This window comes from Onychomys torridus, chromosome 6 (assembly GCF_903995425.1).
Source record: "Onychomys torridus chromosome 6, mOncTor1.1, whole genome shotgun sequence".
Lineage (NCBI taxonomy): Eukaryota > Metazoa > Chordata > Mammalia > Rodentia > Cricetidae > Onychomys > Onychomys torridus.
Window position 1 is genome coordinate 105,063,673 of NC_050448.1, and position 109,694 is coordinate 105,173,366.

The following is a 109,694-nucleotide window of genomic DNA, read 5'->3' on the forward strand; positions in this document are numbered from 1 at the left end:
CAAAAAAGGGGGGGTTGGGGATTTAGCTCAGTGGTAGAGTGCTGGCCTAGCAAGCACAAGGCTCTGGGGTCGATCCTCAGCTCAAACAAAACAAAACAAAACAAAAACCCTCACCTGAGAGCTCAGGACCATCTTCCTCCACCCGCTGTGTCAGAGTGTTGGACACTGACCAAGCCAAGGCTTGCTTGTAATCAATAAATCCCTGTGAGTTTTTCATCGCGTATCGGCTCTGTGGTGTGTGGTATTGTGTTCCCTCAAAATATTGTGTGTTCCCCGAAATAAACTTATCTGGGGTCAGAGAACAGACAGCCACTAGAACAAAGCCAGAAATGGTGGCTAGAAAACGGGTCAGAGCAAGCCATAGCAGAAGTTGGGCGGTGGTAGTGCACGCCTTTCATCCCAGCACTTGGGAGGCAGAGCCAGTTGGATTTCTGTGTGTTCAAGACCACTTTAGAAACAGCTAAGCAAGGTGACCTACGCCTTTAATCCCAGAAACCCAGCCTTTAATCCCAGGGAGTGACGCAGAAAGTAGAAAGATATATAAGACGTGAAAACCAGGCACCAGAGTGAGTTAAGCATTAAGTTAGTTAAGCATTTTGGCTGGTTAAGCTTTTAGGCTTTGGAGCAACACAGTTCAGCTGAGATTCACTGGGATGAGGACTCAGAAGTTTGCAGTCTGAGGAAACAAGACCAGCTGAGGAACCGGCGAGGTGAGGTAGCTGTGGCTTGTTCTACTTCTCTGATCTTCCAGTGTTCACCCCAATAACTGGCCTCAGGTTTGATTTTATTTATTAGTACCTTTAAGATTCATGCTACAGTGGTGGTCTTGCTGGGAGCGGGGGTGTGGGGGGTGGGTGGGTGGGTGGGTGTGTGTCTCGTGATGTGGGCACAACAACATCTATACTTCTCTATAGAGAAATAGTATCACCCATGTGGCCATCTACTGAGACCTCAGAAGACCCAAGTCTCCATCCCATAGGTATCCTTACGGTAATGCTACCTTATCAATGATTCTTCTTTCTTTACATTATAATTTTTATCACTTTTAATTACATCCATAAACAATATATATTTAAATTATTTTGTTGTATGTGTACATTTCTCGATGCTTACTGGTACATGTGTAGACATAGTGTGTGGGTGCCCGGGGAGGGGGTGTGGGGGAACCAGAGCCGTAACCTCAGGAGGCCTTCCCTGGGTGCTACCCACCATGATCGTGTTTGAGACCAGGATGTCTCATTGTTTTGGAACTGGCCACATGGCTATGGTAGCTGGCCCAGCCTGCTTTGTATAAGATACATTGCATGGAAGCAATGTATTTGGATCATATCCACCCTCAGCCCTCCCCTTAACTCTTCCCAGATTTACTTTCACCTCCTACCCACCTCACTTCTTGTTCTCTCCCCTCCCCCTCCCCCTGTGGTTACCTGTCTGAGAGCTGCACGAGATAAGCCAGTTAGCAATCGAACATGGAGCGGGGAGCTCTGAAAAGCTTCCGGAGGAGGGAGGGTCAGCTTTCTTTAAGTGTATGACTCCTGGTAGGTCAACCACATTCTAAGGCATGGCCCCACACCCACAAGTGTATGGACAGCATGAACTGGAGCCAGTGGATTATTACCTTTTTTAAAAAGGACAGGTTGGGCTTTTAAGACATGGGTTCTGGGAATCAAACTCAGGTCCTTATGTTTGCAAGGCAGGCACTTTACTGGCTGAGCCGTCTCCCTAGTTACACAAACAACACAGTGTTTGACTTTTTCATTGCTTATGAAATTTATATGAGGGAGGCTGGAGAGATGGCTCAATGCTTATGAGCATTTGTTGCTAGACGACCCGGGTTTGATTCCCAGCATCTACCTGACAGTTCACAACTGTTAGTAACTCCAGTCTCAGGGGATCCAATTCCCTCTTCTGCTCCCTGCAAACATGCAAAGGAAACGCTCATATGCATAATTGAACTAAAAATCTTATATGTAGAATTTGCTTTGTTCCTTTTCCCCCAATTACCCGTCTAATGAATGTCTTGAGTGAGAACGCCCCCATAGGCTCATATATTTTAATCCTTGATCTCCAGTTGGAGAAACCATTTGGGAAGGATTAGGAGGTGTGGCCTTGTAGGAGGAGGTGTGACACTTGGGAGGTTTCGGAAGCTATCACCATTCCCAGTTAGCTTTCTCTGCCTGTGGCTGTTGTCTCAAGATGTGAGATCTCAGCCACTGCCCAGCACCACGCCTGCCTGCTGCTGCCGTGCTCCTCACCATGACAGTCATGGGCTCTAACCCCTGAAACTGTGAGCCTCATATTAAACACTTTCTTTCATAAGTTGCCTGGGTCATGGTGTTTTATCACAGCTTAGATTAAAAATGACTAAAATAACGCAAAACAAACACTTCTCAGATTAATCCATTTTCATATGCAGAGCATAACTCACCTATTTTAACTGCTGTTGCGGTAGTCTATAATAAAACTGTATCACAATTTAAATTCGTGTGACGGTTGGTATTTGTGTGGTTTCCAGACTGTTGCCATTAAGAATGCCATCTTTAACACCCTGAGAAATAGAGACTTGAATGAATTTCTTCTCCAATAGCATCTCTCAGATTAGAATTTCCGAATTGCAGACTCTCAGCGTGTCTAGCTATACTAAATCATACCAAATTGGCTGTACCAACTAACACTCCCATTATCAGTGTGTGAGCGTATACATCATCCCACATTCTTGGTGAAATTTGGATTGGTTGAACTAAAACTTCTGCCAACGGCTGGCTGTGAAAGAGGGTGTTTGCTGGTTCTTCTTCTGAACTGACTACTGGCCTGACAGATTCCTTGTGCGTGTGTGTGTGTGTGTGTGTGTGTGTGTGTGTGCGTGTGTGCGTGTGATGTATTTATGTATGTGTGTGTATGTATTTGTGTGTGTAAGTATGTGTGTATATGTGTGTGTATGTTGTATTTGTGTATGTGTGTGTATGTATTTGTATGTGTGTGTGTGTGTGTGTGTGTGTGTGTGTGTATGTGTGTGTGTTCCCTCTCAGCCATCTTTCCACTACACTGTTTCTTTTCTCTTGACTACAGGTAGTACTTAACTTACTTGAGACGTGTAGCCTCTGTTGTTGACCACATATATTAAAATTTCACATAAAAAACTGCTTGCCGGGCAGTGGTGTCAAACGCCTTTAATCCCAGCACTCAGGAGGCAGAGGCAGGTGGATCTCTGTGAGTTCGAGGCCAGCCTGGTCTACAGAGTGAGATCCAGGAAAGGCACAAAACTACACAAAGAAACCCTGTCTCGGAAAACCAAAACCAAAACCAAACCAAAAACAAACAAAAAACAAACAAACAAAAAACCAAACCAAACAACAACAACAAAAGCTGCATCTTGTATTTCACAGTTATGGCATTTCTTAGATGCAGTCACTAATTTTAATGATGTATTGCTATATTGTTCTTCTAGTCTTGATTAAGAAACCATTCCTTGAGCTAAGTATGGTGGCACATACCTAAAACCCCAGCACTCAGGGAGAAGAGGCAAGAAGACCACAAATTTAGGCTAACCTGGGCTATCTGGTGAGTTTCAGGCCAGTCATGGTTGTACAACAAGACTGTCTTTTAAAAACAGCACTGAGTCTAGCTGTCTCCTAAGCCCTTCTACCCATAGGTCAGTGCCGTTCCCTGCTTTCATCAGAGAAGCTTCTTTCAGCTCCACCACTGGTCAAAGGGTAGAGGGCAAATGACTGGAGCATTTAGTCAAAAAATGGGCGGTTCCACCTGCCGGAGAGCGCCAGGAACATCCAGAAGAGGCGGATAAAGAATATGAGAGCCAGAGGCTGGGGAAATATGTGAGACAGCTGTCTGGACATGGCCTGGCCATTGCACTCATTAACTCACCACAGTGGTGGTGACCTACACGAGAACGGCCCCAAGCCTCACTGAGAGACTGTTTGCAGTTCCGGGTTAAGTGCCATTGGCTTCAGTGTGGAGCCGCTGATAAGTGGTCACTTTCCAGTAGAGAAGTCATGCTCATGAAAACAATTAAATTAATTAAATGCAATTAACTTTGCAATTGTTTAGTTTCTGCTATACTTTCATTATTCTGTCTGAAATAAACTTCTAGCTAAAAATTTTCTCTTCAATATTTGATTAGTAAAGGTATTCTTGTTTCCAATTCTTCAGCTTTTCCTAGATAATCTTTGTTTTACCTTTACTTTTGAGCAATAATTTGCTGAATATGGAATTCAGTATCTTAAATATACCATTATATTTTCAATTTGTTATTATTGTATGTGAGAGAGAAGGAGCAAGTGAGAGAGTGGGCACATGTGTGTGCCACGAAACAATATGGTGGCAGAGGACAACTCTGGGGCATCATTTCTCTCATTTCACTGTGTGGGTGCTGGGAATCTGGCTCTGGGGCCCCTCTTGACAGCATAGTTTGGGGAAGAAATGCTGCCACACAGACTTCGCCACTGAGCCACCATGAGAGTTATTGACTCTGTATTACTATTTGTGAATTGCTTTGTATATTTTTTGCAGACAACTATCTCATCTGGAAATAATTTTATGTTTAATCTTTATGCATTTTTACACTTCTAGTCTTACTGCTTTAGAGTATTACTGTGCTGTCAGAATACTATTCAAGGCACTTAACACAACGTTTGAATAGAACTGGGAGTGGACAGGTGAGGGGGCAAAAAGACCAGCATGTCTGCTGTGAAGCCACACCCGTGAAATCTCAACAGTGTGGTTGCCTGAATGAGACCTTAGTGATAACATCAGTTGGCATGCCAACACGAACAGGGAAACCTCACAAGGCCACACCTCTAGATGAAGAGCTGTGGGCCACTAATGGCTGCTGAGAGGGGAGAACCAGTCTTCCCCAGGGATGAGCCCCTCATTGGTTAATCAACCTCAAGTGGTCCATCCTAAAAACACATACATAAGAGCAACACTCAGTGCTAGATGGACTCGGCAGGTTTTATTTCTGTATTTATTGCGTGTGTGTAACAACGGTAATTAAAGGAAAAGAGGCCAAGTATTTGAGTGGAATGGGAGGCACAGGGCAGCTGGAAGGAAGAGAGGGAAAGAGGAAATCAGGCAATTACAACACATATACATGAAGTCAAAAAATAAATCAATGAGACATCCTTGGTCCAGGTCTAAGAGGAATGCCTTCAGTATTTCAGTATTGTGTAAAATGCTGCTGGTGGGTTCTGGTAGACTTCCTTCATCACATTAGAGAAATTCACTCTTCCTATTTTACAAAGAAGGTTTGTCATGAATGCATGGTGAATGCTTCTGAAAACATCTGCCTACACTATGCCATGCTTTCTTTTGCACTGTAATATAATTTAATAATTTACATACTAGTTTCGAATATTCAACTGATGTTTCATTTATTACATAATTAACATTTGGTCATAAAATGCTTTTAAACTCCCTGCCAGACTCATTACTAATCTTCTGCATAGACCTTTTGCGTCTATATTTAGAATTGGATTTGGCTTTTAAACACCCTTTTCTGTGCTGTACTAGTCCCCTGAAGAAATAAAGGTTAAGATGAGGTAAGGAGTTCCTCCCTTTCCTATTGCATGGGATAATTTGTACGATATAAGGTATGTGCATCTCAATAAGGTCTGTGCATCTCGATAAGGTATGCACATCATCCTGATAAGGTATGTGCATCTCGATAAGGTATGTGCGTCTTGACTATCTGGTTGCATATATTTGTATCAGCCAAGGTTTGCACAGGAAGCAAATCATAGGGTTTTATATAATAAGTAATTTATTATAGAAATTCAATCCTACATCATTTCAAGGGGAGTCAGGAAAGTCAGGTCTAGAAGGAGGATTTGAAGGTCAGAGCAGACATTTATCAGGACTTGTGAGGCAATGGGAAATATGGGCAAGTTAGAGCTGTAAGGAAAAACATGGGACCAGTTCCTCCTTGCTCCCCCAGTGTGGGCATGTAGTAGAGTTGGTGGGAGGTTTGGGGAAGGCTGGTGTATCTGGGGTGTGGCGGCAGGTCTGAGCTCACTAGTTCTCATTAGGATTAATAGGAGAAGAGATAAGCACCAGGTAAAGGACATGAAGGTGATTTACAGCCTGGCAGTAGTCACCATGAGGAGTGAGGAGTAGCTGGTACCTGTGCATGTCTCAGTGACCAGCTGTGGACAGAAGCATCCCAGATGAGAGCTTCCCCACCACCTGACCCCAGCTGTGGACAGGAGCAGCCAGGATGAGAGCTTCCCCACCTGACCCCATACAATGCTACCAGAGTGGTTAGCATGTTTTCCTCATTGCCAGCATAGGGCCCCTAGCTGTAGAACTAAAACCAAATGGATTCAACAGAGCCTTTGAGAGGTGCCGCAGAGGGTTCCTTTCACATGTAGTACGTGACAGCAGAGAATGTCCATCAGGTACCGTGTACCTCAAGACCATGAGTGTTGGGAAATAAAAGGTAGTCTTGAAAAGATACAAATCAACTATCTTGGATGAAAACGTTTTTGAAATACGCATTTTCAAAGAAATGAGACCATGTCTCCTGGAGACGTGAAGCTGGAGGAAAGGGCGGCAGACCCAGGGGGATGTATTAACTACAAGAACACACAGCATGCTTCTGCATTAGCCTGGCCAGAAACTGCTGGTGTGGCCTGAATAAACACTTACAATGCCCCAATTTCTAAGGTGTCCTCATTAGTGCAAGGCTCAAAGGAAGTGGGGATTTTCTGATTCAAACATAGTGAGTGATATACTTGGGGGAGACTGTGGTCTCATAGCCCATCGACTATCTCAAGATTCCAAAGTAGGTGTGTCCAAATACACACATGGAATCCAAGTAGTTAAGGCTTCAAACTTGTTAACTTGGGGAGGATAAAAAGAAACCTGTGGAGAAATGATGGCTATTATTATCTTGAGGTCAGTACACTTACCAGAAAGAAAAGATAGGTCTTGGGAGCTCCTAGGCTGTCCATTGTCAACAGAAGCAAAACTGAATTCAGAACAAACCTAAACTGGCCAGATGAAAGTGTCATACTGAGGAATTAACTAAGAGCCTCAAACCTGAAATCATCCCATCCTCAAATGTCTACATCATGTCCAGTTTGAAAACCTGGCTAACCAAAGATCCAAACTGTCCATGCCACAGTATGGACCCCTCTGCATCCTCCGTATTAGCAACACTTCGGCGATAAGGAAGATGCGCCATCAGGAACCGTGCTTTAGGATCTGATGCTTTACAGCAGCAGGGCTGGTTCAATTTTCTTTACGATCACAAGTCTAGTGAATCACGTTGGTTCAGCTCAAACTATACCAATGTCATCAAATATATAATAAAATGCTGATTTTTAGGGTGATTTTATTTAATTGGAAGAAATTGATGAAAACAAATCAAGCAATTTGTTTACAATCTCATATCTTAAAACAAGTAAAAAATTCTATGCAAACACTAGAATTTACCATTTTTATTGGGTAAATTTCCATTTGACAAAAGGAAAAGACACTAATGATTAAGAAACACCAATGCCACTTAGGAAATGTTTTTAAAATTAAATATTTTCATTCATAGATTTTAAAGTATAAAAAAATGAACAATTCTGAATAAATCAGATTCTTAGTTACAATTATTTTCACTAATTTATCACAATCTAGAAGGCAAATTTATGAGCATGAGCCACCCCAATAGTGAATTAAATTCATATAGTGTATCTCAGCAATAGTTATAATGTTCCAACCATTTTATGGGATTGGGCTAATCCCATACAAATTACTTTACAATCAACAAAATGTGTGATCACCTGCTTTTAACCCATTTCTTCTAAGGAACAAGGAGAGGAACAAAACAATCTATTGACGAAGACACAGCTCACAACATGTGAATGCCTTGACTTTGGTTTCTAATGATTTCTTGATTCTTCTTGTGGAAGTCATCGTGAGACTACTTGAAGGAAGAAGCAAAAATCACAGCTATCAGCTATGTTCAGGATGCTGAGTGGTGATTAGCATAGAGACTGGAGTACCACATCTACATGTAGTACTCTACTTTGTAAAGAAAACATCCTGTCTATCGGCCTGGTTTGTTCTTTTATCTTCTGTCTACTTCCAGTTCTCACTGAAATGGCTCTGTCTGGTGTGGCAGACCTGGGGCCCTTTGTTGACACAATCCATTAGCTGACTGGAGAGAATGAAGCTTCCCAACTCCCACAGTGAGAGGCCATTCCTTGTAGGAGGGTAAATGGGCATTTCCCTCCATTTCCTGGGGAACTTCGTCACTTGGTGGTGGGGTCCGGCAGCTTTGCCCTGTGCCTGGTCCATATATGTGGGGCTTCTGTCTCCATGAAGTCAGATGCACTGACCCTATTCAAAGAAGATGGAAGAGAGGACAAGAGAGAAGGATGAAAGGGCGAAGAGGAGAGAGGAGACAGACAGATACAGAGGAGGAGGAGATGGAGGGAGAGGAGGAACAGGAGGAATTGAGGGAGAGGAGATTTCATTGTTTACAAATTGTCTAGCAAAAGAGATCCTTGTAATAGTCAGAGGATAATAGATGTAAAACATGAGAAACAAAGGACACATTCTTAACCTATTTGGGACTCAGTTTTTAAAATTAGCATAGTCTTGGTTGGTTGAGATGATCCAAAGAGCTGATAGTGTTCTCTGGCTTCTCTGTGTTTGTTCTATCTCCACATGTAGACTATAAACATCTTAGAACAAAGTTCAGATTTGAAACACCTTTGCTTCCCTCATGAACAACTTTCCCTCAACACAATGCTCTTCACTTAACCCTTGCCCCTTGGCACTGGCTGGGGTCAAAGAAGATGGCTCTGGGTCAACCACGGGTACCATGCCTTTCTAGGAACAGAGAGCACACTGGTTCTGAGCCAAAATTAACCTTCAACTCCTTCTCCACTCTCCCTCCCCATCCACCCTGTGTGCATTTTCACTGCAAATATCTATGAATGACAGACACATGATAGGAGACTGGATCCCTCACACAAGAAACAAATGAAAATGGATCATGCATTGACTGTAGAGTGGATAAAAATGAAAATGTTCTAACACAGTAGTTCTCTGCCTTCCTGATGCTGTGGCCATTTCAAACAGTTTCTCATGGTGTGGTGACCCCCAGACATACAATTATTTTCATTGCTATTTCATACCTGTAATATTGCTACTGTTATGCATTGTAATGCAAATATTTGAGATACAAATAGTCTTAGGTGACCCTTTTGAAAAGATTGTTTGACCCCCAAAGGGGTCATGACCCACAGGTTGCAAACCACAGTTTTAACCCATCCTGGAATATAGTCCTAACCATATGAATCCTTCATTTTTTTTCTTTCCGGTATAACCACACTTCTGTTAAATCTTTGAGCTTTGGATGAAGTTGTAACATTGTAGCGCATGTTCCTCCTAAGCAGATTAGCTCCAAAAGGAAGGATGTGCTTATAGTTGCTCAAAGAACCTTCTAATAGTACTGGCAACACCACCACCTAGGCAACTATTGGAAATACTAAATTTTGAAAGTATACAGGCAACAGTTACCAGAATGAAACATTCATTACAGTTTTTATTCAATTCCTTAATGTGCCTTAATATACTGGTCTTGCTCAAATTTGGGAATACAATTTTTTACTGAATTCAGTATTCTGGGTTACAGAGCAGAACATGTTCAAAATGGAAATTTAGAATGAGTTTTCCATAATAAGACCCTATGTTCTTTCTATTGAAAATTGGAAGAGGGGTATGGTGATATGCGTGATGGGAAATATCAGAAAATATAAGTAGCAACTGAGACTTAACCGGCTCCTGCCATTAGCAGAGCAACTGTTTTTGTTGGCTCAGAGGTTCTCCTTGCCTTTCCAAAGGCTTATGACACAAAAGCATGTTCAGCAGTGCCCTCTGGGTTGTAAAAAGCACAATGATATCTGAGACCTGAACCCAAGAGACATATCGTAATACAAGTCCTGGTAAAAGGATGATATCAAAGGATGTGTGACTCCATTTCTACACAAAGCAGATGGAGTTTGGGAGAGCCTGAGAGCTTGCCTCGATTTCATGGTCCTTTAGTGGCCTGGCTGGACTCTCAGACAGCCAAGAGTCTGGCTGAGGGCTAGCCCCCACCAAGCCCAGAATATCCTGACCTCCCCACGACAATGCCTGGCTCAACTTCCATCAGCACAAGGGACCTGTTTTTGGAGAACCATTTCCACCTCCAGGGAAGCTATGCTTACAGCGACTGGTCTGGCCTGCAGCCATACCCCAGCTCACAGGAAGGGGCTGAGTCCTGTGTGCTCACTCAGAGTGACCTAGCAGACTGCAGTGTGCCTGGGGTTGGAGTAGACAGAATCTTTATGTAAGAAGGAAGTGCAGTCAAATGCATTTCTCTAAACCATATGGCATGTCAGAACCTCCCAGTGCTCACTCGGCTTAGACAATGCTACTGGTCTTTTTGTGACTATCTGACACTTCTCATTGGGAAACAGTCACCATCAAGGCAAAGGTAACTACTCACCAGGCTGCAGGTTGGAAGACAGGCCAGTATCCACTGTGGGGCCGTTTGTGCCAGCTACAGAGAGACTCCCGATCTTGGGGTCTTGGTGTTCCTCTAGAACCACAAACTGCAGAAAAGAAAAGGGAGAAAGGGGACACGGCTGTAATTCACAAGTCACCTTGATAAGTTTTAAGCTGCAGTTTATCACACATACTCAATGAAGGCGAAAGTGGGAAGAAAGGCCTTGTCAGCTTGTCTTTGGCTAATGAGAGAGTCCACATTATTTTTTTTTTCTTAAATTATTTTACTGTGTGTACAGGTGTTTGGACTACATTTATATCTGTGCATTATGTGCATGCCTGATGCTCATGGAGCCCAGAAGCAGACACTGGATTCCCTGGAACTGGAGTTACAGATGGTTACGAGCCATCATATAAATGCTGGGAATCAGACCACACACAGTCCTCTGGAAGAGTAGCCAGTGATCCTAACTGCTGAGCTACCTCTCAGGCCAAGGAGGGATTCCAGTATTAACTGAAAACCTTGCATTCATTTCTATCAGGGCACACTGCTATCTTTACTGAAGAATCTGTCATGACTGTGGAATCTTCAGTTAAAAATCTTGGATCCCTGGAGGCTACTGTTTTGCTGCCAAAAGTATAAGTATCCATCGGTAGCATAAGTACTGCCCATCGGCCAGACAAATAATGCCACGTGTATGTATGTATAGCCTATAGCTATATAGAATTCATTTAAGCATACTATCAAGTCCTAAGTAATTCGGGTCACCAGTAAGTACTAATAACCAATAGTGTAACTATATTTTTTAGCTCTTTCTTCATGGTTGAGCAGCTTAGGAGCCAGAGTGCTAAAAGGGAGGCCCAGATCACTGCTGCAGCATTTCTCTTAACTCAACAAACCATCATTTTGTCATTGTTTGCACTGTCCAGACTGACGGCACACTTGCAATGTGGGCTGAGCAGAGCTGACGGGCCTGCACTCAGGCCAGACTGGTCAGATAGGAAAAGAAATCAAACAGACAAAGGAAGAACAGGAGTATGCCATGCTCTGGGATGCAGGATGCAAGCTTGTCAATAGATAATCAGGCAGAAGGAGTCTCCAAGGCTTGGACTGACTGTGTGCTTCAGAAAGGAGCCCTCCACAGGAAAGATCTAGAATTCAGAGTCAAAGGCATAGAAAAATATTTTCTGAACCTATCTTTCTCATCAAGAGAAGTGTAAGGAGGTTTAACAAGGGGAGCCAATGAGGGAGCAGGGACAGAGATGCTGGTGATGATGAGGTACTCTCAGGAGCTGTACTCTGTTTTGTTTTGTTTTGTTTTTTATTTCCCACAACACCCTTTGTCTCCTCCTCATTAATGGTCTCTTGCGGAATCAATACGATGGCCTGCTGTGTCAGGGCATAGGTTTGTTATTTCTGGCTCCAGTCAAGAAATGCACTGCAAATTTTCCAACCGTGTGCCTCCCTGACAGAAGCACACAGTCTCCAGGACTCTGGCTGCAAGGGAAGGCAGCTGATGGGAGCAGATTTGTTTCTGCTGCTTCGCCTCCCGGTTTGGGAACTCAGCTCTCCCCAACGCTCTCTGACGTGTGTGGCGGCAGTTGGTGTAGACTGTGAGAGCTGGGAGGGTACAGCTCAGCAGCCGGGGCTTCCGAATGCAGCCTGGAGCCAGCAAGCTGTTCACCACCACAGCATGGAGTTTTGAGGGTTTGTTTTTTTAAAAATGTATTTAAAAGAGACACATGAAGAAACTATTTCTCATTCCTTCCTATGATTGAAATGAGATCAATTAAACTTGCAATCTATACCTTTCTAGCCTGTCAAGGGCAATGCAGGTAATTCAGCAGTGCACCAAGTCACGAGCCCTCAAAGCACTGAGCTCTGCCTAGAGAGAGGTCCTAAGTCACATGCTTATGGCATTTATGAAGATGGAGCTACACATCTTAGCATCTTCAGAAAGCTATATTGATGAGGAACATAGGTCCAGAGCTTAAAGCAGTTGCTGAAGACTGGCTGGCTGCTGAGGCTAAAAGACCCATGTTGAGACCAGCAGGCAGCTAGAACAGAGCTCAGTTTCTCTAAAAGGCATGAAGAAAGAGGACAAGGAATATTGATTCTTATCAAGCCAATTCTCAGCTTCATGTGCTTTGATAGCATTACCCAAGGTTGGGGGCAAGAAGACACCCCAGGCCCGCTGGGGTCAGCCCCGTCTCCACTCATATTTCTGCTTGACTCTTCATAAGGGTTCTTTGGGGTTCCCGATAGCTGCTTCTGAGTCCTGAGATAAAGCCGAAAAACGGAGACAATCTCAAAAGAAAAACAAAAGACTCATCCCACTCACTGGGGCAACTGTCTTGTCAGGTTAGCTCTATAGGTGGTACATACATAGTCAAGCACATAGCTGAAAACCCCAGGCCACTAAGCAGCTCCAGGAAAGGGGGCAGCGCTGTTAAGTAAACAGCCAGAGATGTCCCAGAGACTTAAACAACTCTGGAGCACTGCATTCTCAAGAAAGAGTTCTAAGAAGCTCTTTTGTCAAGAAATAGTTGTGTGTGTGTGTGTGTGTGTGTGTGTGTGTGTGTGTGTGTGTGTGTGTGTGATGTTTGCATGTGTGCACCTGTATGGAAGTGTCCTCTCATGTGGAGATCAGAAGTAGACATTGTACATCTTTCTCAATTGCCGTACCTCTTATTTGAAATGGGGTCTCCAGTGAACTTGAAGGTTGCCAATTCGGCTAGCCTGGCTAGTTATCAAGTGCCAAGGATCCTGTTCTATCTCTGCAGTACTGGGATTACAGGTGCCCAGCTTCACTCTGCTTTATTTACCCTATGTTTTCAAATATAGGTGCTGAGGATTTAACTCAGGTCCTCAGGCTTGTTCGGCAAACATTTTACTGATGGAGTCATTTCCTTGGCCCCTTCCTCACTGCTATTATTAGGAATACGGGAGTCTGAAGCTCAGAAACCACCACCCACTAGCCACTAGCTTCCAATCCATGAATGCTGTTGGTCAGGCAGGCTTGTTCAAGTGGTGTGAAGTCAGAACACTTGGGAGGCTGAGCAAGAGGATCATGGGGCTAGCCCAGGCTATATAACAAGATTTTATCTTAAAAAAAAAAAATCCAGCTGGGCGGTGGCAGCACACACCTTTAATCCCAGCACTCGGGAGGCAGAGCCAGGTGGATCTCTGTAAGTTTGAGGCCAGCCTGGTCTACAGAGTGAGTTCCAGGAAAAGCTACCCAGAGAAACCATGTCTCAAAAAAGCAAACAAACAAACAAGAAAAAAATCCAGATTTCTGAAAAATATTAAGTCACGTGTTAACATATCAAACAAACAAACAAATAATTATATCATACATAAACTTAAGTTTATTTTATTATTTTTTGAGACAGGGTTTCTCTGTGTAGCCCTGGCTGTCCTGGAACTCACTATGCAGACCAGGCTGGCCTCGAACTCACAGAGATCAGTCTGCCTCTGCCTCCCGAGTGCTGGGAATTAAAGGCGTGTGCAGCAAAGTCAGGCTTTTAAATGCAGTGAGTGTTTTGCTCAAGGAAGTAGGCATTCCCTCGGAAGGGCTTAGAGAAGAGGGCATCGAGTCCCATGGAAAAGAAAGGATTACCTGTAGTAGTAAGTCCCCCAGATCCCCAAGAGCAGCAGCAGGACGAGCGCAATCACACCGACAGTCAACGCAGCAATGTCGCGCTCCTGCCCATGGCCAGCATGGCGCAGTTCCCACCATCTCAAGTCTCGGTGCTGACATCTCTCCCCAACATAGCCAACAATACAGCTGCCAACGACAGAAGCAGATGTCACCAGGGACCCCGCACCTGACACCTGCAAATTCAACGTCCCTCACCTTCCTAGATTCAGTTTTGTGCTCGGAAAGCTCTAGGACTCATCCATCAGCAGTGACGATGAGGTTAACACTGAGAGACCCCTCCCCCCCTCTCCCTCTGTCTTCAGGGTGCTGGGGTCTCTGTGAGGCACCACAGGACACTGACTAAAGATAAACTCTCAGAAGACACCCTTTCCAAACCATCACAAAGTGAGTCCACCCTAAGCCAGGAGACACCTGGAAACAAATGTTTGGCCAGACTGCCACGGTCATAGGTCCAAGGAAAGAACTAGAAGGCCGAGAGCCTTGCTGAACACCAGGCTGTAACAGAAGAGTGCAGGCAGGCTCTGGAGGGGAGCAGAGCTTAGGCTATGGAGGGACTGCTTGCTGTTTGTAAAGCTCACCATTAGCCCAAGAGAAAATGTAAACAAAAAACAAAAAGCGGCCCAAGAGGTGGGTAGCTATTTTGAGGGCAAGGGGCCATTTGCCTAAAACACCTCACTTGTTAGAATTATGAGGTAAGTGAAGCAAGGCTGCCATCTACTGGAAATGTTGTTTCTAGAAACCAGAGCTCAGAGAAACAACTGCATTTTTTTTTTCACATTAGAATTAACTCAAAAAAAAAAAAAAATCCTATTAAAATCCCCTTCTCTTAGCCCTGGATCTGCTATCAACCCATCCATGTCTGCACTTTATTCTAGAAGGGCGGAAGGGAAGAAAACACAGACTTGAAACCAGCAGCTCTGGTGGGAAACACTTGAAATTTGCAGATCTGGAGTCTATTCCCTACCTTTCGCCCATCAGAAGAAAGTGGAAAGTCACTTTCTCAGAAGGGGAGACAAGGAACAACAATTATTAATCACCCATGCCTGGCACCATGCTACATTGCTTTTACTCACCATTTTTTAACTCATTATTTTTTGTAGATGCCCCCTATTTGACAGGAAGGAACGAGGCTCAGCACTAAGTAATTTGCATGAGGTCACACAGCTAATGACCGGCAGCTCTGCCTCACAAGGTTCTCAGATGTCAAAACCCAGCTCTCTAGTACACTTCCACTGTGTTGCTTACAACAAGACTTTCTGTTCCATACACCTCTGAAAGATAATCGTTGTAGAACGGACTACACAAGAGATGGCATAAAGGTTATTTGGGCTTCATGGGGTCTATTTTAATTCTAGCTCATTTTGGTTACAGCTACTTACTGACAATCCCTAGCACCCATTTTTTTTTTTTTTAAACTGTTGGATGTTAATAGACTCCATTTGCAAATCAAAGTGATCCGGGGTCTTGAGGAATGTGTTGATTGGCCAGTGGTCCTTCAGGGCTGTGACAGTGGAGCATCTCAAAGCCCAGAACAGTCAGCAATTTACAAAAGGCTGAATTATCAATTAGTTTGGCTAAACAAAAAACAAACAAACAAACAAGGTTCCCTGAGCCAAATAAGTTTGAGATTGTGTGGCCAAACAATATGAGGTCACTCTAGACCAAGTAAGGGTACAGCACTGTTACAGTCACTAATCCATGAGGAATGGCAGAGCATTCTCCCACTGGACCTATCCTCAAGAAACTTCACAACCCTGCTGTGTGTGTGTGGGGGGGGAGGGGGGCTAGGCAAAGGGCGCTGCTTTGACAAAGATGTGTTAGAAGGATGTTTGGCCAAAGCCAAACCAGAAAGAATGAAGGCTTCCTCTGAGCTCAAGAGGTTGGAATGTCCCAGGCAACCAGGCCAGCAAAGTCATAGGGAGCCAGTGCACATGGATGCTTCGGGCCTCACTCCCCCATATATCACCCGGCCTGGGCTCTGCATCTTGCTCCCTACAAGGAAAGAAGAGCCTTTGGAAGCTGGAAGCGGCTCTGTGCAGAAAGACAGTGAGGTATTCCTGATAAAGCTGCACTGACAGGTACTGCCTGAGGTTTGTTTGTTACTGCGGAATTAATACGATGTAAGGGAGGTTGACAGGACACATGGAAACCTGTTAAACCACATTTTTATGAGAACAACTCAAAATAAAGTTATGGTCCAACGACTGTGAACACCAGTAATTCGAAACATTGCTTTTGGTTAAAGGTCCTTAATGTGTCATCTTTTGTTTGTTTATTTAGAACGGTCTCCTGTGACTCAGGCTGGCCTTCAATTAACTGTGCAGCTAAGAATGGCCTAGAACTCCTGATTCTCCTCCTATGACTTCCCAAGGGCTGGGATTACAGGTGTGTTCTGATGCCTTTGCCCAGCCCCGGCTTAACTGTCATTTTGGAGTAACTTGTGTTTAAAACATAACCAGAGGAAGATGATGTTTTCATAGGGACTTGATAAACAGAAAGGTGTGCTGAGGAAGCGTCAGAATCAGATCGGAATGAAAGACACACTATTCCAATACACTGTGGCCCTCCGGCACCCTTCACATTGCAATAGTGATTTGGGGACCTAAAGCTAACTACCATGGAGGAAATATACCATAGACCACCAACGAGTCACTCAGGTTTAGAAGTTCATATCTGGTAGAGTAAGATAAAATATGTAGATAAAAACAATTTGATTGCTAACAATAAAGACTATTAATTAGAATTTATTATGTTATACTTAAAAGAATCAAGTTAGAAAAATCACAGTGTGTAAATATGAACTTGAAAGCAGAACTCTACTGCAATTGAGTCATTTTTACTAATATTTCCAAACATTTCCATAATTTTTGTCATGCTGAGATGATTTTTAATGTAAGACCATACATACATACATACATACTCTGTCAAAGCATATAGCTTCTTATTTTTCCAATAATTTAAACCCTTTTTCATTACTATTAATAAAAATTACAAAATTGTTTAAGCCCAAATCATCTGCTCAGGAGGATCACAGGTACAGCCATGGGAGACTGTATTTTGCATATATATACATTCCCTCACATTGCTTTGAACATATGAAATTCATTAAAAGTAAATGTAGCTCTGAATTAGATACTGCATATTTGTGTTTCTCTGTGTGTGGATTATGTATGTAGATGTACAAGCAGGTACATATGGAGACCAGAAATAGGCTTCAGGTGCCTTTTCCCTTTGCTCCCCACCTCTTAAAAACTATTATTTATTTATTTATTTGTATGTATGTGTGTATGGTTACATGGGTGTATGGGTGTAGGTGAGTGTGTATATGTATGTATATGTGTATATATGTATGTGTGTGTGTATGTATGTGTGTATGGGTGCATGTGCGTAGGTATGAATGTGTGTGTGTGTGTGTGTGTGTGTGTGTGTGTGTGTGTGTGTGTGTGTATGGGTGCATAGATGTCACAGAGCGTGTGCAGGGTCAGAGGACAACTTGGGTGACTCTTCCTCTCTTTCCACCAGGTGGGTCTCAGGGACTGAACTCAGGTTCCAGACTTGGTGGGGAGAGGTTTCATCCAATGATCCTGTCCAGACCTTCCACCTTCTATTCAGAGACACGATTTCTCACTGAACCTGGAGCTCACTGATCCAGCAAGTGCCGGGGACCCTTCTTTCCCCACCTCTCAGTTCTGGGGACAAAGCTCACATTTGCCCCACTTACCTTTTTATATGGGTGCCAGAGATCTGAACTAAGGCCTCCTTCCTTTGCTGACTCACCCTTCTCCCCAGCCTCACACATGGCATTTACCACACAGGAAAGGTCCTCTGAGTGAGCTACATGGGAGTGTCTCAGAGTTCTAGGTCTTCGGAACCTCTTCGGGTTGAAACTTGGCCTGCCATTGTGCTCAGGGGAGCTAAAAGGGAGCAAAGAGCAGCTGTTTCATGCCCAGCTGCTGCTGCCAAGACCATGGTGAAAAATGGACTTCTAGGAGGAAGAGGGAACTTTTTCTCAGCTTTAAACATCACAGGCAATAGGTCCAGTATGACTAGGTGCAACTTTTTTGTTTGTTTGTTTGCTTGGTTTGATTTTGGTTTTCTTTTTTATTTATTGTATGTGCATTGGTGTGAAGGTGTCAGATTCCGTAGAACTGGAGTTACAGACAGTTGTGAGCTGCCACTCAGGTTGAAGCCAGGTCCTCTGGAAGAGCAGCCAGTCCTCTTAACTACTGAGCCATCTCTCCAGCCCGTTAGGTGCAACATTTTTATGAATCTAGAATCTGGCTGAAGCTAAACCAGTTTTAGTAAATTTTTTACAAATCTGCCTTCTTCATGTTGAACGAGGACCTGAATCTGCAGACTGTGTTCATCCCGTTACTTAAGTAAAAAGAAAGTTACCACTTCCAATAGAAAAATTTCCTCTGTACAAATATTACAGAATTCCTGAATGTCATGGATCACAATATTCTCTTGTGCCACTGGAAAGGTTCCCGACTTACTTGCATACGTAGCTGTCCATTGCTTCAATATACATGCACACACCGCCATGCAGGCAATATCCGTCATATGACGGGGGGCATCCCAGGTTACCATTTCTGACCATATGGCTGCCATCTTCCCCAGGGATAGGCGGTGAGGTAGAGCCTGAAAGAGTCAAAGATATGACTTTTATTTTGAGTTTCTATGAACAACTTACGGCATAAGTATCAGGGGTCATAAGGCCCACCTTCCTAAGCAAGCCTTGGGTCAGCCACCGAGAAGCTAAGCCCTTCTTTCTCTGGACCTGGGCTATCAGATATAAAGCATACTAGAGGCAAGACAAGGAAGGGAAATCCTCATTCTGAAGTGCTCTGGGGACCCTCTCAGACCCGAGACTGGTGGGAAGAAAATGTTAGAGTAATGGAGGAAAGTCAAAGAGGCAAAGCCTCCTGGTTTTGAACAGTTTCTTACTTCTTAAAGGGAAGGCATTGGCATGTGCTTTTCAGGTTTGTTTGTTTGTTTGTTTGTTTGTTTGTTTGTTTTTGGAGTGAGGCAGGGTCTCTCAGTAGCTCAGCTGTCCCAAAACTCATGGCAAACCCCCTGCCTCAGCCTCCCAACTACTAGGCTTGCAGGCACCAGCCACCCTACCTATATTCAATACCCTCTAAATGGAGGAAAATATCTGAGGAAAAACCAATCACTACAGAAGCCAGAACCCAGGCAAGCAAGAACTTCCTGCGGAACTGAGAGGACAAGAGCCCTCTCCTGACTGCCAGGGCCTTGGAGAAGCCAGCTTCTTAGCGGGTGCGGATGGTGTGGTTTATGAAGTCAAAGTCAGTAGTGGAGACTATTTGAAAAGAAACAAAAGCTGGCTGGGTTGCTAATTCATGCCAGGACATACTGACTTTAAAAAGGCAGCTTAAAAATCCTTGAAAGTAATCCTGGGTGCATGCCTTTAATCCTGAAGAGGGGAGGCAGAGGCAGTTGGCTCTCTGTGAGTTCAAGGCCAGCCTCATCTACAAAGCAAGTTCCAGGACTGCCTACACAGAAAAACCCTGTCTCAAACAAACAAACAAACAGAAATCCTTGAAAGTAGCTCTGCTCCTATTATAGCCCCATGTCATTGAAAAGTTGCTAAGGGTTCCCTGCACTGGGCAACACAGTACCATGGCCTGTAGTCCATCCTGAGGTGTGCTGTGTGTGTAAAATACATACCAAATTTTTAAGATTCAGTACCAAAATTTAAGTAGATGTAAAATTTTATACAGGCTATCTCCAAAAGTCTTAACATTTGTATGTATTGAAATAAACAAAATATACTATTATAAGTCCAGATATGGTCTTGCCCTGCCTCGCCCAGAAAGTTTTTCCCACAGCCCCTGAAAACAGTCAACTAATGGGAAAGTAGTTGCAGAGTTAAGGAGAACCACCTCTACTGAACTGTGAGAAATAATAATAATAGTAGGCTTATTACAGATGCTGTGAAACCCACAAGTCCTGTGGCCCAGCATCAACCTCCTGATGAAATCCACCTCTCCAACAGTGATTTCTAGAATTCCCAAGGCAATCAGGATCTCCTGGACCAAGTTCCTCCCGGCTGACCCGGACCACCCACCCACCTACCGGGGCAAGCTAGTCCAGGTGCCGATGGGCGGCCCTCGCAGGTGCAATTGTAGCTTCCCTTGGTGTTGATGCAGCTGGCATTCCCGCCGCAGCTGTGCGCCCCCTGCTGGCACTCATCGATGTCTGCAGGAAGAGTAAGTGAGAAGAGAAGGGACCGCCGGTAACGAATGCATGGTAACAAACAGAATCACAGAGTCCAGCAGTCTAGAAGAGGCTTCTTCACTGTGTGGTGCCTCATGTTCTGGAGCCCCTATGCATTTTAGGGGTACTGTCATGAACGCTGGACATAAAGATCACTGTGTCCATGGCTGTACACCTCGCCTGGGATTCTAGGCCCCTGACAGGACTGCCATCCCTCTTGGAAGGGAAGACTTGTCCAGCAATCAGCCTGTCACATCCTGAAGCTCAGGCTTCACATTTGCAGCTAGATGCCCATCTACTGGCACAAATGCATATCAAGTACAACACTTCCCTAAACACGAGTATAAAAATAAATACAGGATGAGGCAACTCATCATAGTTTAGTACAGACATGGCAGGGCCTGTAGTAGCAGCTGCAGGGCAGAGGCCGGCAGCAGGGCTAAAGAAGGGCTTATTTATTTTTATGGCCCTGCCATGTCTGTACTAAACTATGATGAGTTGCCTCATCCTGTATCCCCTTCAGGCCACTCCTTGCTCCCTAGGTCACACAGCCATGAGCTCACAGCTGTGCTACTTTGGGGGACATGCCAGAGGCGTCTCTGTCACCTACAGCTGCGCTGTCCAGGACAGAGAGACTTTCCCTGTGATTGCTCTGGCTCTCTAAATACATCCCAGTCATCTAGTCCATACCATGCTGTCGGTTCAAAATACACACCAGAGTTTTAAGTCTTTGCATGCAAGTTAAAGCATTGGGGCTGGAGAGATGGCTCAGAGGTTAAGAGCACTGACTGCTCTTCCAGAGGTCCTGAGTTCAATTCCCAGCAACCACATGGTGGCTCACAACTACCTGTAATGAGATCTGGTGCTCTCTGCTGACCTGCACACAGAACACTGTATACATAATAAATAAATAAATCTTAAAAAAAAAGTATAAGCCTCTAAAATACTGATTGCATAGTAAAATGTTAATATTTTAGATATAACAGAGCACATAAAATATACTATTATCACCTGCTTTTTTAATATATATTTATATTAATTATAATATACAAATACTTATAATATATAATCAACAATATAATAATTATAATTATTATACTAATATTATTTATATTAATATAAATTATCACCTGCTTCCTTTTAATTTTCATAAAGTAGCAACTAGAAAGCTTAAGAAAGGGCTGATGCAGGGCAGTAAAAGCTCTAACAGCCACCTCTCAGACTTCTGCCAATGGTAGGGACTGAAACACCTCTCCATAGATTCATGACAACCTAGCTCCCAGTGGCCTGCATCTGAGACAGGGTTTGTAAGAAGCCATCTGAGTTTAAACAAATATTGGACTGGTGTCTTTCACAGAGGATGGAGCACCAGGGTTTCTGCACACCACAGAGGAGAGGCTGTGAGGTGGCAGAGAGAAGGTGGCTTCCGTGAGCCAGAAATGGCTTGTTCACCAGAACAGCACCAGCCAGTGCCTGCATGTGGGGGTGCAGCCTCCAGAGCCACGGGAAAGAAAGTTTCTGGGACCTAAGCCACCCCTGCTGTGTGCTGTGTTGCTCCATGGCTCATACACATACAACTTGTACTGGGCACTAGTTCCCACTGGGACCTAAGCCACACTGTCTGTGTGCTGTGATGCTCCACGGCTCACACACACAAGCTGTACTTAGCACTAGTTCACACTCCCCAGATACATGATTTGTTCACACCTGGACACTCCTCACCCCTTCATACTTCTGCTTAATTAACATTTATTCATTCCCCACAGTCCCTCCAAAATGACACTCCCTTTGGGACATCTTGCCCGAGACCTCAAGCAGATGTCCCTTCCAGTTCTCAGCTTTGTTTCGTCGATGCTTCTCTTAGGCTGAGCATCTGTCTTTGTCTCTTATCAACGCTGAGTTTCTTTTAGATCATGGTCTATCGGCAAGGAGGACCTGGCTTCCTCATCTTGATATTCCTTACAGTTCCTGCTGTCTTTGTGCCTAACGGGGCCGGAGGACTTTGACTTGCTATCCCAAATGGATCAAAGTAACCTCTGCTCTTTGTTTCCTATCGCTCTGACTTCTTTCTTTTCCTGGAAGCTCTGAGATTGAACCTCTGGCCTCACATATGCTACACAAGTACTCTACCGCTGAGCCATGCCTTCAGCATTCACACTGATGTAAACAAAACCAACAAAATCAGAATTCTGGTTGTAATCTCAAGTTAGAAATCCTCTCAGTTAGAAATCCTCTCTCAGTTTGACAGAGCTCACTCCTCCCTAAAGCAGCAACAACCATGCACTGTTGAAACGCCTTCCTCCTTTTCAGAAATTGTATTTATGTGTGTGTGTGGACATGTGGAGGTCAAAGGACAGCTTGCAGCTGGTTCTCTTCCATCTTTACGTGGGCCCTAGGGATTGAACTCGGGCCATCGGGCTTGGCAGCAAGCACCTTTATCCATTGAGCCATCTTAGCAGCCCAACAACACTTTTCTCTACAGAATTATGTCCCAGGCATGACTTAAAGCTGGCTAATTTTATGACATCTTGACACAGGCATCTGAGAGGAGGAAGCCCCAATTGAGAAAATGCCTCCATAAGATCGGGATGCAGGCAAGCCTGTAGAGCATTTTTTAAATTAGTGATCCTTAGGGGAGGGTGGACTGGTGTTATGGTTAAGAAAAGAGACCGAGCAAGCCAGTAAGCAGCTCTCCTCCATGGCCTCTGCATCAGCTCCTGCCTCCAGGTTCCTGCCTTGTTTGAGTTCCTGTCCTGACTTCCCTCAGTGATGGAAATGTAAACTGAAATAAATCCTTTCCTCCTCAAGTTGCTTTTGGTCATGGTGTTTTAGAAAAACAATAATAACCCTAACTAAGGCGCCTGCTTACCGAATACATACACACACACACACACACACACACACACACACACACACACACACTGAGGTAAAACGGTAGGAAACAAGCATGCCATGGCTTCTATGGTCCTGAGGACCCCATGGAGCTAGGCCAGGCAGGGCCATGACACCCTTTGGCATATCTGATAGGAGGTAGATTAGTGGGAGTGCGAATCTAGAGTCTATAAAGTTTAAGTCTCTGAGAAAATATACCTTCTTTTCCCTTCAAAAGAAATGAAATATGAAGTCTGTTGACCCAAAATATCTGTGAGCCTGCTTAATTAGTGCAGTGACATTTTCCTGACTGACTGCCAAATATGTGCTTAAAAGTATGTTTTCAGATGTCTGTGGACTGCACAGAACTAATCTGGTAAGGTCTGGCTTAAGCCAACCAGATCTACAAACGGACAGTCATGACCTTCACATGTGAGAGAAAACATGTCATTTGAGTTTCTTATCAGGGCATCTGCCCTTCACTGTTTGTTTGCAGAAGGGAAAGAGAAGCACAGAGGAGGCCCTGGAGAGCCCTGGGAAAACGGCTAAGCCCTGCACTGGGTGAGGGTGGCCGAGGGCAGGCCTCCACTTGTGCAGTGATCCTGACACCTGGGGCCGCAGGAGCTATCCACAGAGTGAACTCCCAGCCCACGGCCCCACCCAGTCCTTGGCAGAGGAGGGTGGTTAGGAAAGGGCTTTCAATCACTCAGTACTTACAGTGCAATGTCGATGCTGGAAGCTCTGTCTATTGAACTATCAGGAGACGCCCTTGGCCCGCCTTGGACTCACTGTCCTTTTCTGTAGGCACCCAGGGGCTCCCAACACCCCCACAGCGGCGGCTCTGCATTTCACCACAGTCCCGCGGCTACCCTTAGTAACAAGGGAGTGCTGCCCAGCTGCCCACTGATGGCTCACAACACCGAGCACTGACGAGTCCTATCACTCACTCACAAGAAAAAGAGGTAGACGACTCTGGGCTTGTGCAGTTACAGCCAAGAGACTGGGGACCGAGACCTGAACTACATCTGTCTGAGCAGGAATTACAACTTCTCTTTTATTCTTGACATGTGTCCTCCCTGCAGTTATATCCTGCTTTCTCCTGGCCTATAGCAACCACAGCTTTTGATGAGCTTGCCTCCTCCCCGTCCCTTGTCCACTGGCACCTGTGCGCGCTCACCAAGACAGCTGATCCCATCTCCTTCGTAACCTTCTGAGCACCTGCAGACATAACCGCCTTCAGTGTTGATGCACTCGGATGAGGTGGTGGGACACCTTGCGCTACCCAGCCCACATTCGTCTATATCTGCGGGGGGGGGGGGGGAATATGGACAAGGGAAATGTTTAGGCCAGCAACAGGTCATGACCCCCACAGGGGTCACAGATCAGATATCCCATGTATCAGATATTTACATTACAATTCCTAACAGCAGCAAAATTACAGTGATGAAATAGCAATGGGGTACTTTTATGGTTGGGGGTCACCACAACAGGAGGAAGTGGATTAAAGGGTCGCAGCATTAGGAAGGTTGGGAACCACTGGTATAGGCAATCCTGGAAATAAGTAACAAAAATGTAAGTCAACCATTTGACTGCTAACAGGCACTGAGTGAACAACATGAAAACCCTACATTTTAGATTTGAATTTCATTTCTCAATGAACTTTCATGGAGTCTCACTTCGCCTGCCCAAGCAGCTAAGAACGACTAAGTAAAGTACTTCCTGCCAAAGTTTCAGACGACAAGGACCGACATTTTCTCAGGAATCACCAACTTACAATTCCAGGCCATCAATCGAAAATTGAAATCTATCTGCCACATCTATTTGTTTTACTGAAGCAGCTCCACTAGGTGATTTCTTGGAGGAGAATGTTCTATTGTTGTGAACTTATAAGTCTGACTTGAGCTCAAATGTCTGCTTCTCTCGGTGTCGACTTCATCTTTTGCATTATTTTAATACAATAGCAGTATAATGTCAGGCAGCAGTATATGGCTCATTTCCTGTACACACAATACTTTTTTTCTAACATTGAATAATTTATTTAAATCTACTGATTTCTTAAGTCCTTGAGGAGATTTTTAGTCAGCAAAAACAAAAAGAATGCTTCTGGCTCACGATTTTTCAAATTTGTGCATTTGGCCGCTGCCCTTACCAGAGCACAGGTTTCCATGGGCAGCAAATCCTTCCAAACACTGACACACAGCAGTCTCTCCCTCTGAGACACAGCGAGCATGCCTGTCACATGCCTCAGGGCCGCAGTCGTCTTGATCTGCAAATATGAAAACCCCATGCAATTATTTCCTGTCTTCAGAGAAGAAAGTGGACCTCAACGTGCTGGACAGAACATCCCAGCATCTCCTTCCTGAAGCTCTTGTCTGGGCTAGCCTCCAAACAGAAAGAACTGGTTAGGTCTGTCCACCATGCCTGGCTTGCTAGATTCCAAAGACACATGGCGCTGCTTCCGTGTGCTGCGTCTTTTGTGTGCTTATTACTTCTGCTTTGCTCTGCTTTGCTGGTTGTGGTTTTGCTGCCGCTCTGGCTAGTAGCAAGTAGCCAAGGCTAGCCCTAACGTGAGACCCTCCTGCCTCATTCTTCCACATGCTGAGCTAAACCTCAATCTTAAAGAACCATTAGGTGTTCAGAGAGCTCTGCGCGGACTTGTTTATAACTACTTTAAAGTATCTGCATATTTGAGCTTAAACGTGCCTAAAATAGACTCCAATTTTAAGAGGATTTCACCTAAAAATTCCCAACCATTGTGACATAAAAACGGCCCATCTCTTCTCCCAAACACAGACTTGTATGTAGCAAGCAGATCTGTTTATGGCAAAGAGATTGACTCACAGAAAGATTTATTATCAATTTACTAATATCACATTTCATATCTAATAGGATATATGTCCCAGTGAGTGCTTATTATCAAGATTTATGCACCGACTTGTAAACCTGCTGGCACTTCTGCAAAGTCATGAACCATACAAGTCAAATGCTGTAAGGGATCATCTCATTTCATACTCCATTGAAATGCAAATGCCCTGGGGACAGAGCTATATGTCAAGCCACAGATGAGAGCAAGCTTTGTTTTTGCCTTTCCACTTTAACTACTTTTGTATATAATCATTCCCCAAATGCCACCCACCACCTCCTTTTTTGAGTTGGAATATCTGCCATACCACACAGCCTATGAGTTATCATCTATCTGGTCACTGGTAAGTTGGTTCACAGTGTGCAGGAGAGATAAAAGGAAGCCTCCTGAGCTCGTTTGTAAATCAAAGGTTCAACGTTCTAAGCCGGATTCGGGTCCCATGTGACTGCAGACACGGGGGCAATCCTGCTTTTGTCTTTCATGTACTTAGCTACTTAACCAAGATCTCTCCTGTATGAACACATGCCTTTCATGCTTGTTCGGTCATTCCCTGTCACTCACAGCTAAAGGTGGGGACATTCAAATATTTAGTTCCCAAATCACAAGGCTGCTGAGAGCAGGAATGGACAGTATCCAAATCATACCAAACATATGAAACCACTGCAAAATCATCCTAAATTAGAATATGATCTAGGACTTTTGCAAACCTTGAGTCATTTTGCATGATGGAAAGCAACAGATACGCAGTAGGAAGCATGGGCTACAACCAGAGTTCCTTCTGCGACAGGCTAGCTGTAGACACAGTGGCAATGCTCACCTTCTTCTCTATAATACAAGCAGGGATTTCTGCAAGGGCTGCTGCTTTCCATGCGTGTTGTAGAAATCCAAGGAAAAAGTGACAGTTTAAAAAAAAAAAATCTCTGCAAATTAAAATTTACTACACATATCTAAATAAAGAGGATAAAGAAGGGCATAGTCAGGCCCGTAGACTTGGCTCAGAGGGTAACAGCACTTGCTGTTCTTCCAGAGGACCACGGTTTGATTTCCACATCCATATGGCTATGCACAGACACCTGTAACTCCAGTCTCAGGGGATCTGATAGGACCAGGCACCCATGTGGTGCAGAGACATACATGTAGGAATACAGTCATACACATAAATAATTAAAACACTTGAGCAATTAAAAAGAAAGGCCCAGTGGTAGTAAGGGCAAAGCCCTGGGTTTGCCCACCAGCACTTAAAAAACAAAGCTCCAAGCACCAGAAGAAGCTCTGGGAACTAAACTATGAAAATAAAATTCACTCAGGGGCACCTAATGTGCACCCAGGTCCTACGAGGGATAAAAATGCAGTTCTGCAGGATGCAAACAAAGGCTCTGCTGTCTTGCATTGTTTCTGAAGGCTAAGCCAACACAAAGGCAAACACAGACTATCCCGGAAGTCCTCACAGGTCTCTGACTGCACCATCACTCCTGGGCCCCATCAGCCACTTCGCCGTGTATCTTCATCTGGCAATCTCTCCTAAGTATGTTAGCATATGCTCTATGAGCATGGATGGATCTCTGCTGAGTCTGAAAGGGGGTCTCTAGCCCACTAATATTGATTGATAATGCTTTGATTAGACACCTTATTCTCACATTAAGCTGTGACCATGCAGGTTGAAAGTATTTAGCATATTTAGTTGAGGTATCCCCAGCACTTAGTACAGTGTATGACTGAAAAATAGCCAAATAAATATATTTCTAGTGTGACAAGATTTTTCTGGCACTTCTTATTTTAACATGAATTGGTTATTCAATCATACTTTCTTTAAGAAAAAAAACCTCAAATATTTACTCACGCTCATGTGTGTGTGCACGTGTAGGTGGGTGGAGGCCAGAAGTCGATGCTGGGTTCCTTCCTCAATCATTTTCTACCTGATTTTTTTGAGTGACTGTCTCTCACTGTCCATAAGCTTGCTAATTCAAGCTGGCTGGCTAGCCAGTCCCAGGAATCTTCCAGTACCCACATCCCTAGCATGAAGATGACAAGTACAATCTACCATGCATTTTCAAATGTGGGTTCTAATGCTAACTCAGGCCCTCATGTCTGTGGAGCAAGCACTTTACCAACTGAATCATCTCTCCAGTCAGTCCTACATAATCATACTTTTCAGAATCTTTAGTCAAGTCACCAATTAATACACCCCAGTCTCAGTTTTTACATCTATAAAGTCACGGGACTCAACATGAATCAAAAATTTAAAATACAATAAAAGCATAGTAAATATTAAAAGTTCATACAAATATTATCATTGTTACTAAAAATATATATATTTTATATCATATACTCTTTTAAATCATGCAGCCCTTGAGCCCTGTACATCTACTCTTCAGACTACAAAAGTCGGAGAAAGACTTCTGTGAACGTCTTCTCATTGAGTTTTCAAGCATTTTTTTGTTTTGTTATGATTTGGTTTTGGGGACAGGTTTTTTCTGTGCAGCCCTAGCAGTCCTAGAACTTTCTCTGTAGACCAGGCTGGCCTTGAACTCAGAGATCCACCTGCCTCTCCACCCTAGTGCTGGGATTAGAAGCGTGCACCACCATTGCCTGGGAGTTTTCAAACATTTTTAAAAGCTACAGACATCATGCTAAAACAAAATGTTCCTCAAGGGACTGAGGAGATGGCTCAGTGGATAAAGTTAGGACCGCCAACATCCAGGTACATAGCAGGTGGGTGTGGTAGCCTCCCTAGAATCTTAGGATTTGGAAAATGGAGACAGAATTCTCTGGAACAAGCTGTGCAGTCAAAAGACCCTGTCTTAATATATAAAGTGGAAAGTGTGAAAGAAGAGACCTGACATTAACTTCTATCCTCACATAAAATGTATAAGCAAACAAACATACTACACACACATACACGTAAAGGAGAAGTATTTCTATCTATCTATCTATCTATCTATCTATCTATCTATCTATCTATCTATCTATCTATCTATCTATCTTTATTAATTAAATGTTTCAGAGTCAAAATGAGCCACACTGAGTGAAGGGCAGTGAGCTGGGGAGACAGGGTGGGTTTTGTGGGGTGGCTACCCACCAACTCCACAGTTCCCCAGTTTTCTTGGGTGTGAGTAGCAGGAAACATTAGTTAGAAGGATTTAGAGTGTGGAGATAAACAGACAGAAAATACAGGACAGCCTTGAGAGGGCCTGGAACCTTTTCCAACAGACCCGGACTGTCTCTGCCCTACGGTATTTATAGAGATGCCAAGGGGTGGAGCAAAAGACCTCCCTGAAGCACGGCCAAGTGCAGACCATCTCAGACACATGCGGGGTTTGCTGTAGCTCTAGGGCTCATCTGAAAACTACTTGCCTTACGAGCAAAGACAGAACACAATAGACTCAGGCTCCCTAAAGTTGTTACATACTGAACAAATCACTTGACATTCTGCTGCTAAGTGTGCAGCATGGACAAGGAACTCTAACGTTTTCTGTTTATGGAGTCTCGGCAGTAATTAAAGTAACCTAGTAATACTGCTCATCGGTTGCTATCAACTTTTCACAATGGCTGGACTGAGCAAGCACTGTCCACAGGAGGGATGGATGGGGAGACACTCAAGGCTCCTCTATCCTAACTGTTACACTTTAAGCCCCAAGGCTCTCCACGTGTCCAGGTCAAGTCAAAGTCAGCAGAGCTGCACATGCTTTTCAGAAGAGGAGGAGCCGAGTCTCAGGTTGGGCTGCAGTAAACTGCCAATGTGGTATTAGAGAACAGGGGCAGGGAACTTCTCACCGGTAGAATGGAAGCTGTTAGAACCAAAATTACCTGGGAGAACTCACCGTTCATACCTGACACCATGATTTCAGCCACAAAGGTGTGTTGGGATTCTGTGCCGTTCTCTTCTGGTGCCTCGGCCTTAGCTAAGCTGCCCAACCATGTGGCCTCTTTACCTAGCTCAGTGCTGTCACCTGTGGGACAAAAGACTCAGTTAGCCAGCCAAGCCTTCCCATTTCAAGGACAGTTTGATTTAACTGACATCGATAGCGACTCATTGGTTACAAGTTCAGACTTGCTTTATTAAGATTGAGGGAAACTGGCAGGTTCTTTCAGATAAAGAACAACATTCGCTGGGCGGTGGTGGCGCACGCCTTTAATCCCAGCACTCGGGAGGCAGAGGCAGGTGGATCTCTGTGAGTCCAAGGCCAGCCTGGGCTACAGAGCTAGTCCAGGATAGGCTCCAAAGCTACAGAGAAACTCTGTCTCAAAAAACCAAACCAAACAAAAAAGAAACAACATTCATATGCCAAACTCCTTCTGAATACAATCAGCTCAGAATCACAGACCACAATAACAGGAAGTTGGGAGGGCATCTCTCCTCAACCAGCCATTTTTTGGGTGTGTGTGTGTGTGGGGGGGTGGTGGTTTTTGGTTGTTCTATGGGGTTTCTCTGTGTAACAGTCCTGGCTGTCCTGGAACTAACTTACTCTGTAAACCAGGCTGGCTTTGGACTCACAGAGATCCACTTGCCTCTGTCTCCTGAGTGCTGGGATTAAAGGCGTATACCACCATCACTGGGCTCCCGAACCATCTTTTATATTAGCTCCTTCCTTATAATAGCCTGATTTAATTGTATTTTTAAAGTTGATGTGCATAAAAAGCCATAGAGTAACACAGCTCACTGCTGCCAAAGAGGAGGAGATGGATTGCCCAAGGCAGCTTTGATGTGGTAGTCAGACCCTTGGTTCCCGCTGCGCAGGATCCGCAGCACCAGGGCTCCGTGCATCCCAGCAGAAAGCTTCTCTCCCGCCATGTGCACACCAGTATTGATACAGCAAGGCAGTGGGGGGAAAGATGGTGGTGCAGGCAAAGGAATGACACCAATGTTCACCAGGAGCCGAGGCCTCCACTGCCTGCTCTGTGCCCTCACAGTAAAAACAAGAATGGGAGACAGCACGGATTGCTAAGTTTTCCACCTCCTGGCCATTAACGCTGGAATTTTCCTACTCTCAATAACGAAATGAGTAAGACACGCGAAAGACTTCTGCTTCCTACTGAAGTTATGACGGTTGCCAAGAGAAGCATGCAAGTCATTTTTAAGTGGAGAGCTGAAACCCTCCCTTTCTCCATTCCACATGATTGATCTGAAAGAATGATGGACAGGCAAACTATGGGTATCCGCCAAGACTTTCCTCAAAAATGAATGAGGGGAGCCAGCCACCTCCAAAAGTAAAGCTGGCAGATCCGTTTCACATGTTGGATTCCTCACTGCAGGTAAGTTCTAAGAAGCTAGGGCCTGGGCAGTTCTGACAGTAGCCAATGAATAATATTTCCCCCAAAGCTGTTAAACAGCGCACCTTTCAGCAGGCTGTGAAGTGACTGCCCCCCACCCCAGCCTTTCCAACTTCATGCCTCTGAAAAGTCACATACGCTTCACAGCCCTCAACCAGAACAGCACAGAAGTGGACATGAGACCCCAGCTGCTGTCTGTTCCGCTAGACTAAAGACAGAAATGTAAAACACTATTGTTTTTGTGTGTTGGAAAGTATATGTACTTAGTTATTATTATAAAACATGCTATGCTGAAAAATATTAGGCCAATTATTAATGTCATTTGAATTGAGATTAAATGTTTCAATATCCTAAGAGCTGATACATGTAATCCACATATACAAAACCCCTTTCTTTCTTTTAAGAACATAAAGGAGTTCTGAATCTAATAGGTATGAAACTATTATCCTAAGGCAACAAATTAATAGGGGAAAACGTCTGAAAACCCAATATCCAACTCCATTCCATGCACAGAGCAATCCATTCACTGTATCAACCTGACACTTAACATATATTTATAACATGCACACCAAATAATTATGCACTTTTTAAAAAGGCTTAACAAAATATAAATTATCTTTGGCACATTTTTGGTAGAAGGACACCAAAAGATGACTCCAGATATGCCTAGTTTGGGCATGCACTGAAAGCGGAAAGGTCACCTGTCATACAGGGCTTACTCGCCCAGCCCAGCCTCTCTCTCAGCTGTCGCTTGTAAAGATGTGGATCAGGAGCCTCCTCGGTATGCACCTCCTACACTTGTTTGATACTGTTAAGTCATTTCTGCCAAGGACTCAAGTTTTCCTCTTAAGACCTAGAGTGTGGGAAGATTGCCTTTCACAACCCCTAATATTAAGAACATAACATTTTTAAACAAACTGTCTCTAAACATGGTTATGCAGTGGTACAATGTGGACATTTAGTTCTAAGCCTCAGCACATCCCATTACAAGTAGGGGAGAATGTCAGCTTAGAGCCTTCACAATTAGAAGTCAATCTAACTTAGTCTATAATGAGGAACAAAACTCACTGAGGGTGGGTGAAGAAACCCAAATGCACTCAGCATTCCTGAAGACATGGGAGCACTTAATAATACACCATGTTAGAACCATCAAAAGCAGAAGCATGGATGTCCCACTGCAGGGAGCCCGGGTGAGACAATTCAGCTGCACAATGTACCAGTCAGTGTCTAATTACCCTTCTGAGCAAGGCACATTTTCCCATCCGGGGCTTTCAGAAAACCTTCTCGACACAAACACTGAGCAGTCCCCAAGCTCTCTTGGCAGATGTGTTCACAGCCACCGTTCTTGTGTAAGCAGGGATCTGCACCTAGCAGAGAAGAGAGAGAATGTGGCTCTGGAGAAGTCAAGGATGGAGCTGACGGAAGTCAAAGACATCTCTGGGTGAGAACTCGCCATTCAAAACCGAAGGTGTGCCTAGAACTCTCTCACGGGACATCCTACAAGGAGGCCCCGTTCTAAGACGTCTCAGGAAGTATTGCTGACCATAGCTAGTAGTTTAATTTGGAAGGCCCTTAGTCAGGCGTGATTCCTACTTCCTGACCCATGGTCTAGTCAGCCTCAGAGATCTTCAGGAGGAGGAGGAGCTGCTGCAGAGAGCTGAGTGACTGACTCCTCCTTGGCTTGCTATTGGCTGCTGCTCACTACTTGGCATGTGGGGGTGAGGAGGACCCAAGTAAGGGTAAAGTTTCCACTGCAAAAATCTTAGTTGTCTGAATCAATGACTATTAACACCAATTATTTCTACTTGGTGCTAAGAATTCCAAATGGGACTTTCTTTCAACTTGGCTGTTTATACTTTATGGTAATCTGTATCTATTTCTATTATCATCTACAGCTGTTTATCTATCCATCTTTCTATCTGTCTGTCTGTCTTTCTATCATCTATCTATCTATCACCTATCTATCATCTATCCACTATGAAAAAAAATCTACATTGCTTATCTTTTTGTTTAATTTTATTTGTTTTTATGTGCATTGGTGTTTTGCCTGCATGGATGTCTGTGTGAGGGTATCAGATCCCTTGGAACTGACATTATAGACAGTTGTGAGCCACCATGTGGGTGCTAGGAATTGAACCCAGGTCCTCTGGAAGAGCGGCCAATGCTCTTAACCCCTGAGCCATCTCTCCAGCCGCCTAAACTGCTTATCCTTATTTGTGTAACCAAGAGTTTTTGAAATGCAGCAAGTAAGTAAAATGGAGCCTGGGGAGGGATGAGGCTGGGGGGGGGGGCAGGATAAAGTCCAGATGACGAAAATCACCACATTAGGGATGAAGCACAAACTACCAAACTACCAAGCTTGTCTGGGTTTTGATTCAAACAATGCCCAAATCTCAGAAAATCTTAACATTTATGCAGACAGATGGAACAACAACAAAAAAAAATCACAAAATCCCCTCCGCCCCCACTGCCTGCTACCATTGGTTATCACGGCCACAGATTCCGGGGCAGGAGGGTCTGTGGGACTTCTCCAGTGTACCTGGTTTTGCCAATGGATGGACCACAACCAGTGACGAGGGCTTCAGCATGCTGCCTTGGAGACGTACCCTATTTTGGCCAGTCCTCTTGTTCACCCTTATTACCGATGGGATAGCCCAATCCGAGAACCACACATGATCCTCAAACACGGCTACAGCAAATGGGTGACCTGGAAGCAATTAGAAAGGCCATTCAGTACAGACAGGTTCTCTTCACAGGGGCCATTTATAAGGGGACAAAGCTTAGAACCACCACACTACCCCATGGGTGGCTGCTGACCGACAAGGGTATTAGCAACACGGAGGAGGAGGAATGTTCCATGTGGCAATGCTTGGTGCTCATCTGCCACAGACTGAACTGGAGTGTGTTTCCTGCTGCTCCTTGGCCCAGGCTCCCCAGTCATGTGGTGACATGTCAATGGCTGTCATAACCAGTAGAATAATTTAGGTGACTGAACAAGTGTTTTTCGAAATCACCATCTCCATCGCTGTATTCCCGAGTTTGTCTCTCCTGGGTGCTCTCTATCCTTACACATCATCCTTCCTTACTTCTCCTAGGCCTATGCTGCCAAGAAGATCCTGTCTTTTCATATTCAATCTCCTTACCAAGCTCAGCCTACTGGCACCCCACCTTCTGTACCAATGGCCTCCCCCGCCCCCTTATCCAGCTAGCCTGTCTCTTTCCTGCCGTGCCGAAGAAAGTTTCTTGAACACCCATTATCTGCTGCCTCCATTTCCGTAGCTCCTACTGAACATCTAGTGGGCTGCCTTCTTGAGCCCTTCTCCACCAAAGCCACCTCTGCAGGCCCCTGGAACTGCTGTGAGCAGGCCCTCAAGCACAGTCAAATACCACACCCTGCCTCAAACAGTTGGACACCAGAGTGAAGGAGACATACATTCAGAAGCTCTCATTATGGTTCCTCACAATCACCAGGTAAAGGAATGTCTCCCCCATGTGGTGGAAAACGATTGGTCGTGGCCACAGAGTGTCCTCCACGTTAGCACTCATTCATTTCGGTCTCTAGTCCTCTGTGCCAAAGTAAAACCATAAATGCAGCATGGAAATTTCTTTTCCATGACTGATGTCCTTTTTATTGTGGTTAGAAGACACAGAACACAAAACCCGCCTTAGCCTCCATGTACTGTTGAGCAGTGCTCAGTGCTCACATACTGCTGTACGACCAATCTAGAATTCTTGCATTTGGAAAACATGAAACTCCGTACCACCTTCCCCAGCTCCTAAGAAATGCTATTCTGCCTTGTGTTTTCATGAGGCTTGCCTACTCTGGATTGATTACCATGGGCAAGTGGGAATGTCCAGCTACTTGCCTTTTTATTCAGGTAGCATAATGTCTCTAAAGTTTGTTCATTTGAAATTAGAATTAGCTCCTATGCTTCAACAAACACTTTAGACAAAATCTTCCTTACCTTAAGATAAAGAGCCACAACTAATCGCTCTGTAATTAAAGATGAATTCATTCAATCTTTTCATTAAAAATCCTGAACTATTGGGGCTGGAAAGACAATTCAGTGGTCGAGAGCACTGGCTACTCTTCCAAAGGACTTGGATTAGAATCCTAGCACCAACATGGCACCTCAAAACTGTCAGCACTTCTAGCTCCACGGGGTGCAGTGCCTCTTCTGGCCCACCAGGGGCACCGGGCATACATGCTGGCAGAACACCCATACCATAAGATTAAAAGAGAAAGGAAATCTTACACTGTCAATTGAGAAAACACGATATGTATTATAGTAGAGGGTGCTCTGGTGTAGGAATGATTAAACACAACGTTAATATTAATTAAACGTAACATTATTTAATATTGCTCTTCAGGAGAAAATTGCAGTTTTCATATTGCAATAGCCCTTGAAATCATAAAATATATGCTAAAGGGCTAAGGGTCTGCCTCAGCTGCTGTAGTGTGTGCCTATCGTGTACAAAGCTCTGTTTAATCTCCAGCACCGTCTAAATTGGGTGTGGGAATATGCCTATCATCTCAGCACCCTGGAGGTGAAGGCAGGAGGGTCAGAAGTTCAAGGTCATCCTCTACTATACAGTAAGTTCAAATCCATCTTGGGATACATGACACCCTGTCTCAAAAATAAATAAAATAAAGTATTATATACTACTCTTTCTCATCCAGAATGTGATGTTTTTACATTCTGGTTAAGAATGTTCATATATCTACCTCTTTTTTTGTTTTTTTTTTGTTTGTTTTTTTTAGCTGAGGATCGAACCCAGGGCCTTGCGCTTGCTAGGCAAGTGCTCTACCACTGAGCTAAATCCCCAATCCATATCTACCTCTTATAATGAAGCTATAGTTTTATTTAATTGGGTAGCATTTAAAAAAATAAAATATAGCTCCTCCATTAGACTCCATTAGAGAATTTGTATTTGTTTCAACCACATCTCCATTACCTACGAGAAATCAATGACTGTCTGTCAAGTGGTCAGATGAGGCCCAACTAAATGCAAGCTTGTCATATTTATGAAGAATATCATTGTTTAAACAATATTAGAAATGTATATAATTGAAGTATTTTTCTTACTCTATTTCAAGTTATAATATCTAGAAAATTATTGTCTCTAAACTAAATAGAATTAGCAAAATAACTCTTTTGTTAGTTCTTTCCTAAATGAGACTGATTTTTGATCCTCCTAACCAGTGTCTCAATCCCTAAATTTCCTCCAACACTGCCAGGTTCTCATCTTTCCTTACACAAACCTGCCATCAGCCCCTCTCTAATTTTTATTCATAATGTTTAATACCATAGTCTAGTATTTCACTTTTTAATAACAAGGTAGTTCGGGCCTTCTGGTTTCTGGATAACCACTGTAACTTGCTCATGGATTTCCTTCTCTCTAGACTTCAATCTGACCACTGCACTATGACCTAGGTGCCTACCCTGAAATGCCAATCTTATCACATATAGTTCTTGCTCAACAGCACTTACTGTTTCCTTAGTAAATCCAAAATTAGGCTTTATCTGGTAGTTCTATTTACCACATGGCCCAGTTCAAAAAGTCCTGGCAGACCCCCAAGTCCAGAGGAATTTCCCACTGCACACTGCATTTGTACTTCTTTTTTATAGGTATGCGTGCATGTGCGTGTGTGTGTGTGCGTGTGTGTGTGTGTGTGTGTGTGTGTGTGTGTGTGTGTGTGTGTTTCTGTGTATTATCTGTGTGTGAATGTGTGGGGGTCCCTGCAGAGGCCAGAGGAGGGTGTCAAAACCCTTGGAAATGGAGTTACAGGTGGTTGTGAGCTGCCCAACATGTCTGCTGGGAACCAAACCCAGGTCCTCTGGAAGAATAGCAAGTGCTCTTAACCACTAAACCACCACTCCAGCCTCTGGCTCAACGTTTTAAAGATATTTATGAAAATGTATGATTTCCATGAAAATGCAACAGGGGAGAAAGAAAGCTTCCTCAATTAATCTTCCTTCCTTCCTTCCTTCCTTCCTTCCTTCCTTCCTTCCTTCCTTCCTTCTTTCCTTCCTTCCCTTCCTTCCTTCTTTCTTTCTTTTTTTTTTTTTTGAAACAGGGTTTCTCTGTGTAACTTTGCACCTTTCCTGGAACTCACTCTGTAGCCCAGGCTGGCCTCGAACTCACAGAGATCTGCCTGCCTCTGCCTCCCGAGTGCTGGAATTAAAGGTGTGCGCCACCACCGCCTGGCCTTGATTAATCTTTCTTTGCCCATGTTTACAACTGACATTCATTAATTCCTGAAAGTGATATTATCACTGTTGTGGAATGCTAGATTAAAAAGACAGAAAAAATAAAATTTTTATTCTTAAATAAGTTTGGAAAAAAATAAAATTTTCACTTTTGTTTGGGAAAAAATGATGATTATTATACAACACTACATTTTACTCATTATTCAAGCACTCAGGTAATAATCCTTCTATTTTATAATTCCTGGAGAAATCTGTCTCTGTAGTCTGGGTAAATGTGTACACACGTGTACACACATCCAAGATTTAACACCCATGAGCACTCCATCAAGACGAAGAAGTTGGAGGCTGGAGAGACTGCCCAGCTGTCAGGAGAAATTGCTGCTCTTGCAGAATCTACATGCGGTTTCCAGTACTCACATCCATAGGTTTTCAGTACTCACATCCATAGGTTTCCAGTACTCACATCCATAACCACCTTCAACTCCAGCTCCAAGGGACCTGACCCCCTCTGCTGGCCTTTGTGGGTATCTGCACTCATATGCATACATTCCCAAACACATACATATGTGTACATAATTTTAAAAAATAATAGAATGACTAAAAGAAAGATGAAAAAAAAACCATCCACCCCACAGTCTCACCTACACCATCCTGGGCAAGTCTTCGGCGTTTAGAACCATCCAGATTGGCCATTTCAATCACAGACTGCTTGGTGTCGCACCAATACAAAGTGTCTGTTAAGTAGTCAATTGTGATTCCACTGGGTTCCACCAGATCAGAGCTGGCTATCAGCAGCCGGCCAGAACCCTGAAGGGAAGAGCTTTCAATCCGTGGATACATCCCTGTGTCTGTCCAGAATAGTCTCCTTCAATCAAGAAAACTCACAAGTCAAATTTGCATGAAAAGCTCTTCCAACACCGAAATGTCAATATAAGTCATTTTAGGGCATATAGAGTGGTACACTAAGCATGTAAAAAGAGGAAAATGCAGCAAAAAGCATGTTAAACAATTAAAAACAAAAATGAAGAAAATCCTCAATTATCTGTAGAAGTCTTCATCTTGGACAAAAAATGGGATCAGATCATTAAATGGAAAAGGAATTGATATTTAAAGTTGTAGAATATTACTAATCAAATTTGTACCTGAATGAACAGTATTAAATTAACAGCAAAATGCAATTGATCTGGTAGCTCATCTTTTGTTTTGTTTTTCAAGACAATGTTTCTCTGCATAGTCCAGGCTGTCCTGGAACTTGTTCCATCGACCAGACTGGTCTCAAACTCAGAGATTCACCTGCCTCTGCCTCCCGAGTGCTGGGATTAAAGGGATGTGCCACCACTGCCCAGCTTGGTAGCTCATTCTTATATTATGCCCATATTAAACTACAATAAAAAGAATAGTGTATTTATCTGTTTCCTAGATTTATGCAAGGTGCTGTACCTACTAAGACAGTTTTATGAACTAGACACATTTTTCAAAAATATCAATATGGTTTAATATCTAGTTGGCTCATCTGGAGATGGGTTCTCATTGTTTTAACCATTTGATTGGCTCTCGATCAATTACCAGTTACTACCAGCACATCGTCCAGAGACTACTAGAAACTTTCCATGAAAAATGAAACAGGATCAGTTTTCCCTTCACTTTTTAGCAAATTTGAAGAAACTCTTTATTCTCCTTAATTCTCGAGCATCAAACCAGAATGTGATGCTAATTCATGGATCTTTCATAATTCATATTGCTGCTTATCTGATTCCAGGGATGACCTATTATTTGAGGTCATTTCTAAGTTTTTCTAAATAAAGTTGTAAGTCAACACTCCTAATTTCATTTTCTTCTCAAGAAACAATGTAGATTTTTAAATAAAGGATTTAAAAAATGTATGTATATGAGTGTTTTGGTGTGTCTATACATAACATTTCATGCCTGGTACCTATGGAGGCAAAGAGAGGTCATCGGATCTCCTGGAACTGGAGTTACAGATGGTTGTTTGCTGTAGAATATTATTTTAAGGTGTGTTACTTTTGTTTATGTTGCATTTGTTTAACTCTGTGAAGCTGTGTTCTGTGCCTGTCTAAAACACCTGATGATCTAAGAAAGAGATGGATGGCCAATAGCAAGGCAGGAGAAAGGATAGGTGGGCCTGACCGGCAGAGAGAATATATAGGAGAAATCTGGAAGAAAAAGGAGAAGTAGCCAGAAAAGGAGGAGGCCATCAGGGACCAACCACTGAGCTACACAGCCAGACACAGAGTAAGAGTGAAAGTTAAGATTACAGAAGTAAGAAAAGGAAAAAGCCCAGAGGCAAAGGTAGAAGGGATGATTTAAAGTTAGGAAAAGCTGGCTAGAAATAAGCCAAGCTAAGGCCAGGCATTTATAAATAAGAATATGCCTCCATGTGTGATTTATTTGGCGGCTGGGTGGCAGGCCCTGCAAAACAGCAAAGAGTAAAAACAACCAACAACAGTTGTGAACTGCTGTGTGGTTGCTGAGAATTGAACCTGGGTCCTCTGGAAGAGCAGTCAGTGCTCTTAACCATGGAGTCATCTCTCCAATCCTGAAAGTACACTCATGGGCTTAAGTCTAATTGGTTAATGAGGACCAAGAGCTGAGGAAGAGATGTTGTTAATCATCCTGGTTCTGAACATCTGAACAAAATTCACAGCTCTTTTTGACTTCTGACTGCACTGACCCCCTGCAGTTTTAGCACAAACTTGAGCATCTTAGACATGAACATGGTCATAAGCATCTCAGACATGAGCATGGCGATGAGCATCTTAGACGTGAGCATTGGCTATGAGCATCTTAGATGTGAGCATCTTAGACATGAGCATGGTCATGAGCATCTTAGATGTGAGCACAGTCATGAGCATCTTAGATGTGAGCATCTTAGACATGAGCACACTCATGAGCATCTTAGATGTGAGCATCTTAGACATGAGCATGGTCATGAGCATCTTAGATGTGAGCACAGTCATGAGCATCTTAGATGTGAGCATCTTAGACATAAGTATGGTCATGAGCATCTTAGATGTGAGCACAGTCATGAGCATCTTAGATGTGAGCACAGTCATGAGCATCTTAGATGTGAGCATCTTAGACATAAGTATGGTCATGAGCATCTTAGATGTGAGCACAGTCATGAGCATCTTAGATGTGAGCACAGTCATGAACATCTTAGATGTGAGCACAGTCATGAGCATCTTAGATGTGAGCATCTTAGACATGAGCACACTCATGAGCATCTTAGACATGAGCACAGTCATGAGCATCTTAGACATGAGCATGGTCATGAGCATCTTAGAAGTGAGCATCTTAGACATGAGCATGGTCATGAGAATCTTAGACATGAGCACAGTCATGAGCATCTTAGATGTGAGCATCTTAGACATGAGCATGGTTATGAGCATCTTAGACATGAGCACAGTCATGAGCATCTTAGACATGAGCATGGTTATGAGCATCTTAGACATGAGCACAGTCATGAGCATCTTAGAAGTGAGCATCTTAGACATGAGCATGGTTATGAGCATCTTAGACATGAGCACAGTCATGAGCATCTTAGAAGTGAGCATCTTAGACATGAGCATGGTTATGAGCATCTTAGAAGTGAACAGGGCACAAGCTCAGCATTTGGTGCCTCCTTTTCATAAATACCTACTTGGCCTTTGGATGCACAGCTATTCCTTGTGGCTTTGAGATGTTCTCCTTGATGATTATTTGACGATGCTTCCCACTCAAATCACTCCCTCCAATGAGAGACTTCCTAAAAAGTATTTAACGTTAAATGGGGAGGTATCATATCAACATTGCTTTTCAAATAAAACTACTCCTTTTCTCACGCCAAACAGAGACATGTTCTCTCTCTCTGTATCTCTCTCTGTGTCTGTCTCTGTCTGTCTCTGTCTCTCTGTCTCTCTGTGTCTCTCTGTGTCTCTCTCTCTCTGTCTCTCTGTCTCTCTCTGTCTCTCTCTGTCTCTCTCTGTCTCTCTGTCTCTCTCTCTCTCACACACACACACACACACACACACACACACACACTCATAAAGTTAGTATCAGCAAGCCCTCCACACAAAGTTCTGTTGATTTAAAATACAGCCAGGCAGTGGTGGCGTACGCCTTTAATCCCAGCACTTGGGAGGCACAGGAAGGCATACCTCTGAGCTAGAGACCAGCCTGGTCTACACAGAGAGATCCAGGACAGCCATGGTAACATGGAGAAACCTTGTCTCAAAAAACCAAAACCAACCAACCAACCAACCAAAACACCCAGTTAACTAGCACCGCATGTCAAACCTAGGCATAGGACAGGGTAAAGGGTGACTGTGTCAGCAGCCTGGCAGAGACAAAGCCAAAGTTTTGCTTCAAAACCTCCCATCTCCTGCTGGAACTCATGGAAGCAGAGACTAGGAGGCCAGAATAGTGGGCCACAGACCATAGGAGAAGGGGACAAGTCGGCATAAGGACAGCAGGGGAGATGTACATAGGCTTCAATTTTCTTCCATGTTGCTCTAGGGCAGATGGAGTGTACCAGTCAACCCTTCTCCATCACTTCACTTCACATGGTTTCAGTTCCTTTGGATCCATATTCTACTCTTCCCTGGTGTAAGGGAAGGAATTCTGAAGGTGTGACGGGAGTAATAAAATCATCCTCTCTGATCTCACCGTTCCATCACTTATACGTTTCAACTGCCTGGAGCAGAAGTTATGCAGTGAGAACTGAGCTCCCTATGGTGCTGTTCAGGCAGAAAGTGAAGCTGAGACCCAAGGGCTGGTGATAAGAAAGCAAAGACTCAGGGACAATGAATTTGTTCTGATTCTCCACAGGCCAGGCAAGAGTCACCCATCAGGAGTGCTCCAAGGAACAAGCACACATGCATCTTTACCTTTATGGTCCAACTAACTTAGGAGCCAGGATTCCTTCATATTAATTAGTAAGTGTACGGAATTATCAGTGTGCCATGTGCTTTTGGAGCTGTCTTTTTCTTGTTCAATTTTGGTTTTTCATTGATTTAGAATTGTCATGTAATCTAATACCTAGGATTAAAGTCTCAGTTCTTTCTATCAGATTTCTAGCTAATATCAAGGTTTTTAAACTACAAGTCTCTCATTTCCAGACAAATGAAAGGTTTTGTTTAAGCAGCTGTCTTTGGAGGAGAGAGGACTTAAGGAGGGTTTGTTATTGCTGGAGTCAATGTGCTGGGGAGTCTGAGGTCTGGTTCTGCAGGCTCCAGCTGTGCCCGTCTACCTCCTGAAGGCACTACCTGGGCAGTGGGCACTAATCACACACTGGGAAAATTAGAGGTGCCTCCTGAATGCAGGGAAATGAGAACAGAGTTACCTCAGAGGAGCAGAGGGATGTTGACATCTGTGGTCCTGATAAACGTTTACACTTCTGAGAACAACCACACACTAGCCCTGTTATTAGCTACAACAGACACAGAGAATCTCCTTTTAAGTAGGTTCAACATGGAGAAGGCTGTGATTATAATGGCTATAACTGTGTCACAGGAGTTGATTTACATTTGTTGCCTGGCGCTGGGTCTCACCCATTCTAATTCGGAGTGGAGGGGACAGGACCTCTGTCTGAAGGTTTTGTGGTACTGGTGGTGGCAGGGTTTGAACCCTGGGCCTTCACATGTGAAGTGCATGCTCTACCCCAAGCAGCACCCCAAGCTCATTTCTGTGGTGGCTCAGGGAACCTTGAGTTCGCTGCTTAATCTTGGGAAAGTTATTTTAGCGCTCTGATAATAAATTCTCTTGATCTTTAAATTAGAGATCTGAGCGCAGACCTCACTGGGACTTAATGGTGTCCTGGATGGAACGCTCTTAGTACAGTAGCTGGTATACTGTCATTATTTAATAGATAGATGAACAGTAAGAATGAAGGCCAAGCTAACTAAGCAAATGGGTGCAGAGCCATGCTCAACCTGGACACGGAGAGAGCACTCCATCGGTAACTGCACCCCTACACTCTACATCTGGCTCACTGTGAAGAACCTGTTCGTTTCCTGTAACCAGAGGTTTTCTGTACATAGCACAGCAGAGCACAAGTACATGAGCCTGCTCCCTGGGACTCTGACTTGGAGCTGCCATTCTCCCAGATGTGAAATCCTAATTCATTTTCTTTCCCTTCAGCACTGCTGCACAGGTTGCAGATGCTCAGAATGGCCACCATTCACTCCGTGGTTTTCAGTTCTTTGGAAGAAATACTCAAGAGGCACAGGACATCTCTCCTATCATCTGGTAAGGGAGTCTGGTTCAAGCTTCTCTCCCAGAAGCAGGAGGTTGGTTCTCTTTAGCACCACACAGGAGGCAGCCCTTTTCCTCATCTGCCCTCATCCTGTCTGTTACTGTTTGTTCTCAGGCTCACCTGGGCCACCGGCCACAGGCCACCGGCCATGGGCCACTGGCCACAGGGACAGAGGGTGCCTAGAGGAGAGAGATCTCCCAACTGTGCTTCTCTTCTTTCCACAAAGGGAAAGAGCCTGCCCGATCCAATCTCAGAAAACGTCTTCCCATCTCCATGCTGTTCTTCATGCCTGCTCAGCAGGGGCCAGCACAAGGATTTTAGTGCCAGACTTGTCACTCACGTGCTGTGTAAACAACCCGGAACAACCTCAGCCTCTCTGGGCCTTAAGTTCTTCACCTGCAAACTGAAAGGGTCGGGCCAGCCAATCCCTTTGGCAACATTTACCATGGTCCACTACGTCTACTAACTTGGTAGCAAGCAGTTGCGTTCATTTTTTTAATGGGAAAGTTTGCCCTTTCTTCTAAGCTAGTCTTAGGGCTGACTGAAAAGGCAGCTGCCATCTCCTCCTCTACTGTGTCTTCTGGAAGATACCTATGAGAGAGCCTCGTGGAAAGCACGTTTCCTGACGGTGCTCAGACAGGTTTCGGGCTGCACTGAAACCTGCAAAAAGCACACGTCGCTTTCGTGGTCCTTGTGTCACTGTGGACCCTGTCCCCTGAAAGGAGAGGCTTGCTTAGTGATGGGGAAGGGTGAGGAGTGCGGACAACAATGGAGCCTTCTCTCATCCTCCCCACGTGGGCAGCTGTATTCTTCTATGTTCAAAGTAGAGGACGAAGCCAGCAGTGTCATCTGTTTCCTTACCTCTGTCCCCTGTAACATAAAGCTAAAGCAAGACACATACCCACTGTCTGTCCAGTAGAGTCTCCGGCCAATCCAGTCCACAGCAAGACCTTCTGGTGTGTCCACCCCTTCCTTGATAAGTTGTTCTCGCTGGGAACCATCCATATTCGCTCTCTCGATCCACTTCAGGGCTGTCTGTGCAAAATATATCTGCAAAAGAGAACTAGGCATTTCTGATTTGTTTTCTACATAATAATGTAGAATATACATAAAGGAGATTAACAGGTCTTCAGGTCATTCAATGTAATTATTACTGGAGACAGATAGACGTTATCTACAATAAGCTCCAGAATATGTGTAACCTTAAGCAACTTAATCTTTGTGTGGTGGTTTGAAAAAGAATGGCCCCCATGGGCTCATAGATATGAAATGCCTGGTCACCAAGGAGTGGCACTATTAGGAGGTGTGGCCTTGTTGGAGGAAGTGTGTCACTGGGGGTGGGCTTTGAGGTCTCAGATGCTCAAGCCAGGCCCAGTGTCACTCTCTCTTCCTGCTGCCAGCCAGTCTGGATGTAGAACTCTTTATTTCTACCTGTGTGTTGCCATACTTCCTGCTATGATGATAATGGACTGAACTTCTGAACTGTAAGCCAGCTCCAATGAAATATTTTCCTTTATAAGAGTTGCCATGGTCATGGTGTCTCTTCACAGCTTTAGAAACCCTAAGACATGTCTCTGTTTCTCTGTCTCTCTGTCTCTCTCTCTCTCTGTGTGTGTGTGTGTGTGTGTGTGTGTGTGTGTGTCTGTCTGTCTGTCTGTCTGTCTGTCCCTATCTCTCTGTCTCTGTCTGTCTCTCTCTTTCACATACTCAGACAGACGCACGCACGTGGAGTGTGCACACATACACACCACACTGGTAATTTAGTTATCTTGACTATTGGTCAATGATAGCATTTGTACTCAACCCCAAGATGTTCCTTCTGCTGGACAGGCCCCCAGCATGTCACTTCAGGTCAATTCAGAAAACATGGATGCTCTGTCAATTTTACCATTTACTTGCTTAACCGCTCAATCTCCCAGACTACTGAAATGTGGACATTAGATTGAATATTTGCTAAAAAACTTTGCAGGTGCAAAGTGCTTGCTAGGTCAACTATGCAGGCTTTGGATCAGACTAATGCTGCTTCTGAAGATGAGTGACTATAAGTGACTTAATCTCTCTCTCATACAAATCACCCGGGGATCTTGTTAAAATGCAGGTTCTAGTTCAGTGGTTGGGGTAGAACCTAGAATTCTGCAGTTCTAATAAACTCCAGATGGTCCAAAGACCACAGTTTGACCAGCAAGAAACTGAGAACACTAATCAAAGAATGGGAAATGGCCACTGGACTTAAAGTTCATCCTCATTTCTATAAATGATGCTATATGTTAGGCTGCTATTTTCACATAAGCATAAAGCTTGTTTCCTGATTGTCATAGTTCAGAAGTCATCAAGTCTTCTCTCCCAGTGATATATATCAAATGCCAATTACTAACTCACACGTCTTATGCCCCAACCCCAGCCCACCCTCTACCTACTACTAGCAAAAAATCAAAAAGCTACTCATGGGGTAACCTCCACAGGCAAAGCATCATGCTAGACTCCCACCTGAACCTCCAGAGAAGAGACTAAAATAAGGCTGCTGCACAATCTCCCCAGCAAGACGGCTAAAAAAGGTACAGGACAGGGTTATCACAGCACGAGAGAGTCCTTGATGCTCCTCAAATGTATATATTTAACTTGCTCTGGGTCTGACTATTGTGAGCATGGCAGAGGATTTTTAAGTAGCTCAGGTCATCAGTGAAGTTAAAATCCTCCAGTCATTTGACAGCACATATTGGTTCATGCAAAAACAAACAAACAAACAAACAACAAACAATGTACCTTGTTTTCCACCGGATCATAATCTAGGGCAAGAACAATCCCCATCTGCTGACTGAACAGAGCTCTGTAGTCTGTTCCGTCAAAGTGCATGTGTCGGATGTCTTGAGAATTTGCAAACAGTAAAAATGGCTGTGGTCCTGTTAACCAAATTTCATATACAGCTGAATTGAAAACATGCTTTAAAACCCATGGCCCTTCTGCCTCTTGTGTTTCATGTCTCCATCTTCTTTAATTCCCAATACAGTTTGCTCAGTTCCCCAAAAACAGTGTAAGGTAGGCAAAAACCTCCATCTCCTACAAGGTGGCACTGCCAAGATTTCATCACCGCGTCCTTATTTATAAGAGCAAGATCAAATAACACAACCCATGGACAAATGAGTCTTCTGGCTGTAACCTCCTTTGCTCACACATGTTGAGTTCATCATTTCATTTTCCCTTGCTGGGCACTCTTGTCAATGGGGATCCTAATTCCTTGAATTTATAATGCCCTCTAATCCTTCTCCAGATTCATTATGTTTTATTAACCAAGACCTTGGGGAGTTAAGAATACTGGGGTCAGGCTTAGGCGAGCTTCACAGAATCAGAATGGTAAAAAATCTCAGTTATCAGCAGAATCGACAGCAACAGACAAAATCAATTTGGCATAAAGCTAAGATTTGAAGGGTATCGAAAGACACAAAAGACGTAATATCAGAAGATGAAGGGAACAGCTGAAGCATAAAATTTCATGTTAAAGTTGAAGGAAAAAGACCAAACTTATCAAAGTGTTGTGATTATTTATTATATTTACCAGAGAGATCAAAATCAAATCAATCTACAAATATTTATTAAACGTCTCTTAACAATAAAGCCCATTAAGACCATTCTCATGATGGTCTCCACATCTACTAAGGACACCATACCCTACCTAGTTTAAGTGGGTGGGTGCCCGCTTAGTTAAGTGGGCATAAATATTCTTCAAAAACTTTATTTATGTTATAATAAATTACATTATTCATAGTCACAGGATTTATTTCCCACTTCCAACATTTTTTTTAAATCACATTTTCTAACAAGAATCTGAAGGCAATTTAACTTTACATATTTCTAATGTAACACTATTTTTATGTAATCTTTTTTCAAGGACTTTCAAACAACCATGACACTAACCTGATGCTGCACAGCTTTTTTGGTCCGATCGTAGGTCATATCCAGGAAAGCAACCACATTCCCAGGACACTGGGCTGAGAGGAAGACAGATCTGGCTGCATCCGCCATTATCAGGCGATGAACAACCTACAAAAGCCAGCTGCTTGGTGATGATGTTATATCACACAAAATAGAACAAGTTTGCATGAAAGGACTCTGATGAACCAACTATATTTCCCTTTAAGCCCATTTTTTTTAAAGATTTATTTATTTATTATGTATACAGTGTTTTGCCTGCCCGTATGTCTGCAGGAAGAGGAAACCGGATCTCATTACAGATGGTTGGGAGCTTTTTTTTTTTTTTTTTTGCCTTTTGCCTTTTTGTTTGTTTGTTTTGCTTTGTAACTATTTTAATTTGCTTTATTTTCAATTCTAGATTTGGGTAATACTAAATTCCACCAAATACATTTTTCATTTTTTGCATATTTTATTTAAACAATTAAAAGCTATGTAAAACTCTCCTGTTAATCTTGAGTTTCATCCTGATTTCTATGTGCTTATGTCTCTAGGAAGAGAAAAGTGGAGGGTTATTTACTATCTGTCAACAATATGCTGAGCACTGCATCCACCTGGAAGCCCTGAGGTCACCTGAGCAGTTTACATCACACTGCCAGGAATCCTTAATGCTATTCCAGGACTAACAATGTCACAGAACATTCTAGAACCCACTCCACTCTGCTGTCTTTAAAAACCTCTGACATTTACATATTACATGTTGCATAAATGTCTTTCTGTAGTTGGAAAATTACTGAATAATTGGAAAATCTAATCTGCTTTGGGAATAAGGTTTAATTTTCAGTGTCTCCTAGAAGATTCATATTGTCAAGTCAATAAAAGGCAAATAAACTCACCACTGCATGTTTTCCCATCTGTCTGGAGCACTGAACCTTCAGGACAGATACATTGGGGACCATCTGATGTCAGAACACAGCTGTGACTGCATTCAGACACGTTGCTTGGACAGGAAGTAAGTTCTAGTTAGGGGAAGAACATAGTCAAAATTAATGTTAAAATTGGGGTGTGAAAATTTGTTATAATCGCCAGGTGGTGGTGGCACACGCCTTTAATCCCAGCACTTGGGAGGCAGAACCAGGCAGATCTCTGTGAGTTTGTGGCTAGCCTGGTCTACAGAGTGAGATCCAGGACAGGCACCAAAACTACACAGAGAAACCCTGTTTCAAAAAACAAAAACAAACAAACAAAAAATTGTTATAATCAGCTGCTACTCTGAAAGGAGGAAGTTAAATAAAAAAATCTAACATTTATGGGATGCTATAGTACTGAAAATATAAAAACAAGGAACCAAATATCAATGTATAAAAAATTGAAGAACTAGGATTTTAGGAAAATATCTGCAATCTCCTATGAGTTTCTCCTATTTCAAATAAGATTTTAAAAGTTGTTAGTCATCAGAATTCCAAAATATTTTACAAAGAATTTTACCAAGTGATTCTCAAGTTCTCCTGGAGGGCCAGTTACACTTGGTAGAAAAAGCAGAGGTATTTTGTGTGTGATTAAGTGCAGGAAGAGAAATGAGAGGCTCTTAACAAGCACTAAAGTGGAAGATAAGCCCCTAGAGAGCAGCACTTGTGTGTGACAGCATGCAACTTCAGAACACTGGGAAACGGGGATGGGGAAGGACAAGTGGGGACAGGACAGGGCAGACAAGGCTCAGATTAGAAAAGGCTCCAACTGGGAATGATGTCACATACCTGTAATCCTAGCCACAAGAAGCTGAGGCAGGAAAACCCCAGGATCAAGGCCAACCTATGCTACCCTAATGAGACTGTGTCAAAAACAAAATTAATAAAAATGAACCCTTCAAGTCCACACAAGCTTGTGCTGTAGATGGTGTTAGCTGAGAGGGGTGTGCATGTAAAAGACCAACAGTGAGCAGAAATAACTGCAGAGTGAGTTGAGCAAACTTAAGCCCTACTCTATATCTTGCTCCCAAATTAATTCCAGTACATTAAAAACACAAATTGAAAATGTGTATAATAAAATTTCTAGATGTTTTAATAATTAAGAAAAATAGTATATGTTATTGTTGGCATACCATGGGCCCTAGAATCAACCCATTTACATCCAATCTTTTAGGATATCTACTAATAGGTCAGAAGCAAGTCTAAGACATGAAATGATGATAGGTAATTTCCAAGTAGTTCATTATTTATTTTCCATCAACTTCAGTGAGTCTGGTCTCATAAAAACAGAGGAATACAGACACACCTATTCTCCATCATCTGTGAAACAGGACTACAAATAAACATGATTTCAAATATGCATCTGTACATTAGTTGTGCTAACAGCATCAATTAGAAAGCAGGGGTCCCTGGCAGCAGGACCAGGACTTATCCCAGGTGCATGAACTGACTTTCTGGAGTCCATTCCCTGTGGTGGGATACCTTGCTCAACCTTGATACAATGAGAAGGAGCTAGGTTCTCCTTCAACTTGTATCCCAGACTTTGTTGACTACCATGGGAGGCCTTACCCACTCTGAGGAGTGGATGGGGGTAGAGTGGGAGGGAGGTGGGGAGGTGGGAGAAGGGGAAGGAGGGGGAACTGGGGTTGGTATGTAAAATGAAAAAAAATTTAATAAGTAAATATATTTAAAAAAAAACCAAAAAAACAAACAAACAAACAAACAAAACTAAGAGGAAAATATAGAGTGTCTCATTGTTCCTGCTTAAGGTTGGTGACCATGCTGTGTCAGCAACCCAAATGTTCTGTGTATTTATACGAACTGTAAAAATGCTGCTTTTAATGAGTGTGAAGTCCACAAATACCAATTTTACAAATAAAGAAAATGACAAGAAAAAAAAGAAATCAGGACTAGGAAGTATCTCAATATGCAATCCTAGATTTGCACTGGAGACATCCACAGAAATTTAAAATGTTTTCTGTTTCCCATTTTAGTAAGTACATGCTAACATCGACCCTCAAAGCTAGAAATGACTAATTCAGTAGCAAAGTATATCTACAAGTATATTTAAAATGTATTCTGGCCAAGAAATGTCAATGCCGAATCAAATTCAGTCTATAGATGTAATCTGTATAGCTTGCAGAATATTTCAGGGACATTACCAAAAGTATAATTCACAAAAGCCACAAAGCTAAAAGTCCTGGAGTGAATAAAAATAGTTAATTTAGTGAATACTATGCAAGTGATAATAAGAATCTGTAAGAAATAGGTGCATGATGCAGAGATCCATGGCCGGGTGCCAGGCCAAGCTCTAGAAGTTCAATCGATGAGAGAGAGGAGGGATTCTATGAGCAAGGGACATCGAGATCATGATGGGATGACTGTGGACCAATAGCTGAGGAGCCCCCTTGGTACTGGACTAGGCCCTCTGGATAAGTGAGACAGTTGTTTGGCTTGAACTGTTTGGGGGGCACCCAGGCAGTGTGATCAGGATCCATCCCTGGTGCATGAGCTAGCTTTCTGGAGCCCACTACCTATGGTGGGACACCTTGCACAGCCTTGATGCAGGGGGAGGGGCTTGGACCTGCCTCAACTGAATGTACCAGGCTCTTCCCCAGGGAGACCTTGCCTTGGAGGAGGTGGGAATGGGGGGGGGATCAGGGCTGGGGGCGGGAAAAGGGAGGACAGGGGAATCTGTGGTTGGTGTGTAAAACGAATAGAAAATCTCTTAATTACAAAAAAGAGATAGGTGCATCAAGTTAGCACACAGTCTTATTTGAGCACTTACTTATTCAAACAAATCCATCATGTACAGGACATTTAAAAGATAATTCAAATTAACACCCTCTACAGTACAAGCTTATGTGGACTTGAAAGTTTCATTTTTACACAATCTCATAATAGAAGATTATAGAAAAATTGATATTTGATATTATTAAGAATTATTGTCAATTTTTTAGGTTACAGTAGCATTGTGATTGTATCTAAAAACTGACAGATGGGGATTGTGGTGGTTTGAAAGAAAGTGGCCCCCATAGGGAGTGGCACTATTAGGAGGTGTGGCCTTGTTGGAATAGGTATGGCCTTGCTAGAGGAAGTGTGTCACTGAAGGGGCGGGCTTTGAGGTCTCCTATGCTCAAGCTATACTCAGTGTGGTACAAAGTTGTTTCTGCTGCCTGCAGATCAAGATGTAGAACTCCTAGCTCCTTCTCCAGCACCATGTCTGCCTGAGTGCTGCCATGTCCCACCATGATAATGGACAAAACCTCTAAAACTGTAAGCCAGCCCCAATGAAAGGTTTTCCTTTATAAGAGTTGTCCTGGTCATGGTGTCTTTTTACAGCAATAAAAACCCTACCTAAGACAAGGATTGATCATAGTTAATTTTTAGGTGTAATAATGTATCATGACTATTTATTACATGCCCTTCTTTTAGAGATACACTGAAATATTAGATAATATAGATAAAATGTTTGTTTATTTATATAGTTTTATTTCCCTCCCCCTGGAGGTTTTTTTGTTTTTGTTTTTGTTTTCTAATAGGCCCGTATTATGTATGTGGTTGTTGGTTTTTAAAACAAGGTCCTTCTGTGTAGCTCATGCTGGTCTTGAACTTGTGATTCTCCTACTCAGCCTTCAGAGTGCTGGGATTACAAACTTGTACCACAATGTCCAGCTTCAACTATCCATGTTTTATAAAGCAAAATGAAATAAAATGCCCAGGTGATTTTGATGCACACAGCTAACGGAAGAGCACCAACTCAGATCACAGCCAGTTTAAGGGCATTATTGCAAATAAAATAATGCAATAAAGGCTTGCTGTGGCTTACCGTGGCACCGTTTCCCATCAGGAAGCAGAACAAACCCTGCAGGGCATGTGCAGTAATAGGATCCTGGGGTGTTTTCACACCCAAGAGTACAGCCATGATTCTGAAGTCCACACTCATTGATATCTGCACAAGGACAACAGCAACCCCCAGTCAGATGGTTATCCTTGAAAATCAATTGTGACATCCCCAAATAGCAGACTATGGCATCTCTTGCTTGCTTCTACTGCAACTGGCCATGGGAAGGCTGCTTCCCCAGTCCTCAGAGAGGGTGACAGAAGACAGTTCAGGGCTCGTGAAAGTCACTCCTATTGTGCCAAAGTGACCAGAGGGCACTTTCTTAGATTTTTAGATGGGCATTATCCTTTAATAAAAGTCAACACAATGTCCTCTTAGGATTGAACTCGGAGTCTCATGTGTATTAAGTAAGCACTCTGTCGCCGAGTGCCCACTGCACATCCATCTCCCACCCTTTTGAGAAAGGGTCTTCCGACACCTCCGCAGCCTCAAGTTCTTCTTGAACTCACTGCGAAGGTCCGGCTGGCCCCGAAGTTCAATCCTGCTGTAGCCTCCTGTGAAGCTGGAATGTGAATATTTTAGTCAGTTTAGGGTATTTCCTGTTCTGCTTTGGGCCTTTCTCCAGATGACCACGCCTCAAGAGGAACACTTCTCCCACAGCTCTGCTCTAACTGAAGTGCCAACCTGTCACCCTCTGACTCTGGGACACAAGTCACAGCTCAATGGGCATAAGTATAGGACTCTAATAGCCATAGGCAAGACGTGCCTGAAGCCAATTAATTCCTCTGAATTAATTGTGTGTGCCACTGCAGCTTCTAAGAAACAGCAGTTATTTCTCCAGGGCTTATTATATTGGACCAGGAATTTCCAAACAGGAGGCCAAGAGAAGGAACCAGCTGGATTCAGACTCCCAAGGTTCTCTCTGGATCTTGTGTGGGTAAGATGTATGATGAGTACTCTCAAACTGATGGTAGCTATGGAATCACTCCTAAAATACATATAAAAGTTAAGAAAAAAAATTGCTCTTCCTGATATTTTGCACAAAGTCAAACAAAGAGATCTATTGGCTGCACTCAGAAAACTCTGGCCTTAAAGCTGAAGAGATGGCTCAGAGGTTAAGAGCACTTGCTGTCCTTACAGAGGACTGGGTTTGGTTTCCAGTACCCACATCCTTAACCCTAGTTTCAGAGGATCCCACACCCTCTCTAGCCTCCATAGGCACCAGGCATGTACATGGTGCACACAAGTACATACAGGCACACATACACATAGAAGAAAAATAATAAAACTTTAGGAAATGAAAATCCTGGCCTTTTATCAGTCCCTCGGCAACTCCCTGGTGGGCTGCATTGAGCAACATAAGTCTATAAAAAGACCTGAGGTATAATAAAAATTAAAACAGAAGAAAAAGTCCTCTTCTGGGAAAGGAAGGAGAAAAGAAGGGAGGGAGGCAGGGAGGGAGGAAGCTAGGAAGGATTAAAGTTTGTTTCCCTTAGAGATCTAGACAGCCCCACCCCTAACGCCAGTCACAAACACTCAAGTGCATTTCATCCGCAGAGCGCTTTGTAGCTTTGTACCTACCAACAGGCTACCTTTCTGCACATGCGTACTTTACCTTCACAGTACTTCCGGTCTCGGCTTAAAGTATAGCCCTCAGCACATGCGCACGAGTGGGACTTGGGGTCTCCCTCGCATGGACTGTAGCGGCACTGTCTTCTCCTCTGCTTGCAAAGTTCCGAGTCTACAACAAAAGTTGCTTTATTTCAGAGCAAGTAGAGGTGCGCTTTTTGACAGGTTCCATGCTGAACCCCTATTGATCCCTGTGGGGCGGGGCTAATCTCAGTGACGTCAGCAGAGGTGCCGCCCACAGCAAGCTCCGCTCGGATCAGCCTGCAAACTGCATCACAACCGCATCCCTAGCGCCCAATCCTGTCCTGTTTGCCTAACCGTAAGACTCCTGCAGTCGCTCGGGGACACATCAGGGCGTCCTAGTTAGCTGGAGAAGGTATTTCTTAGGTTGCAGATGTGCACAGCTATCAGGGTTTTCGTTTTGCTTTGCGTTTATGTATTGAAACTACACAGACTATCTTGAAGAATTTAAACAGCTTCAGACTTCACAATGCTTTTTCTTGAGTGAAAAATACCTCAGGTCTGTCTGATACTTGGCTGGTTTTATGGTCATTATTTAGAGAAACGGGTCTCATACTTAACATATTCCACTGGCAAGTGCCTTACTCCTGATTACTTCGTTTCACTGCTCCTAGCCTCGCGTGTGCCATGAAATGTCCCAGGGGAAACAGTAAAGTCTGCTCAGTGAAATGGATGCTTGGGATGAGTCAGCTAGAGTTGGGTAAAGTTACGTATAGCTAGAGTGCTAGCGTTACACTTGTGATTATTACCATAAATTAATGCTTAGGTTAACTGTGATGAATAAGTGGCTAACATGGTACTTGTACTTTTCAGAGCCAATGTCAAGAATTAACATGGGTAACATATAGACCTTTGTCCATTTTGCTCCCTCCTACATTTTACCAATTTTAACCTCAGGCCTTTTGTGCTTTAGAAGTACAGAAATAAGCCTAAGGGTGAGTACAAATTTTCAAAATGCTAGCGATATGGCGACAGAGACCTGGGAAAAGGTGAAGGTCAAGAAAGAAGATTGGAGAAGGGAATGGTGGCATGGGCCTTTAACCCCAGCACCCTGGAGGCAGAGGCAAGAGCCTCTAGTCTAGTGAGACCCTGTCTTATAAAAATCAAATCACTGTCAAAAGATAAAATTTGAATGAATTTAGTTAAGTGACTTCTCTTATTTGCAATCCATAAATCAAGCAGCGTTTCACCAGAATATGGAGAGGTGCAGTGCTGTGTGTGGCCGAACAGAACAGTTGGCCTAAGGAGGAAGGAGGAAATAGTGTAATACAAAGAGCAGACTGATTGATTGGTTTCCATTAGGCCCCTTGTTAGGGTTAAAACAGCACGACTTTATCCTGCTGGAGAAACTGAACTTGGAGGATCTGTCACTCCCCTGATTGCTCAGGTCAGACAAATGATTGGTGATGTGGAACATCATTATGGTTGGGTCTGTCCAGGACCTGGTGCAGGATCTCACTTAATCCGAGCCAGTCACCTTCTGTTCATTTTTATTTAACATCGGTGAGAAGCATAGAAAAAGAGACCCAAGAATCTACATATTACAGAATCCAAAGTGATTCTGATGCCAGAGTATTCAAAGCACACTTTTAGAAACTGTCACCTACTGCATTTTGTGTTATTTGCAGGTAATTAACTACTTTCAGCCAATCTGCCCACCCTCCTATCACCACCCAGCTCTGACAGGATTTTTCTGGGTAGCCCTGGCAGTCCTGGAACTCTATCTGTAGACCAAGCTGGCCTTGAACTCAGAGAAATCTGCCTTATTTTCTTAAATAGTTCTGATTTATTTTTTCAAATGTCTTGACAGAATTAAATGCACAATCTTACCCACTAGCAATACAAATTCAACAAGGTCTACTGGATATGTTGAGTTGCACTGGATAGTCTTTTGGAGATTAATTCTAAAATTGTGTTTATTTTCTGTGGTTTTATATCAGTTATTCACATATATTGTTCATATTTCTGTGATTCACTTATGCTGTCAAAAATTTAAGCAGTATTAGGGGCTGGGGGTGTAGTGCGGTTGGTGGTGTGCTTGCCAAACATGGACGAAGCCCTGGGTTTGATTTGCAGCCCAGCATAAACCAGGTAGAGTGGTGCACACCTGTAACTCCAGTGCTCAGGTGGAGGCATATGGGGCTGAAGGTGAAGGTCATCCTCAACTACATAGCAAGTTCAAAACCAGTCTGGTCTACAAGTCCTTGTTAAAAGGAATTAGGAGGAAGAGGAGAGCATTAAGTGTTAAGTAAAATGAAAAATAAAATGTCTCAAATAATGAAAGTGAATGAGTAAAATTAGAAATGTATAGTTATTGGAACAAGATGCAATAATTTCAATTTTGAAAAATTAAAGCATAAAGCATATTTAACTTTTGTAATTTTGCAAGTGATTAACAACATCTCAGAAGCATCTACATCGGACTTAATGACACCAAAATGCCACCACCTCCCTAAGCTGGAATAAAGAAGATTATACTTCCTATAAATACCTCTTATAGCCACCTTTCCAAATCTGGAGTGGTAGATAATTATAGGATTAAGACCCATGAACAACCAAGTCCTGTTTCTCTCTTTTACAACAAATCACTTTATCTTTTTGACCTATGTTTCCTAATCCATGAAATAGATAGTCCCTGAAACCCCTGCCTCTCTCTATTTTAAATTTTTTTTTTTTTTTTTTTTTTTTTTTTTTTTTTTTTGTGGTGCTAAGGATTGGAGCCAAACAGGCTTGTGCTCTGTAGTCCAGTCTGACTTCAAATGTTCAGTTCTCCTACTCAGTCTCCCGAGTGCTGGGATGATAGGTATGAAACACAACCCACACCTCCTTTTAGAAAACGTTATATGATTCCAAACAGAATTAATTGTTTATAGTAATTCTGCTAATTTATACAGTAAAGACCTCGAACCTGATGACTCCTCAATCCATGGTAATAGGAAAATCAAACTGAGTGATGAGGGAAACATTGCCGTCTAGGATGGAGGTGGCATGCTGAATTTTACTCTAGATCCACTATTGTCTGTCTCATTTTTTGTTTCCATTCCGTTATTCATCTGGACCATCACCACCATCATTAGTGTTATGTATACACATCTTAGTTCCACGTTTCTAATTGATAAACATCTGGGAGCAAGTCATCTAGTCTATGTGTCCAGCAGGTGGTCATGGCATCTGCAACCCTGTTTGGTTTGTCCTTGAATTCCCAGTCAGCCTTAGAGCTAGAACCAAGACTCTGGTGGACTGCTTTGCTCAGCCTGCTGCTGCTGCTGGCTTCAGTCAGTATTCAGAGGTGGTACATGCCGCTCCCCAGTGCTCAACACAGGGGAAAATGACCGCTGTTCCGGGCCCGTGCCGATCGCACGGCCTGAATTCAGAGGCTAAGCATTTGCAAGGTCATTTTAGGAAGTTGCTAAACTCAGGATCGAGAGTTACATTTTTGTTTCATCTTCTTAATCTGTGGTTCTTTGGCTTCACAGTGAGCTACCCAGGGAGCATTCAGGCCATGGTGGTCTGTCGTGCAGCCCAGGAAGGCACAGTTGTCCCTGACCCAGTTCTAAAGCAGTGCACGTGGGATTCCTGGTCTGTTCCCTCCACATCCTTCATATTTTTCCCTGTTTTAATTCTGTGTAACATTCACCCCATCAGCAAATCTTTTCATTCAAGCCATTTACCCTAATGATTCTGATAACTAAATAATTGGCACTCCCCAAATATTTAGCACATATTAGTAAAAATTAGATTTAAAATTTTACAGATTAGAAATTGGAATTTTGTCAAGGATCAATTAAGGGTAGAACTGACTCAGCCTCATGCCTTCTGAATGCAGACTACACTTTTTTTTCAAGACAGGGTTTCTCTGTGTAACAGGCTTGGCTGTCCTGGAACTTGCTCTGTAGACCAGGATGGCCTAGAACTCACAGAGATCCCCCTGCCTCTGCCTCCTGAGTGCTGGGATTAAAGGCGTGTGCCATGACTGCCCGGCCAGGCTACACTTTTTATCATGTGTATGTGTGTGTATATGTGTGTGTGTGTGTGTGTGTGTGTGTGTGTGTGTGTGTGTGTGTACATACTTAAAATGTTACAGTGTGTGTAAATCTCTGTAAAACCTATGATTATGTTTTTGATTCACTTGTTTATTGCCCTTCGTATTGATGTCTTCTCATAAATAATTGCTTGAACTTCCTCAAAGATTTCCCAAGGTATCTAGTATAGTTCTTTTTGGGTGGTGGTGGAGGGGAGTCCTCTGTGAATAGACACACAAAGAAAAAAATACAAGAATTGCCATTTTGTGCTACTGGAATTTAAACGATGGTTTGTTGGTTTTTTTCCCTCACCTGAACAGGATTTGGCTGCTTGCTACTTTTATCCTTCTGGATTCCTGTAAGAATGTCAACCATCCAATGGCTTTGAAGCAGTTTAAAAATAAGTGCTTTGGGGCCAGGATGTAGCCAATGGGCACGCATTTGCCCAGCATGCACTACTTCCTGTGTTCAATCCCCAGTATTGGGGCGGGGACCTAGCATTTTATTCGTATAATTCCCCCTTTCTTATTTTATTCTGACAAGCCTGGTCACCCTACAGGATGAAGGTGGGGAATACAAGGTGTGCATGATTCTACTCCCTCTCCCACCACCCTCGTTTCGCCCGTGTCCCCAGTGGCACAGCATCAGCCTTGCATTCCAGACCTCCAGTGTCAGCATCACCCCAGAGAGCAGAGCCTGGTACTCATGGTTCCCATGCAGACAAGTCTCAGATGAGCTTTTCTGTAGTGTGAGTATCAAGAGGATAACATCAACCAATAGAAACACACCTTGGGGGCCGGAGAGGTGGCTCAGCAGCTAAGAGCACTGGCTGCTCTTCCAGAGGACCCAGGTTCAATTCCCAGCACCCACATGGCAGCTCACAACTGGCTGTAACTCCACCCAGTTCCAGGGGATCCAACACCCTTCCACAGAATACATGCTGGCAAAACATCAATGCACATGAAGTAAAACTTCTTTAAAAAAGAAAGGAAGCACGCAACTCTCTTTTTAAAAATGTAAGTCTATACATACACTTTGGGAAAAGCCAATTTTGGGTGATACTGGGAAATTAACTCTTTATTCTGAAAACATGTATGTTAGGAAGGGATAGGATCTAGCTTTGAGTTTGCCTTTCCTATAATAGCTCCTCAGAGCACTCATATATTTGCCATGGAAAGATTCCTCTCTGTATAAGAATTCTATATTCTATAGCTGGTGGGTGGTAAGCAGTGTTGGCATGAGAAAGGCTTTACTCCGAACGCTTAATTTTTAAAAAATGGCTCTAGGGAAATAGGCACTAATGAACAGCTTCTAAAGCCATCATGCAAACAGCTGAAGGGGAATTTTACAGATATTGGCAAGCTGGCAACTTCTGACCTGCTGGTTAGCCAGAAAGAGAATGGAGCTGGCCCCTGTATGTCCATAAACTGGTACAACAAGAAACGTGCAATGCCACCTACAGACTTAGTCATAAAGTATTCTGGAAACAATTTTGACTCTTATCAAGCTTCTGGGACTAAAGTGCCAATTCTGGGAACAACCAGGTGGGCAGAGGTCACAGGTCAGTTATTTCCTCTGAGACTGGAGCAAAGACATCCAGGTAGAAATGCTCAGAAGGTAGATGTGAAGGCCTTGGTGAAGGCATTCTGCAGCCAAGCACATTAATCAGCTGTTCGTGTGGCAGAACCCTGAACTTGCAGGAAACAAAGGGCAAGTGAGTAAGGCCAGAGGAAAAATCTCAGAAACTCCCCAGGAGATGGCCAGGTCATCTCTTCAGCTAAGCACATTAATCGGCTGTTCGTGTGGCAGAACCCTGACCTTGCAGGACGCAAAGAGCAAGTGAGTGAGGCCAGAGGAGAAATCTCAGAAACTCTCCAGGAGATGGTGAGGTCATCAGAAGAAGTAGCTTTCTTCCTCCCACCTGGGGTGAAAAGGCAGCAGCATGAAACTCCAGAAACTAATGGCCTGTCTTAGCACAGAAGGAAAGACGCTAAGGATGCCCATCCACCAGCACATCCCTCTTCACGGAGGAAGAGCTTTAAGGCTTTGCTTCCCTGAATGTCATCTCTTCCAGAGTCAGACAGGTCTTCACAGGCTTGCTCTCTTTGGAATATGATGTCTAAGGCTCAAGTGTTTTAAATCAACCTTCCCCGAAGCTTTCCTCTGCAAAACAGCTTAGCAACTTAGCAGTCTTTCGGTTTTGATTGTTTGCTGTTTTTTGTTTGTTTGTTTTTCTAGAGCTCAAAATTGGATCTACCCTAGAAAGAATAGATTTGAGTCATGGACTGCTATATAAGAAATTATATAGGAACATGCCACAGGCTAAGTGGTCCTTAGAGAGAAGTAGTGTATCTAACCATATGTGACTCCCCCCACTTGAGGAAAATCAGCCTGCTCAAACAACTTGTTGAACGTAGCATCTCAAAGTCATTTAGCCTTGAATGGTTCTCTCCAGAGCACATACACAAATAGCCCATTAGATTCCAAAGAACTAGAATTTTATAGTACATCCATGATAAGCAACGACTTAGCCATTTTCCAAGAAGAAATAAGTTCATGGGTTCTCTAATTTGCATCAAGTACTTGTGTATTTGTGTTTCTTACAAAGATGATGGCTGCGAGGTTACAGGCATTTTCTCAAGGATCTCACTGAAGCAACTTCGCTACTAATGTCTATCTCCTCAACCATGGTGATGCTGAGCGACTCCTAGAGGAACTCTAATTTTAGGCAAACCTGAGGAAGGAACCCAACAGTCTCTAGAGAAATGTGTCTTTACAGTTGAATGGTATCTGGCACATTGAGGACCCTGATGAAAGTTACATGGTTATCTGTCCCCTAGGGGAAACAATGGCATATTTCATATATTTCATCTAATGTATAAAATCAAAACAGCTCTGGTCCCTCCAAGTCCCAAGTGAAGAATCCCTGCTCTCGGATGTATTAAAAACAATTTAAACCTAGTTAATGCTGGCCAGTGTAGCAATGCCCTTGAAATCTAAAGGTGCCTTGCACATGGAGTAGGCACAAACATCACACTTAGGTCAATGACAGGAGCCGTTTCCCAGTGCCAGCTGCATCCCAGATACCAGGCTTTGCTGGTTGTGCACTGGCTTTGCCTTGCCCACCAAGTGCTGTTTGTCGTCATGTGTTTTGAGGCTGCTCTTCAGTAAATCCTAGATTTTCTTCTAAAATTGATACTTTCAATGATCGTACTTGAATCCCCATCAAAGAAGCTTGGCCAGTAGTGAGGGATTCGAGAGGGAGACTATGTTTGTGGAAGAGAGAACACAATCTGAAGTATTGTTCAGGAGTCCCGTCCAAATCCATATCTCACAAGCTAAGAACTAAGGAGAGTCCTGTAGTCACTAACTAGTCATGTAGTCACAGAAAAGTCACTCTGCGTCCTCGATTTATGAGCCATGAAATAATGCAATTATTCCATCTGTCCCACCTCACAGTGCTGCCTGATGGACTAGAGCGATGGCACACATGAAAGCACCCTGGAAACTGCGAGGCTCCTGCGAACATGGAGGGAAGTGGTGGTGGCGGCCAGCCGCCATGGCTGTCATACATAAGAAGAGTTAACTGAAGTAGTTAAGACTGAGGACGGCTCCTCCCAGCAGCTGCTCTGCTTTCCCTGGTCATCAGCGGCACTCAGTAAGTCAGAGCTGAAGGCAGTGAGCCAGGTTTCCCATGGGAAATAGCTGGCCGTCTGGGATTCACAGCCTTCACCTGGGGACTATTTTCAGCTTCTGTTTTATGGAGTCGCTGCCAGGTTGTGGCAATTTAACACACTGCCGCAGCTCTCTGCTCTCCAAATTCAAATAAGTCGTTAACAATCAGAATACCTCACCTAGTGGTGAAGTATGTTATTCTTCCTAGTTTATCCCCTCTTGCCTTGGAAGCCCTGCTGTTATAGAAGTTTAATGGCAGTTTAGTTCAGTGTTTGTTTGTTTGTTTGTTTTGGTTTGGTTTTTAGAGACAGGGTTTGTCTTTGTAGCTTTGCGCCTTTCCTGGGACTCACTTGGTAGCCCAGGCTGGCCTTGAACTCACAGAGATCCGCCTGGCTCTGCCTCCCGAGTGCTCGGATTAAAGACATTCACCACCACCGCCCCGCTCTAGTTCAGTTTTAAAGCCAAACAGAAAAGGTTCTCACTAGTAGTCATCTGTGTGTGTAACAAATAACAAGGTGAGTGCCCCTTGATTCCAGGCTCCCTTCCACAAGCCATACCACCTTTAAGAGCCCCTCGCAAACGTGAAGACACCCACAGACCACATGCAGCACAGGCCTGGAGTCCCTAACACGTCCACACCATCAACAAACCCTAATGGCCTCCCACAGGAGGGATGAGTGCGTCTGTCATGCAGGGCCTCATAAGTCTGTTTGGGAATACAACTCTGTGTATTTGGAAACTTCCTTAGAATGTTTACATAAGGATGAAAGTGGAAGGGGACTCGTTTGGGATCCTGGGAGTAGGAGTGGGGGCAATGGAGGGGAGTATGATCGAAGTTCCTGTTTGAAGATGTCATAATGAAACATGTTCATTTGTTCTAATAAATATAAGAAACAAAGCTTTTACTTGAATATGAGATGCCAGTGTATTATCTTTTATGTTGCAGATTCCACATTGAGCGGTCCAATAATTACTAACACACACACACACACACACACACACACACACACACACACACACTTTGAAAAACCAAACCCTAGCAATTAGATGCTAACATGTTCAAGTAGAGATTACACTTAGAAGCAGAAATTTGAGTGACTTAATTTAGTCAATTATCCATTCATTCGTTACATTGTTTATCATTTATGATGATCCATAGCATTTACAGTGGTCAAAAATACACAGCAATGACACAGGTATGACTTGGCTATAAGTACCTGCATGCCCCACAGAAACGAGTGGAGAGAAAAAGGAAAAGCAAGTAAGCTGATGTATAATTACACCTTACAATAAATCCAACGAGGGGGGAAATAATGCAGGAGGTGAAGGCACAGTCAGAGGGCAGTCTGGGTGCATGGCACTCATGCTCAGAGCAGGACTGGAGGAACCACAGCCTAAAGACCTGCGGACCCACCGCTGTCAGAGGACCTGAAGGAAGGCTTTCCTGAGCCGTTGATAGACACTAGAGCAAGCTGGTTAAATATCACAGGGCCTGATCCACAGTCAGTTTCAACCTGAATTCCAAGGATAATCTGAAGGATTCTAAACCCAGGAGTGAACAGATCGGATCTGTTACTTACAGTCATGAAGAGGGAAACAGTTCAGGTAGTGACCAACCACTATCACGGGCCAGGCAGGACAGATGGACTGTTGATGAATGTGGAGCAGAGGAAGAGGACTGCACATTTGAGTGTGCTTAGGTGGTAGAATGGAAGAAATTGAGACCACAAGACTACCGCCCACCCTCCCTCCCCAAATATTAAGACAGTTGGGCTGAAGGCATTAAGCCTCTGCAGGCCCAGGCAAGCTCTCTGCCCTCCTGCCTCTTAGCCTAAGGCTCACAGAGGTGTCCCACAGGGAGAACAAGGATACAATCACTGAGGTCAGCTTCACCCTCCTTGCCTGGAGACAATCCCAGCGGGCTGGATACTAACAGCTCCAATGGGTCTCTATCTGCCATTGTGTTTCCTACCCCCAGAGGCCACTACTGGGGACTCAAAGTACTTTTTCTGTCTTGGCACTTCTCTGAAAATTTACTGTTCTTCCTTGAAGATGTTCTCTAAGTGGCCATGTGTTCAGATAGGCCTTTTTTTTTTTTTTTTTGATCAGCCAATCAAATAGCACGCTCACACCCCTGCTTCCCCGTCAGTGTAGCCTTCATTGAACTCATTACAAGGTGTAATTATGTACTGACTTGCTTTCTTCTCTATCCTGTCTCCCCTCTATGAATAAATAACATGCAAGTACCTCAAGTCAGACCATTTGATTTTGTTTTATTGTTCGGGTTTTTAACTACCATGTGTTCAGTGGTTATTCATAAATAACTAAATAGGAAGCATAAAACGTTAGCCAAGTGAATAGACAACTGACTAAATTGTTCTAGGCACCTCCCATGTTTAATTTCTTTGGGAACTCGATATGTCTTTTTCATAGATATGAAAAGGAATGCTAATAAACGTTTATGTGGTTTCCTCTTTTTAATCAGCCTTTTGTTTCAGGACTATGTTTGAATGAAGAACTGATGATGGCTGAATTAAAATGTACCCCCTACACACCGTAATTTCTGCGCGTCTAGCTTGAGCCAGTAGGTGAGGAGTGAATCTGTGCCAGGTTCTTCTGAGGGAACTAGCGACTCACCAGAGCCCTGAGCACCGTCCTCTGCCCTGGGCTGTACGTGGGGGTGCACGGTTTTCAATTCTCCGGGGGAAACAGAGGCTGGGTTGAGGTTAATTCTAACCATGTCCTTCCCGGTGTGTTTGTTGGCTATCCAAATTGCCTTCTTTTTCAATGTTGAGTAGAAGATACGGTCACCGAAAAGGGCCATTGTAAACAAACCATGCCTAAAAACACCCAGAAAAAAAAGGGGGGAGATGTTAATGACCGAACGTGCATTACCAGAATTTTTAAAGCTGAATCCCCCACTTGGGAATATTTTCTTTGTTTGTTTGAATTTTGATCATCTCTCTTTTCTTACTTTGGTTTAGATAAACATATTAGGTTTAAAATTTGGTTTAAAAAAATTGGGTTTACATCATCCTTTTTGGATACAGTTTCTAGCTCTACCTCCCTTCTTGTTCTCCTGACACACACAAGTGTGCTGGAAATGGAGAAGAAACCAGGAGTAAGGTGTGAGCAGCGTGCTGGTTGTGACAGCTTCATTCCAGGCTAAGTTTTGATTCCTCCACAAACCAGCTCCAGAGCGAGCGAGTCTGTGTGAACACTAGGATACCCCCTTAGTTGACAAGAGTAACATGAATCTATCCCACCAGCTTCAAATGGCAACTGCTTTGCTGCATATCAAAAGCAAAACCTACTGTGTTTGAGGTCTGAGAAGATGGACGGAGCCACCATCATAATCACAGGAACGAATGCAAGCATGTCTTCCTTCTCCGCTGTCCTGGACCCAGAAGAGCCGCTTGTCAGGTACATCCAGAGTCAACGCCACTATCCTCTCCGCTGTCTCCAGTAGTGTTCTCACGTCTACCCCACTGAGACCTGCTCTGTGAAGGCTGCCGGCCACCTCTGAAGACCAAAATATCAACCTGGGAATGAACATATCACACACAGTTGTCACTGAATGAACAGTCACAAAAGTGGGGGCTCCTGCCTCCTCCCATGCCTGCCCAGGGACAGTCTGCCTGTCTTGAGTGAGAGCGCCATGTGATTTCAAGCGTGAAAGAAAACTAAGCTTTTGTAACAGAACATGGGCAGGGAGGAGTGTCTTCAGAGTCCCAACCTGGCCACTTGTTCTGGAGAAAATGGTGCCTGGGTGTTGTCAAAAAGGACTCAAGACTCACCCAGAAGTCCTATTGCCTTTCAGGTATTATGATTTAGGAATGTTGGTGAGATTGGAAGCTCATTTCAATTTCCTTTAAAAAACAAACAGACTTTTACCTCTCTATTGGATCCACCGATACCTTTGCCGGCTGTTTTAAGGAACTTAGAAGAACATGGGAACGGTTGCCTTTCATATCTGTCACGGTGATGATTCCTTCCTGTTGATCTGCCCAGAGAACCTCTTCATCTACCCAGTTTATGGCCATCCCGGAAACACTCTTCTCCACATGGCACACTGTCTGCAAAACCAAATTAAAATATTTACAAATATTTACACTTGACAACGAAATTGCTTTGTTGTCACACATATAAAGTCTGTTGTTTTAGTTTTTGCCATTTTGATTCATTCCTCACATCTTTTACATGATAAAATAGTCACAGAGTGAGTGTGTTTTGATTCAGCAAAGGTACACCCCTCCTTGTGAAGGGGCATTTGTATTGTAGCTTTGGGATAAAAAAATTATCCTATATACTATTGAAATTTGAAGATCAGCCACAATATATTAATAACTTCACAGATTTTGTCTTTTAGGCCTCAAGGGAGTTTATTCAGTTCTGCTTGGTAATGGGATCCTAACCTGAATTCAAGTTTAGGTCTTTTGAAACTCTGGTAAGATTCCATTGGGATTTGAGCAGAGTCGTGGAGTGGATTCCCCATCCGCTCTGGAAACAGGATCTCATATAGCCGGGGCTCGCCTGGAACTGTTTATGTACTTGAGGATGACCTTGAACTCCAGATCCTCCTGCCTCTGTTTCTTGAGTGCTGGGAATTACAGGCCTGGTTTATGCACCTCTGGGAATCAAACTCAGGGTTTCCTGTGTGCCAGGCAGATGCCCTAGCGACTGAGCTACAGCCACAGTCTCTAAAAGCAGCTTTGTTACGGAACCCCGTTTTCCTTTGCCCCACCCTTCCTCTTCCGTCAGATCCCTTCCTTCTTGCAGATCTCGGTGAGACCAGAGAAGCGGGATTTCTCTTTGGGCTGTGCCTTGCATTTTCTTGAAAGAATCAAACAAAAGAATCCATATCTGTGAGTCCAGCCTGGGTGAGTCAACCAGTCCTCTTGGGGCTTGGAAGGCTCCAGGTAGGCGGAAGCCTTGGCTTTTACCTGCACAGGTTCCTGTGGTATCATAACCCTACCACTGCGGGATGTTGCTGAGCTTGAGGCTCGGTAGAGACAGCACCGTCTCAGAGCTGCGCTAGATCTCCAAAAGGGAGCTGTTCTAGATCTCAGAACTGTCCCACCATGCTCGTTAACAACTGCTGCCTTCTTAAATTATTTTCACATACAGCATGTGCTGCTCCCTACGTATTGTTTGAAACACAGGGGCAGGGGTGTGGTGAGCTCTTAGGCATCGGGCCAATCCTTTCCTAAGGATTTGACATAACTCCACAACTGCTTAGGCCTTTTTCCTCGTTTGGTGACAAGAAGCCTCTGAATTTGAAGATTTCCATGCTGTTCTAGCAGACGGCTGGAGAATACGGAACAGTCAAACTTGTTAAAGTGAGGCTAGCCAGTACTAGAGATGTCCTAAAACAGATTTTCACCTAACTGAGGCTTTTAGGCATAACTGGAAGGAGAGAGGTTTGGTTTGGAAGGAAAAAGAAAAAAAATGCAAACAATGAGCTCTTTGTCTTGGGAATAAACGCTTGGTCCCGCTAATCACCTGCTCTGGGTAATCCCTCTCTAGCGAACATTCCTCCTGGGACTCCCCGCTGGGTTCTACCAGTTGAAGAAAAAGATTAAGGGTCTTTTGTATGTACTTGACATACAACACTTCTTATCTGTCCTTGGCTTCATTTTTCCCCCCAGAGTACAAATACTTTGAGAATTCAAAGGCAATTTTTTTTTCTTCCGAAATGTCAGGCAGTTTCTTTCCCCACGTGAGAAAAAAATGCATGCCTATAAAACAGACTTTCTTGACCTCAGCACTACTGACAGGTGAAGAGAGACAGTGCTCCACTATGGAGCTGTCCACAGAGTGCAGGATGTTGGGCGTCAGCCTTGCCCTGTGCCCACCTGTAGCATCTTTACCCTCCTATCTTACCCATGGGTGACAAGCAGAAGACTCCTGTCCAATATTCACAGAGGGATGAAATTGTCCCAGGTACAGAATCAGCATGCAAATGATGTCTTTGTGATGACTGACTTAACAAAATCAGATGTTTTCAAACTTACATTTGTTTCCTCATGTTCTTCTTTCAGGAGCTTACAAATATTAATTTGTAAGTTTAATCAATAGTAGAGAACCACAAAGGCAGGTTAAATGCCTATATTTATTGCACACACATTTGAACCTTAATGTATTTTCGTTTTTCTTCCCATCCAAGTTCTAAGTACTGTTTAATTCATGAGAACAGGCTTATTCAGAGTGGTATGACCTTAGACAAATTACCTATACATTAAAAATTCAGTACGTCATATTTGTCAGCTTTTGTATAAATTCTTCACATACCATGGATGATAAAGGTACTTTACCTCTTGTCTTGACCCATTAAGAAAAACTCTTTGCAAAAGTTGTCTTTCTAAATCCACCCAATAGAGTCTCTCCTCCTTGTAATGGAAATCCATGATCACCGAGGTGCCAGCATCCACCACCAATTGCTGGTGGTTTGTTCCTTCTGGGTCAATCCGGGAGATACTGTTTCCATGTGAGAAAATTAGGAAGGGTGCAGGCCCTAAGGGGAAGAAAGAACACAATTTGTATATTCTCGGTGATATTTAATCTGACCCATAAAAAGTACTTCCCATGACAATTACTATATGCAGAATGAACTTAAATTTCTAGTCTTGCATTTTAAATAAAAACTATTCTATACAGAATAAAGAGTTCCTGTAGATTTCTACAAACTATCTTCTTTATAAGTGGATTATAAGAAATGTACAGGGCTGGAGAGATGGCTCAGAGGTTAAGAGCACTGGCTGCTCTTCCAGAGGTCCTGAGTTCAATTCCCAGCAACCACATGGTGGCTCACAACTATCTATAATGAGATTTGATGCCCTCTTTTAGGGTGTAGGCAACATGCAGGATGAATATTGCATACATAATAAATAAATAAATAAATAAATAAATAAATAAATAAATAATAAATCTTAAAAAAGAAACGTGCATTGCCAAATTATGAAAAAATGAATTATTTAAAGAGAAATACAAAGTCTACTAGTGTACATGTAATATGCACTAAAAAGAAACAAAGTAAGGTTTTCTATCATAGAAAGTCTGTATGAATGTTGAATTTAGTTGTATATACTGGGAATAAAATGATTGTGTTAGTCACTCTGTGTCACTGTGACCAAAATGTCTGATAGGTTTGCTTTGGATCACACTTGAGAGTACTGGGGACTTTTGTGCTGGGGAGGGCAGGCTAGTGCATCTCAGCTCATGGAGAGTGTGTGGAGAAGGATGCTCATTCCCATCACAGTGGACCAGAAGGCTGACCGTGTGACAGGAACAAGGCACTGACTCTAGCCCTGGTTCCCTGCTTCAGCCTGCCAGGCATACCTCCTAAAGGTTCCACAGTCCCCCACAGACTACAGCACTTGAGGACCAACTGCCCAAAGCATGAGCCGACAGGGAACACGTCAGATTCAAGCCAAGACAAGTACAAGCACTTGTGTATCTTTTTCTTCTAGCGTCCCCTTGTGGCCAGGGCCCTCAAGTAATGACCGACACAGGATACGGCAGAGTGCTGAGGGAGTCTTAAGTGGAAAAATTGGAATGTTGGCCTCCAAATGTCAGGAAACATTGTGACCATCAGGAAGAGTCAGAGCAACGTGAGTATTCAGGACAAATGAGAAAACTCCCTGAGATAACTGGCTTCTTGTTCCCAAAAGACTCTGTGAGGAGAAGCAGTGAGCAGGGAGGCACAGGGGTACGTATCCAGGCAGAACTAATGTGGGAAAAAGGAAGACCCAGGGGCCCTATAAAATACCCAAGCCCCCATCTGTTTAATGGACTCGAAGCCTTGGGCTTCTCCCATCCTGAGTGTCTAAAGCTGTTGTGCGCCCTTTCTCAGGGTCTTCTGTCTTTTTCTGTCACTTAATTCTTTGTTCATGCCAAGGAACAAACCATTCCCTAGACAACTGCTGGTATCCCCATTACAGACAGGCTACATTATCCATTAGATACAGGATGGCAAGTTAAATTTGAATTGCATATACAGACAGAAATTCTCTAATCTAAAATTCTGACATTCTAAATGATCCAAAAAATCACAGACTCATGATCCTCAGCATGACATCACAAGTGGAAAGTTCAATACCTGATCACATAGGTAGATTAAAAATTTTATGTAAAGTCATCTTCAGGCTACATGTATAAGTGAAGTCTCCCTTTAGACTTGGATGCTATTCCTAATATACCTCATTAGGTATGGGCAAACATTTCAAAAATCCAAAGTAATCTAAAACATTTCTGGCCCCAAGTCACTTTTGATTATAAGACCAATCTAAATGTTACACATACTCTCAAAAGTTATTCCCAATTTATCCGGAATTACTTTCAGTGGGAATCTTGAATTTCTATTTCAAATAAAAAAAATTTAAATATATTTAATAAATCTTAGCAGCAGACCTCCCTGGTTCCACAGCACCTTGCTCTGTGCTCTAACCCTTGCCTGGAGTCCTTCTCTATTTAGATAATGGCCACCTATCACTTTGACTGGCCACCTCTCAGTATCTGAATGGGAACCCAGTGCCTTCTTCAGAAACCTCAGCATGAATTACTGGATAAATTTGTCTCTTCTGCTCTGAAGTGAATCAGGGAATAGTCTCATGTCCTGGACTGAGGCTGGTTCCTCAGTCTCTCCTGACCAGAAAGGAACAGGTAGCTACCACCCTGCATTTAGAAAATGGTGGAGCCTGGCGGTGGTGGTGCACGCCTTTAATCCCAGCACTCAGGAGGCAGAGCCAAGCCGATCTCTGTGAGTTCGAGGTCAGCCTGGGCTACAGAGTGGGTTCCAGGAAAGGCACCAAAACTACACAGAGAAACCCTGTCTCGAAAAACAAAACAAAATAAGAAAATGGTGGAACTCCTGAGGTGAGGGACAATCAGAGGGCAATTCTAATATTCTTGTGACCTTTATTGTTAGCCTTGTTTTATTCCATTTGAATATTAAGCTTCTTACTGTGGTGGAATTTAATAAATGATGTCATTGCTCTAAGGATAAAACATGATGGCATAGCAGGCTCTAACTCCGGGGTCTGGGTTTAAAGCTAGAGAGCATTAACTCCATTTCAGGGGATACATCACAAGAGAGATACAGGAGGAATGGAGGAGAATCAGATCAGGAGAATCTGAATTGTCCTCTCTATAGATGTCTAAGAGAATGAACTCAAACCTGTTCGCATATCTTTATGTCAATACCAGCCCTCTGCACAGAGGGGCATGCTTGCTTACCAGTGAAGCTATGAAAGCCCAGAGACACCAGCAGAGACATAGCAAGGGCCCTGACTGAGAGACAGTGGCTTTGTGTAATGGTGAATTTTCGTTGTCATGTTGGTTGGAGGTCTGGCTGAGTCTGTACACCCATCTCTTGAGACGGTTAGGTCAGCCCTCTCTGCTTAGCCAATGGATTAGACTCTCAACAGGCAGTTCATGACTAGGAGGTAGTGAGAGTCGAGGGCAGGGCCTGCTTGGTGGAAATGGGACGCTAGGGGGGCATCACTGAGTGTTACAGAGCCCTGGCCTCTTCCTCTGTGGCCATTTCTGTTTCCTGCCAGCTGAGAGGTGGAGAACAGCTCCTGCCATATGCTCCTGCTGCTGTGATGCTCTGCTCATAGTGGATCCTGAAACACACGGTAAGCAAGCACGGACTGAAAACTCTGGGCCTATGGCCCAAATAAATCCTTTCTCCGGAACAGGTATTCCTGCCAAAGCCACGCAAAAGCCTCACTAACATACCTGTCCTCTCATGCTTGCTGGCAAAGGCTCTCTGAACATCTCACAGAATTTCTTCTGCCTCCGGGATTATTAGAGTAAGAAAAATGAAACCACATATGAGAAAACCTAGCTGCTCTGGAGCCTGAAGCAGGGGAATCACAAGTTCAAGGCCTGCTTGGGAGACAAAGTGAGTTCAGGACCAACCTGAGAACTTGTTTCAGAATAGAGGCCTGGGCTGTGTCTCTATGGTAGAGTGCTTGGCTTGCGTGTGTGAGGCCCTAGGTTCAATTCCCAGCACTAAGGGAAAACATACCTAACTCTTTACCTCTAGACAATACCTAGCCTTTCCCAATTGTCAGTTTAACCCACCCTCTCTTCTCCCTCCCTCCCCCTTCCTCTCTTTCTCTCCCCTTTCCTCACTCCTGTGTCCGTGTGTACATGTGTATACGGCGGGCGGACCCAAGTGTGGCAAATCTATTTTTTTTTTTTTTAAAACAGACACTGCAGATGACTTTCGTATCTTAATGAATTTAGAAAACTTGGATCACTTAAGGAGCAAATTGAGTGATGTTTCCCAAAGCCTCACCACCGCTAGTCCATAGCAGAGCTAAACCCAGAGCATGCAGATGACCCTCCTGTCCATTACTCCTTCTCTGTCATGCTCTGCATTGTCACGGGTGAGGACACCACTGTCTTCATCACACACGCGTGGTTGACACTATTTCCATTTCCCTGAGGACTCTGTTCTGTTTCTTCCACTACCAGCCTTGTTTTATTCAAACCTGGGTTGGAGTAGCATGTTTGTAGGCATGGAATATAATGTTTTAAAACACACTCAGACTATTTGGAGATTAGGTTTGGTGAAAATGTCATCATTTTCTTCTACACTAGAAACGCAGAGGTCATTTATGTTTCCTCTCACCTGACAAGGGCTACAGAAACCCCAGAGTGGGGGACAACATGTGGACAGTGCGGACAGTGTATGTCAGTATACTGTGCACTTAGGGACAGCAAAAGCTTCCCCACATCAAAACATACTGGACTTAGTTTTGGTGCAATAGGAGAGAAGTGTATAGAAAAATCAAACCACATTTAAGGAGCTACAACCAACGAGAACCCCTGATTTTTCAACCTTCGCATTGATAGAGTAGCTTCAGGGACCAGAGAGGCATGGGGCATATTGAAGACTTTCATTAGTGATTTTAGAGAACAGAGGCTCCCACAGCACAGGTGAGAGACCGAAAGCCAACTGGGATTGAAGTGGGCAACAGACAGAAATCTCACATCCTCTCTGTGTGTCTGTGGGGCTGACCCACAAGTGAGCGAGAGGAAGCCTTGGCAGTTTTCTGCTAGCCTTGGAGGCTTTAAAAGTCCAGTGAAGCAAGGAGCCATCTAAGCTACCTAACTAGATGCACAAGAAGAGTGGCCGATGTTGCCCCTCATCATGGGTTTCCTGGGACAAAGAAGGTGACCAATGAACTCACTTCTGGACTTTCAGGGTTCAGACACACCATGAAAAAAGAACTTGGCTCTGAATAGTGGGTGGCAGCTTGAAAGTCTGCTGCCTCCAGGAGCTGCTGGGTCTGGCAACCACCTAACTCCGCACAGTCATCATTTGTTACTGCTTCCGGGGGACTGACTTGAAGGAGAGCTTAGCTTGGGTTGTATGGAGTGCAGAACAGTTCTATATTGTGGTGAAATCATAGATGTAAATCTCTTTCGGCAATCATGATACTTGAAAGGGTTCCAAGTGACTTTTTGAGGGGGAGGGACAATCATTGATTTCCCCTTGGCTTACTCATTGAGAGCAGAATCAAGGCGGGTTGAATACAGAATCAGGTGACTCAGAAATAATACAGAAGTGGGGCTGGAGAGCACTGGCTGCTCTTCCAGAGGACCCAGGTTCAATTCCCAGCACCCACAGTGAAGCTCACAACTGTCTGTAACTCCAGTTCCAAGGAATCTGGTACCTTCACACCAATGCACATAAAATACATTTAAATAAATTATTTTTTAATGAAATAATACAGAAGCTGGGAGGTTTAAGCCCGAGCCTTAGCTCTGTAAAGAACTCTCTGGGGTTCAATTTTGCTTCTGAAAATGAGTGGGGGTTACCACCTGAGATCTGAGGAGTGACAAAATATTATCCTCCCAAGCCAACCACAACTGGTCCCTGCTAACTCCTAACCACATCCACAGTCAAGGGACTCAGTTATGCTCTAGGTCCTTGAGGCCTTAATCAAGCTTGCAGTTTCTGCAACATTAATCTTCATTTTCAACCGATTTCTCAGTCTTTAGTGGGCTATTACACATGTTAATGTTCCAAGGAGGTGGTGGTAAGTGGCAGGAGAGGAGCATAGCAGTGTGTTTGTTATCTTGAGAGTGACATTTTGCAATATTTTGTCAATTATTTTAGCACTAATAAGCTGCCATCACACTATTGTTCAGAAGACACTGGTATTTGAAGCAGCGGCCTGGCCACAGGTTTCAGGGCCAAGACCAAGTTGATTCAAGATACTAAGTCTTTTTCATTACAGACCCTAGTGTCTACACATCAGGCCACATTGCTGACCCCAATCTGAACACACCAGAAACTATTAGTGTTTAGCATGCTGTAGTTCAGATGTGTCAAGAACTCACTGCAGGAAACGCTGGTCATATTCTTTGCAAGGTTTCATTCTTTACCTCCACGTTCCAAGAGCTAATTGTAAATGAGGGCCCTTTAAGTAAATTTCTGTAATTTCATCACTTGGAAACTGTCTATTTAATTCTATGATAGATTGCAGCTCCCACGGAATGCATTTTTTGCATCTGGGCTCCCTGTTCCTTTCTCTGTCTTGAAAGCTGCAAAGGAAGGAAGGAAGGAAGGAAGGAAGGAAGGAAGGAAGGAAGGGAAGACAGGAAGGAAGACAGGAAGGGAGGAAGGAAGGAAGGAAGGAAGGATGGAAGGAAGGAAGGAAGGATGGAAGGAAGGAAGGAAGGAAGGAAGGATGGAAGGAAGGAAGGAAGGATGGAAGGAAGGAAGGAAGGAAAGATGGAAGGAAGGAAGGAAGGAAGGAAGGAAGGAAGGAAGGAGGGAAGGAAGGGAAGACAGGAAGACAGGAGGGAAGGAAGGGAAGACAGGAAGACAGGAAGGAAGGAAGGAAGGAAGGAAGGAAGGAAGGAAGGAAAGAAGGGAAGACAGTGCGGAAGACAGGAAGGAAGGAAAGGAGGGAGGGAGGGAGGGAAGACAGGAAATAAGGCAGCTCATTTTCCATGTGAAGGTAACATTCAAGGACTCCAGGAATTAAGGCATAGATAACTTTGGAGTAGAGCTCAATGGCAGAGTACTTACCTATACACAATACCCTCCTGAACTAGGGGACAAAAGACATGTATGCTTGGGCACATAGTCAGTCTACAATTGGTCAACTATTGATAAACGAAGATTATGGGAGGCCAATGTTTTGGACTGAACTCTTGTAAAACAAAAGTGACCACTATTTGGGGGGCCACCAGACCCCCAGCAGATGAGACCAATATGCAGTTGCTCCTGCCGAATGTAATATAACCAAACAGCAGCTTGAAAGAAGCAGTAATTCCTCCCCAAAGACCAAGCCATTCCCCCTCAAAACAGGAGATCCTAGTCTACTCATGTCAACAGGAAGCCCTCCTCTGCCATGATCTTGAAAAAGTGGGATGCAGGGGCTGAAGAGATAGCTCAGCAGTTAAGAGCATGTACTGCTCTCCTAGAGGATCTGCAGTTGATTACCAGCACCTGAATCAGGTGGTTTCTAACTGCCTGTAACTCCAGCTTCAGAGGACTCTCTCTGGTAACTGTGTGTGCCTACACTCACATTCATACACACACACACACACACACACACACACACACACACACACACACACATGCACGCACGCACTCTCTCTCTCTCTCTCTCTCACACACACACACACACACACACACACACACACACACCACACTCACATAATTTTAAAGCTTAAAAAAAAAGTCTTAATATGGCCGGGTGATGGTGGCACACACCTTTGATCTCAGCACTCGGGAGGCAGAGGCAGGCAGATCTCTGTGAGTTGGAAGCCAGCCTGGTCTATAGAGAGAGTTCCAGGACAGGCAGGACTGTTACACAAAGAAACCATGTCTTGTAAAAAACAAAACAAAGCCAAGAATCTTAATATGATGTAAAGCAATGCTGCTCACCAGTTGTTTATTCCTGTTTCCTTACTCCTACAAACCCACCTCCTGCGCTACCCGGTGGCAATCCTCTTTATTAAGGGGAATGGGGACTGCATAAATTTCTCTTTCGACATGGCATTGACCACCTTTTCATGGACTAACAGAGCAGCCTTGCATTGTTTCTGTTACGTGTCTAAGTCCTTTGCCTGTTCTTAAGTTGTTATTATTGAAGTTTTAAAAAAATACAGCCAAAGGAGAAGTGGGTAAGTAAGGAGGTAAGTAACAAAGCAGACTGCCTGCAAATCTGGGAAACTACTGGCTACAAGAGCTGCTCAGAAGAATGCACCCTCCCCTGGAGGGGTGAAGAAACCCTATCCTTAGAGGCCTGGTACTGTGGCACCCGGTGACACCAGATGCTATCAGAAGTCCACTGACCTTCCAACTCACAAGCTTCCCTTCCCGCCTCTGGTAGGGGAAATTGCTCATGACTTCAAAACAGATCTGCGCTTCCAGAGTGCAGCTACTGGTGCTTTGCAGGAGGCCTCTCTGGTTGGCCTTTTTGAATACCAACCTGTGTGCTGTCCATGCCAAACGTGTAACAATTATGCAAAAAGATTTCCAGCTAGCAAGCCGCACATGCAGAGAACATGCTTAAGAGTCCACATGAGGGGAATAGTTCATTCTCAAGAACAACAACAATATTTTCCCTCTTCTTCCTGTTATCACTAGTTCTGAATGTTACATATTTTTTCCCATGGGGTCAAACGTACCTAAGTATATGATTGCGATTGGAAAAATAAGGGACAGAAATCATGTATTGGCAGTTTTTCCACTTTTGTTTGGGTGTGATATTTCAATATAAATGCAAGATGCAAAGCGTTAATGCAAGCAAAATGTTTCAGTGAACACATTTCAACAGTTCAACTTTATAACAATGATAAACAAACCTGTTACATTTTTCTCAACAATGCCAGTATTTGGGTTTTAAAAAAATAAGTAAATTTCTTATTGACGGCAACTACATGGTGTTTTGTAGCAGTCTTTTCATACAGTAGATCCCATCCATTCACTACACTTTTCTATCTGAGCTGTCCTATGTGTGAGTACGTGTTTTTAACGTTGCCTGTTTTCTGTGCTGTTCCTGTGTGCTTGCTATTAAAATGCACTGAACTATAGAGAAATACATCTTGAGAGGCGTCTTGGGTCGTGTTTTCTGCAGCAGGACTCTGCCTAGTTCCACCGTCACCTTTTGCAGAGCAACTTCAAATTTTTGACAAAGTACAATCCATCAATTTTTCTTTTATAAATTCTGTTCTTAGTATCATTTCTCAGAAATCTTTTCTTAACCTTGGGACTAGAATGCTAGTATAACTTGTTTCGTGGAGGAAAGGTAGCCTAAGCTTAGACCTGCTAACATGTAGACCACAAAGGGATACAGGCCTGTAGATTCATTGACAAGGGTCTTCTCATGTACACGCAGCATGCCTTTTCTAGAATTAACAATTCATCAAACACATCTGATTAATTTTTAGTGCATTGATATATTGATGTGATCAATCAAACGTTGCATTTATTTAGTTACTACATAGATAGCCTACAGGTTGGAAAGGGGGGCATTCTAACCATTTTAATATTCCTCACCCCAGATTATAGTGTGATTCTTTGCACATAATAGGTACTTGCAAAAGTCTCGTAGTTTTATATCTTGAATTCAGATCCAAAACACATTTTGAGTCCACTTTTGTGTAGAGTGTGCACTGAGGATCCAGTTCAATGTGTTATTTGCAAGCTACTCAAGCATGGGAACACCTAGATGTCTAAATGGTGCAACACGATTTGGTAATTTTGTACCTTTATAATTGACATCAAAGGCCCTCCTGAGCTGCTGCTTTTGTGAAAGACCAAATGCAATGCTTGTGAGTCCGTCTCTGGATTTTACTGTCTGTTCCACTAAGTCATATGCCTGTCTCTTGGCCAGTTCCATGATCAAGATAACTAGAAAAAACTTTCAAAAGTGCAGTTTTGAGAAGTGGTGGACTCTACTATATTGTTCTATGCCATGAGGAGATTTTCATTTTAAGTGGACAGTTTAAAAACCTCTCTGTTTTTCAACATAAAGTTCAGCTGTATTTAAAGACCACTGTGCCTAGACTCAAATGGGTTTATCAATGTGAAGGATTAGAAAAGCTTTTCCAGAGCTAGAGAGGTAGCTCAGTGGGTAAAGTGCTTGTCCCACAGCATGAGGACCTGAGTTCAAATCCCCAGACCCCACATAGTTAGATGCAGTAGTACAGTTTTGTATTCCAGTTTTCCTACAGGGAAATGAGAGATGGAGATAAGACCAGCTAGCCTGACATATATAGCCATGGACTTCAAAGAGACTGTGTTTCAAACAAGGTGGAAGATGGGAACCAACATGCCAGGCTGTCCTTTGATGTGAGTTCCATGCCACATGTTTGCCTGTACATCCACAGACAGACAGACAGACAGACACAAAGACAGTTTTCCCAGATGTTTTACCACACATTTTACCCACTGAGCCATCATCTCTTAAGCCCCAAGAAACTTTTTAAAAAATATTTATTTACTTATGAATTTTATGCATATGAGTGCTCTATTTGCATGTATGCCTGCATGCCAGATGAGGGCATCAGATCCCATTAGAGATGGTCGTGAGACACCATGTGGTTGCTGGGACTTGAACTCAGGTCCTCTGGAAGAGCAGCCAGTGCTCTTAACCACTGAGCCATCTCTCCAGGCCCTAAGAAACTTTTCTTAATCCAAGTTAGAATTAGGAATACTTTTTGGCAAGGGGAAGCAATAAAATCATTACATGGGTGGACCTATAACAGTCTGCTTCGGGAAGTATCAATGTGTGTTATAACTTTGCAGGACATGAGCTTGGGGTCCTGAATTGTGACATCCAAGACCCTCATGAGCTGCTGCCTCTATGTGGGCCTCAGCCTCTGCCTGCAGTGGGAGAGGTCATCTGCATGACCTTTAAAGGCCTTTCAACCTTAACATTCATTATCCTCAATTTCTAACTGCCTGCACTGTAGAAACCAGTGTTTTTCACACATGAGGCAGGTATGAAAAGAAGCACAAGCCTGGGCTAAATTCCTGGATAAATATCATTGCTCTCAACTTCTACATTCTGTGAAATATGTCCTTCTATTTGCTTCTCTAATCTTCAAATACTGAAGTGAAATATGTCATTAAGATCCCTGTTAACAGCCCTTGGGAGGCAGAGGCAGGTGGGTCTCTGTGAGTTCGAGGCCAGCCTGGTCTACAGTAGACAACCAGGGCTACACACAGAAACCCTGTCTCAGAAAGAAAAAAAAAGAAAAAGAAAAAAAGAAAAGAAAAAGGAAGGAAGAAAGGAAGGATGATAACAAAACAAAACAGATCTCTGTTAAAGAAAACATTTTAATGACTAAAATACACAACTTCTACCACGTGACATTTAATGCTCACATTAAAGATCTAAAAGTCTAATCAACTGTTTAAAATCTTAAAAAAAGTTAAAGATGTAAAATTTGATGTGGATCTTATTTATAACTAACACAATTGCTTTTCTTTTTTATTAATTTTAAATAATGTTCCTCAAATTGCAAGGCTAGACATATAAATACTTGCTAATATCTACATATGTGTTACATGAGTGTTCTTAGACAAAAAGATTTTTCTGTTTTTTGAGACAGGGTCTCACTATGTAGACCCAACTGGTCTTGAGCTAGCTCACAGAGATCCACCTGGCTCTGCTTCCTGAGGGCTGAGATTCAAGGCGTGCGACCATGCTTGACCCAGACCAAAAGATTTTTTTTTTTTTTCCGAGACAAGATTTCTCTGTATAGCTTTGGTGCCTGTCCTGGATCTCACTCTATAGATCAGGCTGACCTTGAACTCACAGAGTTCCACCTGGCTCTGCCTCAAGAGTGCTGGGATTAAATGCGTGCGCCGGAAAATTTCTTGCAAACATTTAGGAATTCCCTGGAAGAAAGTGTATTGTTTCCATGGGTGACTCTGAGACACTGCCAGTACTGAATGCAGCCACGTAACACAGTGCCGACAACAATCCCAGGAAGCAGGAACAACCAGCTTCTTTTTATGGTGAAGAAAACGAGACATGCCTTTCACCTGTGCCAGGGCTCAGATCTGAGCAAGTTGGGTTGTCTGTCTCCAGAGTTTATATTTACAAACAGAGTGTATGCAAAACAGCATTTTGCAGCTTCTCTGTGGTTAAGTATTAAAAGAAATTCTGCTAAAAATGGCTGGAAACAGACAAGATTTGGACCTTTTCACATGACTGGGAAGTCAACCAAACTTCAGCCCGGTCTGAAATCAGTGACCTCACTGTCCACTGCTAACAGCAGTCTACCCAGTGAACTACCTCAGTCATGCCCAGATCCCTTCCTCAGTCAGTTCTCCGAGGCCAGGCTTCTTCCGTGGCTGTCATTTACCAAGAACAAATAACACAGGTTTAGACGCCAGGCCGGAACAGTTCCCTGTCCAACTGACATTTGTCCTCCAGGGCAAAGAGATTTAAAAGTTCAGAAACTACTTGCTAACAGTCGTTCTTTGCTGCTGTCCTCATCTGCTGTCGCTTAAATAAAAGCCAAGAAAATGTTTGACTTCAATCCTGGTGAATGGAAAGGAAACTGAATTCTGTCTTGTGGTCTCTTGGTTTCACGGGAATGGCATTCACGTGAACAGCAACCTCAAGACTTTTTACCTGGATCTTGTCAGGCCACAAAGCATTCTTCTGGCTAGGTCAGGTTGGCCATGGAGGTGAACAGTCTGGATGCCATAGGCAAGAAGTACAAAGTAAAATTTAAGTGGGGAAAAAAATAGACGATGTCACCATTATCTATTTACAGAGGAGAAAGAAATGCTACCCTCTGGAATGTACGGGTGACGACGGGGTGTGACCTAGTTAGTTTTCAACTAACCTAAGATTCAGAGTGAAGCAGATTTAAAACAGCAATCTGCAAGCAATGGGGTGGGGGTGGGAGAGGGGCAGAGAAGCAAAGGATCACACTCTATGAAGCCTGTTCCATGCCCCCCTGCAGCGTTCAAAATGGGCCAGTGCATGGAATGACCTGACCAGAGAACCTCCGTCATGGCAGGAGCCCAAGAGGACATTTATCGGGCCAGCCGTTGGGTGAGGGATATTTCACATGTTACTTCCTGCCATCCAAACAACGATCCTGAGAAACAGGTGTCATTTCCCAGGGATATTGGAAAATAACCCAACTATTAAAAAGGCAATGCAAACTTGAAATCCAGTTTGTCTGCTTCTAAAATCTAATTCTTCCACACTGTGAAACAGTCTCCCGATGTCATAATTCCTGTCTGAGCTCCCTGTCAGTCTAGTGCAGACTATCTCAGAGAAGCACGCTGGAGCCACCGGCAGGAGTGGGTGGGAGCACAAGGCATAGGAATCCCACAGTGTTCCAGAGGACCTAGAACCATGCATAAGATTGCTTCTTCAATTTCTTCCCCATTTTAAGTTCCGCTCATGGGTTCATCTCTTCTAGCTACTAGCTGCATGATTGCCTCCTACTATTACCCCTTCCTAACTGTGCAGGTAGAGGGACCTGATTCTGGCCACTTTCCAAATACCCCAGTGACATTCCTGTCCACACAACACAACTGTGGCCAAGAGTTTTCTCTTGTCTCCAGAGGCTAAGAGGAACACTTCTTTCATTAAGCAAAAATTTACTGAGTATAAGCAAAGTGGCGGTGTCCTAGGCCCTGGGGTTGTAGAGGTAATTAGCAATCACTCCCTCCTCCAGAACCCCAGAGATCTGCTCTGCAATTGCAATGAATGCTTCCTGGTAACCTTCTGGCCCTGTGAGCAGAGCTATCTGGTGTGGAGGCCAGCAAAGCAGCAGCAGCCAAACTCTGCAAATTTGGGTCAGTTCTGTTCTCTCTTATTCCCATGATTCTCTGCTATCTCTCTTCCAGAGGTTTCTCTTCTGAAAACATGATATGTTTTCTTCACTCTACTTTTTTTTTTTTTAAGCCAGACCCTATCTTAAAAGGAAAAGATGATAATAACGACTAAGTCAAACATGGTGGTACACACCTGCAATCCCAGCGCTTGAGAAGCATAGTGAGTTCCCAGCCAGTCTGAACTACAGAGTGAGACACTGTCTCAAAACCACAAATGAGGAAAGAAAAATGACAAGAAAGGGTTTCCAGGACAGTGCGGACCTGTGGATAAATGGAAGCAGCTTCCTTGCTTACGTAGCAGGTTAGGGACTCTCTCTTGGCATAAAGAATAAACAGTGAGAAAATGTTTTCAGCTGGAGTGTCAGGTTGCCGAAATGTGCAGTGAGAAATAGTCCTGGCTCCTCTTGGAGAAGAAACCCTGTTTACAGGAGAGGAGCTGGGGCTCACTTACTCTCTGTCATTTCTCACAGTTTGCAAAGTCACTGTGCACCTGTTCCTAAGAGCCCCAGAGCTGTGTCAGAGCTTCAGAGTCCAGCAGGGCGGAGGGTGGGAGTCTGAACATGAGACATTTTTTTTTTTTTCTTAACAAAACCAAAAACTTTGAATTGACTTACGGGCATTTTCTGCCACGAAGTTATCAGAAAGAAGGCTTCTCAAAACCAACAAGACCAACTGCCCCCATATGTTTCCCCAATTTCCAACACTAGCTGATCAGCTGTTACTATCTCCCCAGGATAAAGACTGAGGTTTCCATGAAAAGAAATACCCAGCTGGCTTTAAATGACGCATAATCACTCATGCACAGAACAGTGGCGAACCGTGACATTTTATAATTGCATCATCTGAACTCTACGAGGACACACACACACACACACACACACACACACACACACACACACACTTCAGAATACACAACTAAAGCAAACATACACACCCAAAGACAGCCGACCGGGGAAAAAGCGCAGGTGTACAAGGTAGGCTGAGCAGATGCCTGGTGGCATTGCCCGGAGGGGCTGGGTTCCTGTTCTTGGATTACTCACCTACGCAGGTGGAAGTTGGGCTTCTCTCGGGAAGACCTGGCTGACAGTTCCCGTGCTGCTGCGCGGTGACGCTGGCAACACTCATCTTTAAAATTACAGGCAGGAAGGTGAGCGACAGCAACATGGTCTCGGTTAAGTTGCTAGAGTGTAGAGCAGGCGGAGTGAGTGCGTCTGACCCCCAGAGCTTCCAGCCAGGTCGGCCTTAGGCCCCGGGGCATCTTTTATTTAGCTGTTTTAAAGCTGCCTTCTATCTAGCTCCTTCTCCACCTCTGAGAGCCACTGAGTGCCGCCTGAAATGCTCCAGGAGAGAGTTCTTTATCTCACTTTTTTTTTTTTTTTTTTTTTTTTTTTTTTTTTTTTTTTTTTTTTGGACAGGAATAAGAAATACCTGACACCCTTATGGCAAATTTCACAGAGCCCAAGAGCTCTGGAGGCCTGCGGGGAACTGATTTCTCGCTGTGACCGGCACTGCCAGGCAAAGGCTCAGAGAGATCTGAGAAAGAAAAAGAGACGGGATGAGGGATGAGTCTAAGAAGAAATGTGCAGATAGGATTCCTTCCGGGAGGCGCTGCTCTTTTTGGAACCCAGAGAGACTCCCCTCTCCCTTTTAAATCTCTTCTGGCCCCACCCTCTCCTTCAGTGTCTGGAGCAGACCAACCAGAGCCTCTTTGCAAACACCAATGCTGGCAATTCCACCAAGCGGGAAGGTAGGGCAGGGTGCCAGAGAGGAGATACTGCTACTCACTAAAAATATTCAGGGCAGGCCAGGGGAAAGAGCAATTAGGGGTGCAGAGAGACTAATGGTTCGAGGGACCTGCTGAGTGCCTCCTATGTCTGAATATCTTGAAGAGCGGAGACAAAATTTAAAAAGCGTTTTAAATCAAAGGCGAATAGCCCTGCTGACAATTCAGATTTATCATAATGGATCACGGACTCGAGCAATGCCAGAACAGCTCACCTTCAGCTCATTATTTGAAAGAAGTGTCAACGGCAGCCACATTCCTGGAGCTTAATCTTAGTTCTCCTGTATATTTTATAGTGGAATTTCCAAGATTGTTCTTTCCATATCCGAGGGAAATCCCTGCAGCCAAGTGAAGAGATGATACAATGTGCACAGACAGTTTTTCTTTCAGCACCAGAGTAATTAAACATCACCCGGGGCCAGAAGTGCGGCCTGGGGGAAGGGATGGATTGTTATGATTGAGCTGTGTTAGATAAAGAAAATATAAGGGAATCTTGTGAAAGCTGGGGACCCTGGAAGCACAGCAGAGCCAGGTGCACCTCCTTCTCAGGTAACTCAGGCTGTCTTTCCACCTCTCGGTGATAGAAGCAATAGTTTGGTCTCCACTGGCTGTCCCCTCCTGTACTCTTTACTTGAACCAAACTCCTTCAAGAATACACTCAGTACCCCCAAAACATCCACCTCTGGGCAGCCATTTACTTTAGACTTGATGAACAATGGGGATTTCGGTCAGTTGACTTTATCCTGGAGATGGACTTTCCTTTAAGTTGTCCTGAGGTAGGTTCCAAATTCTAGTTAAAATATAGCTTAACACAATTATAAGCAACAGACGCACTGGTGTATACCTGTCACAGAGCGGAACAACCCATACCCGGCACAGAGCGGAACCACCCAAGCCCTGCGGAACCACCCAAGCCCTTTGCCCATGCTTAATTGGACTCTATTTCTCAAAGACAAAAGGTTAAATCATGTTTCTCGAATTCCAGCTGCCCTATGCCAGGCAGCTCTGACCCTGTGTAAGGAGAAACAGACCCTGAAGGGGCAAAGGAATCATGTGGATAGGTGCAGAGACTCTTTCATTGCTTTCTAGACTCATGGAGACTCAAGACTAAGTCTGAATGTCCCACAAACAACCTACACTGAGTGTTCATTACTTTGTCAGCAAGTTTCCCTTCAACAAAGCACATTTGCCAGTATTGATGATGATGGAGAGCAAAGGGGTTTGGAACACAGTAGAGCAGAAAGCCGAATTATCGAATTAATATAAACACAAACAGGACATGACCACAACTGTAGTTAGAGTTTTCCTGCCTGGCCCACAGTCAGGACAAATCTCTCTCATCCGCCAGGCCCATAGACGCTCAGACCCAACCAAGTAAACACACAGAGACTTACATTGTTTACAAACTGTATGGCCATGGCAGGCTTCTTGCTATCTACTTTTTCTATCTTAAATTAACCCATTTCTATTAATCTATACTTTGCCACATGGCTTGTGGCTTACCGGTGTCTTTACATGTTGCTTGTCATGGTGGTGGCTGGCAGCGTCTCTCCACCCCAGTCTTTACTTCCCAGAATTCTCTTCTCTCTTGTTGCGCCTATACTTCCTGCCTGGCCACTGGCCAAACAGCATTTTATTTATACAGAGCGATATCCACAGCACTTCTCCTTTTCTTTTTTTTTTTTAAAGGAAGGTTTTAACTTTTACATAGTAAAATTACATATAACAAAACAATTATCAAGCAAGAATTATAGTTACAATATCCAGTGTATTTGTTTTGGCAAAATTAAATAAAATATTTTATCTATCCTATATTTGAGTCTAAGGTTTTATCTAACTTATCTTTTATCATAACCAAGCAAAATTATACCTATCTAGTCTTCAACTACATCAAAGACCTCAGAAGGATATAATATTACCTGAGAACCGGGAGAAGGATGAAAGCAACTTTTGGAAGTCTTGCAGGGTAGACAGAGACAGCTGGCAGCCTGGACAGTCACCTAATGTTCCTTTGTAAAGTTGGGGCATTTGTCTTCAGCCCACAGGGCTAGAGTCTCTTGGTCACTTTTTTCAGTGTCCTGTAGAATGTCTGGCAGTTTCCTCTGCGAAGCAGGAACCTGAAGGACCATTTTGTCAAACAAAGTTCAGTGGTCACCTTTTTATGGGTCCTGCATGTCCAGTTGATCAAGCAGTCCAGGCAAGAACAGTTTCTTGCCCAAATGGCTATTTTTGCCAAAATGAAGATAAACTCTATATGAAGTGTCTTCAATGCCCATCCTCCTCTCTGAAGTAAATCTGGTGCTGCCAGGAGCAGACATATCTCACTGTCCAGAAAGTCTAAATTTTAAAAATATTTTAAATGTCATATTCTGTAGGTCTTTGAAGTATTTGAAGATTACCTATCTATCTGAAATATCTCTGTGTATACCTAGAAGACGTAACTAACATGGCTACGAGTATGATTATCATAGATGACTAATTATTAATCTATTTTTAATTATCCATTACAATTTTAAATGAGCTGTACAAACATAATACCTTAAACAAGAGTAGAAATATACACACAGTATAACAAAATTAACTTTAAGTTTGTATCAATAGACTAAAATCTATACCAATGTAAGACATTTTAAACAAGTTGTTGCTCTTTAGAAGTAAGTTCATTAATCTCCCCTTTTATCCTAGTATACCTATATCATATCCCCTTTTCTTCTTTAGAAAGAGATCACATTTATAATCAACCTGATTTAAATAAAAATATTGGTTTTTCTCTGTCCCACACCAGAGGGCTCTTCTGATTTGGGACACAAGAATCTCTTAACCTTTTCTTTTAGCAATAAATATGTCTGGGTTTAGAGAAGGAGTGAGCCAATTCCATCTCCAAAGCCAGCTTGATAATTTTGGGAATGTGGGTGTAGTTTCTCTTACTACTTCCTGCTGGAGGGGGGCACTGTATCTTATGGGGACACAAAGATAATTTTAGGATTATGGAGTAGTCCATGAGGGTAAACCTCTGAGCCAGTTGCCTTGAAACCATTCTGGATGTTGGATCATCTGGGCCATGGTGTCATCAGAGACCTTTCAGGTGGTCTTGGCTGATCAAACCTGATGTATCTTAATCTGGAATAAATCCATAGCCTCTGGCTTTCTGTGGAAACAAAAGCAGAGACTCTTTTCCAAAGCAACATATCCTTATATCTAAATTTTGAAGTCAAGGTACCTTTAAAATTTACATATTTGTTTAACTCAACAGCTTTTACAACCAAATCTTTTTCTGCAGTTAAAAATCCCAAAGACAAGACAAACCAGATTCTCTGTGTAATATTCATCTTTGTAAGACCGAAATGCCACTGTGGCTGCTGGCTCCACCCACTTCAGCTTCCCAACATGGCAGTGGTACAGTTTACCACCAGCTCTGGGTCTGGAGCCATGTGTACCATGAACTATCAGAAGCAGTTCTATCAAAGCAGTTCCTAGCCCAGAAACATTTTTTTTTTTTTTAAACTAGCAAAGGCTAAATCCACCATGTAGCAGAGTAAAATGCCGCTTGTAGATTCCTCATTCCCACCACACTGCAGGTCAGACACACACACGCCAGGTCAGATGCACATGCCAGGAACCTGCCATAGTAGCTCAAACTGGCAGGCTGCCGCTAACTTGAGAGAGACAACTGGAAGTTGTTTTTAACTCTGTTTTAGAATCTTTTTTCTCAGGTTTTAGGTGGAAATTCTTGCCCACGTTTGGCGCCATTTGTAGTTAGAGTTTTCCTGCCTGGCCCAGTCAGGACAAATCTCTCTCATCCGCCAGGCCCATAGACACTCAGACCCAACCAACAGAAACTTACATTGTTTACAAACTGTATGGCCATGGCAGGCTTCTTGTTATCTACCTTTTCTATCTTAAATTAACCCATTTATGTTAGTCTATACTTTGCCACATGGCTTGTGGCTTACCAGTGTCTTTACATGTTGCTTTTCATGGCGGTGTCTGGCGGTGTCTCTCCACCCCAGTCTTTACTTCCCAGAATTCTCTTCTCTCTTGTCGCGCCTATACTTCCTGCCTGGCCACTGGCCAAACAGAATTTTATTTATACAGAGTGATATCCACAGCACACAACTACATGAGTTTGGATTTGGAAATATTCACATCATTTTTGATTAGAAAACATTTGCTTTCAGGCTGCTGAGGTGGTTCAGCAGGTGAAAGTAAATGCTGCCAAGCCCGTTGACCCAGGTTTGATTACTAGAACCCACGTGGTAGCAGGAGAGGTAGCAAGTCATCCTCTGACTTCCATTGATGCACATGGCACTCTCACCCCTACACACCTATACACACTCACAATAAGTAATCACAATTTTAAAAATGTAAATGTGTGTTTCCTACATTACATGCCACCTGAGCTAATGTCATTGATGCCAAACACAAAGCTATCACCTTGGGAGATATGTAGTCAACAGGGACAGAGTATGTACTTCAACTGATGGCTGATGGTAAAAATCAATGCAGCAAATTTCCAGACGGCCCACAGTTACCCAAATAATGAGATCGCTGAACTGAGCTACCCAACTAGAAAGGGCTTCCCGAGGGGTGTAGAAAGTCTGGGTTCTTACTTCCAGCTCTATTGATGAGGCACTGTGTTGAGGAACAGGAGCTCAAGAGGGCTGAGAAAGAAGCAAGAATTGTAACAGCAACTTGGCTGGAGGCCATTCACATGGCATTTTGGCAATGAATCTGGTTGTTTTCTGCCTATGTCCTGAGAACTTCCTGAAGCTAAGTTTAAAAGTAACAGGCTAATTTCTTTGATAAAAAACAAAACAAAACAAAACCCTCAAGACTGCAGACTTTTGAGTCTGTGGTGTGGTTGTTTTTGATAATGCTTGTGCATAGCCACAGTGAAAAAGAGCAAGTGGGGTAGATGTGATCCTATATTTTACAAATGCTTCGGTCAAAATACAAAATGCTTCTGTTAGCCAGATTGCAACAGAGCCATCCCATGGCCAGCCATTGTTTTTGTTTTTCTTATCCTGGGTTAGATTATTGTTGTTGTTCTTAGACTTCATAGGTTTGCAATTGTATGGCGTGTCAACTCTGTTGAGTTCTTCTGCTCAGTGGGTTTTGAGATCTGCCTGAGTTGTGCACATCAGTGCTTTCTTCTGTTCTGAACTGGATTGCATGCTTCTGTAGGAATGCACCACAACTTGTTTATCCAATACCTTATTTACATGTGCATGTTCATGTCAGTGCTCGTGTATGTGTATGTGCCCATGTGTGACTGCCAAAGGTCGTTCTGGAATGTCATTCCTCAGGTGCCTTTGTTGTCTGAGACAGTCTCTCAGCTTGCCAATTAGGCTGGGCTGGCTAGCCATTGAGTCACAGAGATCACTTGTCTCTGCCTCTTCCATGCTGGGATTTCAAGTACATACCACCACACCAGCTTTTTATGTGAGTTTTACAGGGATTGAATTCAGGTCCTCATGCCTCCATAGCACACATATCACCAACTGACCATCTCCCAGCCCTATTTATCTGTAGTGAGTCTTTCTCTGTACCACCAGCTCAAAAAAAACAACATGGAAACTTATTATTAATTGTGAAGGCTCGGCCTGTAGCTTAGGCTTGCCCCACTAGCTCTTATAACTTAAATTAACCCATTTATATTAATCTATGTTTTGTCTCATGGCTTTTTACCTCTCTTCCGTCTTGCATCTCCTGTTTCTTCTCCATGTCTTCTGTTGTCCCCCTCCCTGTATTCATCTCATCGTCCACAAGTCCTGCCTAACCTCTTCCTGCCTAACTATTGGCCAGTAGCTCTTTATTACGCTAATCAGAAGGTGCCTTGGCTAAAACACATCTTCACAGTGTACAAAAAGATTACTCCACAACATTTACCATTATCTTCATGCTGGAGCTCTGGGCTGTTCTAGGTTTAGCTCAATGAGTGTTTTCCTCTCTCTGTAGTTAATATCTACTAGCTGGTTCATAGGGTAGGTCTATTTTAACTTCATACAAAACATCCAAATATTTCTTCAAAGTCGCTGCCCATATCATGCTCTCCCTAGAAATGTATGCAAGCCCCTATCATTCCTTGCCCTCACCATCACCAAACTGTTAGTCTTTTTAACTTTAATCATAACTGTGTGAATGACATAATACTCATAATTTCAATGTCTTCCTCTGTAACTGTCATGTTGACCATCTTTTTACAAGTTAATTAGCCCTTCATGTACCCTCCTTTGTGTCACCTTTATCCCCTTCTAATTAGAGCACTTGACTCTTTATTATTGCATTTTTGTCAAACATACACACTTCTATCATCCATCTGCTCCTTCTGCTTTCTGCTGATTTCTTTTACTTCTTCTCTACAATCAAAATTCTACCACCTCCAAAGTTTCTCTGGCTACTTGTGACTGGCACAGTTTGCCTTGTCGGCAAAATGAAGCGGTTGTTTACTTTTCAGTGATCCATAAAGATGTGTCTGTAGATATAAGAGAAAGGCGACATTAGATCTGATGGGTGACTGTGTTGGTCTTCAGGGATGCTTCAGTCGGCACCCAAGAGAGGGCAATGACATATGAATGTGTGAACACAACATGAAGAATGAATGCAGGCAGATGTCCTGTTTGTGACGTGACCAATAATGGGTGGGACTCCAAGTTCTACACTAGGATTTCTAAGTGTCCTGAGAAAGACAGGAGGAAAGGACAGAGCCACTTTAGCTGAGGCTAGAAGACCAACTCAGCCAATCTTTCAAACACGGGATCTGAGATCCCAGGATAGCTTACTCGATTTAAATCCACGTCATTGAGAGAGGCAACTCTCTCTCAGGTTACCAGAGCGATAATTCCCTGGGTGCACGCACACATTCATCTCGACCCTGTGAGGACATGGATTTTGGCTGCACTAAGCCAAGACTACAAATGGAGGCAGCTCGGAAACTGTACAGATGAGACTGCTCTTGTGCAGTGTCAGTGAATGCTCATGTGCAGTGTCAGTGAATGCTCATGTGCAATGTCAGTGAACACTCATGTGCAGTAACAGTGAATGCTCATGTGCAATGTCAGCAGTGAACACTCATGTGCAGTAACAGTGAATGCTTGTGTGCAATGTCAGTGAATGCTCGTGTGCAGTAACAGTGAATGCTCATGTACAGTAACAGTGAATGCTCGTGTGCAGTAACAGTGAACACTCGTGTGCAGTAACAGTGAATTCTTGTGTGCAGTAACAGTGAATGCTCATGTGCAGTAACAGTGAATGCTTGTGTGCAGTAACAGTGAACGCTCGTGTGCAGTAACAGTGAATGCTTGTGTGCAGTAACCATGAACGCTCATGTGCAGTAACAGTGAATGCTCATGTGCAGTAACAGTGAATGCTCATGTGCAGTAACAGTGAATGCTCATGTGCAGTAACAGTAAATGCTCGTGTGCAGTGTCAGTGAATGCTCATGTACAGTAACAGTGAACACTCATGTGCAGTAACAGTGAATGCTCGTGTGCAGTAACAGTGAATGCTCATGTGCAGTAACAGTGAATGCTCATGTGCAGTAACAGTGAACACTCGTGTGCAGTAACAGTGAACGCTCGTGTGCAGTGTCAGTGAATGCTCATGTACAGTAACAGTGAATGCTTGTATGCAGTAACCATGAACGCTCATGTGCAGTAACAGTGAATGCTCGTGTGCAGTGTCAGTGAATGCTCGTGTGCAGTAACAGTGAACGCTCATGTGCAGTAACAGTGAACGCTCGTGTGCAGTGTCCAAAGCGAGCACACAGGGCAGAGGGCTGTGACTGCCGGCCTGGTCACATGACAACGCTGTCACCATCTCCAGACTGTCTTCCTGTTCTCTGTGCTAACAGTGACATGTTTTGTGTCTCTCCAGTAGATGAATGGTTACTTTGATAGGAGTCCACTTCTCTGCATTTTTCTGAAAATGACTGCACTGTATTCTTTGCAGTTAGATAATTTTCCATTACACATACAGGAGCAAACACATTGCTAACCTCCCATATTTACTTAGACAAGTGTAAAAAGGCATAAAGCTGAGTTGAAAGTTAGTTTTAAACTCTATTATTGACAATTCACATTTGATCTTACGGGGTCTTCTTTATCGGAAAAGCATTTAAAATGCACTGGTATCTACCTGCAAGCTTCGGGGTGGTCTGTGCTGCTTTTCAAATGCCTTCATTCGAAGAAAACAGAAACTATGTTCATTGATTCCTGATCTTCTAACGAACAGGCTTGTTCTGAACTTTGGAAATGTCTCTCCACTCCTTTCTGGAGGTCCCTAAAATATCATCCTGCTTGGCAGATAGCTTGTTTTTATTTTAAGGTTAATTATGTCAGTGGAGGTTCCTCCAAAATGCTTCTGCCAGGTTCACAAGTCATGTGACCAACCATGCCTCTTGTCCATGCAGACAGTGCTTAGAGCAGAGGAGGCCCTCAGTAAATATATACATATTAAAGTGAATGAGTGAATGGCTACTAGGTTAAAGCAAAAAGCAGAGAGGAAATATTTTCCAGTGTGTGCACGTACAGACCTAAGCACAAAGATTCTCAAAAGATAGGCCTGCCAACTCTCCACGAAGTTGACAGTTATTTGAGTGCCATTTCCTTGTGGAGGTCACCCCCAAGTACAGCATCAGTCCACAGGAAGACCCCACTGACAATTTGGGGGATGTCTGAAAACTCCCCAAGGAGAATGTGTCATTTCTACCCTAGAAGGAAGTAAAGCCACTTGGGAAGGGGAGCAAGAAGCTCTGCAAATCTCATGCAACCCCTCAGCTGCCCAGGGAGCAAAGCCGAGGCGTGGTTCTCACCCCCAAATGCCACGAGGAGAGGATTCTGGTGTGTGGCATCTGAGTCCCGCAGCTAGGGACACACCCTCTTTTTTTTTTTTTTTTTTTTTTTTTTTTTTTTTTTTTAAATCACAGCTGTCCGTGCTGTTCTTGGACGGCAAAGACAAGGAAGAGGCCAACTGGGCAGAACCTTAGAGAACTTTGGCTAAGGTCATGGGAGTGAATTTGGCAGCTGGACTCTGTAGCCGGACAAATTGACCTTTGCTAGAATGGATCTGTTTTTCCCCTCGCACTTCAGTCGGTGGGTCCTTGTTCCCATTTCTCTGGCATACCGGAGCAGCGTGGCTTGCAGCAGTCTGCTCTTACTGACCCTGGCATGAACGTTCACCTGGAAATACTGATTAGAAAGTACAGAAAGGCCAGCCATGGGCCTTTCACTTACCTGGCTGTTAACACCTATGTTTTCTGAAATGAATAAAGAGTGTTCCATAGCACATTAGTCCAGTCGTGCTTTTTATTTATAGTCTCAAACACCCATTTAATTGCATTCCTGCAAAGGGTGACTTTTCTGGGGACAGAAAAGTCAGCTATTTTCCCAGTCACATTTAGTCTTTGGTGCCAAGAATGCCCAGGTGATGTTCAGGGGAATGTGTCCCCCCCATGAGGTCCCCTTGGGTCACCTGCATTGAGTTTAAGCTCATGGAGCTGAGGAAAATTCTGTTGCACACTTGACCCACACTCCCATGTAAACCTTGTTGTCCCGGTTTGACTTGGCACAATGTAATTCACCTACGTGAAACTGGAAAGCCTATGTGTCCACAGAGGTGCTCATGTCCACAACTGGTGTATTGTCTCGTGGCCCCGTGGAAAAGGACAGAGTTTAAATGACTGCATGTGTGTTCTCTGTTCTCAAGTCCCTACATCAACTCTCCGTTTTGAGAGATGCAAAGAAATCACGGGTTCAAGGGTTCGTTCCAGTTCGTTCACAGAGGAAATCACTTTGAAATTGATGAGACACATTTGTTTTCAATTCTCTTAAATGTATTGTGCAGATTCAGCTGCAACTAGAGGGGTGCACAGGTTTTCTGAACCCAAGACCAAGGAAAAGTGGTGATGTGCCAGCATAGGAGCTCTAGAACCAGACTGGGGATTTAGCTCAGTGGTAGAGCGCTTACTGAGCAAGACAGGAGAGGAGAGGAGGGGAGGGGAGGGGAGGGGAGAGTAGGGGAAGGGAGGAGAGGGGAGAGCAGGGGAGGAGAGGAGACGAGAGGAGAGGAGAGAGAGGCCAAATATACTGACTCTTAAAAGTTATTACCTTTAAACATTTTTGTTTGTTTTGTTTTTCAAGACAGGGTTTTTGTGTATTCCTGGCTGTCCTGGAACTCACTTTGTAGACCAGGCCAGCCTCAAACTCACAGGTATCCACCTGCCTCTGCCTCCTGAGTGCTGGGATTGAACATGTGCACCACCACTGCCCGGCTGTCTTTCAACATTTTTATATTTATTTATTTATTTTATGTGCATGTGTGAGCATCTTGCCTCCATGTGTGTCTGTGCACTTCACATGTACTTGGCACCTGAGGAGTCAGAAGAGGGTGTCAGATCCATGAAACTGGAGCTGTGGATGGCTGTGAGCCACCAAGTTCACAATGGGAACCGAGCTTAGGTCTTCGGCAAGAGCATCCAGGACTCTTAACCACTGAACCATCTCTTTAGCCCCAACAGCTGCTGTCTTTGTGAAAGGATGGAAGAAGTAAGATCTTTTTTTTTACTATAAACATTTCTAAGCTGCTTGAAATATATATATACATATATATATATATATATAATTTTGATAACAATAAAACATAGTAAAGCTGTTTCCATTTTAGAAAAAACAGCACCTCTCCTCCGTGATACTCCAGCCCTCGCAGATGCTTTTGGATGCTCCCAAGAATGCTGTGACTGCTTTAAAAGGAAGGGAATATTGCCACCTGCTTCCCATGCAGCTCCTAAGCTCAATGGCTGACAAAAAGCTGACAGATTTTATAGAATTAAACTGATCCATTGTTTCTGAGCTCCTTTTCCGTGTCCAACCATGAATTAATCTATACAATGCACATGACTGTCAAGATCTCTAATGTGAAGCAAAAACAGTTCAAGAAATTGGTTTTAAAGGAGCCCGGTGTCCCTTTTCCTTTATTCCACAGTAGTCATGAGTACTGAAGTGAGTGAGAAGGTGAATGAGGGGTTGGAGGAAGGAATGAACCAAGGAATACACTCTCTCCTACAGTCAGACCAGATTCTTTTGGTGGGAAAGAGCTGATTCATTTAAATCTTTTATTATCCATTGTAAAGATTTTTTTCTTGCAAATAAGTTAAGGCTAACAATTGGATTAACATATTAGTGAATATGGGAGCCATAGATCTATATTTTCTGAAACAGTTTCTATGCTCATCACCATAACACACATTGAACCATCAGATCTAGTTTTAGCAAACTGACAGACACAGTCGATCCTTCTGGAAGTATGGTCTCTAAAACATGGCCACCACCAATACACATACCATAGGTCAAGAAGTCCGTGTGAACTCCAAGAACATGATGAAAGACCAGTTTATGAAAGCATATTCTCTGGTACATGCAGGAATGCACACATATGCATGCTTAAAGCAGCCAAGAAGCTAAGACATGCCTATGAAGAAGTGCTTTGAAAATAAAAATCCTGGCTGTCCAATTTTGTGAATTGCCAGGGGTGGAAGTAGGAGCCGGCTGAGAGTAGAGGAATACGCGGATTGGAAGGGGTGTGTGGGAAGGAGGTTGAAGGGAGCCCACAGGAAAGGAAATTCACTGAATGTTCTATTTGTGTTTCCCAGAGCTAAGGAACCTACTCCATCAATGTGGAGGAAAGAGAGACAGCTGCTGTTTGAACATTGGCTGGTAAATGGCATAGGCCGTGTTCAAACAAATACCCAAAATGCCAGCCCCACACAGTCATGTTCTAATAGCACATGTGTAGGCTGCATCCTCTCTAAAGGGACACTTGAATCACATCAGTATCAATGTGCAGCTTCCGAGTTCTCACCACTGCTTTGGCATTAGTTTGTCGAAGCCTCAAGACCTGGTCCGTGAAGTTCAGAACACACTCATGTTTCTTACAGCTTGTGTTGAACATACTTACATACACACATACGTACATGATACATAGATTCCAAACCCCAATCCCATTCCACAAGGCTTTTCCTTGCCTTCCTCTGTCTCACTTCTGTATTCCTCTACCCCAGGAAAACCTTGGTTCCAAGATGCCAACACATCTACTCACTTGTTTTACCCTGAAACTCACAGGAAATTGCTTCAGAATCATGGTACAAGTAATGATCCACAAAACAAACCTACCGAAGATGTTCAAATTACATTCTCTTGGTTCTCTCAAATTGGGGAGGGGCGATAGGATGGTGATTTTTGTTTTTTGTTTTTTTTTAAGCTGTACTCAAAGTCTACTTGAAGAACCTTCTGTAGAGACAGAGTAGACATACTCGTTCCCCACTTTCTAAGTAGAAACTCCACTATCTCAGGTACATGGGTGATAGAAATTTCCTTTTACAGTTTTAGCTCAATTAAAAGCACTGACCTAAAAATACACAGCAAGCACAGAGATGCTGAGGAAGAGAAGGCAGAGCAGCCAGGAACCTCAAGACCCAAGAAGAGTCCCCTCCTGAATTCCCATTCCTCATTTTGCTGTCTCTGCTGTTGGCTTTGTGCCCAGGTGTCCCAGCGTTAAACTCACCTGGCCAGTGCAGCCATGGTGGCCCAAGAGATGACCACGATGACAGCCAGAATGCTCTCTAGCCCAACAGGGCAGGAGAGACGCATTTTGATAATAACCACTCTAGTTCAGTCAGATACCACAGGATAAGTGGTTCCATCAGACCCTGCAAAAGCCAAGGAAGAAGCCAAGGCTCTTACCTCCACCAGGCCGTCAGAAGCCATCCTAACCCCTTCTCAATCATAACTTCATGTGAAATCTCAACCAGCTCAAAATAAAAATGATAATTCAAAACAAAACATGGCTGGGGAGACAGCTTAGTGGATAAACAGCTCGCTGTAGAAGGGTGAGAACCAGAGTTCAGGTGCCCGGCACCCACGTAAACGGGGAGGGGAGGATGGTGGCCCATCCATAACCTCAACATTCAGGAGATGGAGATGGGATACCCATAGGGCAAGCTGGAAAGCTACACTGTAGAACTGGCAACCTCTGGGTTCAGCCTCAATGAGTAAAGCAAAGGCTATCAAGGAAGACATACAATGCCAATCTCTGTCAACCCCACAGCCATGCATATGTGAGCCCACATACATGCAAACATGTGACAGTTGTGAAATACTTTCTTCCATTCAATCTTTATATTTTTGTCATGCAAAAGTTCTTTTACTTTAATGTACAAATATATCAATATTTTTATTGCATTTACCTTTTGAATCATAGTCATAAAGTCTCATTCTAAAACAAGTTCTAGAGAAAGCCCTTGGCGTCTAGTACATGCAAAGTTTCAGTTTTTGTAGTTAGAACTCTGATACATACTCATTGTATTCTTGCAGTGTGAGAACTTGATCTAACGCCACCTTTTTCAAACAACTGATAAATGACGGCGCCACCACTTAACTAAAGCTGGTCACTATCTCCAGAGAGTTCAGATGTTGTACTGAATCTCCACTAATGTACTAAATGTTGCTGAGGCTATTTCTAGTCTTTCCAGGTACCTTATTTTTATGTTTGTCTATGTGCAGAAGATAAAATTCTTTCATCATAAAACCAGGGTTTACAATCTGGTAAAGATAATTCCTTCCGGTGCTTTTCAGTGACTTATTCCCACTCCCATGAACTTAGTAATGCCTTATCTAGTCTTTTGTCTTACTGTGGGTGCTCAACAATGCAACAAGAGGAACTAGGAAGAGGCTCTGCAGTCACCCAGAGAAGGAGAGAGGTTCAGCTTAATCCAGCCTCTCTGTGTGCCCACAAGGATACCAGGCATGTGAGGAAGAGGTCTTCCTGAAAGTGTGTCCTTCTGCCCTAGCCACCCCTGTTGACCGTCATGTAGATTGTGTGGGTAAGCAATGAACAGTTCAGTTGTGCTTATTCCAAACTCCTCAGCCACAAAATCATGTCTAAAATATAATGCCATTTTAAGCGTCTGCATTTAAACCTCTTAGGAAAAAAAGGGAAACCTCTGTTCTCTGTGGCATTGTAAAGGACAGCTTAGCATTCTTGAAATCTCAACTTGAGGAATGCATGGCCAGGCAGCTCAGAGGCCCAGGGGGGAACTTACTACTATTATTTTGCTAAATAGAAAAAGTATAAAATTCCTATCTCTCTACGCAGAGATTAGTGGAGCTCTCTGACCTCATCAGAGAAGTCTCTTGGTGCAGCAGTTTGGCTAATGTAAAAAATCAAAATTGGTTAAAGTGCAGAGGAGACTATCAGTGGGGTACTCACCCACAAATGGGACATCTGTATGATACCCTCTCCTCAAGGCTCAGGGACCATCACACAATGGAGGATGAAAAAGTTTTAAGACCCAGAACTCAAAGAGAACTGGACTGAAACAGCGACTTCTAGACAACACAATTCACTCATGAACTCACAGCAGCTATGGTCGCCTGAATATGACCCACACAAGATCAAGTCAGTCAAGATTCTGGCCTAGATAGGGAAAGGGTTCAGGGGCCCCACCCTAATGGGGGAGCTATGGACAGTTGATGACTTCTAGGGGAAAGAGAGTCAGTTTTCTTTAAGGGTGCAATTCCCGGTAGGTCAACCAGGGCTCAGTCTGACTCCACATCCAGAAGCATGTGGACAGTACCACAGGGGAGCTGACAAGATCTGGAAGAAGTTAAAAACGGGAGTGATGAGTACGATCAAAACACCTGGTATGAAATTCTCAAAGACTTGAGTGCAGCAGGTCATGTGTGGATGAAAATCTCTCAATGAGACATGTTATTCTGCAAACTACTGAATGGAAATCTTATTTATTTACAAGTTTTTTTTTAAAATGTATCCATATGTTTGCCTGTGTGAGTTTACATGCACTACATGTCCCAATACCCACAGAGACCAGAAGAGGGTGTTGGGTTGCCTGTTACCGGAATTTCAAATGGCTTTGAGATGCCGAATGTGGGTGCTGGGAACTGAACGCAGTCCTCTGCAAAGGCAGACACTCATAACTGCCCATCCGTCTGTGCAGCCTCTGTCTGTCAACGTCAAGAAGAAAGTCTTACCTTGCATTTCCTTTCCTTGGTTTCCTTGCAAACGAAGCTCCATTCCCTTGTTTCCCACTGTCATTTTAAAGAATTCTGACAAATTTTTAACTTTATATCTAATTTAATCTGTCTGGTGGCCCCGAAAATATTTTGTCTTTAAAGATGAACAATTTTCATATTCATAATTGCTGTTTTCCTTGCTTTCTGATTTTGGTTTTTTCTTCTGGGTATTAGAAAGGGATCTATTTTGTTCTTGTTGTTTTTAAGTGCTGTAATTTTATTTTCATTTTTATGTTTTATTCTCTGGTCCATAATTTGTGAATGATATCCTTTGGCTCATGCAGAGTTCCTTGAATAGCAGACAGTTATCTTTTTACTATCCTTCTCTGGTATTTACTTTATTCTTGGTAACTTGTCAGTATATATAACCGTTTCATGCTCTTTTTTTTGGGGGGGGTTGGCTTTTTGAGACAGGGTTTCTCTGTGTAGTTTTGGTGCCTGTCCTGGATCTCACTCTGTAGACCAGGCTGGTTTTGAACCCATAGAGATCTGCCTGCCTCTGCCTCTGCCTCTGAAGTGCTGGGATTAAAGGCGTGTGCCACCACCATCCAGATCATCTTTTTTTTTAATTCCTTGAGTGTTCCATGTCCATATTTTACTTGAATTCTCTCCCTTCTGTGTTTTTCCCCCTACTGTCACACTTTTGAAGGGCACCATGCCTTGTCAAGCATTGTCTCTCCCAGAAGCCGGCTCTCAACTCTGTTCTCACTAGCTTCAAGCTCTTCCTTGAGCACAAGCTATGAAACAACAAGTCTCTGGGAAATGTGGGGATGGGGACTGAGTTGGGGGGAAGGCTGGAGGGTGGGAAGAGGGAAGAGGGGGGAATCTGTGGTTGGTATGTAAAATGAATAGAAAATTTCTTACTAAAAAGAAAAAAAAAAAAAAAGAAACACCAAGTCTCAGACCTTTGTCTGGTGTATTAGCTCTTGTTTGATTACAGTTCCTGGGTGTGATTTCATCCGTGTTCAGCATTTGCTGTCTGCTCCTCTCTCCTCCGTCTTGTAGGCTCTGAAGCATTCATTCTCTTACTCGGCCATAAGCTCCAAGGCTGTAGCAGGATAAAACTGGATGCTTCTTTCTTTTCAAAGCAATTTGAAGTCCATTGTATGTTCTCTCGGCTAGTAATCCCATATAACATAGGCCATTTCAGATAATACTGTGTTTTATAAGGTCTGTTGCTGTTGCTTGGGAAGGGTGCACAGAGACACCACACCATACTGGGTGTTATCATATAGACCTGAGACCTTGCTTTTTGAGGTCATTTCTCCCCAGAGACTATAAGTAGCTCAGCATCATCTATGCAATTACGTCAGGAATAGAAGAACTCTTTACCACTGCCATATGTTAAATCTTTGGGAGGTTGGATGAAACAGAACAAATAACATTTAATAAAGAGGTGTTGAAGTAACAGGAACAATAGGAAAACTGCCTTTCTGTAAAGCCTCGACTGTGCTAGTGAATTACACTAAGTGAGTGCATAAACATGGCATGGTTTCTCTTGAGTAAAGTCAGGAGTGGCGTACCCTGTGCCAAAGATAGGAAAGATGGTAATGAGTCCCCACCCCTGTCTGGTGTTGTTTGATTGTGTTTTCTTTTTTACTTGACCACAGGAAGTGTTTTCCTGAGGGAAAACAAGGAAATTTTGGGACAGCATCTCAGGATGCCAGAGGAACTAGACGCATGGTCGGCTTCTGGAAGTCTTTGCCCACTGCCAAAATCACAGACGCAGGCACAGCCTTTCTGCGGGGTGCTGTCCAGCTTGGGTGCTAGGGAGGAGTGAGGCAGTCTGAGGCTGACTGCTTCCTTATTTTCAGTGAGCTTTGAACTTATTCTGAGGTCCAAGCCAGTGTCTCAGGCTTATTAACCAGCTTTGGGGTTTTTATAGTTCTCATAGGGGAGCAGCTGCTAGCTGAGCCTTGCATTGGAGGCTGCCATATTGTGTTGTGTGATATTTTGTTTGTGTCTGAAAAATAAAGCTTGCTTGGAGTCAGAGGACAGAGCTAGCCACTAGATAACCATAGAGGTCTGGAGGTCTGCACAGAGAGAAATAGGAAGTGATAAGGCAGAGTGGAGACAGGACCTCAGCCCTTCAGGTCCGAGGATCCAGAGAGGTGGCAAGTGACTGTGGCTGCTCCTTGCTTCCTGATCTTTCAGGTTTTACCCTGACATCTGACTCCCGGTTTTTATAATTTTATAATTGATAAGGTTAATTAGAGTTATGCTTCAGGGATGGACTAGGGGCTCCAGCATCTTCCTTAGCCTTCCCTTTCTTCTTCTTCCTACTGAAAAGGCCTATAGTCCTACCTTTTCTTTCTCCTTTCTCAGTTCACCCGGTCTTTCTGACACTTGCACAGCAGCTCTGCTCCCTTCTACACTAATCTCTATGCATCCCCTTTCTGTCCACACATCATATGACAGTGGAGACGACAAATCAGTCACGAAACATTCCCAAGCTGTCGCCTGGAGTATTTTAATTGTTTCACAATTATTTGGTTAGAAGTGTTTGAGTTTAAAACAATTCTTTCGTTGGCTGTAATAGAACTTCCTAGTACTCAGAAGGCTGATGCTGATGCAGGAAGATTGTGAGTTCAAGGTCATCCTGGCATATAAAAGGAGAATTTGTCTCAAAAGAAAAATAATCATAAAATATTATTTTATTTATTTATTCAGAAAGACACTTGATAATACAGCTGAATTTTGGAATTGCGAGTCTATTCCACAATTCATAGTACATCCTTTACCTGTAAGAAATATTAGCTATTACCATTTTTATGTGTCTGAATCCCAGTTTTACAATCTATTATGAATAAACACACACCAGTAAGATTGAGCAGCTTTGTTTCTTTCTTTACATTTTTTCTTTGCATTATTCCTTCTCTCCATTTGTGTGGTGTGTGCATGTGTGCGCATGGTGTGTGTGCATGTGTGTGCATGTGTGTGCATGTGTGCACATGTTGGTGTGTCCATGCAGGCATTCATCTGTATGTGCGTACAATGTGTGTGCATGCCTGAGTGGTGCATGAACATGAGTACACATACGCACACGATCATGTGAATACATGTGCAGTCCATATTTTGGCCTTACTCTCTGAAGATGGGGTTTCTCACTGAAATGGAAGGTCACCATTTTGACTAGCCTTACTGGCCAGCAAGCTCCCAGGATCTACCTGTGTCTGCTGGAGTCACAGGCCAGTCACAGGCATAGACACAGTCATGCCTAGCTTTCTGCACGCCGGGGATAGGAGTGCAGGAGCTCATGCTTGTACAGCAGACACTCTTACCTTCTTATCATTCATGCTCTTTTGGAGACACAAGTCCAGGGGTCAAAATTATTCTTTAATTCGAACTTTTGTAAATGTTTTCCAAATTCCAGTATTGCACCCAGAGTCCCCCAAAGACCACCAAGAGAGGCAAAAGCAAAGAGTCTTTACTTCGAGTTAACTCAGAACTCTGTCAGTCTGACCCAGCAGCAGAGCAGGAGAGACCCTGAGTAGCAATGGGGCAGGGTTTTAAAGTGGCGCGTGCAGGGGGTGGGGTGGGGACGACGGATGGACGGACGGACACGATGGACACACGACACTGGGGGTCTACAGACTTCATAGGAACAGACTCAGGATTGGTTTATGCGAGTGGCAATCATTTTTAGTAACTTTTAATTGGCTAGGGTTAGTTAGGGGTTACAATTATCCATTTTTGGGCAGGCCCGGACAAGTCCCAGGCTTTGTCCTTGAGCTGCCATGGGAGCTGGCCGGCCTAGCACATACTGACTGTGGAGGCTGACTCAGTGGCCCAGGCTCTGTCCTTGACTTATGCACTTAGTTCTAAGTTGGTGAGGGTGGGGTCCTAGACAGTAAACAACTGGCTGAACCTTGAGCAGTCAGAGTACGTGCAGAAAGGGAGCTACTGCAAGGACTGTGTCTTTTGTTCATGGCCCTCCCAGAAACTGCTGCTCAAGTCTCAGGAAACTGAAATTGAGGCCTGATCTCTGAGAGAAGATTGAGCAGCCTATCACAGTGTCTACTTGGTCCTTTCACCAGGACGTACTTGCTTGACTCTATTCAGTACTACCTTTTTTGAACATTTTAAGAAGCTGGATATTTAAAGCTGGAGAGATGACTTAGCAGTTAAGAGCACTAACTGCTCTTCCAGAGAACCAAGGCTCAATTCCCAGCACCAACATGGTGGCTCACCACTGTCTGTCAGTCCAGTCCCAGGGGATCTGATGTCCTCTTCTGGTCTCCATAGGCATTGCACACATACTATGTACATACACAAACAGGAGAAAGACTCATGTATAAAATGGAAACAGATAAAAATTTCAAAAGACTCTAGACATTTCAATATGTTTCATGTTATAGCACATGATAACAAAACAAAATGTTTTTCCTCAATGAAAAAGATTATGATCATCATGGGAAATGTGATTTTAGTGTAGTATGTGGCACATGTGTGTCATGGCGTGTCTCTGGTGATCAGAGGGTAACTCTACTGAGCCGGTTCCCTTCTTCCTTCTTTACGTGGGTTCCAGGGATCAGATTCATGTCATCAGAATGCTATTGTCAGGCAGCAAGTGCCTTTACTCACTTAGCCATCTTGTTGAACCTCATAATCGATTTTAATCGGCGTATGCACTGGCTGTTTGTCATTTGAGACACTACAGTGTCTCCAGGAACACTCTTAAGCCATCAGTTATATAGAGTTCATGCTGCCCAACAGGATCCCAGTCTTCCCTACCCGAGAAAGCATACTTAAAAGAACAGGCCAGTGCCAGGCAGTGGTGGTGCACACCTTTACTCTCAACACTCAGGAGGCAGAGCCAGACAGGAGCGCTGTGAATTCAATGCCAGGCTGGTCTACAGAGCAAGATCCATGACAGGCATCAAAACTACACTGAGAAACCCTGTCTTGGAAAACAAACAAACAAACAACAAAAAAAGAACAGGCTAGCAATGACATCTCTGGGTGTTTTGACCTTCAACGTGCATGCTTTTGAAGTAGACTACTTACAGTGTTGTACCTTTTGCTATTAGTCCTGAATCACTTGCTATATACCTCATGTGCTAATACTGAGCTGAGGATAACCCAGGGCTTTCTCCCAGCCTCCTGATCCCACACTCCCAACCAGCTTTTCCTTGATGGTCCAAATCAACTCCAGGCCAGATTTGATTTTGAAGGAAATCAGAGACATATCATGTCTGATGTTCCAGGCCTCCTGTCTTGACAAATTGCCTTTGTGTAATCTGGGGGCCATATCCAGAGCCACTGGTGGCCTCAGAAGTCTGTAGCAGTCTCCTACAGCAATAGAATTGCTAATTCAGTGTGCATAATTTACTATCTATCTGAACCTTTAAAAAATCATGATGACAAAATTGAATGACACCTACACCATAATAAATAAATAAAATTTTATTGACCTTTTAAGTTAAAATAAGTTAATCTAACATAAATTTAACAAAATTATTCATAAAATTATTTTTAAATCCTAACAATGAATACTAAACTAAAAGCTTTAGATCATTAGACAATGCACTCAGCGGTGAGAGCACCAAGGATACACAGGAGGGAAAGGAAAGGAAAGAAGGGGAAAGAAAGGGGAGGGGAAGGGAGGGAGGAGGGAGGGGAGGGGAGAGGAGGGGAAAAACAGAAGAGGAGGGAAAGGCAAAGAGAAGGAGAAAGGCAAAGAGGAGGGAAAGGAAACTGGGGACTTATAAACCTAGGGAAGTTTTGGAGTCTAAACAAAGTCAGGCTCTGCTGACTCCCCAGTGGAGACCTTGCCTTGGAGGAGGTGGGAATGGGGGGTGGGTTGGGGGGGAAGGCTGGGGGTGGGAGGAGGGAGGAGAGTGGAATCCATGGTTGATATGTAAAATGAATAGAAAAATCTTTTAATAAAAAGAAGAGAGAGAGAAAAAAGAAAACGGGGAACTTATAAACTTAGGGAAGTTTTAGAGTCTAAACAAAAATTCTTTTTTCTTTTTCACAGGGAGATGCTTAGAATCAATAACTTAATTCTCCAGCTACTTATAATTTCTAGGATGCAGTACATTAAAAGCCAACATGTGTCTTCTACAAAATAAATTTTGTTGGAACTTGCTTCTTAGACTATTTCAGGATTCCTGACACAACTTTAGAAATCTATCCTATGCCTCAAAATCTTCACTGTGCAGGGAATGTAGTTTGATGGAATGGTTTCTTCTACGATCGTCCTCACTGTGCACCTGCTATTCGAAACATTGGCAGGATTTCTAGCCACACCAAGGGATGTCAAGGACATCCAAACAGTGTGTGAGATTGTAGATAGGAGTGAAAGACAGTGACCAAGACAGAACAGCCATGCTTCTCCAGTCACCTGAGAGGTACGCAACCAGCCAAGCCAGGTGCTATGTAGGACAATGTGGTGGTGTCAGTTGAGAGCTTGACTATGATGGGCAATGCCTGTGTCCTGTCTGTGGCGTGGTGACTGAGCAAACTTGTGATTATTATTTCAAAGCCCTCAATCTACTTGGCAGAAGGACTTGAGCTTGGTGCTCATGGACTGCTGCCATCTAAGCCCAGCGGGTGTCACAGGCTTGACATGCCCCTTAAGAGATCATGCTGCCTCACCGAGTCAGTACCCAGAAGGGCAGAGGATTACAGTCACATCCTTTTAGTTCATGATATTGTGACTCTGCTAGTGGGTTAAATCCACGAGGCTGTGGAGAGTCCCTCTGTTGGTGCTCCCCAAAGAAGAGCTGCCCCTTAGCCTTACTTTGCTACCCAGCATCATGGTTCCAAGGAACTTCTAAGTGAGATGCTCCTCTACACATCTGGAGCTGGAGACATACCATGTGGCACTCAGCACTTCCAGATTTTTCCTCCCCATCAGAGCCTGTCCATCTTCCCAAGAGGCTGGACAAACTCAAGAATAACTGGCAGGTTTTGCCTCAGGGCAGCCTCCACAACAGAGGCACACAGAAGTACGTTCAGAAGGCAGTGAAGGGCATAATGGAGAACACCCTCCAGGCTCACTGTGGAGCCGTCTGTGGAGCAGCACCATGGTTCTCGACCACATCTGGCCACCAGTGACTTTCTCAACCCTCCCTTGGGAATGGAAGCCATCATTCATTGAAGTCCCAAATCCCATCTTCTTACCAGTTTTCAGGTCTAAGTGTTGGCTGACCTGCCACAGGCCAGTTTCTCTCCTTTGGGCAATCATCAAAGACCAGCCTTGGTTAACAGTTCATTCTGGAAGTGCTGTATAAGGTGGATAGGGACCACATGCTGGTGGCGTGGCCACACTCCTTCAAAGAGTTGATGCCACAGACTAGGAAGTCACAGTCCAGAGAACATTCCCAGAGTTTCATGGGATGCTTCTCTTCTTCACGTCTGTTTCCAGCCATACTGCTTACCAGGTGCTTCCTTCATAAGCGGAGTAGAACTTCTCTTGTAAAGGCTAGTTCTTTGCCACAGTTCATGACTATGCCTGTAGTGAGGTAGCCCTGTCTCTGGATGTCCCCAGGCCAGGATGCAACATACTGCTAAGAGATGATAGTCCTCCAAAGTGCTGGGCTGCACCTATGTCCTTCATCAATCTTCATAGCCACACTCCACTCCACTCTTACAATGCATATAGTACTTGTAAAAAGGTTATTTAGAAAACCAAGCAGTGTTTATGAAGTCTTTATCCCGTGTATTCATGGCCTTACTCTAATTTCCCTGATTTTTTTAACCAAAAGAAATTTTTTTTTGACCATATGAATCCACTGACATTTCTCTTTCAAAAATCTTAAAATGCCCTTTTAGGACATTGTCTTTCAGTCCATTTAGGTGGTTCATTACTGTGCTGGCTAGTTTTATGTCAATTTGACATAAGCTAGAGTCATCAGAGAGTAAGGAGCCTCAATACAGAAAATGTCTCTATAATATATATATATATATATATATATATATATATATATATATATATATATATATATATATATAAAAGAGCTGTAGGCAAGCCTGTAAGACATCTTCTTGACTAGTGATTGTTGTGGGAAGGCCTATGTACCACCCCTGGAATGGTGGCCTTGAGTACTATAAGAAAGCAGGCTGAGCAAGCCATGGGAAGCAAGCTAGTAAGCAGCACTCCTCCATGGCCTCTGCATCAGCTCCTGCCTCCAGGCTCCTGTCGTGTTTGAGTTCCTGCCCTGACGTCCTTTCGTGATGAACAGTGATGTGGAAGTATAAGCCAAACAATCCCCTTTCTAACAAAGTTGCTTTGCTCAGAGTGTTCCATCATAGCAATGGAAACCCTAGTGAGACAATTACATTTACTTGCATGTGCTGAACTAGCCCGGCATTTCCGGGATCAAGCCAACTCAGTCACGGCACATAATCTTTTTGATGGATGTCTGTACTAACATCTTTGAATCTATGTTCACCAGGGCTATTGGCCTCTTTCTCTTTCTTGATGACTTGCTAGCTTTCTTGCTTCCCAGAATTCTTGTGTTACTGTGTCTTTACCTGGTTTGTTGTTAGGACAGAACTGGCTGTGTAGAAGTTTGAGAGTGGTCTTCCTGCTTGTGTATTTTTATTTATTTGTTTTAATGTTTCTTCTTCTTTTTTTGGATGCATTCATCACACAGCAATGAATGAGTTGTTTAATCTCTGGTCCCAGTGAACCTGAGGCCCACTTCTCTCTTCTGAGGGCACTGGGCACACATGAGGTCCTCAGATGTATGTTCAGAGAAAACACCAGTCCCCATAAAAATGAAAAAAGAAGCAAACCACTATACCTCAACAACTACAACAGAGAAGTATCAAAGGCCTTCTCTCTACCCAGAGAGTACAAACGTGGCGAGACAAAGACAGCTGAACATAGAGTCCTTTGATGCTGAGCATCCTCTGCCCCTTAGAAGATGAAGAAAGGGAACGGAAGGAAGACGGTGAGGTCACGGGGAGGTGGAAAGAAATGAAGGAGGTTGTTCTTCGACTAATACATCACGAGACCCATACAGTCCATCAACCATGTTGAAAATGCAACCACTGGGTACTGGGCTAAATACAAACCCTAGTTCTATGGAGGTTTTGTGTTTGTTATGGTCCACTTTCTGTACTTAAGTTGACCAATATCTGACTTCAAAGAATGAGATAGAAAAAGATGTCTGTGGACACCAACTTCATTAGGGTCTCATGTTCACATACCAGGCAGCATCGGCAAATGCCCACAGCAAACCCTCTAAAGCACTTTGGACAGTCAGGGCCATCAGGCTTAGCAGGTTATGCTAGTATTTCTTCACTGATCAAAATATATTCTTTTTAAAATGCAGAGGTTACCTATTGTAAGTATTTTCTTGTCAATTTATTTTAGGAACTAAATTGTCCTAAAATCATTATAAGCTTATTAAATACCACTCAAAAACATAAATGAATGTCATTTGTATAATACAAATCAAGGTTTGTTGTTTTAATTGAGATGTTTCTCAACTAAATTAAAAAAATACATCAAGGAGTTGGGGATTTAGCTCAGTGGTGGAGGGCTTGCCTAGCAAGCACAAGGCCCTGGGTTCCTCTGCTCCAAGAAAAAAAAAAAAATACATCAAAAGCTAATTTGTGATTCTCACAGATGATATGAAAGTCTGTCCAAAAGTCATCCAACAGAGGGTCTACGACAGCCTTAGAGTCCTCACTTCTTTGCTCACATTCATCTCCCCTGCAAAACCTCAGCAATAATATTCTGGTCTATAACCATCGCTTTTATAATTCACCTGAGAGTCCACACTTGACCGAGAACACAGCAGCAACTTCTCTGCATCATCTTTGTGCCTCCGTGTCCACAGCTCTCCTAAACTTTGTGATCTGGGCGATAGGGTCTCAAATTGGATATAGGTCTCTTTTGCCAAATCATCTTCCCAGAAAGTGTCTGATGTACATTGCAGTTTGCAGACTTTATATAATAAAAAACAAATGAGGGGCATGACTATAACACAGGCAGTACTGGTCACCACGATCAGGAGTGACCACTGTGAGTCACGTTCTTCCGCTCTGTTGGTAGAAAACAGGATACACCGGTCCTTCCGGGGAGCCACTCCTTTTGGACAGACACAAGCTATATACTGACTACCAGGTTCCAGGCCATCTATGGTGGCCTGGTTCTTGCCGTAGTCTGCATTCACTGGCAGCAGGTCCTTCTCTCCATACTTGGAATACAGCACAGTCACAGCAGACCCCTGTGTGGTGGTGTTCCATGTCAAAGTCACACTTACTCCAGTTTCGATGGCCACCCTGAGGTTGTCTATAGTGACATTTGTCTCTGTAGGCATTGCCTGGTCCAACAGCGCCAACTCCTCTTTCTTACTTGCACTGACTGGAGGAAACTTACTTCCATTCTTCTCCAGCTTTGGGCTGCTTTTCCCGACGCTGCTGGGGTGGAGCAGGAAGGGCTGGTGGCTCATCCTGATGGTGCTTTCTGAGCTGCTGGCTTTGACACTTGTGGTTGCCGAAGCAACAGAGAAGACAGGAGGCAAAGAGAAGGAAGAAGGAGGCGATGTGGATGTAGATAGAGCAGTTGAGGGAGAGGAATAGAACACAGTAGAAGAGAGCCCGGGCGACAACCATGACTTAGGTAGAGGCGTTGATCCTCCTGCTCCTGGCTGGGGATCCTGCTCAGGGTGCTCTCCAGGGCTCCTTCCTGTAGTGTCTGGTACTAGGGTGGTCGTAACATCACCAACAACAGTCACCGAAACCACAGCTTCTGATGTCCCAGCTAGATTTTTGGCTTTACACCTGTAATCCCCAGCATCCTTGTAGGAGATGCCTGTCAAGCTGATGATGGACCATCTGACTCCTTCTCCTGGAGACTCCTGAATTACTAGAAGAAAACAGAGGAGCAGTCTGTGAGGGGAAAAAAAAGGACACTTTGGAGTGATCCCACCAACTAGGAGGGAAAGAGATTCTGTACACGTCCTTCTCACACAGTTCGGGGAAAAGGTACTTTGGATGCTCTTGCTGGAAGGTGATGGTGCTGAAAATTGTTCATATGAAGTCTGGGACCTGCCGAGTGCTGTGTGGTCTGTCTGTTC

General features: G+C 43.6%; 2 protein-coding genes across 6 annotated transcripts in view; both read right to left on the reverse strand.

Annotated features, from left to right (window-relative positions):
- Positions 1 to 7,466: 7,466 nt before the first annotated feature.
- On the reverse strand, positions 7,467 to 83,148 carry Egf (epidermal growth factor). Of its 5 annotated transcripts, none has more exons than XM_036190735.1 (24): positions 82,827 to 83,148; positions 68,255 to 68,454; positions 65,835 to 66,016; positions 65,255 to 65,482; positions 64,578 to 64,780; positions 54,209 to 54,334; positions 52,579 to 52,701; positions 48,678 to 48,800; positions 47,788 to 47,913; positions 46,639 to 46,775; positions 44,777 to 44,925; positions 41,284 to 41,388; positions 38,264 to 38,487; positions 33,950 to 34,117; positions 32,646 to 32,777; positions 29,970 to 30,089; positions 25,426 to 25,542; positions 24,454 to 24,579; positions 20,265 to 20,387; positions 18,662 to 18,806; positions 14,124 to 14,291; positions 12,665 to 12,782; positions 10,505 to 10,610; positions 7,467 to 8,346 (listed from the first exon to the last, which is right to left on the reverse strand). In XM_036190735.1, exons 1-24 carry the CDS (start codon positions 82,948 to 82,950, stop codon positions 8,099 to 8,101), a joined length of 3,621 nt encoding a protein of 1,206 aa, XP_036046628.1. In that variant the 5' UTR covers positions 82,951 to 83,148; the 3' UTR covers positions 7,467 to 8,098. The 5 variants fall into 5 exon arrangements, with proteins under 5 accessions (XP_036046628.1, XP_036046627.1, XP_036046630.1 ...); XM_036190734.1 differs by having other exon boundaries at positions 29,961 to 30,089; XM_036190736.1 differs by lacking the exons at positions 7,467 to 8,346; positions 12,665 to 12,782 and having other exon boundaries at positions 10,539 to 10,610; positions 29,961 to 30,089.
- A 25,187-nt stretch (positions 83,149 to 108,335) lies between these two features.
- Lrit3 (leucine rich repeat, Ig-like and transmembrane domains 3) overlaps positions 108,336 to 109,694 on the reverse strand; it is a 19,673-nt gene continuing 18,314 nt past the window's right edge. The window contains exon 4 of the mRNA XM_036189783.1: positions 108,336 to 109,483. Within this exon, the coding sequence (XP_036045676.1) occupies positions 108,336 to 109,483 (1,148 nt within the window). The remainder of the gene's footprint in view (positions 109,484 to 109,694) is intronic.

Coding starts and splice junctions, on each gene's coding strand:
- Egf (XM_036190734.1), bottom strand. CDS start 82,950: ATGTTGCTGTCGCTCACCTTCCTGCCTGTAATTTTAAAGATGAGTGTT. Junction 18,807..20,264: donor ACCTGGACTAGCTTGCCCCG/GTAGGTGGGTGG, acceptor TGACTCTTTCAG/GCTCTACCTCACCGCCTATC. Junction 12,783..14,123: donor TGGGGGACTTACTACTACAG/GTAATCCTTTCT, acceptor GCTTTATCTCAG/GACTCAGAAGCAGCTATCGG.